Below are 121,896 nucleotides of genomic sequence, written 5' to 3'. Positions count from 1 at the left end.
TATTACAATGCATTGTTGTAAAAGCACAACTACTGTAACTTCACAGCTTCAATGGCAAAGCAAAGCATCTTATGGACTCTACAGAGTCTACTGTGAAAGTAATGTACAATTTGACAATAATTTACTGTGAATTTACAATCATTGTCCAATTAACCCCCTCTCCCCAACAAACAACTCTGAGGTAAAGTCAATGTAAGCACAATGGCATATTTATTAACAAATACATATTTTTAAATGTACAGCAGATGCCAAGTCAAGAGCTCAAGAAAATCAGCTGTCAAAAATGTGTTTGCTTGGTTGTCACAATAAAATAAACAAAATATACAATAAAGAAAAAAACAGCACAATATGCAGTAAATCAAAATAATACAAAAAAGAAAAAGCTTTACAAATAAATAAATTAGGCTACCATAAATAGAAAAATAAGAAAACAAAAAAAGATAGAAAAATAAAAGCCTATATTAGCATTACCTATTTATTACCTATAATAACAATTAGGCTATAGTCATACAAAAAAAAAATCTTTCTACACAAAGAAAATAGCAATATTTTCCCACAAAGATGTAATAAATCTTCAAAATAAATGTCTTAAGTTTTTTATTGAACACTACGAATGGCTTTTGTTTGCTTGTCCCGAGAGGATAGAGGTTTACGAGTTATCTCTGACATCATGCTTTTGTGTTAAACAGAAACCCGAGAGTGTGTGAGCTCAGCGCTGATGGCAGAGGTTATTCTTCATCTTCATTCTTCATGCCTGACGCTGCCGCAGGAGCTCAACCTGAGGGAGAGCGAAAACTCGACCATTACATCATTGCTATGAAAAACACCGATGTCCCGCCCCCCGTGTGTCATTGGCGGAGCGACCTGGCTTGGCGTTCCCATTGGTTAATGACAGCGTAACGGGAAGCAGCGAGGGGGCGTGGCCTCTGCGTGTAGGGGCGCTTCAAATACACTGTAAAAGATGCATAAGGGAGCGATGCTGATGCTGGTGATGCGAGAATAATTTCAGGCAAGCTTTCGAACGGACCGAGATGGTGATGATGGACTTCATTTTTAGGTTCAAATAAGCAAACGCAAAATCAATTCAACTGTCCAACCGTAGACGCGGTTATTTGCTCAAATTGCAACATAATAGAGAAATAGGTGAAAGTGAGACCCTGGATCGGATCTATCCTGCGATCGCTGGAGGTAAGGGCGTTTCTAAAGCATCTCTTTGGCGTTTGTGGTTTCAGATCAGAAGTTACAAACTCACAAACTGATGCCCCTTCTAAGAGGGAATAAAACTGCAGTTAAATGTACGGTATATATTAAGAGTTTCTGAAGTTTCTGAGCTCGCGCCTTTATTTTGGATTCGCTTGATTTTTTAATGGAGGTGATCGTCAACTCGTCTTCACCTGCTCTCAGTGACCCTGTAAGAAGCATCCAAAGAGCCTGAGCTATTCAGAAGCACATTGTCTTGTTTGTTTGTGTTATTTATTCGTTAGTTTGTGTCTTTTTTTCAATTGGGTCACACTTTAAATTACAGTGATAATTACAAGTGAATATTACTGAGAAAACTAGACTACTAATTTTGTGGAACGGTTTGCATATTATTATTGGTCTTGCTGTAGCATTTTTTTAAACTAACATGTACAATATTACTGTAATTTAAAGTATTATGTGCATGTGTATAGCCTATGTTTAGAGGTCTCAAAACTGAAGTCTATGTGCTTTATAATAATATTATTATTTAAATAATTTTTAATTGGTAATGTCGTTTCATCAAAAATTGAGCGAAATAACATGACGTTATAGAAGTGCAGTTGTATTTCTAAAATTTTATATCAGGCTGCACATCTAGAAGATAATATGATTTAGAAGCAGAAACAAGTTATAGTTTTGGCAGTGATGTTTTCTTGTTTAAGTGCCTTGTGTTTGAACAAAAAAGCGCTGTTTAATTATAGCTGCTCTAAATAAAACCGTGCAAAAGACCTCTGAAGTAACACACCAGGAGAAAATGGCCCATGGGAATATGAGTGAACGTAGCAGAGACGGCACAGGAACCCTTAACAGTCGTAATGGATGCCTACATCCTCAGTTCATGTGATCTCACACTCCATTTGATTACTAAGTGCAGATTTATTTCCTTGGGCTGCTTTGCCAGCTGTTTCTTATTGCTTTAATGAAAGAAACAGAGTGAGATTTTATTGCCGGATCATTGTTCAGTAAATTGACAACAGTTTCGGCCTACAGTGGTAGACAATTGCCCATGAATCCATTTTATTTTATTATTATTATTATTTATTCTACATTTAGGCATTTGGTAGACTTTCTAAAGCAACTTACATTGCATTCAAGGCGTACATATTATTAGTGACTTTATGCTCTACCGTTTGGAAATGCTTTTTGAGGGGTCAATTAGTCCTTATACATTAACTTTTTTCCAGTTATTAGCCACAAATTTGACTTTGTTAACATCGAGAAAAACTGCCGTGTATATAAATCTCATAATTTGGAAGCAGGTAAATTAGGCTTCTGTTACTTTAAGACCTGACACACAGATCCATTATAATGTTACACATGCGTTTTTTTTCTTTCTCAACTGTTTACGTTCACTTAAAACATAACTGACTTTGTTCACATGAATACTTGCCAGGACCAGCATTTTGACATTATGTTGTGTGTATTTGACTGTTTAGGCACAATAAGCAGTGAACAAGAACTCAATCTAGTACTGAGAGGGGCTTTGTGTGCGTGCACTTTAGGTGTAAGCACAAAATCTGCAGGAATTAGTAAAATTATGCACAATATACGCAATCCTACACCAAAATTCAAGCCCTGTAACACCAACAACATCAACCCGGCTATCGATTCTGAGGAAAATTATAGTATTAGAAGCATTTCAAATATTTCCGTATCGAAATGTCGGTGATATATCGAAATAATCTAGATTTTTGACAACACTACATTGCAATTAGTTTATTATTTCAGATGCCTTTTTAAAAGACTACAATTGAAAAATGTATCTAGACTAGTACCAACATGACATCATAACTTTTGCGTAAACATACATCTCTACGCATGTTATCTCTACGCATTTTGAGCTATCCGCGTGTATGCGTGTACAGTATGTCTACGCCATTAACGTCCGAGTGATTCCGCGTGTCTGTACACACCATCAAATGTCCGCGCGAAACGAAGCAAAATGTAGATCTACATCTGAGCAATCTTTTTTTTCCTAGGATGGTAAGGGAACAGTCATAAATGCCATTAGTGATGGTTAGGTTTAGGGACGGGGTTGAGGTAAGTCATATATTTATATATACAGTAATAACGTTAAGTCAACGGTGTTCATAAACACGCTGAAAAGCGATTATGCGTCTTGATAGCACGCCAAAAATGGAAATACGAATTGGCGTGTCATACACACGCTACTTCATGAGATCAGTCTCCTAGTACTTTAGCCTATATAAATTTCCACCCAGCAAAGTGGAATCACTGCAATACACAGCACTGCTGAAATACACCCTCATTTGGCGGGTTGGGTGTTAATGTTAAGCCCTGTACATCTTTATATTTTATTAAAAAAAAATTAAATATACATAATTTAAATAAAATAAAATATTTCCTTTTATGGGAGCATGTAAAGCTTTTGTCAAACAGTTCTCTAATGGAGGTGTTTCTCAGGTATTATCAAATGCTAATGCCGATCTCTGTGTGAGCGAGCGGTGGTTGTGAGTTTTGTGTGTGATGAAGTGTCCCACCTCCGGACCATGCTGGATGTGGGATGCGTCTCTCCAGCCTGAGTGCTGAAAGGGTTGCTGCCGGTGCTTTGCATAATGCACTGAAGAGTTTGGGCTGTACTGAGGCACTGTTGCATTAGTTTGGAGAGGTTATTGAGAGCCAGCGGGGCTGTGGGTGGAGAAATGCATCAGAACATGAAATAACTCTTAGACGAGTCCTCCTGTCCTGTCCCCCGAGAGATACCTTCAGCTCCATCTCTCTTCATGTCTCTGTCAATGTTTAGGCTTATCTGTCTCGCTCACTTTCACTCCGTCTCTCTTGTCCTGTCCACTTCTTATCCTTATCTTCTTAATCAGAAATGATTCTCGCCTTCACAGGGCAATGTTGAATCAAGGGAAGAGAAAAGAGAACAGTGAGAATCCCTTTTAATACCAGTTTTCAGTTGATGAGTAAGAATCTAAATAAGGCAGACCACAGAAGTGGAATTAGAATGGCTCAGAAGAACTTTAATAGGATCAAAATAACATTTCACACAACCACACAAAACTTCATTACTCCAAAAATTATAGATTTTTTTTTTTTATTAAACTCCTTATAACCCTTATATTCAAATTATTCGACAACACCATACATTCGCCACGTTGCTTTCAGATAACAATAAATAAATAAATAAATAAATAAACTGTGGGATAAAATAAAGGATTTTCAAATATTTTTAAATGAAATATATTTTTGGAATTTCGAAACATTGATTATTAGTTGAAGAGTTCAGATGCAAAAGCCTCTAAATGCCATTTGAAATTTTCTTCTTTAATGATGATTTTTATCAAACATGTATATTTAAGTTCAGTAATTTCACTTAAATAATAATTAATAGGTAATTATCATTGCCATTTAAATGTAATCACTGAACTTAAATATACAAGTTTGATAAAAATCATCATTAAAGAATAAAATTTCAAATGGCATTTAGAGGCTTTTGCATCTGAACTCTTCAGTTACTATTATCTTATGTTGTGTGGATGTTGTATGGATACGGTATAAGATCCTACTAAAAAAAGAATTGTATTAAACTATAACTAGCTTATATGCACTCCTTTGAATTTCATTCTATTTTAATTCTACATCCATAAATTCAAATTGACAAAATTCTGGATTTGAATTGGACTTCTCAGTCCAATCCAGAATACTCTGTTTAGTAAACGCTGACTCTCTGACTCCACAGATTGCTCATGTTAGTTTTACAGCCTTGAATATTGCCAAATCTTAACTTTACTCTGTAATTTTTCATTGGAAACATTTAAACAGTGACTCATAAGTCTATTTTATTCACTCAGCCCACTCTCCCAGCAACAGTTCTCACAGTCTATTTTTATACACCAATAAGTGTATTAATGGACAGTTATCTGCTGTACGGTGGGTGTATGTTCTGGGCCTTTACATTTAATGCTCACCCCAGAAGCCCAGTGATAGGGCAAATAACTTAGTGGGCCCCACAATTGGATTTATTGGCATCAAAAAAAGAAAGCTTTGAATTTTAAGTGTTTTTCACTTGCAAAAATGCTTACGCTGGCTTTTCTTTGATTCAGCATGCATCTCATTTAATTTAAGCGATGCACTAACTCCACTGCACACTTTTTTACATTTTATTTGGCTCTCTTCACAGCTTTGGATGTTGCAATGATGAAATGTGTAGCGACACTGGCTCATGTCAACCTAAACATCCAGTTCTGACTGTTATACGTGTGTTAAAGGTTCACTGCTGGCAAAATGGGTTTTCAATAAAACTTTGCCGTCAGGGTGAACGTGATTTATTTAACCAAGTACCACATGTTCCTCAACGTCTTTGTTGATTCTGGATCAACTTTCCAATCAACCAATCAGATTGAAAATCGGTAAAGTTACGCTTTAAGTCATGAAGTGTCTTATTCCTGTGCCATTAGCGGTATCAAACTTAATCAAACAGGTTTTCTGAACACTCCACGTCACATTAAGTCTCTTTTAAGTTTCATCTATCACCAGACATTTATTAGCCATACTGGATTTTCATTAGTCAGACAGTTTGTTGTTCAGCAAAGGTTAACCTTGAACTGTCATATTGATATTGGTAATATATTTATGCGTGAGAAGCTGATGAAGGTTCGGAAATGAGGTCACAAAGTGTTGACAAATTGTGACGGCCCAGATGCATCATTCCTTCACACCAATTAACAGCTGCTTTTTTCCATTTTTTCCAATAGTAAAAGGCAAGGATGGAAATTAAAGACCTGCCTGCAGTGCTCTCAATAATTAATAACCCATCTATGAATATTTCATCGGCTCCAATACGTTTGCAGATGTGAGGGGCTGTGTTCAGGCATGGCAAATAAAAAGGAAAGGAAAGTGTACTAAAAGAGAGATCAACCCCAGAGGGTTATCGGCTACGCACCCTCCTAAACTCCAGTCACCACTGTACTACTGCACAAACCCATTGTCTTGCTCTTCATTGTTGTTATTTGCTCTGATGTATGGAGTCATGTGAACATTTTCATATCATTACGCTTTAATGGTTTGCAGTAGCAACGCATTATTATGTTCCGTGTACATTGCAGAGAGTGAAATGTAGGGCACCTTGTCAATACAATTGTTTAGTTGCTTGTTTGTTTCCAGCAAACATAATCACTTTTAAAAGCTCAAAGGCGAAGATCTAGCAGTATAACTTTTTGCACCAGACTCGTGAACAGCTGGCTGTATAATCTCGCTTAAATTACAATCTGAGCCAGTCATTCAGTACACTTCGCTTGGCCACTGAGCCGAGTGGCACAACTTTTTATTACAAAGACACAGTGAATCAAACATCTGTCCCAGTTTTTGTATCATGAGGACTTGATTGATATCATGATATGCAGACATTTAAAAATCTGATTTTTTGTTGTTTGAAAAAAAGAAAAAGAAAAAATGCTGAAAGCACTCTTTAGAAATGTTGGCCCATATTGATAGGATAGCATCTTGCAGTTGATGGAGATTTGTGGGATGCACATCCACCACATCCCAAAGATGCTCTATTGGGTTGAGATCTGGTGACTGTGGGGGCCATTTTAGTACAGTCAACTCATTGTCATGTTCAAGAAACCATTCAAGCTTTGTGACACTGTGCATTATCCTGCTGGAAGTAGCCATCAGAGGATGGGGACATGGTGGCCATAAAGGGATGGACATGGTCAGAAACAATGCTCAGGTAGGCCGTGGCATTTAAACGATGCCCAATTGGCACTAAGGGGCCTAGAGTGTGCCAAGAAAACATCCCCCACACCATTACACCACCACCACCAGCCTGCACAGTGGTAACAAGGCATGATGGATCCATGTTCTCATTCTGTTTACGCCAAATTCTGACTCTACCATCCGAATGTCTCAACAGAAATCGAGACTCATCAGACCAGGCGACATTTTTCCAGTCTTCAACTGTCCAATTTTGTTGAGCTCTTGCAAATTGTCGCCTCTTTCTCCTATTTGTAGTGGAGATGAGTGGTACCCGGTGGGGTCTTCTGCTGTTGTAGCCCATCCGCCTCAAGGTTGTGCGTGTTGTGGCTTCACAGATGCTTTACTGAATACCTCGGTTGTAACGAGTGGATATTTCAGTCAAAGTTGCTCTTCTATCAGCTTGAATCAGTCGGCCCATTCTCCTCTGACCTCTAGCATCAACAAGGCATTTTCACCCACAGGACTGCCGCACACTGGATGTTTTTCCCTTTTCACACCATTCTTTGTAAACCCTAGAAATGGTTGTGCGTGAATATCCCAGTAACTGAGCAGATTGTAAAATACTCAAAATTGCTTAAATCACTTTTTTTTCCCATTCTGACATTCAGTCTGGAGTTCAGGAGATTGTCTTGACCAGGACCACACCCCTAAATGCACATACACACATATAATAATATACAGTGCATTTTTTTTTATAAAAACATTAAGCATTTCTGTAAGTTTAGTTTGTTTATATTCATATCTATTAATTATAATTATTATAATAATTATATTAATAATATATATATAATTTATATTAGTATTTACTTAACTAAATTGTTTATTTTATTTTAATTTTGGCAACAATTATATCCTTAACTGGATAGTTCCAAGAGTTGAAAGAGATTATCTATTATATATATATATTGTTTGTTTTGTTTTGTTATATCTTATATCGTTGTTTCCTTTAGGGTCTTATTACTGTAATCTCTTGACTGTGTATTTATATTCCAGATTCACTAACCCACTCTGGTGGTTTTCTGTGTCTCTCATTTACTCTTTCATTCAGCTCTCTCTCTCTCTCTCTCTCTCACTGAGTCTGTATATGTCCCATCACACACATATGCACAAGGAAGCCCCAAGGGTTGGTCCTTTTTGCTTCTTCCTGTCAGGTTGCCATGGCATCAGGCAAGGTTGCCCCATTTCCTGCCGCGCAGAGGGGCTGGGGGGGTTACGTCCAGAATGACCGTCCCAGTGTCTAATGTGATCGGACAGGCGTGCAGAGTAGTGTCACACGCTACAGCCAGACTGAGACACAGCTGACGCACTCACACACACACACACACATAGATACTCCACCTTTCTTCATCACTGAAGGTGATCTGATCTCTGCAGCAGCAGGATGAGCGGAAACAAGATGGCTTCTGCTTAAGATGATCTGTCTCCAGTCTGTTAAAGGATCAGCACCTCTGAGGGTGCGAGGGGACATTGGAAAGATATATCACTTAAAAATTTCACTTGCTTCTCTAAGACAGCAGTGAGATTAAATAGAGAGCAAAAAAGGAGAATTTGCCTCTGATTTGTTGATTAAAAAAAGGGCATGCTGAGATTTGCCATGATACCAAATAAGTAAGAAATCCCAATATGTACTCAAGATCAAAAAAGATCTAATGATCTGAGCTGCTAGCTTTGTATAACTGTATGTCAACTATCATCTTTTTGTCTTTTCTCCCAAGAATTCTTCCCCAGATGCTATTAAAATGCACGGGTTGGCAGAATGAGAGTTAGCGCACTGAGAATAGAGAAACACTCTAGCCTTAGGCAAGAAATATACACAAATATGCTAACGCTGATGTAAATGCTTGGACGACGCATTGCTATAATACTGGTTTCTTCTGAAAGTATAGACACACTTGTTATTCCTAAAACTAGATCAGTAATTGAAATAAAGATTACAAAAACCGAGACTTAAAGAAAATGAATATCTGACAAAAACTTTAACTGAAAATTAAATTAAATATAAAAAGTGGAAAAATAAAAGCGAATTTAAAATATTAATCAATACTAATAGTGATTTGATAATAGAGTCACACTGATTTAAAGCCTGTAACTTCAGCTTATATCTACTTGAATGGAGACAATATATAAGTAATAAAGCTTTGTCAAAATAATTTTTTAATAACATTAAATCTGGAATAAAACCTGACAGCAATGATATCATAAATTGCAATTTTTATGCACAAATCATAACAAAAAACACGATTGAGCAGGTATGTGCTTCATTATTACATTATAAAGCTGCCGATAGCAAACTGACATTGAATCAACGTGGAAATATGACATCGAAACAACGTTGATCTGACATTGTTTTGCTCATCGAATTAACGTTGAACCAACGTCAGACGCGTCATTCTTTCAAAACTAACGGAAAATCAACTTGAAATCAACGCGTTGTTTTAACGTTATGAAAGCAAACCAATTTTCGATTTTCATTTAGCTTTGAAGAATGCCGCGTCTGACGTTGGTTCAACGTTAATTCGATGAGCAAAATCAACGCTGTTTCAATGTCATGAGAGACGTCGTTTCCACGTTGATTCAATGTCAGTTTGCTGTCTGGGGCTACAGTATACCAACATTTATGATGATCTAAATGTGACGTAAAAGAGCTGTGCTGGTAAACCTCACTCCCCTGGCCTCAAGAGGCTCACTAGCGACTAGCGCTGTGGTTGTTAGCATCCTTATTAGCAGCCTATGCCAGAAACGCTGATTCGAATCCCACTCAGAGCAGTGCGGTTTTCATAAAGTTGGTAAATGTACATTAGTAGCAAATGTAAATAAATGTGAACAAACAGACCCTGTGTAACTGTGACAGTAACAAACCTCAGTTCTCATGAGTGTTTTATTGGTCAGATAGCTGCTATAAAATTGTGATTTCACTTGCTCAGCATGATTCTCCTGAGAGTACTTGACCTGAAAGAGAAAACAGTTAATGCTAATATCAGTTAGCACTCCGCGCTTGGCTTGCATACTTGTATTGTGCTATGAATTGCTCCTAAAATCATTTGCTTTCACCTGTGTAGAGTACATTTCAGGCTTTATTCAGAAGATGGTGTCATTAGGGATTTTGAGATCTCAAATGCCATCGTGATTCCCAGTACCTTTGTTTCCAGGTTGTACGTGTGTAAAAGTGACTGTTGTTAAAATCTGATCTGTCCTACCTGAACTGACAATTCGACAACAAGCTAATGCAAGAGATTGCATGAAGTGTTTTGGACTTTTATGCAGCGATGTGTTGTGACAGCACAAGTCTTTGAGGTACATCAGACGTTTGAGGCTCTTTGCAGCAAAGAGGGACACACCCCATCCGTCTGACTGTCCCCTCCCCCGTCTCATCTCGCCCCTCTTCAACACACCTCTCAGGGGAGTTCATTTGTGTTCAATGCATGAGAAGATCATAGTGTGGAGGGGGGTGATTGAGGGTGGGTAATAATTTTCCCCATCTTGTTTTCAATTCCAGAGCCAGTGCCGTTTGAGCGTCGAGTCCACATTCTGGCTTTGTTCTGATAATTTCGAACAGGCCTATCGCTGCAATCAAGAGCACTTTTCACAGGCCGCGCGCAGATGTTGTATTTTCTTGTGTTATACTGCTGCCACAAGTGAAATTGTTTACCATTTAAAGCATTCTAAAGTCTCTGAGTCTCTCTGAGGTTTATGACATTCATTAAAGGAGTAGTTCACTTTTAAAAAAACTTTTGCTGATAATTTACTCACCCCCATGTCATCCAAGATGTCCGTGTCTTTCTTTCTTCAGTCAAAAAGAAATTAAGGTTTTTGATGAAAATATTCCAGCATTTTTCTCCATAATGCACTTCATTGGGGCATCAAACGGTTCAAGGTCCAAATGAGGGTTTCAGTGCAGCTTCAAAGGGCTTTAAACGACACCAGATGATGAATAAGGGTCTTATCTAGCGAAACGATCGGTCATTTCAAAAATAAATAAAACATTTACGTTTTATAAGCTCAAATGCTCGCCTTGCTCTGTTTTGTGATGCGCGTTCGTGACTCTCCTGTTCAAACTAATTTTTTCGAGTCATTTGGTTGATTCAGCGAACGAAATGAACAAAATGACTCCAAAAAAGATTCGTTCATTTTGATAAACGAGTTGGAACAGGAGAGTCACGAACGCGCATCACAGAACAGAGCAAGGTGAGCATTTGAGCTTATAAAACTTAAAATTGTTATTTATTTTTGAAATGACCGATCGTTTCGCTAGATAAGACCCTTATTCATCATCTGGTGTCGTTTAAAGCCCTTTGAAGCTGCACTGAAACTCTCATTTGGATCTTGAACCGTTTGGTTCCCATTGAAGTCCATTATATGGAGAAAATCCTGGAATGTTTTCATCAAAAACCATAATTTCTATTCGACTGAAGAAAGAAAGACATGGACATAAATTAGCAGCAAAAGTTTTCCTTTAATGAAAAGCTCTTTCATGTTATGAAAAGTGGGGTGTAAATAGCATGGTACATGAATCTGGGCGCTTAACCCTTCATGATATTTGTCAAAATATAGGACACCATGGTATTATCATCATGGTAAATAAATACCATGGTACTTTTTTTTTTTTTTACTGTGGTATTATAAGAGCTCTTTACTACCATGGTTTCACCACAGTACATTTTTATAAAAGTCAGATGAGCAGTTTGGACAACTGATCACATAGAAGCACATAAAACCCTGTGCTCTCCTAGTTAGTCTTATTTTGCTTATGACATAACAGAAAGGGAAGTTGCGCTTGATTGCATCACTGGGTCTATTTTAATGTGCAACCAGGATGTGTGGTTTGTGAGAGACAAAACTTTGATCCTCTCACTGATTTGCTTTGAACAAAGTTGTTGTTACAGATTTGGTGCACAATATAAGTGTCACTTTCCATCCGCTCAGTGCTCCGTCATTTATCAGCTCTCATTTTAAATGTGTCATATATCATTTTTTTTTTTTTTCAGGACCCACATTTTACATTGGCTGTCAAATTCTGACCTAACAAAGTACAAAATTTGTATTTAGTTATTTTAATTAAATTGATCTAGTTTCTAACAAGCCATGGATTTACTTGTCATGAATATTATGCTTTTGACTCTGATTTTATGAACTGAACTGATTTGAATTCCCTGGTGATCAAAACCATGACCTTTGCGTTGCTTTTCTATTTAAAGTACAGTAACACAAAAAGTGACAGATGTAATTGCATCAACAGACTGTAGAGTTTGATCGGAAACACAGCCTTTAACATCAACAACAAAAGATATTGGAATTGTTTAAGCCTATTTATTTTGCAATCCCAAATATGGGAATCATTTCTATTGTATATCTATTTTGCTATCCTAACTATACTATAGTGCATCTTATCATTTGAGTTAAGCATTTTTTTCTCTGTTCCCGTCAGGACAAACCTTGATAATAATCTCAGTTACGACTCTTCTAAAGTCAGCTAGTGTTGTCGTTTGTTCTAATTAATGCTGTTGTACTTTATCTTCAATTACAGATTTGTGAAAACATATGGCGGGACTTTTAGACGTTCCTAGTTTAGTGTCTGTGTGAGTCATGCTGTAAAACCTATTAACAGCTCACAGTCTTCAGTTCTTCTCTCGCGCCTCCTGCCAGTTATATTCAGCTCATTAGCACAGAGCGAGCGGCAATCAGGCAAGCGATGCATCACAAACCCTGGCATAGTGGGAGATCAAACGGTAGTCCATCACCAAAGGCTCCTGTTTGAACTTGGGGCATATTTCTTTCTTTTTATGACGTTGAAAACAAAATGCTGCTTGTTATGACAAATGCCACATTGTGTTGTTGTATGTAGGTTATTTTCCCTCCAAACGTCTTGGTTGTATTGCGGAAGATTGAATAGCCTATGTGTGGTAAGCCAATTCAAAAAGTAGCCAAAATGCTTGAGGCTTAAACATGCTCTTGAGATCTCAAATGCCTCTGGCCCGGAGATATTTTGTCCGTTGGATGTTTAGAGTGTGATAAAGTGCTTGGCATCTGTTTTATTGCATTGGTATTCATTTTGGCTTTCCTGCCGTATAGTTGCAGCCCCTCTGAGAGCAGTTACACTCAACGGTTACAAGATCGTGCAATTCTTCCAGGCGCACTTACACTTATGGGAAGATGGTATTGAGACGTATAGTGGAGCACACAGGCTTTGATGTGTGGCTCCTTTCAAGCCTGTGTTTGGCAGGTGTATTTTTTGAATAACGCTGCACGCTCGCTAACAATTGCTCTCAGTTTGACTGGAATGAGGGATGACTGAATAATCAATTATCAGAGGGATCTCTGAGCACTGGCATGGGAACGAAGCGTAGAATATTAAAAATGTCAATTCGGGATATTTACTCATTGCAAAAAATGCTGCTTTGATTTGTTTGTGTGATCTTAAGGAGAGCAGAAATTGCAGTCTCTATGTTTAATATTCCTTCTGCGCATACTGCAACTGATGCTAATAAATATCACATCCAAAGTTGCCGTTTATGTCATTTGCACTCGGCTGACATCGTATAATCTGCGTGATTTATATGTCTTCTTTCTTTTTCATTTTGCAGGGCTGGATGAGAAAATTCCTGCTTTCCATTTCGCCGAAATCTTCCCTCCAACTGTCAACTACCTACTGGGCACAGCACTCTAGAGATGCTCAATATGGAGAGAAGTGCCATTTCCACTTCACTGCTCACAGTCTGTTTTGTGTTGGCTGCGTGTCGCTGTTCCCTTGCGATTCCCTTCTGCCCTGCCCAGTGTGTCTGCGAGACCCGCCCATGGTACACGCCTCAGTCAGTCTACCATCAAGCCAAGACTGTTGACTGCAACGAACTCCATTTGAGCAGAATCCCATGGAATATTTCAATTGATACTCAGGTGTTGCTTCTTCAGAGCAACAATATCTCCAGGGTAACCTCTGAACTCCAGAGCTTGGTCAACCTCACGGAACTGGATCTCTCCCAGAACCACTTCACACAAATCCAAGACGTTGGCTTAAGTAACCTAACCCAACTGGTCACACTCTACCTTGAGGAAAACCAAATTAAAGAGCTGCCTGATATGTGTATAAAGGATCTAGTCAGCTTAGAGGAGCTTTATATCAATCACAATCAGATCTCTTCTATTGGTCCTAATGCCTTTTCAGGTTTGGGGAACCTGTTGAGGCTTCACCTTAACTCCAACAAGCTGGTGGCGATAGACAGCCATTGGTTTGAGTTCCTACCCAACCTTGAGATCTTAATGATTGGGGAAAACCCAATTCTTGGGCTGCAAGATATGAACTTCCACCCCCTCTCCAAGTTGCACAGTCTGGTCCTCGCGGGAATGGGCCTCAGGGAAATACCCGAGGGTGCCTTCCAGGGATTAGAGTATCTCGAGAGTCTCTCGTTCTTCGATAACAAGCTCACGGCTGTGCCAAAGAAAGCCCTGCGTGTGCTACCGAGCCTCAAGTTTCTCGACCTCAACAAGAATCCTATCGTCCGTATACAGGAAGGTGACTTCAGAGACTTTCCCCACTTAGAGGAACTCAGTTTGAACAACATGGAAGAGCTTGTGGCGGTTGAGAGGGGCGCGTTCTCAAACTTACCACAAATGGCCAAACTGGAGCTCTACAACAACCCTCACCTGTTCTTTATAGATCGAGCCGCTTTCCTAAAAATGCGCGCCTTGCGCACCTTACTGATCCACAATAATGACCTCACGCTTTTGCCCCATGAGATTGTATCCGCTTTCCCCAGTCTGGATGAAATCAGTCTTCATAGCAACCCACTCAGGTGTGATTGTCTCGCCAATTGGGGGCCCATCCTGGGCAACCAATCGAGCCTCAAACTTCTGGAGCCCCAAATAACTCTTTGTGCATCCCCACCTCATCTTGTCGGCCAATCCCTTCAGGAAGTGGTGTCTGCAAGTTGGAATGGGGTAAGCAATACCTGCCTGCCTCTGATTTCCCAGTATGCCTTCCCTCCGCTCCTCAATGTCACCTTAGGACAGCTTCTAACACTCAACTGCTGGGCCGTGGCAGATCCAGCGCCTCAGTTTTACTGGGTGACACCCACCGGTGACAAAGTCACTTCTGAAGCTGTTTCCCCATCATCAAATGAAGGAGGAGGAATGACGAAGAAGAAGCACCGGATGCAAGAACAAGGAGCTCTAGAGATCCCACACGTCGAACCCGAGGATTCTGGTCTCTATACATGTGTTGCGTGGAATGCAGAGGGAGCCGACACCAGGAGCGTCTCTGTGTACGTGGATAGGAGCAACTGGCATGGCGGACGCTCTATTGGAGGTCATCACGGGGTGTTGAATACCACCGGATCCTTGGTAATCCTGGCAAAAATTGTCCATGCCCAGTCTGTGGTGCTCGAATGGAAGGTGCACCCATTTGCCGTCTCTTCCAACCATGAGGTGGCACAACCCAAGTGGCTCAGCGCTACCGTAAAGATTGACAACCCGCAGATCAGCTACACTGCAATGGTCCCCGTAGATGTCCAAGAGTACAACCTCACACACCTCCTACCTTCCACCGAGTACCGGGTTTGCCTGACCATGGCCGGCAGCGAGCAGACCCAGCACTCTTGTGTCAACGTGACCACTAAAGAAGCCAGCTTCGCTGTGGAGATGGTTGCCCAGCCGGCCAATGTGGCCCTGGCAGCCGTCATGGGCTCAATGTTCGCCATCTGCATCATGGCCCTGTTGGTGTTCTACATGGGACGGCGCATGAAGCAGAAATCTTGTCATCACTCTCTTAAGAAATACATGCAGCACACCACCTCCATTCCCCTCAACGAACTCTACCCGCCGCTTATTAACCTCTGGGAGAATGAGACGGAAAAAGAGAAAGAGGGTGCTGCTGACCCTCAAAACTCACAGATAGACACTTCAAAAACGTACATGTGGTAGCTGCACAACAGAGACGTTTTAAACAGTACACGTGCTGTTTTGTACATAAATGACAAGTATGTGTTGTCATTGTGAAAAATATCTGTATTTTTAGAATGTACCCTTCAATGCCAAGCACACTTGGTTGCAGTTGTGATTTGTTAGACGACCAACAGACGTGGGCAGCGAAACACATTTTATGCTTTTGCGTTGAGACTGATTCCACGTTAAGCATGCCGATGTGTTAATAATTCATATCATTTGTTCATTCTATATCAGCACGACAATACACAAACGCAGATCAACACTACTTATATCGCTTCACACATATCAAATGCGTTCACATGACATCAGATTCTGGAGTTTTTGCATGAAATTTTGCATGATATTTTGGTGCTAACAGGGTGAGTCCTTTAGTTCTCTCACTTCTAAAAATACACCGGCGTGAGAAGGTGACATACACGTTGCTCTCATTGGTCTTCAACTCGTCGCTTTTTATCACCTGCGTTGTGATGAAAATAAAACCTGCCAGGTGCTACGAAGTTGCAAACTAATTAACTGTCATATGTAATTAATATCTGGGACACAACTGCGCAGCTGTGCTTATTTATTCTTGCATTGTTAAATAACTATTTATTGAAGAGTGTGTGGAAATGGCTGTGTTTATTAGCACTGCCTGAAAATGTATTTCAAAAAATCATTAGCTTATAACAATTATGTGGTTCAAATGCGTGACATTTACTAGCAGACATTCACCTTCGTTAAAAATGATGGGGCCATTCTGTGCTTTGCATCTCATCATGGACTTTGATGTTTTGATTACTGAGAGATTGCTTCAGTTCTCAGTTAAATATGTTGCCAAACTCAATATTAACACAATTCAGTCTTAGTGTGGTGTATTAGGGATCAAGTGAGTGTGGAGAATGGGAACTGAATTGAATGAAAATTGAAAACAAATCAATTTTGTTGTTTTTTTTTCTCCTCGCATAGATTAACTAACCTTTAAATTGCACATGCCACCCTTAAAACAATATTAATTTTGTCTAAAGGTGTTTAAAACTGAGAACTGTCGATCAATACAATACAAATGTTATGCAAGACACATGCTCATGTATCTTTGTTCTGTTTTGTATAAGCAAATCAAATTTTGCAAAAGGTGCACTCAATAATTTACCTTAATTAAGAATGATATAACCCTAAAAAATAATAACTATTATTATTTTTTTTACCTTAGAGAGGACTCCAGTGATATCTAATCCAATAAAAGCTTTAACATGGACAACTTTCTGTAAAGGCATTTCAAACCGGAAACTTTAGCTTTAGCATGACACTGCATTCACATTGCTAATTTTCAGTGTATGTCCAAGAAGACTCAGTGCAACATAAAAAAATGATGTTATGAATTATTTGAATGGATGTCAGGGTATATATAGCTCTGAAGGAGAGTGAGGAAAATATACTATCTTTTTAACATCTGTTTTCTTGCTCAGTTTTTTTTTTTTTGTATTTTATGCTGAATTTTTTTATTTTACTTTATTATTTGTGGGGATAGAAAACGCACTCAAGTGCATACGGACAACTTCTAGAATTGACATGTTTGCAGTCAGTTCTAATGTGAAATGTATTTCATACACATGTCACATGATTTTACGGTGTTCTTTCATCACTGACTGTAAATCACATTGTGTGTTATTACTGGAAGAAGAGCAGAGAAAATGTCACCTCAGATTAAGCATTAAATGTTTCATTGCAGCTCTGCCCTCTAGTGGTGGAGGACACTAATGACGTCTTACACGATTTGCTGTATCTCAGTGAATAGCAGGGTATTTTGTAATAGAGGAAAAATATTGTTATATTTCAAAGTCAAAAATAATGGTTTACACTGTTAAGACGTGTTGTGACGTCCATGCGCTTTAGTTCAGGAGAAATGATTGTCTGAAGAAACATTTGAGAGAAATAAACACAATATCACTACAATAGGCTACAGCTTCTCTTTATTGTTTTTGAAGTTTATGTCTAAAACTGTTTGAGTATCAATACATTATTTTTAACTTTAAAATTGCTTCTCCTGAAGAGTTTCCCCTTTAAAATGTGCAAACTTTTGCGATAAAGTGGCATTTTAATTTGTTTAATATAAATTGTTACATTTTTTTTAATTGCACCCTGATTATCCATATAAAAATATTTTGGAAGCCTTTATTTTCATAAAATGAGTTTTACCCTTTTCAATTGCTATGTTATAAACCAAGACATCATACAGTTATTTATTTAACCCAATTACATTTTGAAGGGTTTACATTTATTAAAGGTTTTTATTGCCTTTTACAACTTTTTAGGCCTATTATAATGTAGAATGTCCACTCTTATTATATATATATATATATATATATATATATATAATATTATATTAGCCTATATTATATTACGTTATATTTAGTAATTAAAACATTCACATCAAAACAGAATCAAGAACCATATCATCAGCAATGTCTAATCAGGATTTTTTTTAGTTTTCTGTGTATAAAGCATGGTCAAGGAGGTATAACAGCAATTTGCAAACACAAAAGTTGAGATATAATAGATTGTGCATCTGTAGTGTTTGATTGATCACAAAATGATCACAAAATTGATGGAAAAAAACACAATTGGTTCAGTGTTTTTCATGTTGAGTAGAAGTATTTGAACACTGGCCACACTTAAATTGTAGGAATGTCATTGCATTAGAAAACAAAATATGAAGGTGGGATTTATTTAAAAGGCATATTTTCAAAAGCATAGGCCTATGACATTTTTAATGATAATTTATAGCCTACAACAGAAGGTTAATCTTTCATGTTGACTTGAACACTTGCACTTTAATGGGTGAGTTAAACCTAGTTATATTTCTGCTTTGGAATAACATCTTAAAATACACTGCTGTAAATTCATGAACAAACTTTTGCAAAGTAATATCTCATGAAACACGATTTAGGTTACTAACATTTTAACTGTTGTTTACAATGTCACATGTCAAAACACATTTTTAAAAATTATTAATATATATTTTGTTTGAAGATTAAGGGTATTGGGCAATTTATGTTTGGCTGCCCATTAGTTCACATAGGCTAGGCCTATTTTTAATTCCACTGTTAGATGTAATAAAACCATAAACATAAGTACAGATTATAATCCATTGGTGGACAGTTACTGGACCATAAAATGCAGACCAGCAAACTAAATACATGAATGTATGAATGAATCAACTGACAGTAGAGCAGAGCACGGGAGAGGCGGAACGAGCGGCGAGACGGAAATGACGTGCGGGTGTCGTCAGCTGCATGTTGATGTTGTGTGGTTACAGTAGGACCGAGGGACGGAAGACGGTTTGTTTTTGTTCTGTTATCCGCTATTTTTACCCTCAAAACCACCTCCTATTGAATTAAATTCGCTCCAGGGTGAAAGGAGCAAACATTACGAACTAAAAGACGCACACGTTTAAATGTTAAAACGCGGTTGGAGTCGTTAAAACGGACACCCTCTCTGAGCGGTCATGACGATCCTGCCGAAGAAGAAGCCGAACTCATCGGTCGGTGTGTCTGATCACCCCGACGACCCCGACCGCAGGACCGGCTCCGACCCGCATCAGCACCAGCACTCCCACGGGGTCCGATCGGGTGCGAGGCCTCGCGCTTCCCCGCCACCTTGGTCTTATCAAGCCGCTCCGCCGGCGTCCAGAGAGGACAGGCGAACTGAATCCAGCTCCCGGCCGCAGCAGGCCTCTCCTCCGCCGGTGGGCGCCGGGTCTCCGGTTGGCCCGGGGGATGCGGCAGGGATGGCGTGTGTGTCCGGGGGTCGGGCTGAGCTGTCAGGTGGAGTGGGCTGTGGAGGTGGGATGGGAGGGTGCTGCTCGGGGCCTGGGCTAAGTAAGAGGAGGAGACAGGCGACCTGCTCCGGTGGGGTGGCCGGTGGAGGGACCGTACCCGGGGCGACAGGGGGAGGAGGCGGTGGTGGAGGAGGAGGGGGTCCTAGTCCCGAGCAGGAAGAAGGAGCCGGGTATAACAGTGAGGATGAGTATGAGAATGCGTCCAGACTACAGTCAGAGGATCCAGCCACTGTTGAACAGGTATGTGGATGGATGATGTCACCTGCTGAGAACCATTGACATGCTGTTTTTTTTTTTATTTAAATGTGTGACACGTGGTCTGACACTCTGTTGACACTGGTAGATAGATAGATAGATAGATAGATAGATAGATAGATAGATAGATAGATAGATAGATAGATAGATAGATAGAATTGTGGATTAACATATAATCAGATAGACTAATTTAAAAATAGGCAGACAGACAAACAAATTGACAAACAGAAATTGATTGTAAAAAGATTGTAAATTGTAGATTGAAGATAAGTAAAACGATGTTCTACATATTTTCCTTTAGACTGCACTCAACATACATGGTATTAGGGATACAGTGGTTTGTCTTGGCAGCAAACTTTTTAAAATGATCAAATTTGCCTGAGCAAAAGTAGTCCACAAAGGTCCAGACAGAGGCACAGCTGTGCTGAGCTCCATCTCCTCTGCTCTTTAGAAGAGGGAGTCTATCTTTAAAGTCAACATGGAAATAAAATTGAGCCTATTACAGTTTGCCTTACTTTTACTCAATGCATGATATCATGAAGTAAAATTCCCACAAATTTCCAGTGGATGAAACTACATTTTCTTATTCACATTCTGTTTAATTGGGTTGCAAAGGGTGACTTGAACCTCAATGGGTTTAAACCTCTCTATCTATCTATCTATCTATCTATCTATCTATCTATCTATCTATCTATCTATCTATCTATCTATCTAGATATTACAGTCTATGGTTAAACCTTAGGATGAATGTTTTTTACATGATTTGGGTTTTCTGCATTTTAACTGTTGTTTCCAAGACAATCACATGCCATTCTTGCAGTTTCAACACGTGATGCACATTTCAGCATTCTTTGATAAATAGAAAGATCAAAAGAACTGCATTTGTTTGAAATAGAAATCTTTTTTATTATATTATAAATGCCTTTACTGTCACGTTTTAATTCATTTAATGCATCCTTGCAGAGAAAAGTAGGCTATTAATTTCTTTAAAAAGAAAATGTAGTTTTGTTATACAACACACATTATAAACAGTCATACCTCAAATGTTGATTTACTGTATTTTGTGTGTATTTAAAATTTTAAGCCACTAAAAAGTTGCTAACCACAGACCTTATTTTATTCATAAGTCAAAAAAACGCTCTTCCAAAAACCCAATATAAATTCTCAGAGGTGAATGAAGTACACAACTTCCTGACTTGAGTGAAAGTACAGATACTACTAGTCAAATATTACTGGTAAAAGTTATAAAGACCATTTTTTTTATTTAAAGCAACACTTAGTAAGATGTTTTCAAAATTGTTTCAGTGGTTCATCAAATCGTGATATGGTGAAATGCACTTATGCCACTGCTTTGCGGTCCTTCACCTGATATATCCACGCTATGTAAGATTGCCAGAATGGGTTGTGTTTCTGTAGTCCGAACGAGACATAAGAAAACTACAAATTTGACTTGCTTTACGGCAAGTGTTACAATTGCCGATCGTTGGAGCGTACTCGACAGTAGACTACAACTACATGTAAGATACCTAGCAGCCAGGTAGCTTTTGAATTGTCATCATGATTCCAAAGCCGGTGCTGGATAAACAACAAACGTGCGTGCGACAGTATGATGCGATAGGGTAAATTATTTCCGACAGCAGTAATGGATAATTTTACTGATGATTTTCACAGTAAATTTGTTTTTTAAACAAATGATTGTGCAAATGCAAGATTTCTTTAAAGATGTGAATGCACAATGCAATGTTCTGAACATCAGACAGCCTGTGTTACAAGTGATAACCGTTTCAAGTTTTGTGTCTATAGAGTTTTGAAAAATGACATCAAGGTTCTGAAAATAGTAGCAAAGTGATTGTAAAAAAACTGTAAACATTATACCTAAATTCTTTTCTTATAGTGTTAAATAATTATTGTGATCATTAACCCCATTAAATATGAACATATTTGTCTAATGCTGGGAAAATTGTAATGGGATGAATAAATATGCATAAAATGTGATGATCTTAGAACTTCTTTGTGATGCTCTGTCTGTTGACAGTCTGAAAATGCATAAAATAAATGGCACTAACAATAACTTTAGCATCAGAAGTCTGTTTATCAAGCACGTAATAATGATCCCCCATTGTGTCTGTCCTGAAGTTTTGCCTCTGTTACAGCAGGAACACTGGTTTGAAAAAGCGCTCCAGGAAAAGAAAGGATTTGTCATCAAAAAAATGAAAGAAGATGGTGCCTGCCTCTTCAGAGCTGTTGGTGGGTACATTATTAACCACTTGATGTTCACTCAAAGTCAAAAGATTCAGTATCTAGGTCATCTATTGGCAATAATGTAGATCCTGTGTGATTGTCTTTGGCAATTTGGCAGAATGCCATCTTACATTTTTATTTGTTGTATGGAAGGATTTGTGAGGCGTAGACTGCTCACACACTACTCTTACTATTTCTGTCATATTCATACTCTACTACACAGTATGTACATTTTGTATATGTATAGAAAACCCAGATGACCTTCTATGTTTTGTCAAATGTGCTGTATCTCACATTGCAATGAGCTTAAATTAACCTTCTATTTCCATTGCAACGAATTAAACAGAAGTATAATCATCAGATTTTTTTAAATACACCAGCGTTTAAAAAGTTTGGGGTTGGTAAAAATCTGTAATAATGTGAAATATGGTAGTTTTGAAATAACTATAGTATAGTTAAATATTTGTTTAAATGTAGTTTATTCATGTGACGCAAAGCTGAATTTTCAGCATCATTACTCCAGCTTTGAATGGTGTTCAAGAAACTTTTCTGATTGATTTATTATCAATGCTAAAAACAGTTGTGCTGCTTAATATTCTTGTGAAAACATGCTTGTGATGCATATTTTTAAAGGATTCTTTCATAAATATAATGTTCAAAATAACTGCTTTTATTTGTTATTTTATTGTAATATTATAGATGTCTTTACTGTCACTTTTAATTTATTTAATGCATCCTTGTGGAAAAAAGTATTAAAAAAAAACAACCTTACCGACCCAAACTTTTAAATGGTTGTGTGTATATACGCTTTTTTTATTTATATGTACAGTATTATGTTGCAAGTTAAGACATTTGTACACAAAATTGAATGAAAGATTTAAAGGGATAGTTCTCTTTGAAATTAATTTTTGGTATTTTTTATCTTACCTCAAGTCAAGGGCATCCAAGATGTAGTGTCTTTGTTTCTAAAGTAGTTTCAATTTTGATATTTTTAGGTCAAACCGTTCGTGTCTATCAGTCATATAATGGAGGTCTATGGTCACCACCTCAAAGAGCATGGACAGAGAAGTCCAAATTAAACATGATTTAATGACTCTTAATGTAAGTACACACTGATGGCCTAAGACACAAAACGAGCTGTTTGTGTGGAAAAACGAACAGTGTTTATATCGTTTTTACCTCTTGTAATCACAGCCACATCCCAGTGATCCGAGGGCGCGGGCGCTTTGTGGCTGTGGTAATGAGGTAAAAACGATATAAATACTGTTCGTTTTCTCACACAAACCGCTCGTGTCTTAGGCCATCAATGTGTACGAGTCATTAAATCATGTTTAATTTGGACTTCTCTGTGCATGCTCTTTAAGGTGGTGACCATAGACGTGCATTATGACAGACAGACAAGAACGGTTTTACCTAAAAATATCAAAATTAAAAATACTGCGGAAACAAAGACACCTACATCTTGGATGCCCTTGAGGTAAGCTAAAACATATCAAAAATTTAGTGAACTATCCCTTTAAAATAATTGTGCCATTTGCTGGAGAAAAATGTAGCTTGATTCCACTGTAAAATTGCATTTTGCCTATGTTTATTTTTTCCCCCCTTGCTGGAAACATTAAGGAAAACATTTTAGAAAATGAAAATGGGTTGATTTTATTTTGACTTTGAGCAGTGTGCTAGAAGCATAAAATTATCAGAATATATTATTGGTTTGTTAACAAAACAGCAGTGCTAATATGAAACCATAGATCTATCTTCTTAACAGTCCTGTACCAGAACATCCCTCTGGGTGGCGCTACTCATCTACATAAGTGAAGCATGCAGTCAAGCACTTGTGTCAAAACATAACCTGTTATCTGAAGTTTCACACACTGTGAAAGTAGTGTTGTATTACACTTCAGTTTCAGCTTGTAAATGTGCTCTGCTGTTTGTTGACACCAAATTCAGACTTTTTCTGTTTGTTGCATTTCTTGCATCATGAATACGAATGCACATCTGAAGTGGTTTCTACTACATTGCATAGGTCTTTAAAAGCCATTTGAACCATTCAGGGTGTGACGTTACACCTCAGCCTCTCTGAGGGTTCACCTTTGACCCGTTCCCATAATTCTACATGACTGTCCACTTTATATGTCAAAGTGGTTTTATTTTTGAGGCATAAATTCGACATGAATAATGAAAGCGGTGCAACATCAAGTATCTTTTTAATCCAGAATTCAAATCTTGATATAAATTATTAATGTGTCGTTCACTTTCTGTAACTGTGTATTTGTTTAATCTAGTGGACACCATATTTGTTTACTGGGATTTTTCCCTCAGCTTTCTGTAACTCTCTCTGCAACCACTATTGAGTGGCATCTTACCCTGTTTTCTCTTTCATTCTCTCTTTCGTGTCTCTGTTTACTTCTCTCCTTCACGCACAGATTGCACACATTTATTTCTCCCCTGTTCTCGTTATCATAGCTCTTTCCTTGTGTGAGTTTTGTGCAGGGTTTGATAGACAGGCATGTGATGTGCTGACCTACATGAAGCATTCCCATCAGGGACATTGTGCCACAGTTCTTGCACCGCAGGTGTGAAACTATCCATCTCCAAACAATCACTCCAGTCAAACAATCTATCATGTTATACAACTGGCCTGATGGTAATAAGGCTCTCACAGCCAGTGGGATCATGACAACCCAGGATAGGATAGTTTCTTACAGGACGCTGTTGGTGTGATGTAATAGATATGGATGTGTATTAGATTGGAATTATTGTTGTGGTGTACTAAAATGACCCTGTGGCTTATGAATCTGAATCTACAAAAGATATTAGTTTCTTGCTCCCAAAATGTAGCTTTAAATGCTGCATCTTTTTTTTTTTATCTTCCTTTAAGACTACACTAATGTTGCACTCCATTTCTGGATAAACAAAGCAGCATCAGATCCTCTTGTTATTCTGCAAAAAGCAGAACTAAAATATCCCAAGTCTCACCTAAGCCACGGGGGCTTAGGTGAGACTTGGTATATTTTAGTTCTGCTTTTTGCAGAATTATGTTTATTTCATAGAATTAGAAGTCAGCACAGAGCATTCCTAACTCTCCTGTGTAACTCTATTTAAAATAGAAAAAAATCTTCCTATTTTCTATGAGTTGCATACTTCACTTTAATTCTGTATGATGGCATGTTGTTTATGAATTTAAGTTGGTTCTCATCACATAATAATTAGTCCTTGCATCAAACTAGATCTGTGCTATCGGATTTTGCCCTTATTTTCCTGGTCATCGTCATTGTTTCGTTGTTGTTTTGGTTCTCATATTATGAAAAGGTAGGTCAGGAGAGCAGGGCTTATTTCCCATGATTATCTATTACAATCCTGTACATCTAAACAACTTTACATTACTGTGCGTTCAATGTAAAATGTTTTTTAAAAGAAGTCTCACAAAGGCTGCAAAAATTCAGTAAAAACAGAAATATTGTGAAATATTATTACAATTTGAAAGAAATGGTTTTCTATTTGAATAGATTTTAGTTTGTAATTTATTCCTGTGATGCTAAGCTGAATTTTCAGCGTCATTACACTCATTACTTTCTTCAGGATTATTTGATAAATAGAAAGTTAAAAAGAGCATTTGTTTGAAATAGAAATATTTTGAAATATTATAAATGTCTTTACGGTTTACTTTACAGTAACCTTTTATAAAATCCTTGCTGAGTAAATGTGTTCATTTCTTTTTTCTTTTTTAAATCTTACTCACCTCAACATTTTGAACGGTTGAAAGTTTTTTCATTTTATTTTATTTTTTAATACAAATTGCTTGGTGTAGAAAGCTTCACTAATGAAAAAGGCAACTTTTGATGAATTGCATGATTTCTGCATGTCACCTTGCATGACTCCCATGTTTAGCACAACCAAACCTGACATTCTGCAGTAAAGAGGCTTGTGGCGTTAGCGTGCAAGTGCTTATGCAATGTTTTGCAAATTGGTTTGCAAATGATTTTCCAAGGTATTTTATCTCACGGAGGTTTATATCCTGAGAAGTCCATCCATGGTAATTTGTGGTAATGTTATAGACCATCAGTTTAACATTTAAACACACCTTCCTACTTTCCACCTATCTTATATTTTATGTTCTGGACATTCTGGCTAAAACCTTTGGCACAAAAGTTCTTTAATAGGCTATTATTCATTCATATATTACATTATTCTGCACTGTTTTTTAGTTGTAATTAAATTATTGTTTATTAAACTGTTGTAGTAACTTAATATCACATTTTAATCATGCTGATTTTTGGAGGAGAAAAACTAAAACTTTTCGTGTGATATTGATTAACTATATAAAATTATATATATATATATATATATATATATACACACACATTTTCTAAGCCTCATATCTTGAATTTTGTGATCATTCACATGCATTCATAACAGGGGTGTAGCCAGAATTTTATTTTTGGGGGAGAATTTTGAGCCAGAATTTTATTTTTGTCCCGTCTTTAAATGAGGGGGCAACATTATTTATATATATATATCAAGTTGATCTTTCCGTGCTTTTTAAAAAAAGTGTAATATTGTACTTTGAGTTTGAGCGGCTGCCATTGTCACGGCATATTAACTCTCACGCAAAGATGAAGATGACAGCGTACGTTACGCGCAACACGTTATATAAACAAATCAAGTTGAAAATAAGCCGCATTTTACCGCGCAGCATTTTGATTGGTCAATCTATCAATCCTAATAAAACAACTTTTTTTTTTTTTAAGCAATCAGAAATCTGAGGGGACCGGACATGTAAATGAGGGGGCCTAGGCCCACCCAGGCCCCCTGATTCATAAATACATTTTAGGGTCTCGATGTTTGTCAATAATATGAAATATTTAATCCGGAAAGGACAAAACAAATGATAAAAGGTTCCATACAGAACTTTTTTCCTGGTTACAAAGAAACCTAAAGGGTTCTTATGGTGCGTTCTATTATACCCAACGAACCGACTCGGACCTCGGATTTGACGTCACGTCCACGTTTCAAGCGTTCTATTATGTTTTGCTTGTCCGAGTCGGAGAAAGCTGTTGTAATGGTAGCACTGGCCGAGTACCAGGCACTTACATTAAAATAAACATATTATGACTACACCTCATCAAAACGCAGCCATTTGAACTTGAAAATGTTCACTTTATTTAAAGTTTACATGTTAATCTTCTGTTAGCAACGCTAACAACGTTAGTAATTGCACTCACAACAACCGATTCCCATACCTACAGGGGACGCAGTAATACGAGTGATTATAATCGTCATTTAAAATACCAAATCGGTTCAAAAACAATGAATACAATTCATTCTTACAAGTCACAGGGCGCAGCCATTTTGAATTCCGAAACGGAATTCTTGCTCGGTGTCCTCACGGTTGTCCGACGTCCGAGAGGAGAAATCTGAGGAAACGGGGCGTGTTGCTAGGCAACGTCTGTCGTCCGTTTCGGATCTCCAAGACGGATGAATAATAGAACGCACCATTATTATTGAACCCTTAAAGGGGTTCTATATAGAACCTTTTAGGGGTTCCAAATATGAAGTGCTGATAGAACCTTTTAAGGTTCTATATAGAACCTTTTCTTCTAAGTGTGTATGCAATGCTGCACATTTGTGGACTGCTTTTTTCACTATCCAGCCAAAAGATGTTTTACATATACATTTAACAGATGCATTTATCCAAAGCGACTTACAGTAGAGGAACAAAAGTAAAAGAAACGCACACGTGCCTACAATTTGTATTTGTCTGGAAATAATGAGTGTCCGACAGAGTTTCTGATCAGACCCGTCACGTTTCACAGCATCACGGGGGACGGAGTTTCATTTTTACAGAAAATGAGCACCAAGTCGGACATATGGTCACACACACACACCTGTGCCTTCTGTTTGATAGTGAAAATTCTGCCACTAGTGGTTTCAGTTTTGGTATTACAAAGAAAAAGTTTCAAAAGGTTTTGTGGTTTTACATATCTGCCATTTGGTTTGGGAGATGGATCCACCAGTCTAAAACGTTTAACAACTGTTGTAATACCTAGCTTTAGTGTGGTTTTTAATAGGGCCACGTCCTAAGTACGAAAACAGTTTTGTTGTGAATAAGTCTGAATCACCACATCCTGACGAAAACATTGCAGCATGTATTCTGTGCTGTAGTAGTTGTGCAGGGTTTTGTGTTGGGAATGCGCTTCTCCATTATGATGCGTGGGAAACAGTGTCATGTGTTAGATCCCTGCCCTAGCTCCCAGCATTCTCTCTCATTTCCAGTGCTGCTCTGCTGGTTTTCCAGAGCACCACCCCTCTTTCCAGAGCTCGACCTGGACTGTGGTGAACGGGGAAGAGGTTGACACCATTACCGGCAGACACACACACACACACACACTGGCTGTTTACACTTATGAGCGGGGTGACTTGACCCAGCCAGCTAAACAAACATTAATTAGGCTCTTCGAAGCGGTTTAATCAATGTATTTCCCAAACTTTGACCGTAAATAGCTCAGCCATCTGATGTGAACACTTGTCCACAGTTCAGCAGGTTAAAAGGTGCAGATTCTTGTACTGTAATGGGCACCGCATTTAAAAGTTTTATTTTTTCCAGTCTCCATTGAAGATTAAGGTTACATGGTAGATCGTAATCCTACACTGGAGTGGAGGAAGTTGAATGTTTGTTCGAGTAACAGTGCACTTGTTTGCTTTTGGCTTGGATTTGCACATTTCTTCTGAAATGCAACAGTGCCAGCTGTGCATTTTATCAAAGACTCCCTCTTTCCGGGCAAACCTCGATAGAGAGCGATAAAAGTGCCCGACTCACTGACCAAGTATGTGGGCTGATCTCTCCACTTGGACTATAACAGTCTGGCTGTGACATTTATTTTGTGACACATTTGAATAAATATTCAAAAAGCATTGAGTTTCGGGTCTAAATTCTGGCAATGTAAAATAGCTGATATGTGCACACCTGTAGCCTCAGAGCATTTGAATTCTACTCATCTATCTAACAGTTATTCTAATCAACTCTTTTACCTCGCAGAAAAATTGTTTATACTGGAGAAGTCATGTTTCGATGTTGGGAATTGTGGTGGTTGCGAAGCAGCTTTGTTATTGTTAACTTAAACTATTAAAAATGGACTTCGTAATTGAAATAAAGCTAAAATAAAATATGTAAATATTAGATGAAAAACTTAGATTTAAAAACTGTAAACATAAATCAGAAATGCTGCCTAAAATTTCTAAAGCTAAAACTGAATTAAAATCTATTTCAAATGGAAAATAAATGTTAATTTTCTTTTTTTTACACAAATAGTATTTAAACAATAATACTAAAATAGCATTGCTGCTAAGGTGTCGTAAGTTTAAGTTTGTTTAAATCATTCATCTTAAGTATGGGCAATTGTAATAGTTATGCTTGCCTTTGCAAACACCACTAATAAATGTAATTGTTTATTGAACTTCTGTGTAATTCATGTTGTGAATGTGAAGCTTTTATAAAAGTTTAACCATGGTCAAGTCACTCTAATGCAAAGCATATGTTGTTGTTTTTGTTAGCTATTGTAGAGGGTATTGCAACAAAACCCTGTTATATTTGCAATCTAGGCTTCTTTTGTTCACTCCATTTCCTCAGAATTTAGTTTAAATATATGTACTTCCTTTTGTCAATTCAGTTGTTTTTTTTCCACTTTCCCCTCATGCAAGCTGCTATTTCAGGAACAAGCGTTATTGTCTCTGATCGATCTGAGGAGGTGCCAGTGTAGACGGAGGGCTAAGACCGGCCTCACCTGGGGCAATACTAACCTTAGCCTCACATGGGCGAAGCTTTATATGAAAATCGCCGACATATGCAAAGTGCATTCCAATGTAAGCCCTGTTTATTTTCCCCGGCACGCACTGCGGGATCACTTCCAGATACCTGTTTCGGTAGTAAACAATACAGCCTGTGCCCCTGCCGGGAACCCCTGACAGACAGCTCGGCTGCATTCCTCTCATTTTGTTGTTCGTCATCTTGTTGTGATTGTAGAGCAGATGCCATAAATGCCATAACATGATTTGACAGAGTGGGAAATGCCAGCTCGCTCTCATACCGAAGGTGGGGCTGAAATTCCTCTCCTCCAGATTCATTTGTGCCTTCTCCCCACCTTGCCCTTAGGTACTTAAAAGGACAGTTCACCACCACCACAAAAAATCTGCCATTATTTACTCGCTCTCATATCATTCCAAACCTGTTTGAATTTCTTTTTTTGGGCAGGACACAGAAAAACAACAACATTGGACCCAAATGACTTTCACTGTATGGATAAGATGCACTTAAATTGTGTCCCTAGTGACATATTATATACTATGCACTGATGCTATGAGCTAAGGTTATTTTGTAGGGCTGTTAAACTATTAATCGCATCCAAAATAAAAGTTTGTGTTTACATAAGATATGTAGGTGCACTGTGTATAATTATTTTATATATATAAATTCACACACAAGCTTGTATATATTGAAGAAATATTTCATGTATATACTGTATTTATATATAATTTATATTAGATATAAATATAAATATTTTATATATAAATAATATTTTTTAATAATTATATAATATTATTTAAATATGCATGCATGTGTGTCTATTTATATATATATATATTAATATACAAAATAATATTATACCCAAATATATTATATAAACACAAATTTTTATTTTAATCGTTTGACAGCCCTATTATTTTGTCACCGAACATCGGAGTCGGACTTATGATACTTAAGGGTGACTTCACACTTGGCATATTTGGTTTCATTGAAATGAACCCTGGTGCGATTTGCTTTTTCATTTGAATAAGTGTGAACGCTCATTTCTCTTAAAACATGAAGTAATGAATTTTAAGGTTACATAAATCTTCGAATCAGTCACATACAGGTCAGCACACTGGATAATTGCAGATGTGAAATGGAAAAGGCATTAGTCAGCTTTCAACTATCTTTTTTTTATTATTGGTCCAGCATAGTATTTCACTCCTGGACGTCATGTACTGTGGCTTTGTGGCAAACATGGAGCAAAGTTTGATGTCATGTTGGAATCAAGGGTTGCTAGTAGATTCCTTGTCATTACATTGATCAACACCTTCTGGGACAGGAAAGTACAGGTTTCAACACAAGCACCGCTCACGTAACATCTTCTAATGCTTGGTTTCTATGAGACGGGAAATGGTGAAGAACTTGAGGATGTTGACTAGTTTGATCCAGCATAAACCAGTGAGTTTGAGCTGTCTAGCATGAGTGCAATGAGCTTTAAAGCATAATTAAACAGCAAATGCTGTTTATAAAGTCTGTTTAACCAAAAACCATTTTGAAACTCAATTGTAAAATGGTTTCAATCACTGGGCTCGCAGACGTTGATTGTGATAAGACCGTCTGCACCCTTTAACTTGGTTTCCTCGGGTGTCCTCATGAACTTTTGCACATCTGGGAAGCAGATGCTCAGCAACTTTCACCTAGACACCACCAAGACTGTAAGATCTGCGTCTTCTCTTGCCAGAATATAGAAAACAATGTCATCACCGACACTTGGCATCGTCTCTTACAAAACCAAGCAATCGTTTAGACACATCATTCAAGTCTGGAGTTTACGCTGGAGTGTCAGTGGTCCTCTGTGACCTGCATGGCATATGCCAGTAGACAGCATGCCTGATTGCAATACAGTCTCGTGAGCGTGAATGCGTGTGTTTGACCGTCGGTGTCTTTCTGGGGCAATAGTAAGCTCTGTGTTACTCAACACTCTCATGATCAACGGCTGTCTTTTCTGGCACTAATAAAAGGCAGTTCAGTCCGTACATAAGCCATTCTTCGATATCTAACTGTACTTCCTCAGGACAGGGTGTACTTTGAAAAGACGTTTGTGATCTGATCCTCCCCCATCAATATGTATTGATCTATACGATCACAATCTCAAATTCATAGTCTAATGGAAGCGCTGCTGATAAGTGAGCCTAACACACGGTAGTCAATAAGGCCGTTGAGTGGAGTTACCTTTGGGCCTGCTGTAACTGTTTTTAGAGTACCGCATCGATTCATTTGTTTGAAGAGCATGTTTACTGATCAGCTTTCGAGGTGGACGTGGCCTCTTAGATGTTCTTGTGACCGCTGGAGTCAAGGAGCACATGGGAGTGCAGGTCAGAGCAGTGATCTCAGCTCTTTTTGGATGGACTATGCAACTCATGGTCCACACGGTCATATTTGGATATGGGGATCAAGGTTTTATGAAGCAGTTACAGTAAATATATCTATTATGTCATGCTGATAATTTACTCACCCCCATGTCATCCAAGATGTCCATGTCTTTCTTTCTTCAGTCAAAACGAAATTAAGGTTTTTGGTGAAAACATTCCAGGATTTTTCTCCATATAATGCACTTCATTGGGTTCAAACGGTTCAAGGTCTAAATGAGAGTTTCAGTGCAGCTTCAAAGGGCTTTAAATGACACCAGACGATGAATAAGGGTCTTATCTAGCGAAATGATCGCTCATTTCAAAAATAAATAAAAAAGTATAAGTTTTATAAGCACAAATGCTCGCCTTGCTCTGTTCTGTGATGAGCGTTCGTGACTCTCCTGTTTAAACTCGTTCATCAAAATGAACAAATATTTTTCTGAGTCATTTCGTTCATTTCGTTCGTTGAATGAACCAAATGACTTAAAAAAAAGATTTGTTCATTTTGATGACGGAGCAAGGCGAGCATTTGTGCTTATAAAACTTTTTTATTTATTTTTGAAATGACGATCATTTCGCTAGATAAGACCCTTATTCATCGTCTGGTGTCGTTTAAAGCCCTTTGAAGCTGCACTGAAACTCTCATTTGGACCTTGAACCATTTGACATCCAATGAAGTCCATTATATGGAGAAAAATCCTGGAATGTTTTCATCAAAAACCTTCATTTCTTTTCGACTGAAGAAAGAAAGACATGGACACATTGGATGACATGGGGGTGAGTAAATTATCAGCAAAAGTTTTTTTTTTTTAAAGTGAACTACTCCTTTGATGAGACGCATTACTCTTTTCGTAATGATACCTGTGCCTTTAAAATGGCAACTTACCATTTGCATGTGCATATTTCAGTTCTTCTAAAGTCATATGTTAGCTTTGCGTGAGGAACAGGCTTAAATTTGGATCAACTCATTCAATTCAATTTTAAAATATCTGACTCAAAAGAACACTTAATTCATAATACAGACATTCCACAGGTGCAGATTTTGTAATGAATGACTATTTCAATTATCAGTCTATTTCTCACACAAAGCTATCATATGACTTCAGCACTTGCAATGTAGCGCATATGAATTATTTTTTACTTAGTAATTTTTTAATTATACAATTAAATATAAAAATAAATAATATAGGCCTATATATAGTTTTTGATGTGGTTTTTTTGTTATTTTGGAGTTGACACCCTCAGTTGGAATTCAGTTTCATGAAAATCGTGGCCACGAAAGAAATTCATACCAGTTTAGAATGACATAAGAGTAAATAAATATTGACAGAATGTTCATTTTGTTGTGTTTTGTCCCTATTAATGCCTTTTGTTGCCTTTTTAAAAGTGTTGCTCTGTGTACCTATCAACCCTCTTTAACTATGGTGAAATTACTGCAATGCACATATTCTCTCAGTAACATACAACCCCAATTACAGAAAAGCTGGGTCGTTTTGTAAAACGCATTAAAATCAAGAATATGTGATTTGTTCATTCTTTTGAACCTTTATTTAACTGACAAAAGTACAAAGAAAACAAATTCAATGTTTTGATTGGCCAAATGAATTAAACTAATTTGGATTTTGATGGGACAAAGACAAAATAAAGGTGAAACGATTACAGAATATCTAAGTTAAACTTGAAAAAGTCCACAATTACAAGGTGAATTGGTAATAAGTGAGGGTGTCTTGTTAGGGAATAAAAGGAGCATCCACCAAAAGCTCAATCTTTGCAAGGAAAGATGGGTTATTATGGCTCATCACTCATTTGTGCCAAATTTCATGAAAGAATTTTATTTCTCATTGAAAGATTGCAAAGTATTCAGGTTTCTCACCATCTACCATTATAGTAAAGATTTAGTGAATTCAAAGAAATTTCAGTTTGTGTAGGTTGGGTAAAGCAAGAGACCTCTGTTGAATGTAATTAAAGGGAAAGGTGACAGACTAACATGCCTCCACATCCATAAAAATCCAAATGTTTATATTAAACAAAAATGCTATTCACATTGTAAAATTTCCGCTAAATAAAGGCTAAAGAGAATTAAAACAATCACAGATTCTTGATTTCATTGCATTTTACAAAATGTCCCAATTTTTGTGAAATTGGGGTTGCACAGTATGCATGCGGGTTTTACAAAACAACAACTGTACTCTAAGCCTTTTAAGTATAATGTATAATAAAGGTATTCAAAATGCACGTTATAGCACATATTTTTTATTAAATTAAATTAAATGATTGTAACAAAACTTAAAATGCATTATTATACTTATATTATAATGCTTATAAATTGGTGGTGTGTCGTGTCTAAATGCATGATACGTTCTAAAGGTGTAACAATAGTATTATAACTGTGGTTACAATTACTCATGATGTTATGAATTGTATATGGTGCATTACAAGGCATAATTAATGCATAAATACTTGCATGCATTGTATAAAAGTAAATTGTTACTGATTTGTTTTATTTAATCTTAAAACATTTTGCTTTAGAATTTGCATTCATGACAGAAGCACTTTAGGCGCCATGAACAAAACCTGATGATCAAAGTAGTCCAGGTTGATTTGATTTGAGATGCTCCAAAGACAATCTGACCTTCCTTATGATCAGAGTCAAATATTTGCTTACGTTTAGACCTAGAAATAGTGCAGAATCTTGAGTATTTGGTCATTTTTCAAAATTGTTTTTAATGCGGTTTCATAATTTGAACCCCACTGTATCTGGTTTGGTATAGTTTGTTGCTGTTGTTCATTCTTTTTACTCTGTTATTTGCTTTTCTCATTTGTTTCCGTATATGACACATTTCCTGCTGCCGAAATACGTGAATGAAGCTCCTAAACTAACGTAGGGTGTATACAGTTCCCGGGAATCTTTGTCAAATTCAGCTTATTGTGATGTCACTGTGGCCCTGCTCTTTGAGGATAAACTTTATCAATGACCGCCAGACCTCAAGGGCAGGTCTGAGCTCTCTCTCCTCTTCTCTGAGTTTAAGCTGGGCCTGCCCCTTTCTTAGAATCGAGACGCTATCTGCGGCCTACATTAGTGGAAGTGAGCTTGTGGTTTTGTTTTTGCTTGGTGGACCTCTCTTCTCTTTTCTTGTGAATTCTATCAGCGGCATCGGCCTTTCGTGGTAGACCTACCCAGTGAATTTCTCTTTTTTGCTTTTTATATTCACTGTCGATAACTTCTCATCAATGTGTCCGCTGGCGGCAGAAAGGTCAACCACCAGCTTTTAGTGTTGGGAAACGGTCTATTGCAGGGTGATCGTTGCGGTGGGGTGGGCTAGTCGCGTTTTCACTGCAGTTGAGACACAGTTATGTGAATGTAAACAGTAATGTCTGCCTGTGTGTTTGTTTGTTTGCGTGATCAGAAGTACACAAATTTCGTCTTCTGTACAGCATTAAATCGATACATTTTAATTAAGTGGCAAGAAGAGTTCAATAATAAGCTACAAACAAACTCATCCGGAAATTACAAACCGACTTTTTATCACTCTTAAAAGTAGACTTGATCAAGTGGTCTTCACCAGATGTCGTTTAGGTCATACAAGTTTGACCCATGCTTTTTTGCTTAAAGGTGAAGACCCGACTATATGCAGGTTTTGTAAGATTACCCTAACTTAAACATATTTTATTAGTATGTTCTGGACTTAATACAAGTATTATGCATTTTTTTATGAAGTTACCTCACTTATTTAGTGAGTTTATGATTTTACTAAGATTTTAAGATTATGGTTTTGTTTGTTTGGTTTTTATTGTATTTATATGAGTATTTTAATTTTAACATTTAATTTTTGCCATGAAAATAGCCTTGGATGCTGACATGGCACTAAATAAAACCATCTAAATCATTCTGTACAGCATTATTTTTTTTATTTATGAAATGGTTGGAAAATATCATGTAGACTTATCACATGTATGTATCTTGGGATCAGAATAACATATCACTTATGTTATACTTTTATTGAGCAAGGATGCATTGCATCGACCGTAAAGACATTAAAGACCGTAAAGATTTCTAATAAATGCTGTTCTTTTGAATTTTCTATTCTTTAAAGAGTATGACAAAAGTATTAAATATTAAACAGCAAAACTGTTTTCAACATGGATAAGAATAGAACAGTTAGCAAATAAGAATGATTTCTGAAGGATCATGTGACACTGAAGACTGGCGTAATGATGCTGAAAATTCAGCATCACAGAAATAAATTATAGTTTAAAACATGTTCAAAAAGAAAACAGTTATTTTAAATTAATTGTATTTTCCAATATGACTGTTTTTACTGTATTTTCAATCGAATAAAGCCTTGGGGAGCAGAAGAGACTTCTTTCAAAAACCAAAAAAACAATCTTTTGCATGGTAGTGTAAAACACCTAGTATTGCCACCCAGAGCACTCTTGGAAATACCCTAGAAACCATTAAAAATACTAAAATTTTGGAAACCCAGTTGGAAACCCAATGGTGCTTAGGTGTTTTGGGTTGTTCTAGAGAATTGCTAGGTGGTTAATTATTGTGTAAAGTAAGTTGGGCCACAAACCTAGTAACATGCCTCATGACTTTTATCATGGTCCATAGCATAATGCTGTAAAGTTTGCCATCATTTACTCACCATAATGTCATTCCAAACCTGTAGAAGATATATGTCTCAAAATAAGAATAAGTGTTATCCGATGTTGTTGGACACCAACATTCTTCAAAATTTAATTTGTATTCCTCAGAAAAAAAGGTCATACAGGTTTGGAACGACATACAGTAAGGGTGAGTAAATGATGACAATATTTTCATAAACTATCCATTTAAAGTTGGGGGTTTTGGAAATCCATTTACTGTTAAAATATAAATGTTGAAAATGCAATTTAGGTCAACATACTTAAGGAACTGTTTTTCTTGAGTACTGCTCACTGTTTGTTCATGCAAAAGTTCCAGGCCCCACGTGGCAGCACCACTGTTGTAAAGCTGTTTGTTATTCAAATTTGGGGTGAAATCAGGAAAAAAGCGAGGGCAGGTGTTGATCATCACACATGAGTCAGAATAATGCAAAGGAGCCGAGGGGAATCCCTGATTCTCCCCCGCAGCACCCACTGACGACAAGTCTGGTTATCCACTGCACTGTGCTGTAATGAATGGAAAGGGTAAGACATATGGAAATGCCAACAACAGACCAAATGGGGAACCAAAAACAGACCGAATCTCCAGCTGCTGTTCTCCTGTGTGTGAGCTGAGATCTTTCCTAAAGACAGCTTCAAATGTTAAAGTTCACCTATTTAGAAAAGTAAAAGCAATTCATTGATCTAATTGGAGATTTGTACTCGACAAAAGTTGGCTTCAGAACTCGCACCAGCCGCATTCACCTTTAAAGGAACACGCGTCCGGCTGTAAGCATACATAAATGGAGGATCCATTTTTCCCCAAACAAACCTTGGGAGTGGCATTTGTAGCTAGCAACACGGACCTGCCAGAAACTGCATCTATTGTTCGTTTTGGGACACAGAGAACAGAACGACCGGTTCTTTCAGATCAAATGAATATCCTAAGAAGCACAAAGCATTCACTCATTGCTGGATGTTCCATGAACTGGTCTTTAATCAATCTTTTTGAGAGCTTTTGCTGTGGGATATTTGTATCTGCACCAAAGACTTCCTCTTCTTAAACACCCTATTCCATTCGATCAGATAATGTGTATGGCTTCTAAGAACTAAAAAAGTGCAAGTGTCTTAAAATAAAGCACCTGTATTGGTATATTGGTCTGAACTGTCATTTGAAGCTTGTTTTTTTTTAAGCAAAGCGAATGCAACTTCCTTAGTCTGTTCAGAAGTGTCACAACAGAAGTAGGCCGATGCTGCGAAAGAGGAAATTGACTAAGAGATTCTCAGAATCTTTGCGGCAAGTGGTCATGTGACTAGCCGGAATGCTCTTTGAGGCTGAGGCTCATTTGCATATCGCTGCTTTTGGAAGGAAAAGCGGAGCTCATACGCCCGTTTGTTTACATCTGTACCTTACTTGGGCCCCCAGTCTTGCTTTGAGTCACTCGATGGCACATAAATGAGTATGATAAAGCCCGCCAAAAGTGGCGCTTGCAGAACGAACCATAGCTTTTGCATGCATGCATTACAGAATTTGCCTACAATCAAACCCCTCAAGGTTCCTCAGTAGTTGCTTGCTCCCTAATAAATTTGTTAGGTGTTAAAAGAAAAATTATATATACTATATACTGAACTATAATAATAATAACTAACATGCATTATTTAGTTTTGCAACTCACTCTGTCCTCCTGTCTTGTTTTCGTGAGGAAAAAAGAAATGCATCGGAAACATTGTCTGGTATGCAAAAATATGTATGCTGTTAATTGCTACATAACATGATTTAGTTATAACTTTTTATTTTGCAGAGACACTACCATAAACGTAAGAAAATGCAATAAAACATAAAATTGGTGTAAAATGAATGCTTGCAGAGACCCTATTGTTAATTTGCACATATCATCCTCTTTATACAGCTGATCAGGTTTACGGAGACCAGGATATGCACGAAGTGGTCCGCAAACATTGCATGGATTACTTGGTATGTGATGCTCTTTCTTTGGGATCATCAGAGTGTACAAAACCTGATCATGTTATAATTTCTGTATGGTTTTACTTGCAGATGAAAAATGCAGATTACTTTTCAAACTATGTGACGGAGGACTTCACTACATACATCAACAGAAAGAGGAAGAACAACTGTCACGGGAACCATATTGAGATGCAGGCTATGGCGGAGATGTACAATCGGCCAGTGGAAGTTTATCAGTACGGCACAGGTAGGTCAGCACAGGGTCGAATTTGCATTATGGTGTCCATAAAATTTAATTATGCACATTTAACTATACTGTAAAAAAATGATATATGATCAATAAGTTATGACAACATGCTTTTTACATTGCTTTAACTCATCCCAAGAAGTTAAGCAATTTTTAACTTTTTTAATAAGTTATAGATTCAACTCATTTAAACAAAAAAACAGTTTATTGTAATTTAAGTTGAAATGACTTAAACATCCAAGTTGATTGTACTTAAAAAATTTAAGGCAGCAACTTTTTTTTTTTTTACAGTGTCCACTATGCAAGTACCCTAGTGAATAGCGATGACAAATATGAAAATTCTTTTGTGGATGTATTGTGTAAGCAATATGTGTAACAGACACTGTAGTGACCCAATTTGCTCGTATAGTGATGCAGTTGACCTGTATATCTTGCTCTCGATGTTTCTAAATGCTATTTTGATGGCCTCTTTTAGAACCAATCAACACGTTCCATGGCATCCATCAAAATAATGACGAGCCAATCAGAGTTAGTTACCATCGGAACATTCACTACAACTCAGTTGTGAATCCCAATAAAGCCACGATTGGAGTTGGGCTTGGACTTCCTGCCTTCAAACCAGGGGTGGGTACCTGCAGCTGCCACTAAAGTCAACATGAAATGCCATTCGCAACCTATTTACTTCTTCCATAATCTGATATGTCAATGAGTGAAGCTGGAGATTCAATGAGAAATAATGTTGAGTGGGACAAGCATATAGGGGTTGGACAAGGAAATTGAAACACCTAAAACACTTAGTTTTAAACCCCAATCATTTATTAGTTTGATGTAGGGCCTCCTTTTGCAGTGAAGTTACTACTCGGCCGGAGGGATTTTGAGTCATTTCTCTTCCAGAACATTGGCCAGGTCACTATGTGATGTTGGTGGAGGAAAATATTTTCAGACTCCCCTCCAAAACACCCTTAAGTGGCTCTAATATTCAGATCTGGTGACTGTGCAGGCCACGGGAGATGTTCAACTTCACTTTCATGTTCATACCATTTTGTCACCAGTCTTGCTGTGTGTATTGGTGCATTATCATATTGATACACAGCACCAGCTTCAGGGTACAATGTTTGAACCGCTGGGTGCACATGGTCCTCCAGAATGGTTTGGTAGTCATTGGCAGTGACGCCCATCATGCACAGTCGGGAATGCCGTGATATCACAGCCCAAACCATCACCGATCCACCCTGTGCTTCACTCGGGGCAGCAACCATTACGCCTCTGAGGCTTTTCCACTCCAAAGACCGTGAAAGTGAACTCATCAGAGAACAATACATGTTTCACATTGTCCACAACCCATTATTTCCTCTTCTGGCACCATTGAAATTGACGTTTGGCATTGGCGTGTGTGACCAAAGGTTTATTAGGACCAGACTACATGTCTTTTTTTCTCAATCGACTCAGTTGATCTATATTACATATTACAAGAGATTCACAATACTTTCTGTAAGATAAAGCAATCTCTTAACAAGGACATCTTTTTAAAGTGTCATTAAAGTGAGAATAGATGGTGGTTGTTTGCGACTGCTGTATTTTCAGTGTGAAATATGCTAACTACTCCGGTTGACCCCTCCGAGTTCAACACTTTGGTGTCACTATTGTCTATGTGTGTTCCTTCACGTACACCTCCATCGGCCTGCGCAAGAACAGACATTTTTCACACAATTCTACTAATAATTAATTTCACGTAATAATATATTTTCGAATTAAACAGCCTGCAGCGGTGGCCTGTGTTTTCGTCTCAGGAGTGTGTAACAAAGTCTTTGTGGGTTTGTGAATTGGGAAGGCCATCGTCGTCTCGTCAGAGTGTTCCTCTTGTTCACTCATGCAGTTCCGTCAGCTGATCCACAGTCTGAATTTGGAGACGGTCGTCATCAAAGCCAAAAAAAGACAACAAAGTGTGACCTGCAGTGTCCCATTTCCCCCGACTGAGAGGGAAACATTCCACACGTCGGTGGTTTTCGGGGGAGACCCATTAACAGCACACTGTTTTGTTTACGTGCCACATGCCTTGTGATAATTTAGGCCGAGCAGAACAAAGACTGATCATACCTTGCTATCAAAAATAGAGTGTGTGTGTGTACGTTTTTCTATCCCGGTGGAGACTTAAACCTGAAAGCACACAGACTCATGGGGACTCGTGTCACTTGTGTTCCCATGGGTACACTAGATTATCAATCATACAGAATGAGTTTTTTTTTTTTTTTTTTTTGGAAATGTAAAAATGCAGAAAGTTTAGGTTAGTGTAATGGGACAGAATATACAGTTTGTATAAAAACCATTACGTCTATGGAGATATACTATATATATATATATATATATATATATATATATATATATATATATATATATGTATATATATATATATATATATATATATAGTGTACAAAACCAATGTGGTGGTTTGTATCTCACCCACTGAATTTAAGAATTTATCGTCCTAGAGATCCCCCATATTACTAGGGTTGGGTAATAAATATCGATTTCTCAATATTAATCGATTCTCATTTTTACAAACCGATATCGATTCTTAAATCTCAAGAATCGATTAGTCATCCTGTTTCATTTGAATGAATGAGACATAGTATCGCGGCTGCGCGCATCCAACACATCGCAATAATCTTTGTCCTTTGTTACTAGTGATATGAAACAAAGTCTCAATTTTCAAATTACGTCCATTTTCTTTAGAAATTCAAAAACATAAATTGCGTTTTGCCGTTTTGGCGCTGTGGCGTGAGATCGCTCTGGCGCAGCTCCAGAGAAGCAGCAGCGCTGATCTCTCTTCCGGGTTAATAATACCAGTCACAGCGCGAAATAAACATGAATGAGCATCTGAACGTGTGTTAAAAGATAGAGTACAACTTATCTAAATCCCTATCATGTCACATTGATTCCCTCAATCAGCGTTTCAACCGTGGAAAGATGTCAATTAAACAGCTTGTAATCAATGCATCGTCAGATTTACCTCAGAAAACTCCACATAAACTCGTCAGTCCACACTCGTTAGTGTTCTTCAATATTTAATGCATATTTGAATAAATCTGGCAAGTTTTTATGACAGCCACAATTTAAATGTTTATATTTCATATAATCTTCTTATTATAAAAATAAATAAAAGTGTAATTTAAGTGTCTGTATAGCTACAAAACAGTTAATTATTACCTTCATATTAGGCTAATGAAGCCTAGTAGGCTACAACTAGACATAGACCATAGTTTACAGCATTTAAGAGATTTGATTCCCTTGAGAAAAATTGCCATTTATTGTAACTGATATCCAAAATAATCGATATTGAATCGAATCGAAATCAAATCGAATTGCAAGCTTGTGAATCGAAATCGAATCGAATTGTGAAATTTGTCTCAATACCCAGCCCTACATATTACGGTCAGTTAGTTTTAGCATAAAGGTCTGGACAGACAGGGAATGAGCCAGTACGCTGTCCGCACTTTTCCAGACACTGTTGTCACTAGTCTAGCTCTGTGTCTCTTACACAAGAAAAAAAGAGATGCATCAGATCTTGAAATCAGGGAACAGACATGCACAGCCCTATTTATTTGACATTGTTACATGTCCAAGTGCTGGACTCTTCTTTAGAAATTTTGTTAGAATGTAAGTGTGATTTATTAAAGGGGTCATGAACTGGCATTTTAAATTTTATTATATTGTTGTCTGAGGTCAACTTATGACGTTCGCTTGGTTTTTACATTCAAAAACATCAAAATGAAAAAGTAATAGGCTATTTTCCTACCCTAGTTTTGAGCCTAGCTCAAAAACGTTCGGTTTTTATGGGCATCTCGCATTGAAGGCTTAGAAGTAAACGCCCACTGCTGTGAGTGGATAACAGTTTTGCATATTATGAGTTTCAACTCATCTAATCAGAATGCTGTCAAAACCTTTAGTTTAATGAGGTGCGTTCTGTAGGTGGGATGGGATGAGATGTCTGTCATCCACGCTTAGAAAGTGTTTTATTGCTCAATTTGAATTTAGCTTTACAAAGTTTTTCCTCTTCGGGGTGCTCCAACAGAAACATTCTCACCTGTCACCTGGGGGCAACGCTGTGGCCTTTAGCCCTTCTGTCTATCAAATCCTAATAATCATAGTAAGCTTCCACACCATTTTTGTCCCAACTGGCTTGACAGAAGTTCTGCACTCGCCATTTGGTTTTTAATGTTGAAATAGTTCTTTTTAAAGAGAAGGGATGGGCAACGATTAATCGCGATTAATCGCATCCAAAATAAAAGTATGTGTTTACATAATATATATGTGTGTGTAGTGTGTATAATTAATTTGTATATATAAATACCCACACATGCATGTATATATTTAAGAAAAATGTGTTATTAATATATCAAATATTTATATTTATATATAATATTAATTATGTATAAAATATATATAAAGTATAAACATGCAAATATTTCTTAAATATATACATTCGTGTCTGGGTATTTATATATACAAATTAATTATACACACTACACACACATATATTATGTAAACACAAACTTTTATTTTGGATGCAATTAATCGCGATTAATCGTTGCCCATCCCTATTAAAGAGCCTGTCAAAGTGTCAAGATAGAGTGGTCTGTTACATTTATTTGCTCACCATCGTTTTTTTTTTATTTTTTTATTTTTTTTATTATATTTATTGTACATTTTCAATTTTTCAGACAAATAGACAATACAATCACAGGACAGAACCAAACAAACATACAAAAAAAAAAAAAAAAAAAACCTCCTTCAGTTAGATTCAAATGGGCAGAAGATCACATCAATGGGCACAGGCAAGGAAGGTCAAAACAGATGTTTGCCTAGTGAGACATTATAAACCAGGTGAAATTGTACAACTTGACCACATGAGATATAAATAAGTATCTTAACGTTAAAGACAGAGGTCGACAGAAATAACAATGAAATCCTAAAAAAATAAAATAAAAATGAACACAGAAACATTAAGCTTTGACATTGCTGATTTTTAACAAGTGATTGAAAAGAGGCCTCCAAGAGGCTTCAAATTTGCGCACCATCGTTTTTGAGTGAACATGTCCTGTGAATGGATGCTCTCATATCTATCCATCCATCCAATTTCTAAACCGTTTTTGACTTATGACTTTTTATGAAAAGAGATGGACTGTGGAGTGGTATAATAGGACAGACTGTGATTGACCAATCAGAATCGAGATTTTTGTAAAGGTAGACTGTTTTCGGTTGCTGTCAAATGCAGCTAATCCAATCAGAGTGAAAAATCAAAAACCCTTTTTTATGATCATCAGTCTCTCTTAAAGGAGTAGTTCACTTTAAAAAAAATTTTTTGCTGATAATTTACTCACCCTCATGTCATCCAAGATGTCCATGTCTTTCTCTCTTCAGTCGAAAAGAAATTAAGGTTTTTCATGAAAACATTCCAGTATTTTTCTCCATATAATGCACTTTACTGGTAACCAAACGGTTCAAGGTCCGAAAGACAGTTTCAGTGCAAACTGCAAACTGTTCAAAGGGCTTTAAACGATTCCAGACGATGAATCAAGTGAAACGATCGCTCAAAATGAATCTTTTTTCGTGTCATTTGGTTCATTCAACGAACGAAATGACTCAGAAAAAGATTCGTTCATTTTGATGAATGAGTTCGAACAGGAGATTCACGAACGCGCACCACAGAGCAGAGCAAGGCGACCATTTGAGCTTATAAAACTTAAACTTTGTTATTTTCTTTTAAATGAGCGATCGTTTCGCTTGATAAGACCTTTATTCGTCGTCTGGAATCGTTTAAAGCCCTTTGAACAGTTTGCACTGAAACTGTCTTTTTGGACCTTGATCCGTTTGGTTCCCAATGAAGTCCATTATATGGAGAAAAATGCTGGAATGTTTTCATCAAAAACCTTAATTTCTTTTCGACTGAAGAAAGAAAGACATGGCCCTCTTGGATGACATGGGGGTGAGTAAATTATCTGAAAAGGTTTTTTTTTAAAAGTGAACTACTCCTTTAAGAAAAGACGTAACTGCTTAATTTGCATTTAGCTTGTTTTTCCTCTTCCCACAAATCAGCTGCTGTTCAGGAGACATTTACACCTGTCACCCGAGGGCCAACACCGTGGCCTTTAACCGCTGCTCTCTGTCTCTTTCTGTCTCTATGCAGTTTGCAGACCAGTCACTCATGAAGAATGCAATTAAAACATCAGAGGAGTCTTGGATTGAGCAACAGATGCTGGAGGACAAGAAGAGGGCCACGGACTGGGAAGCCACCAACGAGGCTATAGAAGAGCAAGTGGCCAGAGAATCGTACTTACAGTGGCTTCGAGACCAGGAGAAACAGGCGCGACAGGTGTGGGACCTGCCTGTTTTAATACTAATCCTACTAACTACCTAACATCGTGTCTCATTCAATCAGAACCTTTAGTTGCATTCCTAATAGAATGACTGTCGGTAGGAATCAGGTGTTTGACGTGTGATAATTACCAAAACCTTTGGCGTCATAAACAAATCGCTGGTTTTAACGCTGATTGCACTGGAATTATTTTCAGTCACACGTAAGCTGTGATGACTGCTTCAAGCCAGGTACACAAATCGGTTTCGCAAAAACGTGCAATCTATGTGGTTTGCGTTTTCACACTTAAACCAGCTGTGAACAAGACCCTTCTTCACAGAAACAATAGGCTTTCTTCTAAATCAGTTTTTGAACTGACTGACAGCAGCCTATCAGTGAGAACTTGTTGAAGATGTGCTTCTGAAATGGACTATTGTCATATCATCTACGCAAACAAATATAAAAGATTTTACGCAAACCTTACATAAACCTACTTTCTGCAAATGTCCTTGTGTAAGAATGTCTACTGTTAACTCTAAAGCCTTCACAATCACATACCAATTGGCTTTATGCACAGCTGCACTACTTCCTGAACTTCAACCAAACTTGATTAATTAAGGTGTGCCTGATTATTGTTGATGCGACTACTGAGATCAGACACACCTGGATTAATCAGTTTGTCCAATAAGGAGCTGGCTGAAGGTCAGGAAGTAGTGGAGCTGTGCATAAAGCCAATTAGCCTGTTGACTGATGATTTGTGAATAAACGTTTACTTTTGTCACTCCCTCAGCCTCGTAAGGCCAGCGCTACGTGCAGCTCCGCCACGGCTGCGGCCTCCAGTGGTTTGGAAGAATGGAATGCCCGGTCTCCACGGCAACGCAGCTCCGCCCCCTCTCCGGAGATTCCTGATCCTTCGCATTCGGACACACCCGCTAAGCCCCCCTCCCCGGCCGGAGCGGCCCTCGCACTATCCAAACCCCCGTCACCCTGCGCACCAGGTCTGTTATCAGTGTTTTGCAATAAGGACGGTGTCATTAAAACTAACAGTATGATGCATTTCCTTCAGCAAGACAATTTATGGGGTAAATGGCACATGAGGTTCATGGATGATTAAACTGAATTATAAGGGGGAATCTCTGGAAACCTGACGAGAACAATGTCTGGGTTGTATTTTACCCCAGAATCTAAAGGAATTCAATAAGAAAGTATTTTTTGCTTTGTTTGTAATATTTGAATTCTCATTACCGTAATGTACACTAGCAAGTTTGGGGTTGATCATTTTATTTTTATTTTTGCAAGAAGTCTCTTAATGCTCACAGTAATATATTGTGAAATATTATTACATTTTAAAATATTTTCCTGTGATTAAAAGCTGAATTTTCAGCATCATTGCTCCAGTCTTCAGTGTCACATGATCCTTCAGAAATCATTCTAATGTGCTGATTTGGTGCTCGAGAATCTTTGATGCATAGAAGGTTCAAAATAATAGCTTTTATTACATATAGAAATCCTTTGTAAGATTATAAATGTGTTTCTTGTCACTTGATCAATTTATTGCATCCTTGTTTAATAAAAGTTTTTTTTTTTTTAACTGGCCCCAAATTGTTGCATATGAACAAAAAAATATTAAATATTTATGTAAAAAATGACTAGGTGGTATGTATAACAATAATACAAATATAATGAGAATTATCATTAAGAATAATGGTAACTAAAGTTTCCAGATTAAGGCTGTCAAACGATTAATTGCGATTAATTGCATCCAAAATAAAAGTTTATGTTTACATAATATATGTGGGTGCACTGTGTATAATTATTTTATATATATATATATATATTATTTAAATTATTATTTATGTATAAAATATTTATATTTATATGAAGAGTTCACATGCAAAAGCCTCTAAATGCCATTTGAAATTTTCTTCTTTAATGATGATTTTTATCAAACTTGTATATTTAAGTTCAGTAATTTCACTTAAATAACAATTAATAGGTAATTATCATTGCCATTTAAGTGAAATCACTGAACTTAAATATACAAGCTTGATAAAAATGATCATTCTAGAAGAAAATTTCAAATGGCACTTAGAGGCTTTTGCGTCTGAACTCTTCATATATAAAATCTATATACAGTATATACATGAAAATATTTCTTAAATATATACAAGCATATATATATATACAAAATAATTATACACAGTCCACCCACATATATTATGTAAACACAAACTTTTATTTTGGATGCGATTAATCGTTTGACAGCCCTAATCCAGAAGCATTACAGTAATTAAAATGTGCGGCTAAATGTGCTTAAATTGAATGAAAATAAGTTGACGATGCAAAAGAATAAATACACCATGCAAAATATTTGTTTTTGTAGGGTAAAATGTTACACGTCTTTTTGTGAAATTCACTCAAAACCACTTTGCAGGGGAAGCCACATAGATAGAAACTAAATCTCAATACTTTAGTCTTTGAAAATAAAGATTTCCTGCGTTCCGTCTCGCCGTTCAGGTCCCAGTAACCAGGCTTGCGTTGGACCAGACAGACCCAGCTCGTCTTCTCTGGTGTCTCTGTATCCGGCACTGGGCTATCGGGCCATTATGCAAGAGATGTCCCCTACTGCTTTTGGTGAGGAAGTGGAATCATGCTTGCCAATTCGTCTAGCTGTCCCGCTTGATTCAGTATGAAAGAATCCTGGGCTCAGGAATGCCATGTTAATCACCGCGCTCGCTCGCCTTCCTCATGCGTCTCACACAGCTTGAATCTGTGATGTGATCCATGTGATTCAGCTGCGAAATGCACCCAGAAAGCAGCGTGTACAGTTATTATGTGCCGTTAAATACACTTGATTGTAGTGGAGTATCGGCACACCCCGGCTACTGTTGACAGCGCCATTGTTTCGGCTAAGAACTTAAGAACGAGCAAACAGGGAGTGAATGTTTTTCACAAATTGAACTCTTGTAATGGATCAGTCTAAAACGTCCGGTCACACCTACTCATTCTATTTTGCACATTTGACAATAATAGTAAAAGCAACAAAAAACAATAAAAGGCATTTTTTCAAGAAGTTCCAATGCATGTTGGACACTTGTTGCCTGCTTTTCTTTCACTATACAGTCCAATTTATCTATCAAAAAATGTTCAAAACTCATTTCAAGCATTGGCTTTTGATAAGAAATTCACTCATGTGTGTTGGACTTTTAGTGTATATAACATGTTTTTTTTTTTTTATCTATGTGACCAAACCGTGATTTGTTTTGTTGCTCTTGTTTTGCAACAGGACTTACAGACTGGGAAGACGACGAGATATTGGCGTCCGTCTTGGCCGTGTCACAACAGGAATACCTCGATAGCATGAAGAAAAACGCCATGCATAGAGAACCTTCTCCAGATAGCAGTTGATAAAGGAGGGTGAAGGCACAATCTGCAACCGAAGCAGGAGGCAGATACATGGGGATCAAAACCAATCACATTCTCTCCATCATCATGCAGTTCACATTGTCCTTCCTTTCCTTCACCCATCCATCCATCAGTCCATCACTGGCCCATTGTTGTGATACTACTCGCCTAACCACTCCTTTTCTTTCTTACGCCATCATCATCATCATCATTGGACTTCTTTAGGTGCATGTGAAAATAAACATGACTGATATCATTATTGAATACATGGGGAAATAAAAAATTATTGAAAAGAAAAAAGTCATTCTTTATCCTCTTAATAATTGATTAATATAATCTTGTTTTATTTTCTTGTTTGGGATGAAAATGCTCTTTTTTTTTTTCTTGGAATAAAAAAAAGAAATTTCTGAAAAAATGTACTTCTTTGTTGGCGTCCTTTTTGTGACACATCACTAACAAGGTTTGGTCGTTTTTTTTGGACACACTTGACTGAATTTATTTCTCATTACCTTAATTACTTAAGTTAGAAGTTGGAACAAATGGTGAGGAAGCCAAAAAGTGTCAATCGTAAGTGTGAACTATTTCCGTGCACTTCAAGATGTTGGTTGAGAGAATGACAGAGCACAAAGTTTACAATGTTAAGTTCCTGTATTGAGTTCACAGAGTTCATGTGTCAGTTTTGATATCACTATTTATCTAAAATGTTTTGATTTTTTTGTCTTGGATTTATGTGAATTTGTCGTTTTTGATGATTACTATCATTCTCAAATATGGAAAATAGTTTTATTAAAGAATGAAGTGTGTAAATATTTGACTGGTGGTGAATGTGGATGCATGCAACTTTAATGCATGGCTGAAATCAACCAGTCAAGTGTCTCAACATTAAAGTCTGGTAAGTCAGGTCTGCATAAAGTATTGGCAAACACTATAATTTATCTATTAAAAGTTCTGTATTTTTTGTCATGGAGGTGAAACCACATCAGGTTTTGTAAATAGCTGATGTGGGACTGCCCCACATGCACAGAGCATGCTGTAGAATAAGTCATCAACTCTAAGATCATCCCTGTTTATATGTGCAAATGTGTGCAATGCAATGTCCACATTATATAGCATTTACATTTTTGACGATTTTTTAATTACTAGTAATTAAATAGTGTTTTTCATTGCTATTGCTAATCATTAATTACATGTGCGTTTTACTGGTTACTGTCCAAATGGGAATTCAATTCTAATGTTTTTGTTAAAAATTCTATCGGGATTTGGTGTTCAGATTTATTCACTTCCAAATGCATACGAATTGTATAACGTACCGTTTTTTTTTTTTTTTTCTGGTAGCCTAACTACTCGTTTAGTACCAGTAGCATTTATGAATTATTATTATCTTTTTACCTATTTGTGAGACACTCAATTGGCATTAATCTCTACTAACTGTTTTTAAATAAGCATTTTAAATACACACACACACACACACACAACATAGACATTTTATTTTATATATATATATATATATATATATATATATATATATATATATATATATTTATTTATATATTTATATAAAATTTAGAATAGGCGTCATATTTATTATATGGTTCTCGTTAAAAATGCTACTAGAAACAGTTGCATTAGTGCTCGGATAATTTAAAAATGTACGCGTTAAAAAAACCCTCAGTTATATTCCTGTCATCTCACGCGCGCGCGCTCTTTCTCCGGTACGTTAGGCAAACTGGGGGTGACGATTCTGAGAATTTCAACCACAGCTCATTAATATTCGTTTATTTAAAAGTATCGGCGCTGTGATTGGCTGGTCAGTTCAAAACACTCGAGCGTGTTGGCCGCGATTAGGCGGGTTTTGACAGTGGGCGTGTTTACACATGTAAACTTAAAACATCAACAAACTAAGATTATCCTCAGTCTGTCTGTGCGAGTGTTTGAAGGAGAGTTCACATAGACGCTCCCTGAAAACGGCGGAATTTGAACTGAATTGAAAACAGACAGGGACGAATCATAACAGACGAACATGGATATGCACTGCTGAGGCGGCTGACGGTGATAGCTGAAGATATCATTTGGGTTTTTATTTTTATTCTTATAAAAACGGAAAATGTTGGATAAACGGATTGTTGACCTGCGTTTGGATCAGCTGGAAGAAGTCAAAGCGAAAAATGGTGAGTTCATTATAATACCGAACAACAAAAATATAAAGATTTTACACGAATTTGTTCTAACACATTGCTTTAAAATTAAAGTAACGTACTCAAAAATTAAATTTAAAAAATCGCTTTTTCAATTTCAAAGTTATCTTAATCCAGATCCATAAGTTAGAATAGACGCCATTCATTCCTGGTTATGTTGTTTCTTGAACATTATTGTGTTTATTTTCAGGTAAAGAGCACTTTGAGAAGCAGTATAAGATGGGAACCCTTTTGGGAAGCGGCGGGTTCGGTTCTGTGTTCTCCGGACAACGCATTTCAGACGGGCAACAGGTAAAAATGATAGAAAAAAAAAATTATATAAAAACGTAAATTCTTCATCCCTCATAAATATTGTATTCTAAATTACTTATATTATGATTTTTAGGTCGCTATTAAACAAATATCCCGTGACAGAATTCAACAGTGGGCAAAACTGGTGAGTAATCTTTCATATAAATGAATTATTTCCCTTAAAAGTTTTTTTTTTTTTTCAATTAGTCAGGACCTGCTTGAATAGCCTACGGACTGTAGAAAGCTACGTACCAAAAAAAAATGAAGTATAATAAATATGATTAACGGCGCCCTCTACTGTTTATTATCATTATTAATATTTTTACCGGAGCACAGAAAGTGACGTAGGCGTGACGAATCGGAACGACCTAAAAAGGGAAACTTATTGGGCTTTCCCTAATGTGTCAGAACCAGTTTCATAGACCTAATCAAGAAGGTAGACATGGTTTCAAAACAACAAGTACATTTATAGGTCCACAAATGTAGTTTCCGCTTTTAATAACATTTATAACTCAGGGAGTTTACACCTGCAGGAGGGAATTTTAGCAGGGAAAATATAACTGTTAAAGTCAATAATAATCATTGCCTTTTTAACTCCCACAGCCTGGGGAAGCGAACACGGTCCCAATGGAGGTCGCTCTCCTCCTGTGTCTGGGTGGAGGGTCAGGGTCGGTACCCGGTCACCGCGGCGTCATCCGGATGCTCGACTGGTTTGAGGTGCCGGGTCAGGGCTATCTCATTGTGTTTGAAAAACCCCAACACTGTCAGGACCTGTTTGACTTCATCACTGAACGTGGGGCCCTGGAGGAGCCCATTGCACAGAGGTGCGAAAAAGTCTTATTTTGACTTATTTTGAGTTCTAACAGTAAACTCCAATACTAATGAGTATTGTCTTTTTCAGGTTCCTCAAACAGGTCGTCGAAGCCCTCCAGTTCTGCCACTCCAAGGGAATTGTCCATCGGGACATCAAAGATGAGAACATCCTTATTGACACCCGCACCGGTGACATCAAAATCATCGACTTTGGTTCTGGCGCTCTACTGAAGGACTCCATTTACACTGACTTTGAAGGTAAGGCAGCTTTGGGGTGGTTAATGCATATTTAGGAATATAACATGAATGTGGATCAGGTACGAATGACCCCTCTGTCTGTTTAGGTACCAGAGTCTACAGCCCTCCAGAGTGGATCCTCCACCAGCGTTACAGCGCTCATCCGCTCACTGTGTGGTCACTGGGCGTACTTCTGTTCGACATGGTGTGTGGAGACATTCCCTTCGAGCGGGACGGCGACATTGTACGAGCCACTCCGAGTTTCACTAAGCGCATCTCCAAAGGTGAGCCCTCAAACTAAATCAAACGGGAATCATCAACCAACCCTATCTACTTTCTTAAAGGGATAGTACGCCCCAAAAATGAAAATTCTATCATGTTGTTTCAAGGAGATATTTGAACATTTTCAGTTCCCATTGACCTCCATTGCATTTTTTGTCCATACAATGAGAAGGTTTGTCTGAGTAAACGATGGCAACCTTTATTTTGTTTCATTTCAGAATGCCAGTCTCTGATTCGCTGGTGCCTCTCGTACAGGCCGGAGGACCGGCCGAGTTTGGAGCAGATTTTGCAGCACCCTTGGATGACGGAGACCTCTGAGGACACGGGAGATTTGCGAGCGGAAAGCAATATTAAGCCAAGCCTTTAAATCCTGAAGGACTTTTCACACACACACTGTTTCGTTTGACACTGGACTTCCTGAACTCTAGTTGCTGGCTTCTGGATACTTCCTTATTTATTTTTGTTTGGCTGCCTTCAACGTTGGTTTTTTTGTTTCATATGGACTTGGGTTCTGTGCTTCTCGAAGCTCTGGATTGATGCAGTTTTACTTTATGAGTGAATTTTTCCCCACGACTACAGCCATCACAGCTCAATGCAACAGCGGGAAACGTTCTTATTTATTGCTGATTATTTATGTTTTTTTCAGCCACGTACTAATTTATTTGTGCGCTCTGTGGTTCACGAAGTTTCAGAAGCAGCAAACGGTGTTCGTTTTGTTAGTCTGTGTTCGTTTTAAGTTCAAACTCACTTAAATGTTAGTGGGTGGACTTGCAGTCGCTTGTTAGACTGCGATGATACCTGGTTTTACAGGTTTTTACTGTACAGTGATATTCTCTCCCTGTTCTAAGGGGTTTCAAAAAGACTGGATCTGCTTTCCAGTCTTTTGATGGGAGGCCTGCCGTAACAATAATTCAGGCTCATGTGGATCTGTTCCCATTGATCAACACACACACTCTCAAAGAAGGTGCGACAGAAGAGGAGAGGAACATTCCTTTGGATCCTGTACTCTAAATCAACCAATTCACTAGACAGAAAGCCAGGCAGCTTTTGGTTTCTGTTGGTATTGTTTGTGAAATACCTGGTGTGTAAAGAATGTCGTCAGGACGCTTCATTCAGATATGTGTCATTTTGTTGAAAGTTCCCAAAGGTCAAAGTTTGACTAATGTCATGAGGGCTTCAACCACTAACCCACTAGTGATGTTTACTAAAAAGGGCCAAGTGAGCTTTTCATAATTGTTTGATTTCATTATAACACACCAAAGAGATCTGCCTTACAGTTGATGTGACCAAAGTTTGGGTCCAAAATGTTCAAATTCTTTGATTTGAGACTTTGAAATTGAATGTATGTGAATGGGACCTCTCCAAACATAATGTGTAATGCATTTGCACATGCAAACACTGGGGTATTTTTTTTTTGACACAGCCAATTATATGAGAAACAAAATCCTTGCCATTTTTGCTTGGGTTGGCAAACAAATTTGCTGTAAATACTTGTGTATTGAAATGTGCTGTGGCTGTTGTCACAAGATGTTTAATTTATGAGATTCTATAAATAAAAAATATAGAGGTGAAATATCTATATTTAAAGAAACATCTGTCTTTTGTCTTGTCTTTTATATTGTTTTGCTCAAGCAAATTAGAAATTAAAAGAGAAACTGCTGCCAATTTAGTGGATTGATCTAAATAGCGTTCATAGTTTTCTATGCATACTTCAAGTTTTTGAACAGGCGTCTCCAGTCAAACCATTCAGGTTAGTTATTCCCGATAAGTGAAAGAATGAAGAACTCTGCCACGTGCTTTACTGCAATGACCGAACCAATCTTTCCACATTAGTTCTGAATCAATCACCTGAAACAAACCTGGCGGCATACCAGTAGACATCTGTTGATGTGTTCAAGTACCTTTGTAAACTATTGTTTAATAAGTTAAACGTATTCTTCGACTCTTATTTGATCTTTTATTTAGCAAAATTTATATTTAGATTATCTGTAGGAAATACATTTTTAATTGTGATGTCGAGACTGAATCTATTAGGTGCTGCTGCCCCCTACTGGTCACTGTGGTGAAATACAAATATGGCTTCTTTACTGCACCCATAGACTATGTACTGCACCCAGGATGTATCTGACTGTACTTTCCCCCCTCCTTTTTACACCATGCTTTACACGTAGTCATGTATTAGATAGTTTAGCAAAATAGAAATGAAGTCATTGTGGATGGCTATGAAATTATCAGATTTGGGTAATGGAAAAGGGAAAATAAATCTCCAAGGGAAAAAAAGTGTTAAAAAACCCAAAACAAAATCCCACAGTTACGGGAAGTGATTTTGCAGAATTCAATGCTATTGCTAATACCATAGTTATATTTGAGGTACTTTTATGTCATTTATTTGATTTGAGGCTGCGCGCTGGCGGCGCTAATACGTTCCCGTAGTTCAGATCTCGATAGAGAGAAGAAGAAGAAGAAGAACATAGACATATACACTAGACTTCACCTGGGGGTTCTAAGCATGCGTCAAAACCGCCGCCATCTTGGAACAGGGGTCTTGTCATAGGAAGTAGCTAGGTAACGCTGCTATCTCTGCCTTTACTTCGAATTAATTGATGGTGGCGGACTTTTGTCCAGCGTATGAAGTTCACGGATGAAATCTGAACTAGGAAGAATGTTTTTTTTAAAAAAAAAATAATAATAATAAATACATTTTTTTTTCTTTCTGGAATCAATGATAAATATGTCTGACCGTTGGAACAAACCAAAAAAACAAGAAAAATCGCATTCATGATGATTTATGGTGATTTTATTTGCGTTAGACCTGTGTCTACTACATTGACGCTGATGCATTAAAGTGGAGGGGCTCCCCTGTTTCAAGATGGCGGCTCTATTGACGCATTCGTTCTAATGAACTGCCGTATCCAAGGTGAGGTCTAGTGTATATGTCTATGGAAGAAGAAGAAGAAGAAGAAGAAGAAGAAGAGCGTGTGTGATTGGTCGAGGCTTTCGCGAACGGCTACAGGAAGTGATTGTGTGCTTGGGGACGTCAACACTTTTCTCGAGCTCCTCTGACTATTCCGACCTCATTCACCGCATATATGTGAGCTGTTTCATGGAGCAGCGGTGGGGAAATTATCATCAAGCTCTGTAATCAATACAGATCGAGCGGATCGTGTGAGTTTGTGGGCAGAATTAAGTTCATGTTCGATGATGATCATGGCAGCAGCAGGCAATGAAAGTCCAAATAAAAGCACTGAGGATAAAACATCATCCCGCAGACAGAGTGAAGGTAAAACTACAACAACATTTTCATCCTCAGTTATGCTATTTCTCTGATTCAAACACCTGCCTGTTTTAAGGACTCTGCTTTGGCTGTCAGATCAAGTGCAATAAAGTGTGAAAATGTAACATGGAGTGCATAGTTACCACAACCTACTATAATATTATTACTATGTTTTTTTGGACAAACCATTGATTGCAGTGTTTGAAGTTAAATGTAAATAACATGGACCATGCTATCTGAATATAGGACAATGATATTGCTGTTTGATACTATCACTTACAGAAGCGTACCAGTCTCTTGAAGGATGTACATGAACATGAGTATGACAATCATTCAAAAATGGCAAAGTGCCATTACCATCTGATCTGATATCACTAACATGGTAGTACCGACACAGTATTTTTTGTTAAAGTTAGCGTGAGAATCTTGTAGAGGCCAAATAATGAAAAATCAAGATCAAAATACAACAGGGTTTGTCATGAATTATAAAATCACGAAGGCAAACAATATCTGTTTAAAAACAAAAATATAATCACTCCCAATTTACATCAGAGAGTGTTGCACATTTGTCCACTGCAATAAAGAAATATAGTTTCATGAACAAACCTTAAAAAATTAAAGTTAGTTTATGCATATGGTATCATAATCTAACCGTTCTAACTAGCAGTTTGAGGGTTTGGCGGACGGTGTGTGTTATATGTCAGTCTGTCTGGATGTTTGTCATTCTTTAGAAAACTGAAAACTGGCGAAACAGGATCACGTGTTTACAGTTCCTGTTTGTCGTGTTTATAAAAACCTGAGCTTTCTTGTGATTCTCTCTGAGAAAACAATCATAGAGGGTTTATTTTATGCATTTCCATTTTGCCTTTATTTCTGTTTCATCTTGTATTTTCACATTTTAATCCAATTTTAGTAAGAAACTTGTGTAGTTTTGGCCATTTGGTACCAAGTAATGTGTCAATGAACTGCATATGCTTTTACACACAGTGGTGTGTATGAATGAAGTGTCTGTAAGCAGGGTGTTGGCACTAGATTGAGCAAACATTCGCCCACGTTGACGACGTGTATAGGTGTGTCCGTTACTGAAATTACAAGCAAAACATTGACTAGCTGCATTCAGAAAAGTGAAATGCTGACGTCAGTGTTCAGATCCGTTCCCAGTTTCAAGGTCTCAGTGTAAAACCTGCTTTTTGTTGACTAAAATATTCTCGTGTTTGTCTCTTGTAGTGAACAAGAAGTTGAAGTACATCAGTTTGGCAATTCTGGTGATCCAGAATGCATCGCTCATCCTCAGCATCCGCTACGTGCGGACGTTGCCGGGAGATCGTTTCTTCGCCACATCAGCCGTAGTGATGGCAGAAGTCCTTAAATTCCTCACCTGTCTGGTCATCATCGTGATACAGAAGAGAGGTGCGTTCACTAGAGTTGTGGTCTGTTACATGTGTTTAATATATCAAAAATGACAACTCTCTCTCGCAACTGTTTTCAACATTGATAATAATAAGAAATGTTTCTTGAGCAGCAAATCACTAAATTAGAATGATTTCTGAAGGATCATGTGACACTGAAGACTGGAGTAATGATGCTGAAAATTCAGCTTTGCATCACAGGAATAAATTACATTTTAAAACATATTCAAATAGAAAACGGTTATTTTAAATTAAAATAATATCACAAAATAAAAGTATTTCAAAAACAAACTGTATTCTGTTCAAATGTGGGCAAAAATATTTCGATTTATTTTTTAAAAATACTTCCCTTGATCTGAGCGGTACATTTGCTGGCTGCTTTTCCTAAGTTTGCCTCCTGAACACACTTTTTTTTTTTTTTGACTCAATTCTAAAATGTTAAGTGGGTGAAAAAAAACTCCTTAATCTTGTATTTGGGTCAAAAATGGGCACCCATAGAAATGAATGGGAAAAACTGTAATTTAGAGCATTTTAAAATAAGCCAAAATAAGACACCAGGTGACAGCACACGCAAAGTCACTTCATCTTTAGCTTTTAGCTCTAAGAACTTATTGGAACGATATTTTAATGTAGTTAAAAAAAGAGCATAATTTACACAGAAAATATAGTACTTTTTGAAGTAAATAAATAAAAAAATACCCCCAAAATAAAAAAAAACACCATAAATGGATAGACAAAACTTTATCGAAGACAGTGATATATCATTTATAATAAATAAAAATTAGGATCACACCTGAGTCCTCTGTGCCCACATTTGTCCACAATTACAGGATTAAAGGCTATAAAGTGAATACGGTTTTGTGGGCTACCCAAAACTTTTGAATGGTAGTGTATGTAATATCTCTACAAACAAAAAACACCACTTCTATGTGTCTCTTCTCATTTTGTTTTTTAAATGTAGGTAATGTGAAGTCCTTCGTATGGTTATTGTATGACTCCATATTCATCCAGTATTCGGACACACTGAAGTTAGCAGTTCCGTCACTCATCTACACTTTACAAAACAACCTGCAGTATGTGGCCATTTCCAATTTACCAGCAGCCACTTTCCAGGTAAGACTTTTCCACAAATTATTTATTTGTGTGTGTGTGTGTGGTAATGTGAACTAAATGAACCTGTGTTTCTCACCCTAAACATGTTATGCTTAGTAAAATCAGTGTAGATTTGAAGATTCCCTTTGTTTCTACAGGTCACATATCAGCTGAAGATCTTGACCACAGCATTGTTTTCAGTGCTCATGCTGCGGAAGAGCCTGTCTAAAATCCAGTGGGTCTCACTAGTGCTGCTGTTCGCCGGTGTGGCGATCGTCCAGGTGGATCAGGAGAGTGGAAAGCAGAAGGAGGCTTTGACCAGCGTCAACCAGAACTACTTCAAGGGCTTGGTGTCCGTGATCGTCTCGTGCTTGTCCTCCGGGTTCGCCGGCGTTTACTTCGAGAAGATCTTGAAGGGAAGCTCTGCCTCGGTGTGGATGAGAAACATCCAGCTCGGGATCTTCGGGACTCTTTTGGGTCTCCTCGGCATGTGGTGGAACGACGGCGCCGCCATCGCCGAAAAAGGCTTCCTGTTCGGATACACTCCCCTCGTGTGGGTCGTCATTTTCAACCAGGCGTTCGGCGGCCTCCTGGTGGCTGTTGTCGTGAAATACGCAGACAATATTCTCAAAGGCTTCGCCACCTCTTTTTCCATCATCGTGTCCACGATCACGTCCGTCTACCTCTTCGGCTTCCACGTGGACGTGATATTCACGCTGGGCGCAGGATTGGTCATAGGAGCCGTCTATATGTACAGTCTCCCCAAACCAAACACCAGCACTTCCAGCACCAGCACATCTTCACCCATCCACAGCAATGGAAGAGACTCGGAGCTGGATGCTTTCCTTCCAAAGTCAGTGCTGGTGAAATGAAATGAGCCACCTTATCTGTGTCCCCTTCCATTAATCGCTCTTTACCTCTCTCGGTGGAAGTCCTAACTCTCTCCTCTTTCTCATTTCTCTCTGCTGCTGTGTGGGTTTGGGTGCTTCTGTGGACACGTCTAGGCCAAATTAATTATTGAAATAATTTGGAAAGCACAAACCAGAGAGACGTAGACTTAGGTTTCACAGTTTTCAGTTTTCGTTTGATACCAAAAACAAACAGTGGCATTCTTCACCTGGGATATCTGTTGAAACTCTTTCCAACATCTTCACCTCCCTTCCCTGTTTGCCTTAAACAGCATTTTCCTGATCAGCTCGATCTCGAGGGGAGAAGACGTGAAGCAGAGGAACGTTGGGCTGGATTGACTTGAAATCTAATGGATGAATCTCACAAAACCTGTAACTTTCACTTCAAAATAAAGAGCCAATTTAAGGAGTAGTTCACTTTAAAAAAAAAAACTTTTGCTGGTAATTTACTCACCCCCACGTCATCCAAGATGCCCATGTCATTCTTTCTTCAGTCGAAAAGAAATGAAGGTTTTTGATGAAAACATTGCAGGATTTTTCTCCATATAATGGACTTCAATGGGAACCAAACAGTTCAAGGTACAAAAGACAGTTTCAGTGCAAACTGCAAACTGTTTAAAGGGCTTTAAACGATTCCAGATGATGAATAAGGGTCTTATCAAGCGAAATTAAAAAAAAAATAATAACAAAGTTTAAGTTTTATAAGCTCAAATGCTCGCCTTGCTCTGTTAAGGTTAGGCTTTGATGCGCGTTCGTGACTCTCCTATTTGAACTAGTTCATCAACATGAACAAATCTTTTCCAGAGTCAACTCGTTCATTTCATTCGTTGAATGAACCAAAAGACACGCAAAAAGATTCGTTCATTTTGATAAACGAGTTCTAACAGGAGAGTCACGAACGCGCATACAGAACAGAGCAAGGCGGCCATTTGAGCTTATAAAACTTAAACTTTGTTATTTACTTTTTTTTTTTTAAATGAGCGATCGTTTCGCTTGATAAGACCCTTATTCATCGTCTGGAATGGTTTAAAGCCCTTTGAACAGTTTGTAGTTTGCATTGAAAGTGTCTTTTGGACCTTGAACCCTTTGGTTCCCATTGAAGTCCATTATATGGAGAAAAATCCTGGAATGTTTTCATCAAAAACCTTAATTTCTTTTCGACTGATTAAAGAAAGACATGGACATCTTGGATGACATGGGGGTGAGGTTTTTTTTTTTTTTTTTTAAAGTGAACTACTCCTTTAAGTGCTAAAACAAATGATTGCATTGTGAAATTTAAGCAAATTTAACTTTCAAATTTAAAAATCAACATGAATTAGATTTTCTTTCAAATAAATAAATAAATTTAAAATATATGTATTTTTTGCACTTAATGCTAATTTAAAAAAGGAACGTTTATTTGTTATGAAACCCTAATGAAATCTTAATGGCCCACACACAAAATATAATTGATCAAGTTCCTCTAATTTCTATTATTGTGATTGTTGGTGTGAAATTCACCCAGGTATCATCTTGACAGGTTTTTTTTTTTTGTGAGATTCACCCACTTCATAAGTTCTTCGCCCCAAATCATTGTCTCGTGTAAATAGAGAAAAAGAAAAATAATGGTTGAGAAAAGCTGTTTGAATGTCTGCCGTGTTTAAAGCATGGCAATACCTCACCTCTAATTGGTTTGTGCAGTGGCGAAGAGCTTGTTTCACTCGTATCTGTAGCAGTATTGTGGCATTTGTCGTCTGCGTGTTGAGTTTGGTTTCATACTGGGTGATTTGGGCTGATATAGTCGAGGAATCCGATCAAGGGAAGCTTTGAAATCTCTGCAAGTCCTCCTTACCCATAATCAATGAATTAAGCGATGACACCCTTATAGACCATTTCACAAGATGTAAACAACACTGGTCCAGAAGCACTTCCTGTTTCAGTTTTTTAACACTACATAAAAGCTGGGATAAAATACAACCAACAGAACATTTAAAACTGAATCAAAAAGTTAAACAAACGTCTTTAAGATGTTTTCTTTACAAGTGAAATAAAGAAAACAGTTACAAACTGAAACAGGAAGTGCTTCTGGACCGGTGTTGTTTACATCTTGTGAAATGGTCTATACAGGGCGTGTCTGAAAATGAGCACTAATTGGAAGTGAGCTCCATTAATGCTATTAAAATGTGCTTGAACTCAAAATATTTGACGGACAATCGCATAACGCATTGCTTCCGTGTGGATTCTTGCTTTACCACCCTTGGTATTTTCAGCTCTTTACTGTTCGGGAAACTGACTAACCTGGTCATTTTCTAACCAAATGGCACCTTAGTGAAAGCTCTTCTGTTTTCTTTGCGTGTGCAAATGTCTGCGTCTCTTTGTGAGGGGGACTAGGCTAGTTTTGCTTAACCAACAACTGGTTAACGCTGTGCCTTTCTCAATCAACTTGTGACTGAATGGTAACTATGTAGTTCTTACACTGTACATAATATCAAAGTAATATCTCCTTTTTATGATGCAAAAATATTTGTGGGTTTATCTTATGTTATGTATTGTATAAACAATTCTGTGCACATATTTGCTACAAATACGCCAAAACTGTTCTCAGTAAATCCCCACACCTCAAGAGAACGTCCTGATATATATATATATATAAATGAATGTTTTATTTCCGTTTTTGTTTTTTACAGTAGGAAATATGCTCACCAGAGCACGTGTGGAAATTTGGTCAACAGGTGATGGATCATATTGGGGAAATATATTGTTGTGGTTTGAGGCTTTTGTTGGTCTTTAAAAGGGTTTAATATGCATGTCGGATTTCATATAAGCTTAAAAGAACTGGGTTAAGTGCTGTAAAGTAGATTTTAATTTTTCATTGTTTTGGGTGCAGAAGTGTTTGTTTACTTTCTTTGCTGATGCCAGTTGCACTAATTTACTTTTTTTTTCTTCATGTCAACATGAAATCAGAATTAGCTCCATATTACATGCTGGTGGTCTTAATGTGCACAGATTATCTGTGGACGTTATTTCTAAGAAAGAAATGTTTGTTTGTTTTTCTAAATATAAAGTTTTCCCCATCCTCAAAATTGCTTTCTATGGAAGCTTGTTTCCACCACAGAATAAAAAACTTAAAAAACTTTTTATTTCGCAATTCTGACTTTATAACTAGGGCTGTCAAACAATTAATCGCAATTAATCGCATCCAAAATAAGTTTGTGTTTACATAATATGTGTGGGTGCACTGTGTATAATTATTTTTTATATATATAAATACACACACATGCATGTAGAAAAAAAACATTATTTATATATAAAATATTTATATATAATATAAATTATACATTACAGTATATGTGTGTGTGTGTATATATATATATATGAAAATATTTCTTAAATATATACAAGCATATATATATATATATATATATGAAGAGTTCAGATGCAAAAGCCTCTAAATGCCATTTGAAATTTTCTTCTTTAATGATGATTTTTATGAAACCTGTATATTTAAGTTCAGTAATTTCACTTAAAAAACAAATAATAGGTAATTATCATTGCCATTTAAGTGAAATCACTGAACTTAAATATACAAGTTTGATAAAAATCATCATTAAAGAAGAAAATTTCAAATGGCATTTAGAGGCTTTTGCATCTGAACTCTTCATATATATATATATATATATATATATATATATAGATGTATAAATTAAAAATAATTATATACACAGTGCACCCACATATATTATGTAAACACAAACATTTATTTTGGATGCGATTAATCGTTCGACAGCTGAGAAAAAAAAGTCAACATGAAACAAGCTTCCATAGCTTTCCTTTTTGCCAGTTGTTAATGTTGAAATTTAATGGATGCTTAAAGTTAATGTAATTAATAATACTACAATAACCGGAAATAGAAATTAACCTCATAACTTGCCATTATATTTAATATCTGCTTTCACGATGAAACCAATATGATGGTAAAAAGGCTTGCAAATAACAATTTATGTTGACTTTAATTCACAAATTGTGATGTTATAGTTCCCTTCAGCTCTAACGTTGATAGTCTAGATCTTAAACCCCATCAGAGGATTGTTTTTAGAGACTTTTTCAGAAACTGAGCCGAGAGTGACCTCGGGCAGCTAAAGCGATTTTGTGTGCGTGTGCGTTTGGTAAAATATTTTAGGCTACTTGGATATGATTGTGTGTGTGTGTTTGGGTATGAGAGAATTTACTACAAGCCATTTTATGACACAAAATCATGTAAATCTTTCATGTTTGTATATGAGAGATTATTATTATGATGGTGTTTGACAAAGATATATCATGAATATTAATTAGGGTCACAAAAGATGGAAGCATTTTCAGTGAATCACAATGTGAACTGAAAATACTGTATTTGTTTTCGGCTCATTGGTGGATAGATCTGATTTTAAGAACTTGAGCTGAAAGCGAACGCATGCATAAAATATATAACGTTGCACATGTCCAGTTGAGATTTATGTTCAATTTTTGTTCTGTGACAACTGTTAACACCTCGTCATTGCAGAAAGACTGCACAGATTTCATCACTACAGCTGATAAATCAAGGACGGCCTCTGTTAAGCCCTGTCTCTGGCACTATGATCAATATTGTAAATAGTCTGTGAAGAGTTGAAGTACAGCCCCTGTTGGCTAATTTCTTATAGTTGCCTCTTTCTTGAGGCAGACAATAAACATCGAATAGAGAATAGAGTTTCTGTTTCTTATGAGCTTCAAAATTGTATCTGTCTTGTGTGTGCGTGTGTGTATAATCCCAGTGTAGACTTGTTAACTTTTAAAAAAACTTTTGCTGATAATTTACTCACCCCCATGTCATCCAAGATGTCCACGTCTTTCTTTCTTCAGTCGAAAAGAAATTAAGGTTTTTGATGAAAACATTACAGGATTTTTCTCCATATAATGGACTTCAATGGGAACCAAACGGTTCAAGGTCCAAAAGACAGTTTCAGTGCAAACTGTTCAAAGAGCTTGAAACAATTCCAGACGATGAATAAGGGTCTTATCAAGCGAATTTTTTTTTTTAAAAATAACAAAGTTTAAGTTTTATAAGCTCAAATGCTCGCCTTGCTCTGTTCTGTGATGTGCGTTCGTGACTCTCCTGTTCGAACTCGTTTATCAAAATGAACAAATCTTTTTTTCGTGATATTTGGTTCATTCAATGAAAAAATTGACTCGGGAAAAGATTCGTTCGGAGAAAAATGCTGAAATGTTTTCATTTTAAAACCTTAATTTCTTTTCTACTGAAGAAAGAAAGACATGGACATATTAGATGACATGGGGGTGAGTAAATTATCAGCAAAAGTTTTTTTAAAAGTGAACCACTGCTTTAAGTGAATAGATGAAAACATATATTTCACCCGAAAATTAAAGCTAAGACAATTTTTTTTGTTCGTGGAAAAATGTGAAGACTATTTGTAGGATTCTTTTAATTGTTTTTTTTTTTAGTTAAAGCAATAGTTTACTGACAATTTCTCCTGTGCTCTTATTGCTGCAGTTAAGGTAATATATCTGGATTTTCCACTGGGGATTTTCAGGTTTAGTTACTTTCTTATTCCCATGTGTTTTTTAGTGATTCTCATTTCTGTAGTTTAGCCATCTTTGTGCTAAAATAATTGTGTAATATTTAATTTGCAGTAAAACAAATGCTACCCTGATGCATAAATATTAATAGTTCATAAATGAGTATTGGTTAATCATGGACTTCTCATGATTTGCTGATTGAGCTTTTCATACATCATATTATTTTTTTCCCCCACTTTACTTGTAAAAACTGTTTAAAATCATTTTTTAAAGCATGAAACAGGCTTTTTAGGGCACATCCTGACATAAAAAAAATGTAAACAGAACGGGTTATCAGAGGTGATTTTGCTTCATTTCTGCACACTAACCACTAACTGATCTGTTGCATAATAATGTTAATACACCCCATATATATATATATATATATATATATATATATATATAACCTGCATGGCCAAAGTATGAGAACTTGAACACCATCCATATATTGAACTTTTAATTTCCATTGTCAGTCAATGGAAATTTCCAATCAGGCAGTCGGTACTCCCTTGAAGCGTTCATCTTTATGGATTTGCATTCGGCATATTGTCATGATGGAACAAACTGCACCATAATTATTGTATTGTACTTTTATCAAGTCTTTGTTCCTGTTAGTAATGGGCGTAGTTCAAACAGTCAATCGGTTTATTACAAAGGTGTGTCCACATACTTTCAGTCTAGTAATGAAAATTCCTATACATTTAAAATAGGGGCACAACTCAGATTGGATGTGAGATCGCTGGGTGTTTTACTTCGGCATGGCTGTATGATATTCAAGAATGCATTGCATGTATAAAAACCAGCAAACACAGATAAAAATGTAAAATGTTAAAGTCCACATATAGAGGATAAAACATATAACACCATATTATTTCTCTGTCTCTCTTTGTTAACCGTACAATTAATGTGTCCTTTCTCTCTCTTTTCTGTTCCCATTAGTCCCAAGGCCCCAGGAAAGAAGAAAGGAAATTGACAAAAACATGAAGAGATGATGAGAACACATTGTGCCTACAGGTCCTACACTCCTGCCCTTGTTTCCAAAGGAAAGATGAGAGTTATGTTTCAATTGCCTTATTATGCTCAGTCACAATATTAACTCCGTTACAAGTGATCATACTTCTAAACTAAACTGGGCTGACTGACTTTATGAAACCTCATATTTATGATACCTCACTATCATAATGATATGCATTTGATATTGTCATTGATTGAAGGTGTAATATTAATGTAAACAGGGAATTTTTACGTTTTGTATGCTGGAACTGGAAAAGTACTTTTTTTCAATGGCCTCATCAAATTGGGAATTCTGAAGCTGCTGCCTTATTATGAAATAATTTCTTAATTCTTTTATTGTAGTTTTGCTTTTTTACTAATAACTGTTTTGCCATATTGTGTTCATTGATGCCTTTTGTGTTAGTGCCTTTAACATTTCAGCTGTGCTATGTGTGTGACAGAGTTTCAAATATACTTTAAATAATCAAGCAAACTTTTCTTTCTCCACATGCACTTCAGAAACTCTATTTCATGTAATTTTATCTTGTTATATATGCCAGTGAACTTTAATTCACCTCTTTTAGAGTACAAAAACTGCATTTCTGATCTAAGTGTATGCATATCACTGTGCTGTAGCCTACAAGTTTTTTTTTTTTTTTTAAATATCTAGCTACTCTGTATTATTATTTGTTATTATTGGGTGAGCAGCAGTAAAATGTGACTGAATTGCAGTGGTTATATTTCAACCTTGTAAACATACATTTGCCTTATTTCACAATCCAAGTAAGGGAACCTAAAATTAAACTAAATGTTTAACCATTTCAGAAGAATAATCAATATTATTGTTGTATTTGTGTTTGGAATAAACATGGTTTTGAATGTGATTTGCCTTGTTGATAATACAAAATGATGGTATATTATTGTTAGCTTGAGAGGGTTTAACACCAAAATCCCGGGTCTAATTTTCCCCACATTTTTCACCTGATATGATCTTTGAATCTGGCAAGAATCTGTCATCTTTCACCACAACAGTTTACTTTTTAAAGATATCATTTGAGTGAATTAAACTTTTTGAAATTGATTTGTTATAGCAGTTTATTTAATATATATCTTATTGTATTTTATTGTTTTATTTTTTTTTATTATACAGAGACTTTTACACTAGCATTTCCCCGGCTTTGACACAGGAAGTTGTCATGTCGTAGAGTGAGTTGGCACGTATGCCGGAAGTACATTAGTGTGAAGTGGAGTCAGGGTGCAGCAGAAGTTTTGACAGATTCCTGCAGGCCTTTCTGCGAATTTTACTGATTTTACTTCACATTCTGTAAGTTTTAATACAGTTATTCATTTAATTTCTTTTAAGTCAAATCAGAGCTCTCATGAAAGCGAATAATACGTGTGTACCACAAATAACAAAGCGGATTTTCTTATATTGCTCAACAGAGGCATGTTTATGTAGCCTGTAAGTTGGTGAGATATGTATTCCTACTATTCACACTTTTTTTTTTTGCTGATATAAGCTATTTCTATTTGTATCTAGTAGTATAACGTCTTATTTTCCCTCTTTTGTTGTCAGTCGAAGCAGTTCTTGACTAGCATACATTTGTAACTTAATTCGTTTTTCATTTTATATATGATAAGATCTGTCAATAAATGTTTATTTCTCCCTTGATTATAAAACAATTTACGTGTGAAATTATGATTTTCTGCTTTTAAATTCTAATCTATTATTAATTATTTTCTAAATAAACCAGGTTTGGCATGCTTTCTTCTGTTTAATGAGCGAACCTGCTCTCTATGAGCAAGTGAGTTTGAATGATTTACTACAAAACTAAGAAGTTTTTCCTTGTGTTTGACATGCATTGGTTTTTGATCATGTCCAAATCTGTAAATACCTCAGATAGCCTCAAATATGTCTCTTAGATGTGTCTGTGGTTCTCTGTTGTAGACATAAGATGGTGCTGTTGTATCACTTTGATGTTTTTATGAGCTTCACCTGAGGTCTTGAGTGTCTCTCTATATATTTTTTTTCATCATAATAAAATAATTTTCAATTATCTGAGTTTGTGAGTAATAGTATGAGTTTAATTTACTCCAAGGATTTCGTTCAGACGTAGTACATATAGGCCTGGTTTCACAGACCTTATTTCAATTAAGTACCTTTTTATAATCGTACCTTAGAAAAAAAAACATTACTGATGTGCATCTTGAGACCAAACAATGGCGCTGACTTTTAAGCTTTCAGTTAAAACACTTCAAACATGCATTTTAATCTGGGACTAGTTTACCAGTAAGCCTTGTCTGTGAAACTAAAGCATGTGAAACGATCACATGCTTTATGCTAAATTATGTTCACAGGGCCTGGTAATTGATGTCCATTTAATCAGATAGACTGATCACTTCTGATATGTCCTCACAGACTTGCAGGTAGCCGTCATGAGTCTTCAATGGACTGCCGTGGCTACATTTCTATATGCCGAGGTATTTGCGATACTACTACTATGTGTCCCGTTCATCTCCCCAAAACGGTGAGTTTCATGTGTTAATGAAATGCATGTTAGGTTAAAAGTCCACATGGTTCTCGTAGTAATCTTAATCCATTTTCTTTAACACTGGCCACTGTCCAGGAAAGAGCTTGTGATCTTTAGCCTAAAAGAGTATATTGCCAGTACTGAAATGTGTCCATTTGTTGCGAAATAATGTTGTTGTGCTAAAGCCCTAAAAAGTGAATTACTCTGAGCATTTAGTTTTTGATTCCAGCACTACCAAGATAATTAAATTCCGTGCAATGCTTTTATTTAAAAAAAAGCTCTTGTGAGGGAGTTATTTCTTAATCTGAGAGCATTCACATGATCTTCCAATCAGTTTAAAGGTTGTTAGGTTGGGGCTCTTGGTAAACAACATTTTCCTTGAATCACAAAGAAACACTTTTAGAAGCATTTATTGTCTTTTTCAGGAGTTGCATATATTCTCAAAGACATTTGTTGATGTTCTTTGGACTTGTTGAGAGATCAGTGTTATCTTATGTGCCTTTTTGCCCTTTGTTTATTAAGGTTTTATCTCTTTCATTGCCTTTGTAGATGGAGCAAAATTTTCAAGTCTCGCCTGGTCACTGTCATTGCGACATATGGAAACACTGCCTTCATCGTCATCATTTGTATCCTTGTCTTTCTGCTCGTAGGTGAGCTTGAACACACCTTACCGCATTGTACCCATTAAGCAGTCTTCCTCAAACTTAGCTGCATAAATGTACATACACCAACACACGGCAATGAAGTCCGTATGATTTTAAAGAGGATGTATCATTAAAAATACTATTCACTCCGTCTCCAGTCCACACAGACCATTTTTTACAACTAAGTTACAAAAGCAGGTCATTCAGAAATAATATCTGTATGTACGCCATAATGTGCTCATTAGCATATGACTGACCGCAATTACTTGTAGTTTTATAAAATATATAATATTATATTTCCTTTATATTAAAAAACATTTAATCCTTAAATCCTTTTATCCTTTATTATATTAATCCTTATTTAGTATTCAGCAGCTTCTCAGGGTTAAAGATTTTATACATTATACACATTATATAAAAAATGGTATTTGAAAATATGAAAGCATGAAAAAGTTAGTCATAACCGATGATTAACATACAGTACTTTTCAAAAGTAAGTTATATTTATATACACACACAACTGTATTCAAGATTAATAATAATAATAATAATAATAATATGAAATCTTGAGATGTATTAGAATGATTTCTGAAGGATCACTGAAGATTGGAATAAATTCAGCTTTGACATCACAGGAATAAATTAAATAAATTCAAATATTTAAATGTATTCAAATAGAAAAGGGTTATTATAAATTTTAATAATATTGTAAAAATGTATTTATCTTGTTTTTTTTTAAAATTAAATTAATGGAGCCTTGGTGAGCATAAGAGACTTCTTTCAGAAACATAAAAACTAAATTTGGCAATTTATATGAATTGAGCATATGCAATAATAAATTAAAAACTAGGGCTTTCAAAATAAAAGTTTGTGTTTACATAATATATGTGGGTGCACTGTGTATAATAATTTTATATATATATAAATACACACATGCTTGTATATATTTAATAAATATTTTCATGTATATACTGTATATAAATTTATATATAATTTATATTATTTATAAATATTCTACATATAAATAATTTTTTTTTTCTTAAATATACATGTGTGTGTGTGTGTGTGTGTGTGTGTGTGTGTGTGTGTATATATATATATATATACATACAGTGGTGTGAATAAGTTTGGACACCCATGCTAAAGTTGCCTAAAATTTTTTTGGAAAACTCCAACCTTTAAGGACACAAATTTTCTTTGTGAATGAATAATGTATCATAAATAAATAAATGTTTTTCCTTGAAATACAGGGTGCATTGAAAGATGATCTTATGGAAAGTACCCCATGCCAATCTCTAGGCATGGTGAATGATGTGTGATGATGTGGGTCTATTTTAATTCCAAAGGCCAAGGGAACTTTATCAGGATGCATATTATCCTGGATCCATGAAATAACTGGCTTTGAAAAATAAAACTCTGCCTGACTCTATGGGAATTTAACATAGAGCTGTCCTGACTTATGCACCCTGTATTTTAAGGGAAAACATTTATTTATTTATGATGCATTATTCATTCACAAAGAAAATGTGTGTCCTTAAAGGTTGATGTTTTCCTAATTTTTCTAATAAAGGCATTAAGATCAATTTCCAAAAGATGATTTTTTTATTCCTCTTTTTAGGCAACTTTAGCATGGGTGTCCAAACTTATTCACACCACTGTATATACATATATATATATACACACAAAATAATTATAAACAGTGCACCCAAACTGTAAACACAAACTTTTATTTTGGATGTGATTAATCACGATTAATCATTTGACAGCCCCAATAAAAACATTGTATCGGTAATGTGTACATTTTGCCAGCCCTACAAACATTACATTTGTGCAAATTCTCTCTTTCACTTTTGCATGGAATGAACTAGATTTTTGAATGAAAAATAGAAAACAAAGTTTATGTTTCTGCCTCTACAGATGCATTTAGAGAAGTGAGAAAATACAGTGTGGCAGAGAAAGTGGATCTGAGCAACAACCCTGTGGCCATCGAGCACATTCACATGAAGCTGTTCAGGGCCCAGAGGAACGAATACATCGCCGGCTTCGCTCTTCTCCTGTGTTTGTGAGTGTTTTTTCTCTCCCTCGCTTTCTTTTACACTCGCTCCCGCAGGTCTCTCCCACTTCTGTATTTTACCCACCTTAACATGTAATGTCTCGCTTTGGTTTCCTGAACACGATCAGTTACACGGCCTGGCTTTATTTTAGTTGATGGCTCCCAACAGATTTCCTGGACAAGCTTTTAAACAGAACATCACCCTTTCAGAACAGGGTCTTTGGGTTCTGCACGTTTTGTGCCAGAGGAGTATTCAAAAAAAGATGTGCAAGTTGTTTGATTTTGACCGTGTTATGTTACAGTCCCTACTAAAGTTACCAGCCAGCTGGAAAATAATATATTTACTCTCCAAACACCTTTTTTTTACTCTCATTAAGCACTTGCCAAGGGTTAATTTAGGACCCTGGGTGTGCAACTACTGGTTGCTTTCAGTAGGTTTTGTCCTCAACTTGCTAAATTTTTCTCCGCTGTCAATGTAGCCAAACCCAGCACTGCTGACCTCATCTGGCACTTAATAAAACCATTCACTGACTCAAGGACATTCAAGACACATAGATTACTTATGGCAAAACACATGTTCAGTTAGAATACCTAAGTGTTTATGAATGAAAAATTAAATTTTCACAAATATTAAGGCATATTTATGCAAAAAAACTTAGCAAACTTCATAAGCTAACCAATAGAAACACATTATAAAGATCTGATAATGCATAATGCAATATGACCCCCTTAAAGTTAGTTAAGAGACATGAGAAACTGCTAATGCTCCAAAGGTCTGTAAAAGGTCATATAAAGTCATACAAAATATTATTTCACGCTCTTAATGTGTATGATTTCTGCAAGTTTGCTATAGTTCAATAGTCAATCTAACCAAAACCATTATTTTAGCATGTAGTACCTACCATTAACTCCTGGCCTGCTTTGCTTATTTATCCACTCTGAAAGTGAAAATGCCAAGGCAATAATGTTCTGTTTGCATAAAATACTCCCCTGTCATGGCGGTAAGCTTACTAATTTTACTAGCACAGATTTATCTTGCATCTCCACCTTATTGGAGACAGTGTCTTTATTTAGTTATGAAAAGTGAGTTGTCTACGTGTGAGGCAGACAGAGAGCAGAATACGTCGCTATATTACAGTAGACATGGAAAGAATCTTATGTTGAGCCGGTTAGGGGTCCCCCACACTGTTTCCATTCACAAACCTCATCCATGTGTACTTAACTTCTCGCAGCCCAATTGGCCGATTCGTTGTTGCGCACTATACGCAACGTTTAAGAGTCTCCCAGCTCCGCATAGTTTTTCCTTACAGGGGTTTCACCATATTTTCTCTGAATGGCATGTTATTTATATCCTGCTGGATGACTACTACATTCATTAGCGATACTACTTCCCCTGACTGCTGGGCTTGAGTGTCGTTTTTGTAGTCACACGGACAGCTGCAGGACATGTGATCAAGCAACTGGTGACGGGTATTATATTTAGCCAGAGTTCATTGCATTCTCACTGGCCGAAAGGCCATGACTCCTGTTACAAAATGGGCCTCTTCCACCTTGGCAGCAAACGCTCAGATACCACAAAGGTGATTGAAGCGGCGCATGACAGTTTGACATGTGATTCAGGCGTGTTATGATGCAGTAGGCGCCACACATTTCCAATGTATGGTGGAAAATAATCGCTGTTATGTGATTAATGCAACACGACGGGAAAAACACTGCAAAAATAACTAGTTTTCAAATAATAGGTATTGAAGGTTGGAATTTATTGTGCAGTACGTGTACTTTGATGTCCTTACTTGGTAATATAAGGTAACTACAGGGGTAAGGTGTAGGTATAGGTTCAGGGTGATTACTAGTTATTGTAATTATTGTAATGAGTACATAGTATGCACATGGGGAACAGGACTGTAAAATAAAGTTCTACCATATTGAATTAAGTTTATTTGTCATATCCCACTTGTACCTGACAATTTGTATATTTCCATATTTGTAAAGCAAGAAGAAAATGTTTGCAGGATTAAAATACAACTGCGTTCAATATATATTGTCTTTATATATAATATAGAAATTATATATATATATATATATATATATGTATATATGAAGAGTTCAGATGCAAAAGCCTCTAAATGCCATTTGAAATTTTCTTCTTTAATGATGATTTTTATCAAACTTGTATATTTAAGTTCAGTAATTTCACTTAAATAACAATTAATAGGTAATTATCATTGCCATTTAAGTGAAATCATTGAACTTAAATATACAAGCTTGATAAAAATTATCATTCTAGAAGAAAATTTCAAATGGCATTTAGAGGCTTTTGCATCTGAACTCTTCATATATAATTGTTTTGTTTGCATTTGAGTTAACATGTCTGTACTGTATAAGCATGTACACTAATGGATTACTTGTATGCCTCATATTTGGCCAATAATAATTTTTAAAGCACAGAATAGGTTAAAGTGAATGCAGGTCACCTCAGATCACCTTTGTTACCTCATGCAGAGCATTTGACTAAGGTGTGGGCTTCTCTTGCATTTATGCAAGTTGTGTCTTTCCATGGTTAAACCAATCTGCATTATGGTCACAACAGCTTTTACAAAACCTTACACATGTGGACATTGACATGAATGCAATGCATGCCGCCTTTAGCCTCTGCATTCAAGCACACGGTTCAGATGTCATCAGCTTGCATCTCTCAGCTCATCTGGTTTTATGAAATTGTAATTTTAGAAGACTGACCATGTTTGGTGAGGAGAATAGCCAAAATGTATACACTGGCTTTAGGTTGGCAAAAACCATTTGATATTTGACTATGGTCAAGTGACTCATTTGTTTATGTCATTTTGATCACACTTCATATGTCCTTAACTACTACTTGCATCAACAACAAAAAAAAAGTACAATGTACTTTTTGTGTTCATGTAGTAATGTTAAACACTTGCTGCTATTGATATGGGCAAGGTTAGTGACTGGTTTGATGGTATGGGGAGGTTTAAGGTTGGGTTATGGTGTAAGGGAAGGGAAGGGTCAACAGTGTAATTATAGAGAAATTAATTACAGCTATAATTACATGTAGGATTTTTTTGTAAATATAAGTACAATGTAAAATCACAATAAGTGCATTGTATCAAATAATTAGTTTAAATGAAGAGTTCAGATGCAAAAGCCTCTAAATGCCATTTGAAATTTTCTTCTTTAATGATGATTTTTATCAAACTTGTATATTTAAGTTCAGTAATTTCACTTAAATGGCAATGATAATTACCTATTAATTGTTATTTAAGTGAAATTAATGAAATAAAATATGCAAGTTTGATAAAAAATCATCACTAAAGAAGAAAATTTCAAATGGCATTTAGAGGCTTTTGCATCTGACCTCTTCAAATGTTAATACATACTAGTAGTTAAAGACACCTAATATAAAGTTGGACCCACTTTTGTCGTGCTGCCAGCCTAGAAGTGTTTACACATGTGTTAGGACTGATGATTAGTAACCCAATCTCTGATTTTGGATTGAACATTTGTCCTGAAGTGGACTGATGTTATGACAATACCTTCATGTCCATAGAAATGTCATACAGGCTAGGCTACTCAGCATTGACTCCTCTCTTTTAGATTTGCATGTTAAAATGAGCCATGTGTTATTCAAATGTAGTTATGTGTGTGCCAAAGTACTCATACTCTGAAATTCAATCACATTATGAAATCATTGTTTTGGCAGCAAATAAAGAGCTGGATCTGGGAATCTGCAGGATCTGGAGAGATTCTGTATGGAGGAATGGTCTCTGATCTCTTGTCAGGTGTTCTCCAAACTCATCAGGCATTATAGGGGAAAACTCAGAGCTGTTATGTTGTCAAAAGGAGATTGCAAAAAATATTAAAATAATTGTGGCCAATGTGTTTTGGAGAAAAACATTGATATAATAATGTGAACCTTAATCTGGGACTAGTTTTTATACTTTTCTGCGAAACCGAGGGGAAAGTAGTATTTGTAAACCAAAGGATCGCCTTGCTGTTGATGGGTCTATGTGGTCAAAAGGAAGCATTCAGCCCTAATTCTGTATGATATTCTGGTCTCTAGGTATGGCAAAGGTCCATATCTGGGATTTTTTTTTTTCTTTCTGGCAAGTGAAAATTATGCTAAACAAGCTGCAAATGTCCAAGCACAAATGGGTGAGACGAGTTACGCAATGAAGTTCAATGTTTAGATTTGGGGGTTTGTTCAAATAATAGTAATAGAGATTCTTGCCTTTGCCAGCACTACTAATTATGCCAAAATCTGTGTCAGTGAAATGCAGTGTGGGCTGCAGCGGTGAGCCGTAATGATCAGATACACAATGACTGTTTAGTAAATCTACTTGTGTCTGAGTTGATGTTGTTGTTTTCCCTCCAGGCTGTTGAGACGTCTGGCCACACTGCTGTCTCAGCAGGCTACACTGATGGCCTCTAATGAAGCCTTTAAAAAGCAGGCGGAGGGAGCAAACGATGCTGCGAAGAAGTACATGGAGGAAAATGAGAAACTGCAGGAGGTAAGAGAGAGTGAATTGTGTATTCAGTGCCAGTCCACTAAAGCTTTTTCATGACCCCAAAGGCTTCCAAGGTGTGGTGACCTTTACCTGGTACATGGTTAATGACCAATGGTGTAACTACCAGGATGAATGTGCTATATTAAGGAACCGTTCACCCAAAAATAAAAAATTCTGTTATCGTTTTCTCATCCTCATGTGGTTGTCTATGACTAAATGTCTATGACTAACACAAAAGAAGTTGGTAAAATGCTCTAGTCCTTCAATTCAAAAAAGAAATGACAGAATTGTAATTTTGAGATGAATTGTTCCTTTAATGACTGCTAATCTGTTTGTGCTTTATTTAAAATTCCACATGCACTTCATTAGAAATGATATGATGCTCTTGTTAGGTGTTCTCCATCTCTCAGTCCTCAGAGACACTGTCAATATCGAGATCATAGTGCTGCAGACTTTGCGTTTTCCTCTAGATGGCAGTGTTTCACATTATGTCTAGAATTAGAATCAGACTGTTTTCTGCATTTGAAGATATTTTAAAATATAATTTATTCCTATGGTGGCAAATCTTAAGCTTATTTTTGAATGTGTCCATGAAGTAAAGTGTTAATTTCTGGCCCCAAAATTTTAAATAGCAGTGTATTTACCTCTTTATGTATTTATGGTCAGAATAGATGTTATAAAAATATTTTTAGTTACAATTAGGGCTGTCAAATGATTAATCGTGATTAATCACATCCAAAATAAAAGTTTTTGTTTACATAATATTTATGCGGGTGCACTGTGTATAATTATTTTATAAATATAAATACACACACATGCTTGTATATATTTAAGAAATATTTTCATGTTTATACTGTATATAGATTTATATATAATTTATATTATATATAAATATAAATATTTTAAATACAAATTATATATTTTTTCTTAAATATACATGCATGTGTGTGTATTTATATATATATACAAAATAATTATACACAGTGCACCCACATATATTATGTAAACAAAAACTTTTAATTAATCATTTGACAGCCCTAGTTACAATGTTATTTTTTTCAAAAATTGGGTTGGAATATATTTAGGAAATATAAGAAATAGGATATATATATATACATAGATGAAAATATTTTGACTTTACTGGTGAAGAAGTCATAGTGTAGTGCATATATATCCTATTTCTTATATCTATTTCCTATTTCTGGTTTAGTAGCTAAAAGGTTATAGGTGACGATAAGCTTTCACCATTGTGCCCTTGAGCACTTAAACTAATTTGCGTCTGACGGACTTCCAGGGAAATTCAAGGGAGCTGCCAACCAATTTGTATAGTTAACGTCTGTAAAATAACTAGCAGCACAAACAAGGTGGAGGGGAACAGTTCATTAGATCTCTTCCACATTGGCTGGCCTTTTCGAATTCGGTGGAAGGAGAAAGTACCAAGTGTTATTCTGTGCCTTTAGAGTAGAATATAAATGAGGTTCAGACTCTGCATAAAACAGGACGCTGTCAGAGAACCACCGATGACACTCGTTCGCTTGTGGCGGCTTTGACATCATCAAACTTTGGCATGGCTGCATTTCAATAACTAATCATTCTTATAACACTATATTAATATTTCTCGAGCATTGTGGGGTTTGTTCGAAATCTCTTAACCGGAGTATTAAGCTTCTGCTGGTAATCCAGCCTGAAATGGTTAACGGGCTCAGTTCACGTATTACAGTGAAGTAGATTTGTAAGTGTTATACTTTTTAAGTAGATTTAAGTTTGAAAAATGTACCATTAGCCTTTATAGCACGTTTAACAGTGTTTATTATAATTTTAAATTATTAATTTAATTATTATTTCTGGTTTAGTTTTCTCTATAATTATTAGTTTAGGTTTTCTTTTAATTTGTTGAACTTGATTTAATTTGTATTTATTTTTAGTTTTAAAATTTTAGGAATGCCAAAGTTAAGTCACTAAGTAGTATCATTTAAAAACAAAAATTAACAGCGTTACACTTCATTTCATGCATGCAATTATTAATAGTTGTATTATTTATATACTATTATAAGTATTTATTTTAATTATTTAAAATTATTTATTAATTTTATTTTGAATTAGCTTTTATATTTTTTCAATTTCTATTTTATTTAAAATGTTTTTTAGTAAATTTGTTATTTGCTTTTATCATTTTTAGTAGTCTTTTCAAATTCAACTTGCTGTTCAACTTACTAATTACTTTTTAATATTTTTTAAGTTATTTCATCTACATTGATCTGGTCTTCCTTGCATATATTTAGCCACTGACACTTCACCGTGCCCATGCCTTTTGATTCTTGTAGCCAAGAGAAACAAACACGTGCACCGACGGTCATAACAATGGCTAAAAAGCAGTTGGAATGTGGTATGCCATTTGCAAACACTGCAATTTCCTGGATATGCATGTCTGGTTAGTTATTAAAGCCCTAGATACAGTGATCACATGCTGTTATTGTCTTTTGCACATGCAGTTAGTTAGTATGTAGTTGCCTGAGCGTGGAGAATGCTGGGATAGATCAGTTACAGTGCTGACGTGCACTAGGTCACCGCTTTGATCTTTGCATGCAGAAGCGTGGAACATGCGCGTTATCGTCATACACATGGACAGTGCGCACCATAAACAAGAGCACAAGCCATACTAAATGACAGATGGTGGAATATTTCAATTTAGTAAATGAAGTTCGACTCTAGCAGAATGAGGCCTGTAAATCTCTTTGTGATTTGGAAGTGTCTGGGGAGGATGCGTGTTCTTGAACAGGGTGAGATGACCTCACCGGCCTCTGTGATCCATTTTGCTGCAGTTATTATTATTTGACACGAGTGCATAAGCCATGTCTAAATGCTAATGGGAAGAGGTGAGAACAGCACGTGACTCCCTAAAGGTCCTGTATTGATCTCTGATCTCTGTCCAGGGTCAATCCATCCTCCATCTCTGTCCCCAAGCAGGTGTTAAAGCACTCACATTTAATCAACTGAGAATAAGATCATGAATTTTGCATGATTCTGCTTCATAAAATGAAGTTATATTGCAGCTATTAGTTACGTGAAGTAGTTTTGTAATAATTCATAATGCAATTAGCCAAGACGACTCGACTTCGGTAATGAAGCACTGATCATTTTCATGAGGGTTTGGCGGTTGCAGTGGATCATATTCTACACTGACTGTGCATTTTACTTTTCAGCAAATCCGCTTATAATGTTAATCAAGGTTTTAAAGGCGCTGTATATGCGAACAGCTTGGAACGAAACTTAAAAAATGAGACCTTCCTCCTAGGTTGTTTTTGAAAGTCCATAAACTGATGTGAAGGATGTTTTTGCCTGAAAATCACATCACTTTGAACTGTGTGCATGACTGCGAACACAAGCAATGAGTTTCTGACTGCAGTTAATGGCCACCAATGTTGCTAATTTCCTAGATTAAGGGGTCAACACAGCTTGCAACTTACACCATTCTCCTCCACATCCAATTTAAGCGTTGTCTTTTCAGCTTCGTGTTTGTACTTCAATTTTATTTCAACTACATTTAATATATCTGCAGGAAACGTCATTCAAATACATCTGACCCAGATTTAGTCATTCCCTGGGGCCAGAAAACAACTTTCTCCTGTGCGACATGATTTAAAACACTCCCCTGGGTTTGTACCCTTGTCCAGCTCACTTTACAAGGGGTCATTTCACAATGTCAATGTGCCTTGGGCTGCCAAACTTGAGCGGTTTAGCATTAAAATATTCACTCAGTCAGGTTTTAATGGTTTGTGGAACATGTACAGAGACTCATTTCACATATGAGAAACTTTCATGACATTGACAATCTTACAAGAATGCTCCTCGTCATTATGTGTTAATTTGTAAGCAGAACAAGAGTCTGTAAGCATCTTTGATTATTATTGAAGTTTCAGACAGTTCGTGTTTATTATTGACTTCTTGAAATCAAATTTTCAAATTTTGTGGTGTTTAGTCAAAATAAAATTTTAGCAGATATATACAGTACATTTAGCATTTACACTTTCTCTTCCTTGGAAAACAGAAAAATTGACGACGTCTTGGTCTTGCTATTTTTGTCCAAATGTGCAGTATATGACACGTGGCTGTATCCCACAATGCATTGCACTCATCTTAACCTTTTCCAACTGATTTCCACTGTAAACCAGAATATCTGCTGTGGTTTCCTTACATTTTGTATGAGATAATAATAGGATGCTACATGCGAAGTGGTGAGGTCATGTGATACATAATGCTTAATCTTTTACTGTTTAAATAAAAATAGTATTTAAGTGTGCACTTCGCACTATGCAGTAAGCTGGCCACTATTATTAAAGTCCAAACTTACCTACTGCCTCAATCAATAAAACAAACAAGAATAATCTCTAAATAATGAAAGCCAAGGCCTATCATTTAGCACACACGCTTAAAAAAAAGATGTTATGTACTCTTGGTAGATGTTGTGTACTGTTGGTAGATAATTACCATAAAGTTATTTTATTACTACTATTTACATTTGATTTTGCTATCAGATGGGGTTTTGTATATAACTGCTTATGTGGTTTGATTCGATCAGACTATTTATCATGTAGCTTTCTGGTGTTTTGAGTCTACAGGCTAAAATCTTTTTAGAGAATGTTTTCTGTTTGTAGCAGGAATGGCAGGTCAGATGTGAACAGCAACATCTGATGGTTACTCACTAACTGAATCTCCTAAGATGATCACACAGATGGAGATCATTTATAAACCAAATTTTAACTTGATTGCAATCCATAGAAAATAGAGCACTTGTTCTCTTCGTAACTTATGTTAATGTATGGCCTGTGAGACTTGTCATTTGTCCCATTAAAAGTTGAGTCAACAGGACAGATGATTGGTCTTTCTGTGAAATGTTTTGGAAGTCTTACTGCTAAATTCCTGTCCTTATGTTTATCAGAAAACAGGTTGCAACTCATTTTGTCTGTTTTTCAGGCAACTTGCAAATTGCACAATATAACGTGATTATGGAATGAAACAGGTTTGATTATGACAGTATAGGTGCTTTCGCACAGGAGAAATCTGTTCATAGTTCCTTGAATTAATGGTGGAAGTACCTGGTTTTTGGTGTGTTCACACGTTTTTAGTTCCAGGGACGGCTTTTGGGGGAACTACATTAGGTACTACTTCACAATAGGGTCTAACCCAGCACAATAGGAACTACCAGTCACGTGACTGTACGCTGATTGGTCAAACGCACGCGTAACGGGCATGCACCATTTTTTGTGTACACAGATTATAACCTATTTATTTACTCCACTAACCAACTCTATAAACATGGAAAAAATGATAGATGGACCTCTCAACCTTTATGCTGAGGAGAAAATCCAACACAACTTTGAGGAGACCAAGCGAAACATCATTATGTATTTCTACTCAGTTAGTGACATTGGTCATCGACAACACGGAAAACGCTAATTCTTTTTCACAAGCCGTTTACTTTATAGTTCTATTTGTAACGTATTAGACAGGACTGTTAAACAGATCATTATCTAATGAAGACTTTGAATGGGAGCACTGTGTGTTTACTGTGTGGTCAGGCTCTGGCATTCTCAGCGCCGTCAAAATAAAAGTCACAATAACAATCACGGCTTAAGCTGCAGTCACACTACAAGCGACTTTGTTGCTGTCGCCAGTGGCTGGCGGTGATGTCGCTAGTGGGCGGTCCCACTTCTGGTTGCCTAGTAATGTTTGTGAGTGTGTGTGTATATATATATATATATAAATTTCATTGTATATAGTCTAAAGTATGAAAGAAAAGTATGTACATTTTTAGAATAACAAATTTCTACATTAAACACAACAATATGCCAACGCATTCACGGCTCTCCCATGATTAAAGGCGACACTTCGGGTTTTCTTCCCACCGAAGCCATTTCAAAATGGCGGCTGCGTGAAATCAGTGTATTGGGTGTAATTTGCAAAAAGTTCAAAACAGATCTTTATCACATCGCTGGAACGCCCCATCCGGTCGCCAACAGTCACTGTCGCTCATATCGCTGGAAATCGCCCGCCCTCCATTGAAAATATGGGTATCGTGCCACTTTGTCGCGTGTGGTGTGAACGTAGCGTTACGTCGCTTCAGAGTTCCTACTGTGGGTGTGAATGAGACATTTAATTCTCTGGGAACCACCCTGTTGGTTAGTTCCTATAACTATACATTGTGAAAACCCCTTGTGTTGACATGAACCGTTTCATCACATAATGATTAAAAATTATCAGGGAACAATTGAGAAATAGCTGATTATTACATGAAATGACTAACATGAAGACTGTCTGTTTTTCCAACAGAAACTGCGGCAAGCGGGCGTTGAAGTGCCTGAGGTGGGTGGGAAGGCCAAGGGTGGTGTGGGGGAAGATAAGAAAAACCTGACAGAAGAGGTCAGGAAACTGAAGGATGAACTCGACGGAACCAAGAAAGGTACTAAATGGTTCTGATTCACTCGCACACTCAACCGCTATGTTAAGCCCACTGATGTTTACATATGTAAACAAATAACTCTATATTAATGCATCAAGTCGCTTGTTGAGCATAAATAGCCTGAAGTTTGGCAAATTAACAAATTTCTTTATGGAGGTTGTTAGTATCAATATAGTTATTCATCCATCAGGTTTTGTTTAAATCATGTTCAGATTGTTAATATCTTTAGGGTCACTTTTGCTGAGTTAAGGTATTAGTTTCTTTTAAAAAAATCGCTCTGACCTCAAACGATAGCATAGTTGGCTTCAGTATTGATATCACGTTGCCCATTGTGGGTACAGAGTAAATCTAAATAATTCATAGTTTAGAAAAATGATTTGGCCCCTCCGGTGACCCTGCAGTGAACCACTCAAGATGACTGTTGCTGAACAAGACTCCTCCTCACTGAGGAAATGGGCTTAGTAAGCTTGATTCCCATGCATCCTTCCACATCTACACTGTATTTAGACTGTGCTTTGGGGTTCATGACCCTTTGATGACCTCCTAATGAGTTCTCCATAGGGTGATGGGGTCGTCTCGTGCCAAAGCACATTTTGAGGGTAGTGCACAAAAAGCTGTCGGAGAGCTTGCAACAAAGTCATTTTATTAATTTAGTTACAGATTTCAGATCAACCTGCCTTCTAAATATCATGTAAATAAAATGTATCGTATTATACACTTCCATTCATTTGGGGTCAGTAATGTTGTTTCTAAACAAATTAATAATTTTATTTATCAAGGATGCATTAAATTGATCAAATGTGACTTAGACTTTTATAATATTACAAAAGATTGCCCAATTAACTTACTACTCATAAAGAATCCTGAAAAAAACATTCAGTGTTTACACAAAAATATTAAGCAGCACAACTGTTTTTCAACATTGATAATAATAAGAAATGTTTCTTGAGCAGCCAATCAGCATATTAGAATGATTCATGAAGGATCATGTGACAAGTTTTATATTTTAAAATTAGTTCAAATAAAAAAACTATTTTAAATTGTAGTAATTTCACAATACTGTATTTTCGATCGAATAAATGAATCTTGTTGAGCATAAAAGACTTCTTTGAAAAACATTAAAAATGCTCACTGACCCCAATCTATCTATGTGCAGTACATTTCTTTTGATCTAAGTGGGCAGTGTTTGCACAAAGGACCAGACTTTTTCTGCTGGAAGTCAAACGTCTGACTCTGTGATGCTAATGTAATCTGGTTGTGTGTGTGTGTGTGCAGCTCTTCAGAAGTCTGACAGTGATGTGAAGGCCATGAAGAAGCAGGCCGAGAACCTCACAACAGAGTACGACCGTCTGCTGGAGGAACACGCCAAACTGCAGGTCAGAGCTCACGCATGTGACACCTCAAACATCTTTCCCATCATAACTCTGCTGTCTACCTAACTGAAGTGACCTCGAATGCATCTCAAGTATGTGAGTTTAGACGTGGCGAGTTCTTATTCTGAACCCCATTGGCATAAATCCCTAGCGAGTTTGAAGTCTAATTCATTGCTGTGAATCCATCATTTTCATTGAAAGATGTTTTATGAATTTCTTTATTTTTTTTGAACACAAAAGAAGATTATTTGTAGCCAAATGGTTTATGGGCCCCATTGACTTTTATAATATATATATATTTTTTTTTCCTGCAATGGAAGTAAATGGGGAAAGTTGAAAGTACTATGGAAACTTGAGGGTGAGGTAATGATGACAGACTTTTTCATTTTTGGGTGGAGTGTCTCTTCGAGTGTTTTTAAATTCCATTTTCATTAATTACCTTAACGTCGAGGAAAAATGTTGCCCAAGTGCTCATTGTGATTTAGATTTTCAGCATTGTCATCTTCTAATCGAAATCATCAGAATAGATCAAATGCAGCTCATGTAGCATTCCTGTCATTCTGAGGCGAGGTCATGAGTCATTTCCCAAGACACGCATACTGATAAAATCTATTCCTTTATACAGATTATGTTGATTTAAGCATCTGAGAAATGAGTAAATGTAAACCTATCAAACCACTTTGAATGTTCTGAGTTTCTGTTTCCACTCTGCCCTGATTTGTCCAGACTTGAATCCCACTTCACATCAGCCCTATATATTGTGTAAGATGCATTCAATAGTTGACGTATAGTTACTTCTAGTCAGCATCAAAATCAAGTGTTTGCAGATGTCAAGCAGACAGTCCAATACTCTGAGTTGCTAAGTTTCTAATTGTTAGCAGAACGTCTAAAGTTGAGCATGGAAATAAAGTGTTAACAAAAAAATCTTACTGACCCCAAACTTTTGAACGGTGGAAAAGGCAGATTGGGATTCAGCCAGAGTATATATTTTAAAGTCCCATGAATTTATGCTTTCAAAGTCGGCATTTTATCAGTTCATGTGTTCCCTGGGAATCAAATCCATGACCAGGCAAAGACTATGCTCAACCGTTACAGTAATGCTGTGATCTCACACTTACTGTATATTAAAATGTGAGATCCATAGTCTTGGTAAAAGCAATCTCAAGAGATATTTTAGGCATCACACACACACAACTCCGAGGCAGTGTATCTGTAAGCGTGCAGAGTGTGAACCCCACTACAGTGAAACCCGTTTAAAAGAAACTGATATCAGTATATTTAGTAAAGTTGGAAATTTCACACATGCTGTAATCAGTCTGTTACTAAAATGAAATGTTGAGTCAGTTTTCACACACAAGCATATATAACCATAGTTGCATTTCAACAATATTTCTCTAAATGCATACGAGGAAGAATGTTTAATCTCTTTCTCATTTTGACCATTTATATGTATCCATACCTTAATAAGCTATAAGCAAAATATCTTTGCAAGTAAATATTGCAAAGCAAGTGAATTACACATGCTCTCGTCTGTGTGTGGTGGGAGCAAGGGAATCACTCCATTTTATTTCCTTGAAGTCGATCTGATACAGCTTTAACATAAATGTTTCTCACAATGACAAAAACCTCAGAATGGCGTGGCGTTAAAAACAAACATACAAACGATTTCCCTGAAGTCTGCCCTTGTCAGCCGACTCCTGGAAACATTAATGTGGCGATCGTGGTCTCCTCAAGTGTGTGTATGTGAGACACAGAGGGTGGGCGTCTGATACACAGGCTTCTCTGGTTTACACACACGTCAGCTGCTCTTAAGAGTCTGAGACACCTGCTGCAGTTATTACCGTTACATACTCAGCAAACGGCAACAACGTGCTTGATTTCATACACAGCGCTGGAAAGCCCATCTCGTCATTTTCATTGCATGACATCACTGTTAGATGAAATGTTTTTGTAGATAGATAGATAGATAGATAGATAGATAGATAGATAGATAGATAGATAGATAGATAGATAATATAGATAATAGATACTTCCATAGATATATAGTCTATAGATAGATAGATAGATAGATCTATAGATTTCTCGATAGATAGAATATATATATAGAGAGAGAGAGAGAGAGAGAGAGAGAGAGAGAGAGAGAGAGAGAGAGAGAGAGAGAGAGAGAGAGAGAGAGAGAGAGAGAGAGAGAGAGAGAGAGAGAGAGAGAGAGAGAGAGAGAGAGAGATTCTATCTATCTATCTTAGATAGATAGAGAGAGAGAATATATTTATATATATATATATATATATATATATATATAGATAGATAGATAGATATTCTATCTATCGAGAAATCTATAGATCTATCTATCTATCTATCTATAGACTATATATCTATGGAAGTATCTATTATCTATATTATCTATCTATCTTAATTATCTATCGATTGATTGAGACTATCTATCGATAGATAAATAGATCTATCTATTTATCTACCTACCTACCTACCTCATAGATAGATAGATAGATAGATAGATAGAATATAGGTCGATAGATAGAATATAGGTTGATAGATGGATACAATAGATTATATTAATATATTATAGTTATTTGTTCTATACAAAAGTTCCACAATTTTCAAAAAGTATGAGAGTTAAAAAAAAAATATTAAGATACAAATTATATTTGCTAACTTTGACAGCCCTAAAAATACAATCTGAAAAATCTTTGCTTTTAAAGTTCACTATTCAAATTCAAAACATTTTAATCTGTTTTCTTAATTGAATAAATGAAACGCATAAATTTATTTGTATGAATGTGCTTGTTGATGGTAAGATTTTCATCGTTTTTAATAACTCTTTTGCCTTTATTTTGAAAGGTCCTGTGGTGACCAATGAATCCTCAATTAATACACACTTTTACAACCTACATGTATAATGATTATACAACATTATGAAAGTATAGTATAAAATGATTAAATTATAGTTTAATGTTCTAAATCATTTCACAAAACTACTGAGATTTCCTGTCACTCAAAACCAACAGCTAAATCTTACAGGATGATGCAAATCTCCGTCAGTTGGAGATGTTCATCTTCTTTCTGCTCTGTCTTTGAACACAGGCCAAATGTGATGCTCAACAGGACAAGAAGTCGGACTGAACGAAGACCATCATGCACCTGCTCTCTTTCCTGCATCCTCATTGGCTGATTGCAGCTCAGCTGGGCTACATAACTCCTCTGGCTGTGTAAGAACAGGCTTCAGTTCGTCATTAATGTGCTTTCCATGCGATTCATTAAAGTCTGCGCAGGGTTTTCATTTTTATTTTATTTTTTCCGTTTTTGCTGTGAACTTTGAACTGGTGTTTAATTTTCATTTCCAAAGTTGTGGTTATAAAATGTCACTTTGGAATTGAATATCTGCTGACATGAATATTACATTTAATTTCTTGATTTCACAGTTTGTATGTCAGGTACATTGAGCCTCATCCATGAAACGCAAGCAGGGGGAATTTCTGTGGTTAAATGTCTCTTACGGAAATTGTGTTTTACATGATTTTTTTTTTCCAGCTTGTGATTCATAAATGAGGCCCTTTGTTTCCAGAAAAGGACCAAGAAACACTACTGGATATTCTAGAGATGTTTTCAATCTGATAAGTTGTGGGGTTCAAGCGTTTAGATGAACTGTTTTTTTCTTGCCATATGGGGGAAAGCTTCGATCTTTCCTTTGAATATGGAGATTTGGTTTCAGTACAGATGCATGTCTTGGTTAATTTTAGGTCTTTGATTTATAGGTGTTTGTACCCAACACTTTACACCCAATATGCACTTAAGAAAGAAAATCCTTCCAGTTTACGATCCACCAGTTATAGGAAGATATATTTGTTAGGTTTTTTTTGTCCTGGGTGTGGGATAGCTCCTTTTTTTTCTGGGCTATTGTCGAACAGAACGAGTAAACTGCTTCTCTCCAGTCGTGTCTGGTTTGAGGCCACTGAGTCGGTATAATCTGATATGAGCCTGGCAGGGCTGATATAGTGGGTAAGAATGCCACTTTGGCAGGAACAGTAAAGCATCCACAGCTGATATTGTGTTTCAAAACATGGCGCGCTCTATCTCTGGTCTTCTAGGTATTATTGACATTGACATGATATTAATGTCACATTTGAGGGCCACGTTGTAGTTTTGCAGGTAACGTTTGGCATCGCTAAAGGTCACCGTGTTCGCTCTGGTTGTCTTGTGGTTCAAACGTCCTGGGTTTCTTCGGGTCTTGCTCGGCATGTGCAAGCAAATATCTTTGCAATCTGAGACCTGAAAAAGGAATCAATCGGAATGACATCATAGCCGTGTTAAAATAGGGGTCTGTGGCAACAACATTAGTCCGTTTTTGGGCTCCCAGAGGAAAGGGCGTCGGGTTTACTGGCAAAGTGTCGGATAATTCATAGTCAAGACCTCCTGGACTGTTACCAGTCATAAGAACATGAGGAACGCCATCTGCTACCATGGCACTCGTTTACTATTTCATTTGTTCAACGATCGGTTAGATTAGTGAAAAGTTAACCAGAGCCCAAGTTGAGTGAAAATGTCAAGCGTACACCTGGAGATCGAGCGTTTGGACACGCATGCTTTGGCTGTCATGTCATTTTCAAAACCGTAAATAAACGAATGAACCGATACTGTTAAATGGGCTCTTTCTTTATATGCATTCCTAATTGTAGCTTCTTTCTTATATCATATTTTTAACTGATTTGCAAACAAAACATGCACTGTTGTGTTGGTAATGACAGAATCAATACTCGCCCTTCATGGAACATGTTGCGGAGTGCGATATCTGCCTTGAATATCTTCAGGAAAGTTTCATCGTGTCAATCTGCATCACTTCACTATGAAATTTGTGTATTTATGTGTTCTGGTGATGTGCTGTAGTTCAACCAAACTAAATAAATTCTACTTCATTCAACTTGACTTGATTGAGTCTGCAGTTATTTTTATTCTTTTTAATGTTTGTTTGAACTATTTGAATAATGCCTTTCAAAACTCTCATCATTCAAATTTACCATAAAGATCATAAAAGTGGTGCATATGAATTGTGCACTTTTTCAAACGGAATCAAATGATTCATTAAGAAAATGAGATTTTCCCCCATTCCGTTCTTCGTAAATCTACCATACAGAAGACTTGAAATATTACATTTTCTTTTTTTGGTTTTGTGGGGCTTTTGTGTCAAACCTTTAGTCCTTATTCATTGTAAAAAATGACTAAATATGCCATTCCTAAATCCTCTCATGGAGGAAAAAGTTGACGTGTTTGAAACCACATCACTCGGTGAGTAAACGACTGCGAACTATTCCTTTAAATCTCAAGCAAATCTTAAAATAAACGAGTTTCCTGAAAATGCACTCTAAAAATGCTGGGTTGTTTCAACCCAAATTTGGGTCAAATATATGGACAAACCCAAATGTTGGGTTAAAAATGTCATTTAAAGGAGTGATGAACTGGGAAATCAAATTTTCCTTGAGCTTTTGACTTCTAAGAGGTCATCATATTTTAAGACTATCCTGTAAGTTTCAGAACTGAAAACGTCTTTGTTAGTCCAATAAAAGCTTTTATTGACACCAGCCTCTGAAAACGACTCGTTTTTCAAAGTGGGGAACTATGACGTCAAAGAGGATAAAACACCACCCCCGCAAAAGATCAACTCCTACTTCAACATGGACGGTTTAGCCCGCCCACTGATTCGCACATTACACGCATTAGCTAAATAACATAGATGCCTACCTCGTGATGACAAACCGGATCGAGCTACCGAGCAATAAAAAATATTGTGCTGTGCCTGGTTGTGGAAGTTAACAGTCGCTGCATTGGCTTCCTCTGGATTCCAATAGGACTGTGTGGATAAACTTTATTTTTATTAACGTTCCAGCTGATGAGGTAAAACATTGTCTATCTATTCGATTCATTTCACTGAGGATTGTTTTGCAAAGAAGAGTGGATTTGCAGACCGATTAACCCATTCAGACCCTGTGTCCATTACAATGGACATCACATGTCAGCCCCCTTTTTTTAACTTCTGGAGCATTTCACCTAGTTTAAAGCCTGCAGTCCATGAGATTGGACGTTTTTCATCCAATCAAATGTCAGTAAAGCTCTGCATGTAGTAATTATATGAAAAAAAAAAATTCTACATTGAAGATGAGCATAGCAGCACTTCATTCCAAACACAGAAGCAAGCAACATTTTCTAAGGTGTATTTACATTTTGTAAATATTTTTGCCAGTATTTCATAGTTTATATGTAAAATGGAAAGATTGAACTTATTAATTAAAGTTAAAAATTGACTGTAGAATTGCACGTTTTAAATCAGGATTTTTTTAAATGTGTCTCCATTAGAATGGACAGTAGGTTTGAAAGCCTGTTAAAAGAAATTTCAATCAGCATCACTGAAAATGTGACTTCAGTGAAGTCGCATTTTCAGTGATGCTGATTAAAATTTCTTTTATAAAAAATATATATATATCACAGTACCGATAAATTTTTGAAACTTTTTCATGTGCAGAATATACGGTTCTGATGTGCTTGAACATATAGCTGATTGAAATATCTCAGATGTTGACTTTATGTGGAGTAATGAGGAAGATGGACATGTAAGAAAAATGTCCGTATTTAAAACTTTATAAAGTAAAATAACTTCCGTCCAAAAGAACATATGGATTTGACTTAAATCTAAAGCGCAACTTAAATATGAATATTTTAAATATTTTGTATTAATATACATTTTTTATGGATAGATGCGCTTTTATGATGGATAGATGCATTTTTATGGACTTTCAAAACAGAAACAACCATTTACAGCCAATATAAAGCTTGGAAGGGCCAGGACATTGTTTAATATAACTCTGATTGTTTTCGTCTGAAAGAAGAATGTCATATACACCAAGGTTGGCTAGAGGCCAGGGTGATTAAATCATGGGCTATTTTACATTTTTGGGTGAACTATGCCTTTAAAGGTATAGTTCAACCACAAATTATATTTGTTATCACTTACTCGCCCTAATGTTGTTCCAAACCTGTGTGAGTTTCATACCATTTTTATGTTGGACACCATCCCGCCTGCAATCTATTGAATGGGGTTTCGAGTAGTATATTTGATAGACATTTTAACTAAAGTTCCTGTCATGCTAAAAAATATTTAACTGCACTCAGCAGCCCCCCTGAGGTCCGTAGCACCAAGCGCCGTCCCAAAATTCCACTGTCCGTGAACCCACTATTTTTATAATGGCATAAATGCTACGTGGGATCTCAATATCTCAGCTCTGGAAGGGTCTTGAGCCTCCATTTTTGCACTCAGGTCAAAGTCTCGTGGCCCTCTATCAGAATCCAGAGTTTTGAGAAGATTGGAGAAACTGAATTTTTCGCCCGAAAACGAAAAAAACGAAAGGGGTAACATTGTCGGTTTTTTTTCGTGTCGAAATTTTGAATTTTGATATCTCAGCTCTGGAAGGGTCTAGAGCCTCCATTTTTGCACTCAAGTCAAAGTCTCACGGCCCTCTATCATAATCCAGAGTTTTGAGAAGATTAGAGAAACTTAATTTTTCGCCTGAAAACGTCGTTTTTTTTTTCGGGACGAAATTTTGAATTTTGATATCTCAGCTCTGGAAGGGTCTAGAGCCTCCATTTTTGCACTCAAGTCAAAATCTCACAGCCCTCTATCATAATCCAGAGTTTTGAGAAGATTGATGAAACTTAATTTTTCGCCCGAAAACGAAAAAAAAACGAAAGGGGTAACACTGTCGTTTTTTTTCGGGTCGAAATTTTGAATTTCGATATCTCAGCTCTGGAAGGGTCTAGAGCCTCCATTTTTGCACTCAGGCCAAAGTCTCGTGGCCCTCTATCAGAATCCAGAGTTTTGAGAAGATTGGAGAAACTTAATTTTTCGCCCGAAAATAAAAAAAAAAAACGAAAGGGGTAACACTGTCGTTTGTTTTTCGGGTCGAAATTTTGAATTTTTATATCTCAGTTCTGGAAGGGTCTAGAGCCTCCATTTTTGCACTCAGGTCAAAGTCTCACAGCCCTCTATCATAATCCAGAGTTTTGAGAAGATTGGAGAAACTTAATTTTTCGCCCGAAAACGAAAAAAACGAAAGGGGTAACACTGTCGTTTTTTTTTCCGGTCGAAATTTTGAATTTCGATATCTCAACTCTGGAAGGGTCTAGAGCCTCCATTTTTGCACTCAGGTCTAAGTCTCATGGCCCTCTATCATAATCCAGAGTTTTGAGAAGATTGGAGAAACTTAATTTTTCGCCCGAAAAAGAAAAAAAACGAAAGGGGTAACACTGTCGGTTTTTTTTCGGGTCGAAATTTTGAGTTTTGATATCTCAGCTCTGGAAGGGTCTAGAGCCTCCATTTTTACACTCAGGTCAAAGTTTCACAGCCCTCTATCAGAATCCAGAGTTTTGAGAAGATTGGAGAAACTTAATTTTTCGCCCGAAAACGAAAAAAAACGAAAGGGGTAACACTGTCGTTTTTTTTTTCGGGTCGAAATTTTGAGTTTTGATATCTCAGCTCTGGAAGGGTCTAGAGCCTCCATTTTTGCACTCAGGTCAAAGTCTCACAGTCCTCTATAATAATCTATAGTTTTGAGAAGATTGGAGAAACTATATTTTTCGCCCGAAAACGAAAAAAAAAAACGAAAGGGGTAACACTGTCGTTTTTTTTTCGGGTCGAAATTTTGAATTTTGATATCTCAGCTCTGGAAGGATCTAGAGCCTCCATTTTTGCACTCAGGTGAAAGTCTCATGGCCCTGTATCAGAATCCAGAGTTTTGAGAAGATTGGAGAAACTTAATTTTTCGCCCAAAAACGAAAAAAAACAAAAGGGGTAACACTGTCGTTTTGTTTTTTCGGGTCGAAATTTTGAATTTTGATATCTCAGCTCTGGAAGGGTCTAGAGCCTCCATTTTTGCACTCAGTTCAAAGTCTCGTGGCCCTCTATCAGAATCCAGAGTTTTGAGAAGATTGGAGAAACTTAATTTTTCGCCCGAAAACGAAAAAAACGAAAGGGGTAACACTGTCGTTTTTTTTTTCGGGTCGAAATTTTGAATTTTGATATCTCAGCTCTGGAAGGGTCTAGAGCCTCCATTTTTGCACTCAGGTCAAAGTCTCGTGGCCCTCTATCAGAATCCAGAGTTTTGAGAAGATTGGAGAAACTTAATTTTTCGCCCGAAAACGAAAAAAACGAAAGGGGTAACACTGTCGTTTTTTTTCGGGTCGAAATTTTGAGTTTTGATATCTCAGCTCTGGAAGGGTCTAGAGCCTCCATTTTTGCACTCAGGTCAAAGTCTCGTGGCCCTCTATCAGAATCCAGAGTTTTGAGAAGATTGGAGAAACTTAATATTTCGCCCAAAAACGAAAAAAACGAAAGGGGTTACACTGTCGTTTTTTTTTCGGGTCGAAATTTTTAATTTTGATATCTCAGTTCTGGAGAGGGTCTAGATCCTCCATTTTTGCACTCAGGTCAAAGTCTCACAGCCCTCTATCATAATCCAGAGTTTTGAGAAGATTGGAGAAACTAAATTTTTCGCCCGAAAATGAAAAAAAACGAAAGGGGTAACACTGTCGTTTTTTTTCGGGTCGAAATTTTGAATTTTGATATCTCAGCTCTGGAACGGTCTAGAGCCTCCATTTTTGCACTCAGGTGAAACTCTCATGGCCCTGTATCAGAATCCAGAGTTTTGAGAAGATTGGAGAAACTTAATTTTTCGCCCGAAAACGAAAAAAACGAAAGGGGTAACACTGTCGTTTTTTTTTTCGGGTCGAAATTTTGAATTTTGATATCTCAGCTCTGGAAGGGTCTAGAGCCTCCATTTTTGCACTCAGGTCTAAGTCTCATGGCCCTCTATCCGAATTTGGGAAGATTGGAGAAACTTAATTTTTCGCCCCAAAAAAAAAAACGTAAGGGGTACCACTGTCGTTTTTTTTTTCGGGCCGAATTTTTGAGTTTCGATATCTCAGCTCTGGAAGGGGCTAGAGCCTCCATTTTTGCACTCAGGTCTAAGTCTCATGGCCCTCTATCAGAATTTGGGAAGATTGGAGAAACTTAATTTTTCGCCCCAAAAAAAAAACGTAAGGGGTACCACTGTCGTTTTTTTTCGGGCCGAATTTTTGAGTTTCGATATCTCAGCTCTGGAAGGGGCTAGAGCCTCCATTTTAGCACTCAGGTCTAAGTCTCATGGCCCTCTATCAGAATTTGGGAAGATTGGAGAAACTTAATTTTTCGCCCAAAAAAAAAAAACGTAAGGGGTACCACTGTCGTTTTTTTTCGGGCCGAATTTTTGAGTTTCGATATCTCAGCTCTGGAAGGGGCTAGAGCCTCCATTTTTGCACTCAGGTCTAAGTCTCATGGCCCTCTATCAGAATTTGGGAAGATTGGAGAAACTTAATTTTTCGCCCAAAAAAAAAACGTAAGGGGTACCACTGTCGTTTTTTTTTTCGGGCCGAATTTTTGAGTTTCGATATCTCAGCTCTGGAAGGGGCTAGAGCCTCCATTTTTGCACTCAGGTCTAAGTCTCATGGCCCTCTATCAGAATTTGGGAAGATTGGAGAAACTTAATTTTTCGCCCAAAAAAAAAAACGTAAGGGGTACCACTGTCGTTTTTTTTTTCGGGCTGAATTTTTGAGTTTCGATATCTCAGCTCTGGAAGGGGCTAGAGCCTCCATTTTTGCACTCAGGTCTAAGTCTCATGGCCCTCTATCAGAATTTGGGAAGATTGGAGAAACTTAATTTTTCGCCCAAAAAAAAAAACGTAAGGGGTACCACTGTTGTTTTTTTTTCGGGCCGAATTTTTGAGTTTCGATATCTCAGCTCTGGAAGGGACTAGAGCCTCCATTTTTGCACTCAGGTCTAAGTCTCATGGCCCTCTATCAGAATTTGGGAAGATTGGAGAAACTTAATTTTTCGCCCAAAAAAAAAACGTAAGGGGTACCACTGTCGTTTTTTTTCGGGCCGCATTTTTGAGTTTCGATATCTCAGCTCTGGAAGGGGCTAGAGCCTCCATTTTTGCACTCAGGTCTAAGTCTCATGGCCCTCTATCAGAATTTAAAAAAAACGTAAGGGGTACCACTGTCGTTTTTTTTTTCGGGCCGAATTTTTGAGTTTCGATATCTCAGCTCTGGAAGGGGCTAGAGCCTCCATTTTTGCACTCAGGTCTAAGTCTCATGGCCCTCTATCAGAATTTAAAAAAAACGTAAGGGGTACCACTGTCGTTTTTTTTTTTTCGGGCCGAATTTTTGAGTTTCGATATCTCAGCTCTGGAAGGGGCTAGAGCCTCCATTTTTGCACTCAGGTCTAAGTCTCATGGCCCTCTATCAGAATTTGGGAAGATTGGAGAAACTTAATTTTTCTCCCAAAAAAAAAAAACGTAAGGGGTACCACTGTCGTTTTTTTTTTCGGGCCGAATTTTTGAGTTTCGATATCTCAGCTCTGGAAGGGGCTAGAGCCTCCATTTTTGCACTCAGGTCTAAGTCTCATGGCCCTCTATCAGAATTTGGGAAGATTGGAGAAACTTAATTTTTCGCCCAAAAAAAAAAACGTAAGGGGTACCACTGTCGTTTTTTTTTTCGGGCTGAAATTTTGAGTTTTGATATCTCAGCTCTGGAAGGGGCTAGAGCCTCCATTTTTGCACTCAGGTCAAAGTCTCGTGGCCCTCTATCAGAATCCAGAGTTTTGAGAAGATTGGAGAAACTTAATATTTCGCCCGAAAACGAAAAAAACGAAAGGGGTTACACTGTCGTTTTTTTTTCGGGTCGAAATTTTTAATTTTGATATCTCAGTTCTGGAGAGGGTCTAGATCCTCCATTTTTGCACTCAGGTCAAAGTCTCACAGCCCTCTATCATAATCCAGAGTTTTGAGAAGATTGGAGAAACTAAATTTTTCGCCCGAAAATGAAAAAAAACGAAAGGGGTAACACTGTCGTTTTTTTTCGGGTCGAAATTTTGAATTTTGATATCTCAGCTCTGGAACGGTCTAGAGCCTCCATTTTTGCACTCAGGTGAAACTCTCATGGCCCTGTATCAGAATCCAGAGTTTTGAGAAGATTGGAGAAACTTAATTTTTCGCCCGAAAACGAAAAAAACGAAAGGGGTAACACTGTCGTTTTTTTTTTCGGGTCGAAATTTTGAATTTTGATATCTCAGCTCTGGAAGGGTCTAGAGCCTCCATTTTTGCACTCAGGTCTAAGTCTCATGGCCCTCTATCAGAATTTGGGAAGATTGGAGAAACTTAATTTTTCGCCCAAAAAAAAAAAACGTAAGGGGTACCACTGTCGTTTTTTTTTTTCGGGCCGAATTTTTGAGTTTCGATATCTCAGCTCTGGAAGGGGCTAGAGCCTCCATTTTTGCACTCAGGTCTAAGTCTCATGGCCCTCTATCAGAATTTGGGAAGATTGGAGAAACTTAATTTTTCGCCCCAAAAAAAAAACGTAAGGGGTACCACTGTCGTTTTTTTTCGGGCCGAATTTTTGAGTTTCGATATCTCAGCTCTGGAAGGGGCTAGAGCCTCCATTTTTGCACTCAGGTCTAAGTCTCATGGCCCTCTATCAGAATTTGGGAAGATTGGAGAAACTTAATTTTTCGCCCAAAAAAAAAAACGTAAGGGGTACCACTGTCGTTTTTTTTTCGGGCCGAATTTTTGAGTTTCGATATCTCAGCTCTGGAAGGGACTAGAGCCTCCATTTTTGCACTCAGGTCTAAGTCTCATGGCCCTCTATCAGAATTTGGGAAGATTGGAGAAACTTAATTTTTCGCCCAAAAAAAAAAACGTAAGGGGTACCACTGTCGTTTTTTTTTCGGGCCGAATTTTTGAGTTTCGATATCTCAGCTCTGGAAGGGGCTAGAGCCTCCATTTTTGCACTCAGGTCTAAGTCTCATGGCCCTCTATCAGAATTTGGGAAGATTGGAGAAACTTAATTTTTCGCCCAAAAAAAAAAACGTAAGGGGTACCACTGTCGTTTTTTTTCGGGCCGAATTTTTGAGTTTCGATATCTCAGCTCTGGAAGGGGCTAGAGCCTCCATTTTTGCACTCAGGTCTAAGTCTCATGGCCCTCTATCAGAATTTGGGAAGATTGGAGAAACTTAATTTTTCGCCCAAAAAAAAAACGTAAGGGGTACCACTGTCGTTTTTTTTTTCGGGCCGAATTTTTGAGTTTCGATATCTCAGCTCTGGAAGGGGCTAGAGCCTCCATTTTTGCACTCAGGTCTAAGTCTCATGGCCCTCTATCAGAATTTGGGAAGATTGGAGAAACTTAATTTTTCGCCCAAAAAAAAAAACGTAAGGGGTACCACTGTCGTTTTTTTTTTCGGGCTGAATTTTTGAGTTTCGATATCTCAGCTCTGGAAGGGGCTAGAGCCTCCATTTTTGCACTCAGGTCTAAGTCTCATGGCCCTCTATCAGAATTTGGGAAGATTGGAGAAACTTAATTTTTCGCCCAAAAAAAAAACCGTAAGGGGTACCACTGTCGTTTTTTTTTTCGGGCCGAATTTTTGAGTTTCGATATCTCAGCTCTGGAAGGGACTAGAGCCTCCATTTTTGCACTCAGGTCTAAGTCTCATGGCCCTCTATCAGAATTTGGGAAGATTAGAGAAACTTAATTTTTCACCCAAAAAAAAAACGTAAGGGGTACCACTGTCGTTTTTTTTTCGGGCCGAATTTTTGAGTTTCGATATCTCAGCTCTGGAAGGGGCTAGAGCCTCCATTTTTGCACTCAGGTCTAAGTCTCATGGCCCTCTATCAGAATTTGGGAAGATTGGAGAAACTTAATTTTTCGCCCAAAAAAAAAACGTAAGGGGTACCACTGTCGTTTTTTTTCGGGCCGCATTTTTGAGTTTCGATATCTCAGCTCTGGAAGGGGCTAGAGCCTCCATTTTTGCACTCAGGTCTAAGTCTCATGGCCCTCTATCAGAATTTAAAAAAAACGTAAGGGGTACCACTGTCGTTTTTTTTTTCGGGCCGAATTTTTGAGTTTCGATATCTCAGCTCTGGAAGGGGCTAGAGCCTCCATTTTTGCACTCAGGTCTAAGTCTCATGGCCCTCTATCAGAATTTAAAAAAAACGTAAGGGGTACCACTGTCGTTTTTTTTTTTCGGGCCGAATTTTTGAGTTTCGATATCTCAGCTCTGGAAGGGGCTAGAGCCTCCATTTTTGCACTTAGGTCTAAGTCTCATGGCCCTCTATCAGAATTTGGGAAGATTGGAGAAACTTAATTTTTCTCCCAAAAAAAAAAAACGTAAGGGGTACCACTGTCGTTTTTTTTTTCGGGCCGAATTTTTGAGTTTCGATATCTCAGCTCTGGAAGGGGCTAGAGCCTCCATTTTTGCACTCAGGTCTAAGTCTCATGGCCCTCTATCAGAATTTGGGAAGATTGGAGAAACTTAATTTTTCGCCCAAAAAAAAAAACGTAAGGGGTACCACTGTCGTTTTTTTTTTCGGGCTGAATTTTTGAGTTTCGATATCTCAGCTCTGGAAGGGGCTAGAGCCTCCATTTTTGCACTCAGGTAAGTCTCATGGCCCTCTATCAGAATTTGGGAAGATTGGAGAAACTTAATTTTTCACCCAAAAAAAAAACGTAAGGGGTACCACTGTCGTTTTTTTTTCGGGCCGAATTTTTGAGTTTCGATATCTCAGCTCTGGAAGGGGCTAGAGCCTCCATTTTTGCACTCAGGTCTAAGTCTCATGGCCCTCTATCAGAATTTGGGAAGATTGGAGAAACTTAATTTTTCGCCCCCAAAAAAAAAACGTAAGAGGTACCACTGTCGTTTTTTTTTCGGGCCGAATTTTTGAGTTTCGATATCTCAGCTCTGGAAGGGGCTAGAGCCTCCATTTTGCACTCAGGTCTAAGTCTCATGGCCCTCTATCAGAATTTGGGAAGATTGGAGAAACTTAATTTTTCGCCCAAAAAAAAAAAACATAAGGGGTTCCACTGTCGTTTTTTTTTCGGGCCGAATTTTTGAGTTTTGATATCTCAGCTCTGGAAGGGGCTAGAGCCTCCATTTTTGCACTCAGGTCTAAGTCTCATGGCCCTCTATCAGAATTTGGGAAGATTGGAGAAACTTAATTTTTCGCCCAAAAAAAAAAAACGTAAGGGGTACCACTGTCGTTTTTTTTTCGGGCCGAATTTTTGAGTTTCGATATCTCAGCTCTGGAAGGGACTAGAGCCTCCATTTTTGCACTCAGGTCTAAGTCTCATGGCCCTCTATCATAATTTGGGAAGATTGGAGAAACTTAATTTTTCGCCCAAAAAAACAAAACGTAAGGGGTACCACTGTCGTTTTTTTTTCGGGCCGAATTTTTGAGTTTCGATATCTCAGCTCTGGAAGGGGCTAGAGCCTCCATTTTTGCACTCAGGTCTAAGTCTCATGGCCCTCTATCAGAATTTGGGAAGATTGGAGAAACTTAATTTTTCGCCCAAAAAAAAAAACGTAAGGGGTACCACTGTCGTTTTTTTTTCGGGCCGAATTTTTGAGTTTCGATATCTCAGCTCTGGAAGGGGCTAGAGCCTCCATTTTTGCACTCAGGTCTAAGTCTCATGGCCCTCTATCAGAATTTGGGAAGATTGGAGAAACTTATTTTTCGCCCAAAAAAAAAAACGTAAGGGGTTCCACTGTCGTTTTTTTTTCGGGCCGAATTTTTGAGTTTTGATATCTCAGCTCTGGAAGGGGCTAGAGCCTCCATTTTTGCACTCAGGTCTAAGTCTCATGGCCCTCTATCAGAATTTGGGAAGATTGGAGAAACTTAATTTTTCGCCCAAAAAAAAAACGTAAGGGGTACCACTGTCGTTTTTTTTTCGGGCCGAATTTTTGAGTTTCGATATCTCAGCTCTGGAAGGGGCTAGAGCCTCCATTTTTGCACTCAGGTCTAAGTCTCATGGCCCTCTATCAGAATTTGGGAAGATTGGAGAAACTTAATTTTTCGCCCAAAAAAAAAAAACGTAAGGGGTTCCACTGTCGTTTTTTTTTTCGGGCCGAATTTTTGAATTTCGATATCTCAGCTCTGGAAGGGACTAGAGCCTCCATTTTTGCACTCAGGTCTAAGTCTCATGGCCCTCTATCAGAATTTGGGAAGATTGGAGAAACTTAATTTTTCGCCCAAAAAAAAAAAACGTAAGGGGTACCACTGTCGTTTTTTTTTCGGGCCGAATTTTTGAGTTTCGATATATCAGCTCTGGAAGGGGCTAGAGCCTCCATTTTTGCACTCAGGTCTAAGTCTCATGGCCCTCTATCAGAATTTGGGAAGATTGGAGAAACTTAATTTTTCGCCCCAAAAAAAAACCGTAAGAGGTACCACTGTCGTTTTTTTTTTCGGGCCGAATTTTTGAGTTTCGATATCTCAGCTCTGGAAGGGGCTAGAGCCTCCATTTTTGCACTCAGGTCTAAGTCTCATGGCCCTCTATCAGAATTTGGGAAGATTGGAGAAACTTAATTTTTCGGCCAAAAAAAAACGTAAGGGGTACCACTGTCGTTTTTTTTTCGGGCCGAATTTTTGAGTTTCGATATCTCAGCTCTGGAAGGGGCTAGAGCCTCCATTTTTGCACTCAGGTCTAAGTCTCATGGCCCTCTATCAGAATTTGGGAAGATTGGAGAAACTTAATTTTTCGCCCAAAAAAAAACCCGTAAGGGGTACCACTGTCGTTTTTTTTCGGGCCGAATTTTTGAGTTTCGATATCTCAGCTCTGGAAGGGGCTAGAGCCTCCATTTTTGCACTCATGTCTAAGTCTCATGGCCCTCTATCAGAATTTGGGAAGATTGGAGAAACTTAATTTTTCGCCCAAAAAAAAAAACGTAAGGGGTACCACTGTCGTTTTTTTTCGGGCCGAATTTTTGAGTTTCGATATCTCAGCTCTGGAAGGGGCTAGAGCCTCCATTTTTGCACTCAGGTCTAAGTCTCATGGCCCTCTATCAGAATTTGGGAAGATTGGAGAAACTTAATTTTTCGCCCAAAAAAAAAAACGTAAGGGGTTCCACTGTTGTTTTTTTTTCGGGCCGAATTTTTGAGTTTTAATATCTCAGCTCTGGAAGGGGCTAGAGCCTCCATTTTTGCACTCAGGTCTAAGTCTCATGGCCCTCTATCAGAATTTGGGAAGATTGGAGAAACTTAATTTTTCGCCCAAAAAAAAAACGTAAGGGGTACCACTGTCGTTTTTTTTTTCGGGCCGAATTTTTGAGTTTCGATATCTCAGCTCTGGAAGGGGCTAGAGCCTCCATTTTTGCACTCAGGTCTAAGTCTCATGGCCCTCTATCAGAATTTGGGAAGATTGGAGAAACTTAATTTTTCGCCCAAAAAAAAAAACGTAAGGGGTTCCACTGTCGTTTTTTTTTTCGGGCCGAATTTTTGAGTTTTGATATCTCAGCTCTGGAAGGGGCTAGAGCCTCCATTTTTGCACTCAGGTCTAAGTCTCATGGCCCTCTATCAGAATTTGGGAAGATTGGAGAAACTTAATTTTTCGCCCAAAAAAAAAAAACGTAAGGGGTACCACTGTCGTTTTTTTTTCGGGCCGAATTGAGTTTCGATATCTCAGCTCTGGAAGGGACTAGAGCCTCCATTTTTGCACTCAGGTCTAAGTCTCATGGCCCACTATCAGAATTTGGGAAGATTGGAGAAACTTAATTTTTCGCCCAAAAAAAAAAAAACGTAAGGGGTACCACTGTCGTTTTTTTTTCGGGCCGAATTTTTTAGTTTCGATATCTCAGCTCTGGAAGGGGCTAGAGCCTCCATTTTTGCACTCAGGTCTAAGTCTCATGGCCCTCTATCAGAATTTGGGAAAATTAGAGAAACGTAATTTTTCGCCCAAAAAAAAACACGTAAGGGGTACCACTGTCGTTTTTTTTTCGGGCCGAATTTTTGAGTTTCGATATCTCAGCTCTGGAAGGGGCTAGAGCCTCCATTTTTGCACTCAGGTCTAAGTCTCATGGCCCTCTATCAGAATTTGGGAAGATTGGAGAAACTTAATTTTTCGCCCAAAAAAAAAACGTAAGGGGTACCACTGTCGTTTTTTTTCGGGCCGAATTTTTGAGTTTCGATATCTCAGCTCTGGAAGGGGCTAGAGCCTCCATTTTTGCACTCAGGTCTAAGTCTCATGGCCCTCTATCAGAATTTGGGAAGATTGGAGAAACTTTATTTTTCTCCCAAAAAAAAAAAAACGTAAGGGGTACCACTGTCGTTTTTTTTTTCGGGCCGAATTTTTGAGTTTCGATATCTCAGCTCTGGAAGGGGCTAGAGCCTCCATTTTTGCACTCAGGTCTAAGTCTCATGGCCCTCTATCAGAATTTGGGAAGATTGGAGAAACTTAATTTTTCGCCCAAAAAAAAAAACGTAAGGGGTACCACTGTCGTTTTTTTTTTCGGGCCGAATTTTTGAGTTTCGATATCTCAGCTCTGGAAGGGTCTAGAGCCTCCATTTTTGCGCTCAGGTCAAAGTCTCGCGGCCCTCTATCATAATCCAGAGTTTTGAGAAGATTGGAGAAACTTGATTTTTCGCCCGAAAACTGAAAAAAACGTAAGGGGTAACACTGTCGTTTTTTTATGGGTCGAAATTTTGAGTTTCGATATCTCAGCTCTGGAAGGGTCTAGAGCCTCCATTTCTGCGCTCAGGTCAAAGTCTCGCGGCCCTCTATCATAATCCAGAGTTTTGAGAAGATTGGAGAAACTTGATTTTTCGCCCGAAAACTGAAAAAAACGTAAGGGGTAACACTGTCGTTTTTTTATGGGTCGAAATTTTGAGTTTCGATATCTCAGCTCTGGAAGGGTCTAGAGCCTCCATTTTTGCACTCAGGTCAAAGTCTCGCGGCCCTCTATCATAATCCAGAGTTTTGAGAAGATTGGAGAAACTTGATTTTTCGCCCGAAAACTGAAAAAAACGTCAGGGGTAACACTGTCGTTTTTTTTTCGGGTCGAAATTTTGAGTTTCGATATCTCAGCTCTGGAAGGGTCTAGAGCCTCCATTTTTGCGCTCAGGTCAAAGTCTCGCGGCCCTCTATCATAATCCAGAGTTTTGAGAAGATTGGAGAAACTTGATTTTTCACCCGAAAACTGAAAAAAACGTAAGGGGTAACACTGTCGTTTTTTTTTCGGGTCGAAATTTTGAGTTTCGATATCTCAGCTCTGGAAGGGTCTAGAGCCTCCATTTTTGCGCTCAGGTCAAAGTCTCGCGGCCCTCTATCATAATCCAGAGTTTTGAGAAGATTGCAGAAACTTGATTTTTCGCCCGAAAACTGAAAAAAACGTAAGGGGTAACACTGTCGTTTTTTTTTCGGGTCGAAATTTTGAGTTTCGATATCTCAGCTCTGGAAGGGTCTAGAGGCTCCATTTTTGCGCTCAGGTCAAAGTCTCGTGGCCCTCTATCATAATCCAGAGTTTTGAGAAGATTGGAGAAACTTGATTTTTCGCCCGAAAACTGAAAAAAACGTAAGGGGTAACACTGTCGTTTTTTTTTCGGGTCGAAATTTTGAGTTTCGATATCTCAGCTCTGGAAGGGTCTAGAGCCTCCATTTTTGCGCTCATGTCAAAGTCTCGCGGCCCTCTATCATAATCCAGAGTTTTGAGAAGATTGGAGAAACTTGATTTTTCGCCCGAAAACTGAAAAAAACGTAAGGGGTAACACTGTCGTTTTTTTTTCGGGTCGAAATTTTGAGTTTCGATATCTCAGCTCTGGAAGGGTCTAGAGCCTCAATTTTTGCGCTCAGGTCAAAGTCTCGCGGCCCTCTATCATAATCCAGAGTTTTGAGAAGATTGGAGAAACCTGATTTTTCGCCCGAAAACTGAAAAAAACATAAGGGGTAACACTGTCGTTTTTTTTTCGGGTCGAAATTTTGAGTTTCGATATCTCAGCTCTGGAAGGGTCTAGAGCCTCCATTTTTGCGCTCAGGTCAAAGTCTCGCGGCCCTCTATTATAATCCAGAGTTTTGAGAAGATTGGAGAAACTTGATTTTTCGCCCGAAAACTGAAAAAAACGTAAGGGGTAACACTGTCGTTTTTTTTTCGGGTCGAAATTTTGAGTTTCGATATCTCAGCTCTGGAAGGGTCTAGAGCCTCCATTTTTGCGCTCAGGTCAAAGTCTCGCGGCCCTCTATCATAATCCAGAGTTTTGAGAAGATTGGAGAAACTTGATTTTTCGCCCGAAAACTGAAAAAAACGTAAGGGGTAACACTGTCGTTTTTTTTTGGGGTCGAAATTTTGAGTTTCGATATCTCAGCTCTGGAAGGGTCTAGAGCCTCCATTTTTGCGCTCAGGTCAAAGTCTCGCGGCCCTCTATCATAATCCAGAGTTTTGAGAAGATTGGAGAAACTTGATTTTTCGCCCGAAAACTGAAAAAAACGTAAGGGGTAACACTGTCGTTTTTTTATGGGTCGAAATTTTGAGTTTCGATATCTCAGCTCTGGAAGGGTCTAGAGCCTCCATTTTTGCGCTCAGGTCAAAGTCTCGCGGCCCTCTATCATAATCCAGAGTTTTGAGAAGATTGGAGAAACTTGATTTTTTGCCCGAAAACTGAAAAAAACGTAAGGGGTAACACTGTCGTTTTTTTTTTCGGGTCGAAATTTTGAGTTTCGATATCTCAGCTCTGGAAGGGTCTAGAGCCTCCATTTTTGCACTCAGGTCAAAGTCTCGCGGCCCTCTATCATAATCCAGAGTTTTGAGAAGATTGGAGAAACTTGATTTTTCGCCCGTAAACTGAAAAAAACGTAAGGGGTAACACTGTCGTTTTTTTTTGGGGTCGAAATTTTGAGTTTCGATATCTCAGCTCTGGAAGGGTCTAGAGCCTCCATTTTTGCGCTCAGGTCAAAGTCTCGCGGCCCTCTATCATAATCCAGAGTTTTGAGAAGATTGGAGAAACTTGATTTTTCGCCCGAAAACTGAAAAAAACGTAAGGGGTAACACTGTCGTTTTTTTTTCGGGTCGAAATTTTGAGTTTCGATATCTCAGCTCTTGAAGGGTCTAGAGCCTCCATTTTTGCGCTCAGGTCAAAGTCTTGCGGCCCTCTATCATAATCCAGAGTTTTGAGAAGATTGGAGAAACTTGATTTTTCGCCCGAAAACTGAAAAAAACGTAAGGGGTAACACTGTCGTTTTTTTTTCGGGTCGAAATTTTGAATTTCGATATCTCAGCTCTGGAAGGGTCTAGAGCCTCCATTTTTGCGCTCAGGTCAAAGTCTCGCGGCCCTCTATCATAATCCAGAGTTTTGAGAAGATTGGAGAAACTTGATTTTTCGCCCGAAAACTGAAAAAAACGTAAGGGGTAACACTGTCGTTTTTTTTTCGGGTCGAAATTTTGAGTTTCGATATCTCAGCTCTGGAAGGGTCTAGAGCGTCCATTTTTGCGCTCAGGTCAAAGTCTCGCGGCCCTCTATCATAATCCAGAGTTTTGAGAAGATTGGAGAAACTTGATTTTTCGCCCGAAAACTGAAAAAAACGTAAGGGGTAACACTGTCGTTTTTTTTTGGGGTCGAAATTTTGAGTTTCGATATCTCAGCTCTGGAAGGGTCTAGAGCGTCCATTTTTGCGCTCAGGTCAAAGTCTCGCGGCCCTCTATCATAATCCAGAGTTTTGAGAAGATTGGAGAAACTTGATTTTTCGCCCGAAAACTGAAAAAAACGTAAGGGGTAACACTGTCGTTTTTTTATGGGTCGAAATTTTGAGTTTTCGATATCTCAGCTCTGGAAGGGTCTAGAGCCTCCATTTTTGCGCTCAGGTCAAAGTCTCGCGGCCCTCTATCATAATCCAGAGTTTTGAGAAGATTGGAGAAACTTGATTTTTCGCCCGAAAACTGAAAAAAACGTAACGGGTAACACTGTCGTTTTTTTTTCGGGTCGAAATTTTGAGTTTCGATATCTCAGCTCTTGAAGGGTCTAGAGCCTCCATTTTTGCGCTCAGGTCAAAGTCTTGCGGCCCTCTATCATAATCCAGAGTTTTGAGAAGATTGGAGAAACTTGATTTTTCGCCCGAAAACTGAAAAAAACGTAAGGGGTAACACTGTCGTTTTTTTTCCGGGTCGAAATTTTGAGTTTCGATATCTCAGCTCTGGAAGGGTCTAGAGCCTCCATTTTTGCGCTCAGGTCAAAGTCTCGCGGCCCTCTATCATAATCCAGAGTTTTGAGAAGATTGGAGAAACTTGATTTTTCGCCCGAAAACTGAAAAAAACGTAAGGGGTAACACTGTCGTTTTTTTTCCGGGTCGAAATTTTGAGTTTCGATATCTCAGCTCTGGAAGGGTCTAGAGCCTCCATTTTTGCACTCAGGTCAAAGTCTCGCGGCCCTCTATCATAATCCAGAGTTTTGAGAAGATTGGAGAAACTTGATTTTTCGCCCGTAAACTGAAAAAAACGTAAGGGGTAACACTGTCGTTTTTTTTTGGGGTCGAAATTTTGAGTTTCGATATCTCAGCTCTGGAAGGGTCTAGAGCCTCCATTTTTGCGCTCAGGTCAAAGTCTCGCGGCCCTCTATCATAATCCAGAGTTTTGAGAAGATTGGAGAAACTTGATTTTTCGCCCGAAAACTGAAAAAAACGTAAGGGGTAACACTGTCGTTTTTTTTTCGGGTCGAAATTTTGAGTTTCGATATCTCAGCTCTGGAAGGGTCTAGAGCCTCCATTTTTGCGCTCAGGTCAAAGTCTCGCGGCCCTCTATCATAATCCAGAGTTTTGAGAAGATTGGAGAAACTTGATTTTTCGCCCGAAAACTGAAAAAAACGTAAGGGGTAACACTGTCGTTTTTTTATGGGTCGAAATTTTGAGTTTCGATATCTCAGCTCTGGAAGGGTCTAGAGCCTCCATTTTTGCGCTCAGGTCAAAGTCTCGCGGCCCTCTATCATAATCCAGAGTTTTCAGAAGATTGGAGAAACTTGATTTTTCACCCGAAAACTGAAAAAAAACGTAAGGGGTAACACTGTCGTTTTTTTTTTCGGGTCGAAATTTTGAGTTTCGATATCTCAGCTCTGGAAGGGTCTAGAGCCTCCATTTTGCGCTCAGGTCAAAGTCTCGCGGCCCTCTATCATAATCCAGAGTTTTGAGAAGATTGGAGAAACTTGATTTTTCGCCCGAAAACTGAAAAAAAACGTAAGGGGTAACACTGTCGTTTTTTTTTTCGGGTCGAAATTTTGAGTTTCGATATCTCAGCTCTGGAAGGGTCTAGAGCCTCCATTTTTGCGCTCAGGTCAAAATCTCGCGGCCCTCTATCATAATCCAGAGTTTTGAGAAGATTGGAGAAACTTGATTTTTCGCCCGAAAACTGAAAAAAACGTAAGGGGTAACACTGTCGTTTTTTTTTCGGGTCGAAATTTTGAGTTTCGATATCTCAGCTCTGGAAGGGTCTAGAGCCTCCATTTTTGCGCTCAGGTCAAAGTCTGGCGGCCCTCTATCATAATCCAGAGTTTTGAGAAGATTGGAGAAACTTGATTTTTCGCCCGAAAACTGAAAAAAACGTAAGGGGTAACACTGTCGTTTTTTTTTTCGGGTCGAAATTTTGAGTTTCGATATCTCAGCTCTGGAAGGGTCTAGAGGCTCCATTTTTGCGCTCAGGTCAAAGTCTCGCGGCCCTCTATCATAATCCAGAGTTTTGAGAAGATTGGAGAAACTTGATTTTTCGCCCGAAAACTGAAAAAAACGTAAGGGGTAACACTGTCGTTTTTTTTTTCGGGTCGAAATTTTGAGTTTCGATATCTCAGCTCTGGAAGGGTCTAGAGCCTCCATTTTTGCGCTCAGGTCAAAGTCTCGCGGCCCTCTATCATAATCCAGAGTTTTGAGAAGATTGGAGAAACTTGATTTTTCGCCCGAAAACTGAAAAAAACGTAAGGGGTAACACTGTCGTTTTTTTTTCGGGTCGAAATTTTGAGTTTCGATATCTCAGCTCTGGAAGGGTCTAGAGCCTCCATTTTTGCGCTCAGGTCAAAGTCTCGCGGCCCTCTATCATAATCCAGAGTTTTGAGAAGATTGGAGAAACTTGATTTTTCGCCCGAAAACTGAAAAAAACGTAAGGGGTAACACTGTCGTTTTTTTTTCGGGTCGAAATTTTGAGTTTCGATATCTCAGCTCTGGAAGGGTCTAGAGCCTCCATTTTTGCGCTCAGGTCAAAGTCTCGCGGCCCTCTATCATAATCCAGAGTTTTGAGAAGATTGGAGAAACTTGATTTTTCGCCCGAAAACCGAAAAAAACGTAAGGGGTAACACTGTCGTTTTTTTTTTCGGGTCGAAATTTTGAGTTTCGATATCTCAGCTCTGGAAGGGTCTAGAGCCTCCATTTTTGCGCTCAGGTCAAAGTCTCGCGGCCCTCTATCATAATCCAGAGTTGTGAGAAGATTGGAGAAACTTGATTTTTCGCCCGAAAACTGAAAAAAACGTAAGGGGTAACACTGTCGTTTTTTTTTCGGGTCGAAATTTTGAGTTTCGATATCTCAGCTCTGGAAGGGTCTAGAGCCTCCATTTTTGCGCTCAGGTCAAAGTCTCGCGGCCCTCTATCATAATCCAGAGTTTTGAGAAGATTGGAGAAACTTGATTTTTCGCCCGAAAACTAAAAAAAACGTAAGGGGTAACACTGTCGTTTTTTTTTCGGGTCGAAATTTTGAGTTTCGATATCTCAGCTCTGGAAGGGTCTAGAGCCTCCATTTTTGCGCTCAGGTCAAAGTCTCGCGGCCCTCTATCATAATCCAGAGTTTTGAGAAGATTGCAGAAACTTGATTTTTCGCCCGAAAACTGAAAAAAACGTAAGGGGTAACACTGTCGGGTTTTTTTCGGGTCAAAATTTTGAGTTTCGATATCTCAGCTCTGGAAGGGTCTAGAGGCTCCATTTTTGCGCTCAGGTCAAAGTCTCGCGGCCCCCTATCATAATCCAGAGTTTTGAGAAGATTGGAGAAACTTGATTTTTCGCCCGAAAACTGAAAAAAACGTAAGGGGTAACACTGTCGTTTTTTTTTTTTGGGTCGAAATTTTGAGTTTCGATATCTCAGCTCTGGAAGGGTCTAGAGGCTCCATTTTTGCGCTCAGGTCAAAGTCTCGCGGCCCTCTATCATAATCCAGAGTTTTGAGAAGATTGGAGAAACTTGATTTTTCGCCCGAAAACTGAAAAAAACGTAAGGGGTAACACTGTCGTTTTTTTTTCGGGTCGAAATTTTGAGTTTCGATATCTCAGCTCTGGAAGGGTCTAGAGCCTCCATTTTTGCGCTCAGGTCAAAGTCTCGCGGCCCTCTATCATAATCCAGAGTTTTGAGAAGATTGGAGAAACTTGATTTTTCGCCCGAAAACTGAAAAAAACATAAGGGGTAACACTGTCGTTTTTTTTTCGGGTCGAAATTTTGAGTTTCGATATCTCAGCTCTGGAAGGGTCTAGAGCCTCCATTTTTGCGCTCAGGTCAAAGTCTCGCGGCCCTCTATCATAATCCAGAGTTTTGAGAAGATTGGAGAAACTTGATTTTTCGCCCGAAAACTGAAAAAAACGTAAGGGGTAACACTGTCGTTTTTTTTTCGGGTCGAAATTTTGAGTTTCGATATCTCAGCTCTGGAAGGGTCTAGAGCCTCCATTTTTGCACTCAGGTCAAAGTCTCGCGGCCCTCTATCATAATCCAGAGTTTTGAGAAGATTGGAGAAACTTGATTTTTCGCCCGAAAACTGAAAAAAACGTAAGGGGTAACACTGTCGTTTTTTTTTCGGGTCGAAATTTTGAGTTTCGATATCTCAGCTCTGGAAGGGTCTAGAGCCTCCATTTTTGCACTCAGGTCAAAGTCTCGCGGCCCTCTATCATAATCCAGAGTTTTGAGAAGATTGGAGAAACTTGATTTTTCGCCCGTAAACTGAAAAAAACGTAAGGGGTAACACTGTCGGTTTTTTTTGGGGTCGAAATTTTGAGTTTCGATATCTCAGCTCTGGAAGGGTCTAGAGCCTCCATTTTTGCGCTCAGGTCAAAGTCTCGCGGCCCTCTATCATAATCCAGAGTTTTGAGAAGATTGGAGAAACTTGATTTTTCGCACGAAAACTGAAAAAAACGTAAGGGGTAACACTGTCGTTTTTTTTTCGGGTCGAAATTTTGAGTTTCGATATCTCAGCTCTGGAAGGGTCTAGAGCCTCCATTTTTGCGCTCAGGTCAAAGTCTCGCGGCCCTCTATCATAATCCAGAGTTTTGAGAAGATTGGAGAAAGTTAATTTTTCGGGTCGAAATTTTGAGTTTTGATATCTCACCTCTGGAAGGGTCTAGAGCCTCCATTTTTGCACTCAGGTCAAAGTCTCACAGCCCTCTATCATAATCCAGAGTTTTGAAAAGATTGGAGAAACTTAATTTTTTGCCCGAAAACGAAAAAAACGAAAGGGGTAACACTGTCGTTTTTTTTTTCGGGTCGAAATTTTGAATTTCGATATCTCAGCTCTGGAAGGGTCTAGAGCCTCCATTTTTGCACTCAGGTCAAAGTCTCACAGCCCTCTATCATAATCCAGAGTTTTGAGAAGATTGGAGAAACTTAATTTTTCGCCCGAAAACGAAAAAAAACGAAAGGAGTAACACTGTCGTTTTTTTTTTCGAGTCGAAATTTTGAGTTTTGATATCTCACCTCTGGAAGGGTCTAGAGCCTCCATTTTTGCACTCAGGTCAAAGTCTCACAGCCCTCTATCATAATCCAGAGTTTTGAGAAGATTGGAGAAACTAAATTTTTCGCCCGAAAATGAAAAAAAAAACGAAAGGGGTAACACTGTCGTTTTTTTTTTTCGGGTCGAAATTTTGAATTTTAATATCTCAGCTCTGGAAGGGTCTAGAGCCTCCATTTTTGCACTCAGGTGAAAGTCTTATGGCCCTGTATCAGAATCCAGAGTTTTGAAAAGATTGGAGAAACTTAATTTTTTGCCCGAAAACGAAAAAAAAACGTAAGGGGTAACACTGTCGTTTTTTTTCGGGCCGAATTTTTGAGTTTCGATATCTCAGCTCTGGAAGGGGCTAGAGCCTCCATTTTTGCACTCAGGTCTAAGTCTCATGGCCCTCTATCAGAATTTGGGAAGATTGGAGAAACTTAATTTTTCGCCCAAAAAAAAAAACGTAAGGGGTTCCACTGTCGTTTTTTTTTCGGGCCGAATTTTTGAGTTTTAATATCTCAGCTCTGGAAGGGGCTAGAGCCTCCATTTTTGCACTCAGGTCTAAGTCTCATGGCCCTCTATCAGAATTTGGGAAGATTGGAGAAACTTAATTTTTCGCCCAAAAAAAAAACGTAAGGGGTACCACTGTCGTTTTTTTTTTCGGGCCGAATTTTTGAGTTTCGATATCTCAGCTCTGGAAGGGGCTAGAGCCTCCATTTTTGCACTCAGGTCTAAGTCTCATGGCCCTCTATCAGAATTTGGGAAGATTGGAGAAACTTAATTTTTCGCCCAAAAAAAAAAAAACGTAAGGGGTTCCACTGTCGTTTTTTTTTCGGGCCGAATTTTTGAGTTTTGATATCTCAGCTCTGGAAGGGGCTAGAGCCTCCATTTTTGCACTCAGGTCTAAGTCTCATGGCCCTCTATCAGAATTTGGGAAGATTGGAGAAACTTAATTTTTCGCCCAAAAAAAAAAAAAACGTAAGGGGTACCACTGTCGTTTTTTTTTCGGGCCGAATTTTTGAGTTTCGATATCTCAGCTCTGGAAGGGACTAGAGCCTCCATTTTTGCACTCAGGTCTAAGTCTCATGGCCCACTATCAGAATTTGGGAAGATTGGAGAAACTTAATTTTTCGCCCAAAAAAAAAAAACGTAAGGGGTACCACTGTCGTTTTTTTTTCGGGCCGAATTTTTGAGTTTCGATATCTCAGCTCTGGAAGGGACTAGAGCCTCCATTTTTGCACTCAGGTCAAAGTCTCGCGGCCCTCTATCATAATCCAGAGTTTTGAGAAGATTGGAGAAACTTGATTTTTCGCCCGAAAACTGAAAAAAACGTAAGGGGTAACACTGTCGTTTTTTTTTCGGGTCGAAATTTTGAGTTTCGATATCTCAGCTCTGGAAGGGTCTAGAGCCTCCATTTTTGCACTCAGGTCAAAGTCTCGCGGCCCTCTATCATAATCCAGAGTTTTGAGAAGATTGGAGAAACTTGATTTTTCGCCCGTAAACTGAAAAAAACGTAAGGGGTAACACTGTCGGTTTTTTTTGGGGTCGAAATTTTGAGTTTCGATATCTCAGCTCTGGAAGGGTCTAGAGCCTCCATTTTTGCGCTCAGGTCAAAGTCTCGCGGCCCTCTATCATAATCCAGAGTTTTGAGAAGATTGGAGAAACTTGATTTTTCGCACGAAAACTGAAAAAAACGTAAGGGGTAACACTGTCGTTTTTTTTTCGGGTCGAAATTTTGAGTTTCGATATCTCAGCTCTGGAAGGGTCTAGAGCCTCCATTTTTGCGCTCAGGTCAAAGTCTCGCGGCCCTCTATCATAATCCAGAGTTTTGAGAAGATTGGAGAAACTTAATTTTTCGCCCGAAAACGAAAAAAAACGAAAGGGGTAACACTGTCGTTTTTTTTTCGGGTCGAAATTTTGAGTTTTGATATCTCACCTCTGGAAGGGTCTAGAGCCTCCATTTTTGCACTCAGGTCAAAGTCTCACAGCCCTCTATCATAATCCAGAGTTTTGAGAAGATTGGAGAAACTAAATTTTTCGCCCGAAAATGAAAAAAAACGAAAGGGGTAACACTGTCGTTTTTTTTTTCGGGTCGAAATTTTGAATTTTAATATCTCAGCTCTGGAAGGGTCTAGAGCCTCCATTTTTGCACTCAGGTGAAAGTCTCACAGCCCTCTATCATAATCCAGAGTTTTGAAAAGATTGGAGAAACTTAATTTTTTGCCCGAAAACGAAAAAAACGAAAGGGGTAACACTGTCGTTTTTTTTTTCGGGTCGAAATTTTGAATTTCGATATCTCAGCTCTGGAAAGGTCTAGAGCCTCCATTTTTGCACTCAGGTCAAAGTCTCACAGCCCTCTATCATAATCCAGAGTTTTGAGAAGATTGGAGAAACTTAATTTTTCGCCCGAAAACGAAAAAAAACGAAAGGAGTAACACTGTCGTTTTTTTTTTCGAGTTGAAATTTTGAGTTTTGATATCTCACCTCTGGAAGGGTCTAGAGCCTCCATTTTTGCACTCAGGTCAAAGTCTCACAGCCCTCTATCATAATCCAGAGTTTTGAGAAGATTGGAGAAACTAAATTTTTCGCCCGAAAATGAAAAAAAAAACGAAAGGGGTAACACTGTCGTTTTTTTTTTCGGGTCGAAATTTTGAATTTTAATATCTCAGCTCTGGAAGGGTCTAGAGCCTCCATTTTTGCACTCAGGTGAAAGTCTTATGGCCCTGTATCAGAATCCAGAGTTTTGAAAAGATTGGAGAAACTTAATTTTTTGCCCGAAAACGAAAAAAAAACGTAAGGGGTACCACTGTCGTTTTTTTTCGGGCCGAATTTTTGAGTTTCGATATCTCAGCTCTGGAAGGGGCTAGAGCCTCCATTTTTGCACTCAGGTCTAAGTCTCATGGCCCTCTATCAGAATTTGGGAAGATTGAAGAAACTTAATTTTTCGCCCAAAAAAAAAAACGTAAGGGGTTCCACTGTCGTTTTTTTTTCGGGCCGAATTTTTGAGTTTTAATATCTCAGCTCTGGAAGGGGCTAGAGCCTCCATTTTTGCACTCAGGTCTAAGTCTCATGGCCCTCTATCAGAATTTGGGAAGATTGGAGAAACTTAATTTTTCGCCCAAAAAAAAAACGTAAGGGGTACCACTGTCGTTTTTTTTTTCGGGCCGAATTTTTGAGTTTCGATATCTCAGCTCTGGAAGGGGCTAGAGCCTCCATTTTTGCACTCAGGTCTAAGTCTCATGGCCCTCTATCAGAATTTGGGAAGATTGGAGAAACTTAATTTTTCGCCCAAAAAAAAAAAACGTAAGGGGTTCCACTGTCGTTTTTTTTTCGGGCCGAATTTTTGAGTTTTGATATCTCAGCTCTGGAAGGGGCTAGAGCCTCCATTTTTGCACTCAGGTCTAAGTCTCATGGCCCTCTATCAGAATTTGGGAAGATTGGAGAAACTTAATTTTTCGCCCAAAAAAAAAAAACCGTAAGGGGTACCACTGTCGTTTTTTTTTCGGGCCGAATTTTTGAGTTTCGATATCTCAGCTCTGGAAGGGACTAGAGCCTCCATTTTTGCACTCAGGTCTAAGTCTCATGGCCCACTATCAGAATTTGGGAAGATTGGAGAAACTTAATTTTTCGCCCAAAAAAAAAAAACGTAAGGGGTACCACTGTCGTTTTTTTTTTCGGGCCGAATTTTTTAGTTTCGATATCTCAGCTCTGGAAGGGGCTAGAGCCTCCATTTTTGCACTCAGGTCTAAGTCTCATGGCCCTCTATCAGAATTTGGGAAAATTAGAGAAACGTAATTTTTCGCCCAAAAAAAAACACGTAAGGGGTACCACTGTCGTTTTTTTTTTCGGGCCGAATTTTTGAGTTTCGATATCTCAGCTCTGGAAGGGGCTAGAGCCTCCATTTTTGCACTCAGGTCTAAGTCTCATGGCCCTCTATCAGAATTTGGGAAGATTGGAGAAACTTAATTTTTCGCCCAAAAAAAAAACGTAAGGGGTACCACTGTCGTTTTTTTTCGGGCCGAATTTTTGAGTTTCGATATCTCAGCTCTGGAAGGGGCTAGAGCCTCCATTTTTGCACTCAGGTCTAAGTCTCATGGCCCTCTATCAGAATTTGGGAAGATTGGAGAAACTTTATTTTTCTCCCAAAAAAAAAAAACGTAAGGGGTACCACTGTCGTTTTTTTTTTCGGGCCGAATTTTTGAGTTTCGATATCTCAGCTCTGGAAGGGGCTAGAGCCTCCATTTTTGCACTCAGGTCTAAGTCTCATGGCCCTCTATCAGAATTTGGGAAGATTGGAGAAACTTAATTTTTCGCCCAAAAAAAAAACGTAAGGGGTACCACTGTCGCTTTTTTTTTCCGGGCCGAATTTTTGAGTTTCGATATCTCAGCTCTGGAAGGGTCTAGAGCCTCCATTTTTGCGCTCAGGTCAAAGTCTCGTGGCCCTCTATCATAATCCAGAGTTTTGAGAAGATTGGAGAAACTTAATTTTTTGCCCGAAAACGAAAAAAAAACGAAAGGGGTAACACTGTGGTTTTTATTTCGGGTCGAAATTTTGAATTTTGATATCTCAGCTCTGGAAGGGTCTAAAGCCTCCATTTTTGCGCTCAGGTCAAAGTCTCGCGGCCCTCTATCATAATCCAGAGTTTTGAGAAGATTGGAGAAACTTGATTTTTCGCCCGAAAACTGAAAAAAACGTAAGGGGTAACACTGTCGTTTTTTTTTCGGGTCGAAATTTTGAGTTTCGATATCTCAGCTCTGGAAGGGTCTAGAGCCTCCATTTTTGCGCTCAGGTCAAAGTCTCGCGGCCCTCTATCATAATCCAGAGTTTTGAGAAGATTGGAGAAACTTGATTTTTCGCCCGAAAACTGAAAAAAACGTAAGGGGTAACACTGTCGTTTTTTTTTGGGGTCGAAATTTTGAGTTTCGATATCTCAGCTCTGGAAGGGTCTAAAGCCTCCATTTTTGCGCTCAGGTCAAAGTCTCGCGGCCCTCTATCATAATCCAGAGTTTTGAGAAGATTGGAGAAACTTGATTTTTCGCCCGAAAACTGAAAAAAACGTAAGGGGTAACACTGTCGTTTTTTTTTCGGGTCGAAATTTTGAGTTTCGATATCTCAGCTCTGGAAGGGTCTAGAGCCTCCATTTTTGCGCTCAGGTCAAAGTCTCGCGGCCCTCTATCATAATCCAGAGTTTTGAGAAGATTGGAGAAACTTGATTTTTCGCCCGAAAACTGAAAAAAACGTAAGGGGTAACACTGTCGTTTTTTTTTGGGGTCGAAATTTTGAGTTTCGATATCTCAGCTCTGGAAGGGTCTAAAGCCTCCATTTTTGCGCTCAGGTCAAAGTCTCGCGGCCCTCTATCATAATCCGGAGTTTTGAGAAGATTGGAGAAACTTGATTTTTCGCCCGAAAACTGAAAAAAACGTAAGGGGTAACACTGTCGTTTTTTTATGGGTCGAAATTTTGAGTTTCGATATCTCAGCTCTGGAAGGGTCTAGAGCCTCCATTTTTGCGCTCAGGTCAAAGTCTCGCGGCCCTCTATCATAATCCAGAGTTTTGAGAAGATTGGAGAAACTTGATTTTTCGCCCGAAAACTGAAAAAAACGTAAGGGGTAACACTGTCGTTTTTTTTTTCGGGTCGAAATTTTGAGTTTCGATATCTCAGCTCTGGAAGGGTCTAGAGCCTCCATTTTTGCACTCAGGTCAAAGTCTCGCGGCCCTCTATCATAATCCAGAGTTTTGAGAAGATTGGAGAAACTTGATTTTTCGCCCGTAAACTGAAAAAAAACGTAAGGGGTAACACTGTCGTTTTTTTTTGGGGTCGAAATTTTGAGTTTCGATATCTCAGCTCTGGAAGGGTCTAGAGCCTCCATTTTTGCGCTCAGGTCAAAGTCTCGCGGCCCTCTATCATAATCCAGAGTTTTGAGAAGATTGGAGAAACTTGATTTTTCGTCCGAAAACTGAAAAAAACGTAAGGGGTAACACTGTCGTTTTTTTTTCGGGTCGAAATTTTGAGTTTCGATATCTCAGCTCTTGAAGGGTCTAGAGCCTCCATTTTTGCGCTCAGGTCAAAGTCTTGCGGCCCTCTATCATAATCCAGAGTTTTGAGAAGATTGGAGAAACTTGATTTTTCGCCCGAAAACTGAAAAAAACGTAAGGGGTAACACTGTCGTTTTTTTTTCGGGTCGAAATTTTGAGTTTCGATATCTCAGCTCTGGAAGGGTCTAGAGCCTCCATTTTTGCGCTCAGGTCAAAGTCTCGCGGCCCTCTATCATAATCCAGAGTTTTGAGAAGATTGGAGAAACTTAATTTTTCACCCGAAAACGAAAAAAAACGAAAGGGGTAACACTGTCGTTTTTTTTTCGGGTCGAAATTTTGAGTTTTGATATCTCACCTCTGGAAGGGTCTAGAGCCTCCATTTTTGCACTCAGGTCAAAGTCTCACAGCCCTCTATCATAATCCAGAGTTTTGAGAAGATTGGAGAAACTAAATTTTTCGCCCAAAAATGAAAAAAAAACGAAAGGGGTAACACTGTCGTTTTTTTTTTCGGGTCGAAATTTTGAATTTTAATATCTCAGCTCTGGAAGGGTCTAGAGCCTCCATTTTTGCACTCAGGTGAAAGTCTCACAGCCCTCTATCATAATCCAGAGTTTTGAAAAGATTGGAGAAACTTAATTTTTTGCCCGAAAACGAAAAAAACGAAAGGGGTAACACTGTCGTTTTTTTTTTCGGGTCGAAATTTTGAATTTCGATATCTCAGCTCTGGAAGGGTCTAGAGCCTCCATTTTTGCACTCAGGTCAAAGTCTCACAGCCCTCTATCATAATCCAGAGTTTTGAGAAGATTGGAGAAACTTAATTTTTCGCCCGAAAACGAAAAAAAACGAAAGGAGTAACACTGTCGTTTTTTTTTTCGAGTCGAAATTTTGAGTTTTGATATCTCACCTCTGGAAGGGTCTAGAGCCTCCATTTTTGCACTCAGGTCAAAGTCTCACAGCCCTCTATCATAATCCAGAGTTTTGAGAAGATTGAAGAAACTAAATTTTTCGCCCGAAAATGAAAAAAAAAACGAAAGGGGTAACACTGTCGTTTTTTTTTTTCGGGTCGAAATTTTGAATTTTAATATCTCAGCTCTGGAAGGGTCTAGAGCCTCCATTTTTGCACTCAGGTGAAAGTCTTATGGCCCTGTATCAGAATCCAGAGTTTTGAAAAGATTGGAGAAACTTAATTTTTTGCCCGAAAACGAAAAAAAAAACGAAAGGGGTAACACTGTGGTTTTTATTTCGGGTCGAAATTTTGAATTTTGATATCTCAGCTCTGGAAGGGTCTAAAGCCTCCATTTTTGCGCTCAGGTCAAAGTCTCGCGGCCCTCTATCATAATCCAGAGTTTTGAGAAGATTGGAGAAACTTGATTTTTCGCCCGAAAACTGAAAAAAACGTAAGGGGTAACACTGTCGTTTTTTTATGGGTCGAAATTTTGAGTTTCGATATCTCAGCTCTGGAAGGGTCTAGAGCCTCCATTTTTGCGCTCAGGTCAAAGTCTCGCGGCCCTCTATCATAATCCAGAGTTTTGAGAAGATTGGAGAAACTTGATTTTTCGCCCGAAAACTGAAAAAAACGTAAGGGGTAACACTGTCGTTTTTTTTTTCGGGTCGAAATTTTGAGTTTCGATATCTCAGCTCTGGAAGGGTCTAGAGCCTCCATTTTTGCGCTCAGGTCAAAGTCTCGCGGCCCTCTATCATAATCCAGAGTTTTGAGAAGATTGGAGAAACTTGATTTTTCGCCCGAAAACTGAAAAAAACGTAAGGGGTAACACTGTCGTTTTTTTTTCGGGTCGAAATTTTGAGTTTCGATATCTCAGCTCTTGAAGGGTCTAGAGCCTCCATTTTTGCGCTCAGGTCAAAGTCTTGCGGCCCTCTATCATAATCCAGAGTTTTGAGAAGATTGGAGAAACTTGATTTTTCGCCCGAAAACTGAAAAAAACGTAAGGGGTAACACTGTCGTTTTTTTTTCGGGTCGAAATTTTGAGTTTCGATATCTCAGCTCTGGAAGGGTCTAGAGCCTCCATTTTTGCGCTCAGGTCAAAGTCTCGCGGCCCTCTATCATAATCCAGAGTTTTGAGAAGATTGGAGAAACCTGATTTTTCGCCCGAAAACTGAAAAAACATAAGGGGTAACACTGTCGTTTTTTTTTCGGGTCGAAATTTTGAGTTTCGATATCTCAGCTCTGGAAGGGTCTAGAGCCTCCATTTTTGCGCTCAGGTCAAAGTCTCGCGGCCCTCTATCATAATCCAGAGTTTTGAGAAGATTGGAGAAACTTGATTTTTCGCCCGAAAACTGAAAAAAACATAAGGGGTAACACTGTCGTTTTTTTTTCGGGTCGAAATTTTGAGTTTCGATATCTCAGCTCTGGAAGGGTCTAGAGCCTCCATTTTTGCGCTCAGGTCAAAGTCTCGCGGCCCTCTATCATAATCCAGAGTTTTGAAAAGATTGGAGAAACTTAATTTTTTGCCCGAAAACGAAAAAAACGAAAGGGGTAACACTGTCGTTTTTTTTTTCGGGTCGAAATTTTGAATTTCGATATCTCAGCTCTGGAAGGGTCTAGAGCCTCCATTTTTGCACTCAGGTCAAAGTCTCACAGCCCTCTATCATAATCCAGAGTTTTGAGAAGATTGGAGAAACTTAATTTTTCGCCCGAAAACGAAAAAAAACGAAAGGAGTAACACTGTCGTTTTTTTTTTCGAGTCGAAATTTTGAGTTTTGATATCTCACCTCTGGAAGGGTCTAGAGCCTCCATTTTTGCACTCAGGTCAAAGTCTCACAACCCTCTATCATAATCCAGAGTTTTGAGAAGATTGGAGAAACTAAATTTTTCGCCCGAAAATGAAAAAAAAAACGAAAGGGGTAACACTGTCGTTTTTTTTTTTCGGGTCGAAATTTTGAATTTTAATATCTCAGCTCTGGAAGGGTCTAGAGCCTCCATTTTTGCACTCAGGTGAAAGTCTTATGGCCCTGTATCAGAATCCAGAGTTTTGAAAAGATTGGAGAAACTTAATTTTTTGCCCAAAAACGAAAAAAAAACGAAAGGGGTAACACTGTGGTTTTTTTTTCGGGTCGAAATTTTGAATTTTGATATCTCAGCTCTGGAAGGGTCTAAAGCCTCCATTTTTGCGCTCAGGTCAAAGTCTCGCGGCCCTCTATCATAATCCAGAGTTTTGAGAAGATTGGAGAAACTTGATTTTTCGCCCGAAAACTGAAAAAAACGTAAGGGGTAACACTGTCGTTTTTTTTTGGGGTCGAAATTTTGAGTTTCGATATCTCAGCTCTGGAAGGGTCTAAAGCCTCCATTTTTGCGCTCAGGTCAAAGTCTCGCGGCCCTCTATCATAATCCAGAGTTTTGAGAAGATTGGAGAAACTTGATTTTTCGCCCGAAAACTGAAAAAAACGTAAGGGGTAACACTGTCGTTTTTTTATGGGTCGAAATTTTGAGTTTCGATATCTCAGCTCTGGAAGGGTCTAGAGCCTCCATTTTTGCGCTCAGGTCAAAGTCTCGCGGCCCTCTATCATAATCCAGAGTTTTGAGAAGATTGGAGAAACTTGATTTTTCGCCCGAAAACTGAAAAAAACGTAAGGGGTAACACTGTCGTTTTTTTTTTCGGGTCGAAATTTTGAGTTTCGATATCTCAGCTCTGGAAGGGTCTAGAGCCTCCATTTTTGCACTCAGGTCAAAGTCTCGCGGCCCTCTATCATAATCCAGAGTTTTGAGAAGATTGGAGAAACTTGATTTTTCGCCCGTAAACTGAAAAAAACGTAAGGGGTAACACTGTCGTTTTTTTTTGGGGTCGAAATTTTGAGTTTCGATATCTCAGCTCTGGAAGGGTCTAGAGCCTCCATTTTTGCGCTCAGGTCAAAGTCTCGCGGCCCTCTATCATAATCCAGAGTTTTGAGAAGATTGGAGAAACTTGATTTTTCGTCCGAAAACTGAAAAAAACGTAAGGGGTAACACTGTCGTTTTTTTTTCGGGTCGAAATTTTGAGTTTCGATATCTCAGCTCTTGAAGGGTCTAGAGCCTCCATTTTTGCGCTCAGGTCAAAGTCTTGCGGCCCTCTATCATAATCCAGAGTTTTGAGAAGATTGGAGAAACTTGATTTTTCGCCCGAAAACTGAAAAAAACGTAAGGGGTAACACTGTCGTTTTTTTTTCGGGTCGAAATTTTGAGTTTCGATATCTCAGCTCTGGAAGGGTCTAGAGCCTCCATTTTTGCGCTCAGGTCAAAGTCTCGCGGCCCTCTATCATAATCCAGAGTTTTGAGAAGATTGGAGAAACTTAATTTTTCGCCCGAAAACGAAAAAAAACGAAAGGGGTAACACTGTCGTTTTTTTTTCGGGTCGAAATTTTGAGTTTTGATATCTCACCTCTGGAAGGGTCTAGAGCCTCCATTTTTGCACTCAGGTCAAAGTCTCACAGCCCTCTATCATAATCCAGAGTTTTGAGAAGATTGGAGAAACTAAATTTTTCGCCCAAAAATGAAAAAAAAACGAAAGGGGTAACACTGTCGTTTTTTTTTTCGGGTCGAAATTTTGAATTTTAATATCTCAGCTCTGGAAGGGTCTAGAGCCTCCATTTTTGCACTCAGGTGAAAGTCTCACAGCCCTCTATCATAATCCAGAGTTTTGAAAAGATTGGAGAAACTTAATTTTTTGCCCGAAAACGAAAAAAACGAAAGGGGTAACACTGTCGTTTTTTTTTTCGGGTCGAAATTTTGAATTTCGATATCTCAGCTCTGGAAGGGTCTAGAGCCTCCATTTTTGCACTCAGGTCAAAGTCTCACAGCCCTCTATCATAATCCAGAGTTTTGAGAAGATTGGAGAAACTTAATTTTTCGCCCGAAAACGAAAAAAAAACGAAAGGAGTAACACTGTCGTTTTTTTTTTCGAGTCGAAATTTTGAGTTTTGATATCTCACCTCTGGAAGGGTCTAGAGCCTCCATTTTTGCACTCAGGTCAAAGTCTCACAGCCCTCTATCATAATCCAGAGTTTTGAGAAGATTGGAGAAACTAAATTTTTCGCCCGAAAATGAAAAAAAAAACGAAAGGGGTAACACTGTCGTTTTTTTTTTCGGGTCGAAATTTTGAATTTTAATATCTCAGCTCTGGAAGGGTCTAGAGCCTCCATTTTTGCACTCAGGTGAAAGTCTTATGGCCCTGTATCAGAATCCAGAGTTTTGAAAAGATTGGAGAAACTTAATTTTTTGCCCGAAAACGAAAAAAAAACGAAAGGGGTAACACTGTGGTTTTTATTTCGGGTCGAAATTTTGAATTTTGATATCTCAGCTCTGGAAGGGTCTAAAGCCTCCATTTTTGCGCTCAGGTCAAAGTCTCGCGGCCCTCTATCATAATCCAGAGTTTTGAGAAGATTGGAGAAACTTGATTTTTCGCCCGAAAACTGAAAAAAACGTAAGGGGTAACACTGTCGTTTTTTTATGGGTCGAAATTTTGAGTTTCGATATCTCAGCTCTGGAAGGGTCTAGAGCCTCCATTTTTGCGCTCAGGTCAAAGTCTCGCGGCCCTCTATCATAATCCAGAGTTTTGAGAAGATTGGAGAAACTTGATTTTTCGCCCGAAAACTGAAAAAAACGTAAGGGGTAACACTGTCGTTTTTTTTTTCGGGTCGAAA

The 121,896-nt window shown here is 37.9% G+C and overlaps 5 protein-coding genes across 8 annotated transcripts; all 5 read left to right on the top strand.

The window, feature by feature from the left end:
• Positions 1 to 977: 977 nt before the first annotated feature.
• On the top strand, positions 978 to 16,023 carry LOC120475275 (leucine-rich repeat neuronal protein 1). The gene is made up of 2 exons (XM_039665956.2): positions 978 to 1,188; positions 13,548 to 16,023. The coding sequence occupies exon 2, from the start codon at positions 13,633 to 13,635 to the stop codon at positions 15,877 to 15,879; it is 2,247 nt and encodes a 748-aa protein (XP_039521890.1). The 5' UTR covers positions 978 to 1,188; positions 13,548 to 13,632; the 3' UTR covers positions 15,880 to 16,023.
• Positions 16,024 to 19,151: 3,128 nt separating this feature from the next.
• On the top strand, positions 19,152 to 49,428 carry otud5a (OTU deubiquitinase 5a). 3 transcript variants are annotated; one of them, XM_089119834.1, is made up of 9 exons: positions 19,152 to 19,960; positions 22,132 to 22,222; positions 38,947 to 39,011; positions 39,093 to 39,249; positions 39,725 to 39,873; positions 45,437 to 45,622; positions 46,395 to 46,602; positions 48,122 to 48,238; positions 48,891 to 49,428. In XM_089119834.1, the coding sequence occupies exons 1-9, from the start codon at positions 19,388 to 19,390 to the stop codon at positions 49,010 to 49,012; spliced, it is 1,668 nt and encodes a 555-aa protein (XP_088975960.1). In that variant the 5' UTR covers positions 19,152 to 19,387; the 3' UTR covers positions 49,013 to 49,428. The 3 variants fall into 3 exon arrangements, with proteins under 3 accessions (XP_088975960.1, XP_039521901.1, XP_039521905.1); XM_039665967.2 differs by having other exon boundaries at positions 19,153 to 19,960; positions 22,129 to 22,222; XM_039665971.2 differs by lacking the exon at positions 48,122 to 48,238 and having other exon boundaries at positions 19,153 to 19,960; positions 22,129 to 22,222.
• Positions 49,429 to 50,844: 1,416 nt separating this feature from the next.
• On the top strand, positions 50,845 to 53,332 carry pim2 (Pim-2 proto-oncogene, serine/threonine kinase). Its single transcript, XM_039665977.2, has 7 exons — positions 50,845 to 51,177; positions 51,395 to 51,495; positions 51,590 to 51,640; positions 52,099 to 52,319; positions 52,397 to 52,566; positions 52,653 to 52,829; positions 53,046 to 53,332. Exons 1-7 carry the CDS (start codon positions 51,114 to 51,116, stop codon positions 53,192 to 53,194), a joined length of 933 nt encoding a protein of 310 aa, XP_039521911.2. The 5' UTR covers positions 50,845 to 51,113; the 3' UTR covers positions 53,195 to 53,332.
• Positions 53,333 to 55,853: 2,521 nt separating this feature from the next.
• Positions 55,854 to 66,195, top strand: slc35a2 (solute carrier family 35 member 2). Its single transcript, XM_039665976.2, has 5 exons — positions 55,854 to 56,107; positions 57,329 to 57,511; positions 58,472 to 58,623; positions 58,761 to 59,455; positions 66,024 to 66,195. The coding sequence occupies exons 1-5, from the start codon at positions 56,026 to 56,028 to the stop codon at positions 66,055 to 66,057; spliced, it is 1,146 nt and encodes a 381-aa protein (XP_039521910.1). The 5' UTR covers positions 55,854 to 56,025; the 3' UTR covers positions 66,058 to 66,195.
• Positions 66,196 to 67,260: 1,065 nt separating this feature from the next.
• Positions 67,261 to 86,960, top strand: bcap31 (B cell receptor associated protein 31). 2 transcript variants are annotated; one of them, XM_039665978.2, is made up of 8 exons: positions 67,261 to 67,401; positions 68,497 to 68,605; positions 69,158 to 69,258; positions 71,170 to 71,314; positions 75,699 to 75,834; positions 82,162 to 82,291; positions 83,567 to 83,667; positions 86,767 to 86,960. In XM_039665978.2, exons 2-8 carry the CDS (start codon positions 68,514 to 68,516, stop codon positions 86,803 to 86,805), a joined length of 744 nt encoding a protein of 247 aa, XP_039521912.1. In that variant the 5' UTR covers positions 67,261 to 67,401; positions 68,497 to 68,513; the 3' UTR covers positions 86,806 to 86,960. The 2 variants fall into 2 exon arrangements, with proteins under 2 accessions (XP_039521912.1, XP_088975959.1); XM_089119833.1 differs by lacking the exon at positions 67,261 to 67,401 and adding an exon at positions 67,521 to 67,539.
• The last annotated feature ends 34,936 nt before the right edge of the window (positions 86,961 to 121,896 follow it).

This window comes from Pimephales promelas, chromosome 14 (genome assembly GCF_988280905.1).
Source record: "Pimephales promelas chromosome 14, fPimPro1.hap1.1, whole genome shotgun sequence".
In the NCBI taxonomy this organism is placed as follows: Eukaryota; Metazoa; Chordata; class Actinopteri; order Cypriniformes; family Leuciscidae; genus Pimephales; species Pimephales promelas.
Note: the sequence above shows the minus strand (reverse complement) of the source record. Positions and strands in the feature narration are given on the sequence as shown.

Bases quoted from the DNA above. Each gene is read 5' to 3' on its own strand.
- LOC120475275 (XM_039665956.2), top strand. From the start codon at position 13,633: ATGCTCAATATGGAGAGAAGTGCCATTTCCACTTCACTGCTCACAGTC.
- otud5a (XM_039665967.2), top strand. From the start codon at position 19,388: ATGACGATCCTGCCGAAGAAGAAGCCGAACTCATCGGTCGGTGTGTCT. The intron at 19,961-22,128 runs GTATGTGGATGG...CCTCTGTTACAG, and splicing joins ATCCAGCCACTGTTGAACAG to CAGGAACACTGGTTTGAAAA. The intron at 39,012-39,092 runs GTATGTGATGCT...TTTTACTTGCAG, and splicing joins AACATTGCATGGATTACTTG to ATGAAAAATGCAGATTACTT.
- pim2 (XM_039665977.2), top strand. From the start codon at position 51,114: ATGTTGGATAAACGGATTGTTGACCTGCGTTTGGATCAGCTGGAAGAA. The intron at 52,320-52,396 runs GTGCGAAAAAGT...TGTCTTTTTCAG, and splicing joins GAGGAGCCCATTGCACAGAG to GTTCCTCAAACAGGTCGTCG. The intron at 52,830-53,045 runs GTGAGCCCTCAA...GTTTCATTTCAG, and splicing joins CACTAAGCGCATCTCCAAAG to AATGCCAGTCTCTGATTCGC.
- slc35a2 (XM_039665976.2), top strand. From the start codon at position 56,026: ATGATGATCATGGCAGCAGCAGGCAATGAAAGTCCAAATAAAAGCACT. The intron at 56,108-57,328 runs GTAAAACTACAA...TGTCTCTTGTAG, and splicing joins ATCCCGCAGACAGAGTGAAG to TGAACAAGAAGTTGAAGTAC. The intron at 57,512-58,471 runs GTGCGTTCACTA...TTTTAAATGTAG, and splicing joins CATCGTGATACAGAAGAGAG to GTAATGTGAAGTCCTTCGTA.
- bcap31 (XM_039665978.2), top strand. From the start codon at position 68,514: ATGAGTCTTCAATGGACTGCCGTGGCTACATTTCTATATGCCGAGGTA. The intron at 68,606-69,157 runs GTGAGTTTCATG...TTGCCTTTGTAG, and splicing joins CCGTTCATCTCCCCAAAACG to ATGGAGCAAAATTTTCAAGT. The intron at 69,259-71,169 runs GTGAGCTTGAAC...CTGCCTCTACAG, and splicing joins CCTTGTCTTTCTGCTCGTAG to ATGCATTTAGAGAAGTGAGA.